At 42.0% G+C, this 144179-nt stretch overlaps 6 protein-coding genes across 12 annotated transcripts in view; 4 read left to right on the forward strand and 2 right to left on the reverse strand.

Annotated features, from left to right (window-relative positions):
• Window positions 1–6872: 6872 nt before the first annotated feature.
• On the reverse strand, window positions 6873–61040 carry LOC106742563 (repressed by EFG1 protein 1-like). 6 transcript variants are annotated; one of them, XM_014615652.1, is made up of 11 exons: window positions 60970–61040; window positions 58217–58321; window positions 38194–38513; window positions 19963–20223; window positions 17935–18006; window positions 12789–12969; window positions 9469–9603; window positions 9131–9282; window positions 8110–8482; window positions 7286–7475; window positions 6873–7163 (listed from the first exon to the last, which is right to left on the reverse strand). In XM_014615652.1, exons 3-11 carry the CDS (start codon window positions 38292–38294, stop codon window positions 7003–7005), a joined length of 1626 nt encoding a protein of 541 aa, XP_014471138.1. In that variant the 5' UTR covers window positions 38295–38513; window positions 58217–58321; window positions 60970–61040; the 3' UTR covers window positions 6873–7002. The 6 variants fall into 6 exon arrangements, with proteins under 6 accessions (XP_014471138.1, XP_014471139.1, XP_014471136.1 ...); XM_014615653.1 differs by lacking the exon at window positions 60970–61040 and adding an exon at window positions 58394–58501; XM_014615650.1 differs by lacking the exons at window positions 38194–38513; window positions 60970–61040 and adding an exon at window positions 59932–60760.
• A 102-nt stretch (window positions 61041–61142) lies between these two features.
• LOC106742565 (protein LLP homolog) lies at window positions 61143–62595 on the forward strand. The gene is made up of 2 exons (XM_014615657.1): window positions 61143–61346; window positions 61474–62595. The coding sequence occupies exons 1-2, from the start codon at window positions 61187–61189 to the stop codon at window positions 61746–61748; spliced, it is 435 nt and encodes a 144-aa protein (XP_014471143.1). The 5' UTR covers window positions 61143–61186; the 3' UTR covers window positions 61749–62595.
• A 4-nt stretch (window positions 62596–62599) lies between these two features.
• On the reverse strand, window positions 62600–87579 carry LOC106742564 (protocadherin Fat 4). The gene is made up of 9 exons (XM_014615656.1): window positions 87173–87579; window positions 67316–67375; window positions 65840–65931; window positions 65642–65731; window positions 64145–64270; window positions 63986–64075; window positions 63824–63897; window positions 62868–62975; window positions 62600–62789 (listed from the first exon to the last, which is right to left on the reverse strand). Exons 1-9 carry the CDS (start codon window positions 87577–87579, stop codon window positions 62625–62627), a joined length of 1212 nt encoding a protein of 403 aa, XP_014471142.1. The 3' UTR covers window positions 62600–62624.
• Window positions 87580–99942: 12363 nt separating this feature from the next.
• On the forward strand, window positions 99943–101810 carry LOC106742454. Its single transcript, XM_014615386.1, has 2 exons — window positions 99943–100005; window positions 101382–101810. Exons 1-2 carry the CDS (start codon window positions 99943–99945, stop codon window positions 101808–101810), a joined length of 492 nt encoding a protein of 163 aa, XP_014470872.1.
• A 3715-nt stretch (window positions 101811–105525) lies between these two features.
• LOC106742599 (beta-2 adrenergic receptor) lies at window positions 105526–124311 on the forward strand. Of its 2 annotated transcripts, none has more exons than XM_014615723.1 (5): window positions 105526–105862; window positions 111009–111406; window positions 111690–111909; window positions 112033–112462; window positions 114682–124311. In XM_014615723.1, exons 2-5 carry the CDS (start codon window positions 111295–111297, stop codon window positions 114859–114861), a joined length of 942 nt encoding a protein of 313 aa, XP_014471209.1. In that variant the 5' UTR covers window positions 105526–105862; window positions 111009–111294; the 3' UTR covers window positions 114862–124311. The 2 variants fall into 2 exon arrangements, with proteins under 2 accessions (XP_014471209.1, XP_014471211.1); XM_014615725.1 differs by lacking the exon at window positions 105526–105862 and adding an exon at window positions 109448–109534.
• A 3534-nt stretch (window positions 124312–127845) lies between these two features.
• The window catches only part of LOC106742603 (dynein heavy chain 5, axonemal), a 22771-nt gene continuing 6437 nt past the window's right edge, over window positions 127846–144179 (forward strand). Inside the window, exons 1-29 of the mRNA XM_014615730.1 lie at window positions 127846–127938; window positions 128142–128375; window positions 128441–128595; window positions 128873–129096; window positions 129181–129362; window positions 129533–129705; window positions 130489–130683; window positions 130831–131030; window positions 131117–131340; window positions 132040–132215; window positions 132291–132473; window positions 132628–133026; window positions 133177–133427; window positions 133537–133788; window positions 134373–134536; window positions 134607–134867; window positions 135712–135940; window positions 136002–136675; window positions 136796–137601; window positions 138056–138263; window positions 138458–138844; window positions 138948–139120; window positions 139559–139925; window positions 139992–140186; window positions 140316–140454; window positions 140803–141046; window positions 141159–141600; window positions 142253–143610; window positions 143666–144179. The exon at window positions 143666–144179 is cut by the window's right edge and continues 3064 nt beyond it. Coding sequence (XP_014471216.1) covers window positions 127846–127938; window positions 128142–128375; window positions 128441–128595; window positions 128873–129096; window positions 129181–129362; window positions 129533–129705; window positions 130489–130683; window positions 130831–131030; window positions 131117–131340; window positions 132040–132215; window positions 132291–132473; window positions 132628–133026; window positions 133177–133427; window positions 133537–133788; window positions 134373–134536; window positions 134607–134867; window positions 135712–135940; window positions 136002–136675; window positions 136796–137601; window positions 138056–138263; window positions 138458–138844; window positions 138948–139120; window positions 139559–139925; window positions 139992–140186; window positions 140316–140454; window positions 140803–141046; window positions 141159–141600; window positions 142253–143610; window positions 143666–144179 — 9102 coding nt within the window. The remainder of the gene's footprint in view (window positions 127939–128141; window positions 128376–128440; window positions 128596–128872; window positions 129097–129180; window positions 129363–129532; window positions 129706–130488; window positions 130684–130830; window positions 131031–131116; window positions 131341–132039; window positions 132216–132290; window positions 132474–132627; window positions 133027–133176; window positions 133428–133536; window positions 133789–134372; window positions 134537–134606; window positions 134868–135711; window positions 135941–136001; window positions 136676–136795; window positions 137602–138055; window positions 138264–138457; window positions 138845–138947; window positions 139121–139558; window positions 139926–139991; window positions 140187–140315; window positions 140455–140802; window positions 141047–141158; window positions 141601–142252; window positions 143611–143665) is intronic.

The following is a 144179-nucleotide window of genomic DNA, read 5'->3' on the forward strand; positions in this document are numbered from 1 at the left end:
CATTAGTCGGAAGGACGCACAGGAAAAAGGAAGATTAGCTTGCACACGGAGAAAAAGATTTTGCTGGCACAGCAAATTGTTGGTTGTTATAGGGACAAGTAAAGAAATCCGGTCGGATAGCGAAAAAGATTTGTTAAGACTTATTAATTACTATTCGCTGGATATGTAGGCGGAAAAGAAGAAAATAATTCGGTTACGTCAACTAAATTTTATCGCTGTCACAATGACGCCGGTTTTGCCACAACAGCAAAATTATTTTTCTCCATGCACAGTTAAAAACCAGCTCCCATAGGTAGAAATTAGCTCCATGTAATACGACTGAAATTTAGTTAATTTTAAACCAGATTTAGCTCATTTTCTGTCCCTGAATTTGTATACGGAGAAAAATATTTTGCTGGCACAGCAAATTTCTCAGTTACTATACGGATGGCGAAAAGATTTGTTTGCAACAGCGAACAAATTTATTGGGACAGACTTGTCGAGAGTATTAATTGCTATTTGCTGGATGTATAGATAGAGCAGCATAATTTGGTTGTGCCAACTAAACATTTTACTACAGTAAAGTAAGAGTAAAATTATTTTGTCCGTGTAACAAATATTTTTGCTGTCCGCATAATAAAAATGAGAAATTTTCTGTGCCAGGGAAATATATTTTTCTGCATATTTTTAGCTGCCACAGCTAAGAACCCGGTTTGGTGACTAAATTTCAGTTGTATCGTACAGACAGCTAACTCCCTTTTGCCGTATGCGAGAGTCGTTCGCAACGAAATGTATCGGCCGAGCCAACGATTAACACACAGCCGGCGCGACCGGCTACGATAGGATATCTAATTTTTCCATGCGATGCCGCGCGATCACGGCGCTCGCGGCCAAATGCAATCGTTCGTTGACCAATTTACACGTTTCTTCGACCAAGCGAGTCTTATTATCCAGTACCTGCTTCGATATTGCTTTCACTTTAAGCCTGGCGCGCCCAGCTCGCGGCCTCCGTTGGACGCGCGCATTAATCTGTCGCGAAGCAGCTTTGCCGCTTTTTAAGTAGCTTTAACCGTGTTCGTGATAATTAGGGATTAAAACAGAAAGCCGGACATTCACGAGAGCTCGTACATTAGCTCGTGCACGAACGAACGTGAGGCGCGAAAAGCTGGAAAGTTGCTTCGCGGACTGCGAGATCAGCCGAATGACACCGACGACAGATTAAGTGAATACGATAATTCGTTAGGCGAGAGAGATGAAAGGCGCGAGAGGGAGGGCGGGGGGAGGAGCAGGTCTTGAATTCGCTGGTGTCAAATCAAAATGTAAGATAAACAACACTACGCGTAGTTTCCCTCGCGAAGACACGCTTGCGCAGTTTTCGCGCTCCTCTCGCGACTGAGAAATCCGGATAACGATCGTGTAACTTTTCCCTGCACGGAAGAAATAAGTCCGTCGGTGTAACTAAATTTTCCGTTGACTGGGACCAGAAACGAAAAGTCGGTTGTAAGAACAGAAAACTTCCTGTAGGAGGTTTCTGCTCGATTAATTGCTCTCGATTTGCCAATCAAATGTTAACACTATGCTGCTCGATTTGCCAATCAAATGTTAACACTATGCCGTCCGCACGTCTAATCGGGATTCTTTTGTTTGGCACCGGTAGGACTGACTCAGATCATTTCGCTTGTCGCCGGCGGTTTTTCGAGGTCCTCGGAAGATCATAAATCGCATGACACCAACGTGGTGCCACCGAACAGCATAGTGTTTAATACAATTGCAATGAAAGAAATTATAGTTACTTTCGGTTTCGACTGTTTTCTTTGGTTCTAATCGCAAAAATTGTAGTAACAATATGTACGTAAGATTATTACCACTGACACTATAGTAACATTTACTATAAAAATGTTTCTCCTGTATATACGAGAAAAATAATTCCGCTAGTGTAAATGAATTTTCCGCTGCCTGGAGATCAGACGAAAATTCCATTGTAAGAACAGAAATATTTCTGCAGGAGGTTTCTACTCAGTCAGTTGTCTTAATACAGCTGTACTGAGAGAAATTACAGTTATTTTCCGGCTCAACGCTACATCCTTTTTATGATTTTAAACACAAAAATAGAATCAAACGAAAATGGTTATGTAAGAAAAGAAAGATTCCCGTAGGAGAATCTTTTCCACTTAATTGCTCTCAGTTGTCTCAATCGAATTTTAATGTAGCTGAATGTTCACACGAATGTTCTTAGTCACGTTAACAGAAATATCATTTCTCGCCGCCGACTTTTCATATTTCATCACCGACTTTCATTTACTCTCCATTCGGTTGTAGGAATTTCCGAATTTCTTTCCTATGCACTTATATAATTTTTTCACTATATGATGATTATAATTACAAACGCCAAATTTTTTTCTCTCAATGCGAACATACACAGAAGCGTTTTCAATTGCGTTAATCGAGATATATCACTTCTCGTTATCGAGCTTTCGTGTGATCCCTCTCTAATTGCAGAAACTGGTTGTTTTCCGTGTGCAAATGAAGAAACGTGAAAAGTGTCATTACCCAAATTGTTGAGTTTACGTAAAACACGTTTTAAAACATATTTCCACTCTTAGGGGACGATTACACGATCATTACTCTGCACACGTCGGTGTCCTTGTGTCCCGTGCATCGAGTTATCGCATTCTCGTTACTCGACAGGTCCGACCAAGGCAGGACCTGTCGTTTCGCGACACCTGGCACAGCCACGCGCGGCTTTCGATCCTCCCCCAATCGAACTGCTCTCCCTCACACACTGTGCCGCTCTTTACTCTCCGTTAGCCTTCGTCTTTTTCTTCTCTCTTTGATTAGCAGCTGACCGACTGTGTCATCCTCGCCGGCGACGACGACCTGTAGACTTTTATACGTAGATCAGCGCGCGAGCGAGCGAGCGAGCGAGTCAGCTTATGGAGGAGGACGAAGGATTTTCTATGTCGTAAATTAGAACGACAAGTAGATCCCCGAGAGTCGATTCGGCGAGCTCGATGTAATCTCCGCGAGCTCGTCCCAAATTAGTAACCGCCTTAGAGAGAAGCTCGGCAGTTTTATATAATTTTACCCGAGATTGGGACATGTCCGACGTATTGTTATCATTATGCGATAATCCCAGCGTCGCCTCCACTCCCGGCGAGAGCGGAGAAGGTTGCATGAGGAGAACAACGTGTCTCCATTCCCTTCGAGTGGCTTTTTGCGCGAAATCTGGAGTTCCATCGCGCGTATAATAAGGTGGTCCAGGTTATCTTGTGAGTCCCGGTCTACAATTGGTGTTTTAAGCCTTAAGCCTTAGAAAAAGATTCGACTAATCACAGTCGAATGTGAAGAGAATAATCGATTGTGATTGATTAATTTCTTAAGGTTTAAAGTTTAACACACTAATTTTATTTATTTTTTTTATCGTAGATCGGGACTGATCCTCTCGCCTCCCGACAACGGACTATATTTTCTTTTCCTTTTTTTTTTTCTATTTCCCCTTGAGACGAGAATCCCCGTCAAATCCGGAGACGCTTCTCACTGCTCGTCGGGCAACGTGTCGTAGAATCGAGATTTCGCCCCGGTATCGAAGAAAGGTCCTAGGTGAGCCGCGAGATTGCAGGTGTGAATTTGGCGCTGAGGACCGAGCATCGAGAGCGAGCGGAAGCGGTCCATTCCGGGGCGTGTATATAACTTACGATTAATTCTAGGATCAGCCCAAAATATGATGTGACCTGACTCTTCATAGCTGAATTCAAATTAATAATCTTATAGAATATACCACGTAAAAGAATTTAAATGCGGCGAAGTCACGACGATCTCTCGCGAGGCGCTCTTCGCTGCTCTCGGGAGGAAGATCGCACGAATTATTACGTCTCGAATGAGGGCGCGGTCGATTTTGCGACCCCCTTGCGCGGAAGTCCTGTGTAACATGCGCGAATCGCGATTCCCACGCGATGCGAAGAGAAGCGCAATGAGTCACATCGTGTGTGCGACGTGTGTTCAACTCTTCGAAAGGCAGAAAATCGAGTTTCGTTGGAACAAGAGAGATTATATTTAACGAGACATAAGAATTTAATTTGATTCCTTGAAAGAAATATATGTATATAATCGTCACATTCACACTCTCTCATACCTCGACTTGTGTTAAACTCGTAACGCGAAATTCAAGAGCGAAAATCAACGACTGAAGCGGTGAGGTCGACGCCTTACTTCCCATACAGATACGATAAAATTAGCATTAATTCAAGATTCATATTCTCTCACATTAAGCAAAAATATATATAATTTTGTATGAAAATAATACTTGCTCTCTCTCTCTCTCTCTCTCTTTCTCTCTTGTACATCAAGAAATTCAATATAGTTCTACTAAAAATATATTCATTGATGAGTCATTTTTAAAAATTGAGAGAAAACATAGTGAATAGAAAGATATCTTCAAACTACACAGTAAAAAATTTTATGTTAAATTTAAACACATTTTCCAAACACATATGTCCCAAACACTCTACTCAAATTTTGTGTTAATTTAACACGGGATGAATATGAAAATATCACAAATATTATATGAAAAATTAACACTTATGCGTGTTGAATATCGACACAACACAAAATGTTGAGATAACATAAATACAATATGTTAAATTAACATAAACACAATATATTAAATTAACACATGGGTATGTTAAAAAATTTAACACAAAACTTTTAACAAGGACCGATCTTAACACAAGTACAAAATGTTTTTTATTATGTAAGAATTGTATCAACTTAAAGATACCGTTCTTTCTATCCAATATTTTTCTTCTTAATTCATAAAATAATTCTTGAATAACAAAAATATGATATTTTTAGTGAAACTATGTACGATTTCTTTATTTAAGAGCAAGTTTTATTTTCATACAGGATTATGTATTCTTACTTATATATGAGAATACTTGAATCGATACTAATTTTTTCCGTACAGACAGTACAAATTTCTAAAAGACGTCTAGAAAAAAATAGGACGTTTTTAGGTCTTTAGGTTTAAATTAATATAATTGTCACTTGATATATCAAGTGACAATTGTCAGTTTCAAATGAAAACTATTAACACGTACCTTAGATATCTCTAAGACGTCTTTCAGAAATCTATGCTGTCCGGCTTGATATTCAACGTTTTGCGACGTCGATTTAACTCGCACTGCGGAATTCAATGTCGTTTCAACGGTGTGTCATTTCCTCCATTCGTGATGCAAGGCTTGGGGAGCGCAACGTTCTACCGTCAACGTTCACAAGATCGCTCTTCCAAGTTCTCGTGCCTTTCTCACGCGAAAATATACCGCCATCTGAGCATCTGCGAATTTTTCGAAGATCGTGTAAAACCGATGATTTCTCCCTATGCATCTTTGTCTTCAAAGCCGATTTTCCTTTTGACGATTCGTGTGTAATATATTCTTCGCGACTATGCGCTCATTCTTTCCCTCATGTTTGCACTGAGAAAAATGTCCGATCATATCTGATCGGATAATCTAATTAAAAAATAATAAACGGATATATATCCGATCAAGTGCGATGTCCGGTCGAGTCGTGTCTTTATGCGATGAAAATTACAACGGATATACGGAAAGCGACTAATTTTTCGATTAGGTTTCATCGGTAACTTCATCAGTAACTTCATCGGATATTTCATCGGATAAAGGTGTCCATTATTTGGTCGGATAATAAAAATAATAATCGTATACATCATTTTATCCGATGAAAATTTTTCTCAGTGTGGTGTCTCGCGTTTGCCTGATTTTGAGAGAGAGAAAGAGAGAGAGAGAGAGAGAGAGAGAGAAAGAGAGGTTCCACGCTCGTTTAATATATTATGATTATCTTCAACATAAATGTAAAACAAGAACCACAGAGGCATACCTACACATTCTCACAGATAGTTGCGTTTAGCACTAGATATATATGATAAAATTATTATTCTTTTCTCACGCAATACTCGCAGGATCATGACGTGCATTTAATTTCGATAGGCATTTCCCTATCAATATCTCCGTCAGGTATTTTAAGCGGAATCTACAATGAGAATTTAAGCTCTAAGCTTTAAGAAATTGACCAATCATAATTGATTATTCTTCTATAATTCGATTGTGATTGGTCAATTTCTTAAGGCTTAAAGCATCTATTGTAGACTAGGACTTACACGGCTCTCTTTCCCCAGAGATACGTATCGTCCGCGGAATCGAAGGAAAATGAATATTATTACGTATTTCATTCCGCCGGAACGACCAAATCGCATGGCAATTTTTTAATAACGTTCACACATACACATACGTACACATTCTCCTCCTTTAATTGCAACGATTTCGTCGATAATTACACCGACTTGCCAATTAGAAGTGATCGTACTTATGGGAGGGCGAATTTGTTTTCCACTTCGAAGAGAGGCGCACGTGTTTTTCCTCGCAGACGCACCGAACATCACGCACAAGTTCCTTCGAAAGTTTAAGCAAGAGCTTGGCGCACCTCGAGCGAGCTCTCTTCGAATGGTGCGAGTCTTATTAAGGCGTCCAGCAGGTTCTTACGATAGGATCTAAGTAATTAAGCATTCCTCGACCACAAATACAACTGTAAACGGCTGTACGTAATGTAAAATAATAAAAGCAGAAAAATAGAGAGAGAGAGAGAATGTATCTATAAAAAAAAAAAATATATATATGTATGTATACACATATATATGCGACGTTGTAACGCGATGCGTGCGATGTGCATGTAAATTTATTATAAATAAATTATTATAAAGCAATGAAGAGAAAAAGAAAAAGACCGAGTGAGAGAATGCTTAATATTTCAATGTAAAGTCATGACGAGACTATCCCCTTGAAAGGTACGAAGGTAAGAACCAGGAGCGGAAAATTAATAAATACGTGTACGTGGAATGTTTATTCTACGTGTATGCACAAGTGTCATATATACATATATTACGCGTGTGACATCGTCTATATCTGCCCGATATAGAAGTACAGAGTTCAGATACATTATCGACAGCGCGGGCTAACAGACGCTCTTCACGGGCTTCAATACATTCTCGGTGAACTGTCCGACTATGTTACCCCTCGGATGGTAACACGCTACTATGACGCAGGTACCGTCCCGTTTGGCCATCGCAATGCCCATCTCCGTCGTTTTCTTCCAGACGATTTGTGTAAAGTGACCTGCAAATGGCAAAAAAGAGGGAAATGCTTTTTTATTGAAATTACTTTGTTCGATTAAAAGAATGAAATGTTACGTTTAGTTGATTCGAGCAGTGTGCGAAAATAACGCTTTGTGCACTTACATGTGTTGAGAACTTTCGGCTCAACGCCGAATTTGTGCTCCTTCTTCTCGGAATACCACTTGGAGATGACCTCGCGTGCGGAAACGATCAGCTTGGGATCGGAGCATTGCATCGAATAAATATTTTCGCCGTACGGGGATGACGACTGAGGTATCAGTTTATTTGTATTCAGCAGCGTGTTCGCCCAGGCCTGCGGACAACGAAATCACATATCGTGACGAATGTATACGATTCGATACGGGCGTGTGATTTTTATGTTGCTTTTTACGACCCGCAGCCGATCGTATATTTACTTTGAAATTGTCCGTGACCGCGGGGAAGGACACCGAAGTCACGTGTGCATTAGAAGAAAGATTCGGTAACAAATATCAAAATTTTATTGACTTATATCGATCAATTGTGTTCGATTACTTCAACTACAGATAATTTAATCCTGTATACTATATACACGGTGTCTCAAACTAATCTCGGTTCCCGTGCGCAAGTAGAACTGGTGAAACGGAGCAGAAAAGTCCTATATCATTTTGCAAATAACACGCAAAATCTCGAGTTATTACTGATTTGAAAGTGATCATTTATAGAAGCTTCTTTAATTAATAACTCAAAAATCTGCGTGTTAACAGTGTTTTGCGTTGCGATAACAGAGATATTACTTCTTGTCGCCGAATTTTCATCTGATCCCTATTCTGTTGCAGAAACGCAGTTATTCTTTTCGTGCGGTATACAGAATTAAATTATTTGGTTGCAATAATCAAACAATTGGTCGACTTGTATCAACGAAATTTCGGCACATGTTACCAATCTCACGTATTCTCGTAAATCACCTTGGCGGCGGCCGTTAATTCCGGACTCAGCCTCAAGTCCGGCACGCGGTGCTTTCTCCGGTACTCGTTGTGAACTAGCAATGCCTCTTGCTGCCACGCTTGCTCGTCCATCGTGGACTGTGTTTGCTTCAGGTCGCTGAAGTTAATCCGTTTCGTGGGACTGGCGTCCACGGGCGGCAGGACGTTCTCCATGAAGCTGCCTAAGAAGTTCCCGGCCGGGTTGTAATTGCATACCACGTACACCTCCCCGTTCCGATTCCTGGCCATGCCTACCCCCAATTCAGTGCTGTCCCTCCAGATCACCTGCGTGAAGTGACCAGTCTTCAGCGTAGTGGGCTCTTTTCCGTACTGGTGCTGAGTCTCTTCGGCGTACCTACAAGGAAAAAGACATTCCGTTGGTGTAACTGAATTTTCTGAGTTTCTTTTCTGTATACAAAGAGAGGAAATTTTTAGATAATTTATGTTTAATACTTCGAATGCCATGGAGGTGAAACCAATGACCGGTATTGACATTACTGCGTCTTGTATGTTAAATTGCATATAAAATATATATAATTAATTAATTATTAATATTAATTAATTTATAATAATGATAATTAAAATTGATATAATTATAATTAAAATATAAAATTATAAAAATAATTATATATATATATAATAAAACGCATAATTACATTTATAATAAAATATAACTAAAATTCTATAATATAATTAAAAGATTACATCTACAAAATAGTTAATAAAGAACCAATGAAACGAGATAAGAGATATACGAGTACATACTCTGAATTATTATATATTTATTGTACTTTTTAAAATGATTTTATCATCAATTAGATGTCTGTACGATCAATAGAGATCAGCGCAGCACTCAACTTATTAATAGACAGATTCGCGCGAGTTTTCGGTCGATCAAAACAGACCAATTTGTCCGGACACTAATAATGGCTGCGCCATTAATGTGGATAACGCGATAATTCGATTGTGATATCGATGTGTATATATACGTGGACAATCTTACCATTCGTTCACTGGTTCCTCGCCACCGACGACAGTCTTCGGATTGGAGCTCCACATGCAATAGAGATTCTCTCCATAGTCAATGTTCGCCCTGTGTTCTAGCCTACCCCTAGCCGCCAGTATGTTGGCCCAGTCTTGACTCGTCTTGCACAGCTGAAGGTGAAACGAAAACAAACGCTGTTATTTATCGTCTCCAATAAAAAAAAGCAGCAGACATGCCCCCATGTTTCCGAGAACGAGGGAGAGATGGGCGAGCTTAAAAAACCAAAGCTTCCTCGCTTCCTGGAAGCTACGGTGGCAGGCGATGGTTTTATAGTCGCGAGAAAGATCGAAAGTCACCTGTTTGCTGAGTCGCAACGGCGGTGCTCCATGTCGCGATCGGTAGAAATTGTGCGTGTCGAGGCAGACGTTGATGAATTCCTTCGGGGGCCCCGATCTGCGCACAGACGGTTTACGAGTGTCAGTCTTTGTTATCTACAACACATAAAGAGAAAACGCCGTATGGCGGATCAAGATTGCACACGGTAAATCCCGCGGATTCTCATTTAGAGATGTGCCACATCTCGTCGGCCGTATTTCATCATACTGGAAAACTCGTTCCGCGTTCGCTCGCGATGTATTCGCCTGTATCGAGAGCACTGGACAGTTTCGGGCACTGTGTTGCATACGGAAAAAAACTCAGTTTCTGCAACTGAACAGGAACCAGATGAAAACTCGGTGACGAGAAATGATATCTTCGCTACTGCGACTTAGAACATTCGTGCGCTGAGAAGAAAGTACTTAAACATTTACTTGCCAGATGTAACGCTTATTCTATAAAAATAAACCTTGTATCTATGAAATAAACTTTATATCTTTCACAAATCAAGTTCTAAATACTTTTATCTCAGTGTATGAACATTCAGCTGTATTAAAACTTAATTGAAACGACTGGGAATAATTGACTGAGCAGAAACTTTCCACAGGAATTTTTCCGCTCCTGTAATTGAATTTTCGTCTGGTTATCAGGCAACGGAAAATCCAGTCACCCTAATGAAATTGTTTTATCCGTGTAGAACATTAAGTGTGTCTTTCCGATTTTCCAACTGAAACAACATTATACACTGAGGGAATATTTGGCATTTGTAACTGTAATCATCGTAGTAAAAAATTTATAGTCAGGACATGCATTTTTCTAGTAAGCGTTACTATAGTGTCAGTGATTACTTTATATACACGAAAAAAATCTCACTTTCTGTAACTAAATAAGAACCAGATGAAAACAGTGAAAACAAGAAATGAAAACTCAGTGACGAAAAATGATATTTCTGTTAATATGACTGAGAATATTTGTGTGAACATTCAGAGTTGCATTAATACTCTCCATATAGCAAAAATGATTAAAAGACATCCTAGAGATGTCTCAGATATTCGAACATTTTGGGACGTCTCTAGGATGTCTTCGGAACAATTGTGCTATATGAGCCGATTGAGACAATTGAGAGAAATTGATTGAATAGAACCTTTTATGGAAATCTTTCTGTTCCTATAAGTGAGTTTTCATCCGATCCTCAAGCGACAGAAAATTCAATTACACTAACAGAGTTTTTTCCATATTGTTACCATTATTTTCATGATTAAAACCATAAAAAAGGGAATATAGTTGAGGCCGAAAATAACTATAATTTCTCTCAGTGTACGTAACGTTCATATAGAAAGAGAAAAGAAGAAGGAAATGGAACAGAGTACCAGAAAGCTACGTTTAACGCCAAACGCGCGTCGAGAATGAGGCCCGAGAGCGAAGAAACGAGCGCAGGTGACGAAGCGACATGACGATACAGATAGTAAAGACGGACGATGGCACCTAATAACTCGAGCCATCTAACAGAGAAGATATTGTGAAACTATATCAGCAGATTTACTGACCGACAATAACTATTTCCCATTGTCCTATCCGAACACGATCACCCGTCGCAACGACGATCCGCAGGCCGGTCCGCCAACTTTTGCTCGGCGCTTCCGTTTGCGTGACCGCTCGTTAAATTTCTCTCATTCGCCGGCGAAAATTTACCGAGCGTGATGGCGAATCACCGAGGTATGAATGACGATCACGACGAGGAACCGGGCGCGCTTCTGCGGAAGGGCCAATAATTAAATCAGAGAACCGCACGAACCGGGACGACGGCAGCCGATGATTCTTGCGGAATTCAAAGCGGCGGTGGCTTCAGGGCTCTGACGACGATCGTCGATTGATCGCGCGTTCGCGCGTCGTAGGCGGCGACTCGGTGAAAACGGCGCGAATATCGAGAGACGTCGGTCTCGCTGATTGATAAACATACTCCTCGTCCTCGCTTCAAATCGGCCGTTTTGCGCACAAGGCCGATAACCGGCGCGCAAAAAAACGCTCGCGTGCACACAAAGAGCAGGTTGAGCGAATGAGAACGAGACGGGACACGCGCGCGCGCGGAAAATGGAGCGGAAAAATCGATTCCGCGAGCACGCGAGAACACACAGCTCGGGGCTTCTTCGAACAGATTAATCATAACGCCAGCTGGCGCAATGATCCACCATTGATCGATCGGCCGACTGACTCGTGCGACTCCCGCGCAGAGAAAAGAAGCGATGATCCTGAGTCATCGGGCGGTCAACGTGACGCACCAGGGAGAGTCTCGCGGCGTTCCTCCGCAAGAAGGATCTCTCGCACTGCGAGCACGATGTCGCATACACGAGGTAATTGTGTGTGTGTGTGTGTGTTTCGATTATCAATTTTAAGCGATCGACAATGTCAACGTTATTTTGTCGACAAGAAAGTAACCTCATGATGCTTCTGCCTTTGTCTGCAGTACGAGAAAAATCTAAAAAATGTTTATTTGGCGTGAGTAATAACACATTTGCATAGATTTAAGTCAGTTCATAACTTATAGTAAAAAAATACTCGAAATATATATGCATACATTTAATCACTTCTTTCTATTATCAATGCATCTCTATTAAATCAAGTAATGCATAAATATAGTATTAATAAGAAAAATAAAAATAATATTTTCGTATTTGTAATATTATGTATATATTTACCTGAACTTTGTTTTAAATTAACATTTATTATTCAGGCAATGAAGAATAAAAGTATAGAAAACGTAATTTTTCTTGATAAATACTAAATTTATAAGTGGCTCCCTTGACGTATTACTGAAAATACAACATTGAACCTCACAACCTCCTTAGATAGAATAAACAATTGCTTTCATAAAAAGCTACAAATTTAAGAAAATATATATTTTTTCACTTGAAAAGTATTTTTTCTTAGTGTAAAAACATGTACAATAGTACAAATAAATATGTTATTAATGTACCCACCGAATAAATATCTTTTATTCCTCAAATAATTTTTCTCTCAGTATATAATACTAAAATGATGCATAATGTTATATGTATAGCTCAATCTTATAATTGGTAATTTTAATTATTTTTTATCTTCCTTTTCTGAGCGGATTTCTCTTAATTAAATAAATAAATAAACTGACGCGGAGGCGTGACGAAACCGTCAAAGCCATGCTTTCCCACCGAGATCGGCTAATTTGCCAAGTAGGTTAAAACCGGAAGGTTCGAGGAGATCGCGATGAACGGACGGACGGACGGTAGGAGAACCGACTGGCGAATAGGTTTGCGAGTATCCTTACCTGCGACGATGAGTACCTCGCGGAGTCGGGAGACGCTGAGGAGGACCTGGCGCTGCTGCAGGACATGCCATCGCTTCCTAAGCTACCGTGGAAACTGCCGTGCAGAGAATTCGACAGCGGGCCCGGTGAAGCTGGCGACGCCGTCAACGGGGACTTCGACCTTACCGAGTCTGTCCTCGACCTGAAAGTAGATCAATTATCACGGTATACGGAGAAACACAGCGCTCCTTTCAGCCGCGGGCAGCATAGCGACGCGCAGTGAACGAACACAAGCGGATCGAATTTGCTGAAACTTTTATGCACTAAAAGCGATCACGTGGGACGTAATTGACCGTGAATTGTACTGTTCTCGTCTTGACGAGAATTCCGCGCGATTAGCTCACACGCTACGGAAGCCGTAAGAAGCAATTGCGAAATTATTGTCGCGATAATCCGCGAAAAATTAAACAAAAACGGCTAGACTGTTAGTTGGATGGGAATTCTCATTAAAACGATATCGTACAGATGGTGGGAATTTTACATTTATATAACAATATATTATAAAAATGACCAATCGACGCAATTCAAATCAAGTTAAACAATTTCAGAGTCGTACGTGCCGAAGTAACTGTTCCAATTATGTCAGCGAAAGTTTGGTGTTCTTTTAATTTCTTGTTTATGCAAGACGAGCTCAACATTTAGTTCAATTAAGCAATCAAACAGCTGACTCAACATATTACTGGCCGTGTACTTATCGTTTAATTAATTAGCCTTCCAAAACAGAGGTAGAATTATTCATATTGTGCAGTTGAATCAACATTTTAATAGATAGATGAAAGAATATCTCTATCATACGTGCAACCGCACTGCAAACCCAAGTGTGTTATTTTCACACGTATAAATGTCTAAAAATGACACGTTTGATAGAAGCTTTTCTTACACTTTTCTTCCCTTTTTAAATTACGTAATTTAAAACGTTTAATCGTGTTAAATTATAAGTTAACACATCCGATCGTGTTAAATGATGTAATTTACAATGGTAAGAAATATGTAAGAAAAGTCTCAGCGAAAATAACACACTTGGATTTGCACTATATGGTTTCGTTAAATATTTAATACCGTTTAAATTTACTAATAATATATTTATTTAAATCTATATTCTTTTATTTTAATAGAATAAACAGCTGCTTTCGTGAAAATATATATATTTAAGAAAATATATTTTCTTATTTGAGAAAAATTATGTTTGTTTTTCAAAAACATGTATATTAATACAAATAAATATATTTTATTGCTAACCGAATAAATATTTTTATATATTTTATATTTTTTAGATATTTTTTCTCTCAATTCTCTGAGGGAAATATTTTGCTGAAATACTGTCTCAATTGAATTTCATTGCCATACGCATTTCACTAATATACACAGTTTTCCGTTTAATTCAGTAAATATCATGATATATAATATTTTATCAATTTTTTAATTACTTTTCAGAATTATATTTTAATTTTTATTATATTTCACAAATATATATTAAATTTCACGATGAATATTATGATTTATTTTGAAATATTTATTATTATATATTTAAATAACTTTTCAGAGTAACTTTCGTCTCATTGTTCATCAAGTTCATAGTATATCAGTACTCGGATACAAGGAAAGTTAAAATCACTATTAAAACTTACTGAATTTAACTGAAAACTACTTATATTGGCAGAGTGATAATGGAACGGAGTCAATTGAGAGAGAAAAATTTCAGTGAAATTTTCAGCATAATACTTCCATCAAGGTGTATATGAAATTGACATTGATCTGACTCTGCTTTGTTCAATTTGACCCGATTGCAGTTTGTGCGGCAAAATTCGCACGACTCTGAGACTTAGTTCCTTTTAACTTAACTGATGTGTACACGATATTCTCTAAATGGTGCCCTAATATTCCGTGCATCCCGATGAGACGTGAGTAAGCTGGAAAGCCAACACGAAATTACAACGTGCGATGATCCTGATCATGTCGAGGACTGTCCGGACGATCATTATGGCATGCGCAATGAATCGAAGCGATCGAACGTGAGAGAGCGTCTAAGACAGCGCTGTGTAATTACAACAGTGTCCTTAAGCTATTCCTAGAGTGTGTTTTATGATGGGCTGAATACTCGTTCATATAAACAAATCATGCCGCAGATATCCGATTATTATACGCTCATAATGCAAATCCGCGCTCGTTCCGCGCAAGATTGCACGTTGACTAATGAATAGCAATTTCGTCGGGCCGCGCGGTTAACTCCGCATCTCGATGCGGAGACGGCGATACGCCGGGACGACTCGTTGCGAATTGCGCGCCGCAATCGTTCCTTCACGCGAATATGGATGTTGACTCAAAGACGGATACGTTTTCAGAAGCTCGTGTTCCGTCGGATCGCTCGCGGACACGTTTATTTATTACCACGCGTTTGTGAAATAGATACGCTCTCGGCAGCTTCCGAGAATATTCTGATGTCGGTTCAACGAGTCGCGAGTAATTCACGAGCCGATATCTGCTCGTTGAAGTAGCTGTAGTATAAAAAAGTTTTTTAAGGATTCATTGAAACTTGCACTAGATGGACCATTTAACAATTACGTCATGCTAAACTCCCCTCCCGCCAATACATAGAATAAAAAAAAACTTATAACCATATCGTGGGTAATAATTATTAGACTGCACGTTACTATCTTTTCCTAAAATACAAATAATTTTTAGGCATATAATATCAAATTAATTACTTTATTTTATAACTTTGATTAGTAAAAGTTGTGTTTCTAAAAGAATAAATATTACAAAATTTAACATTTCGATTATTGACACAAAACCATGTCAAAACTTAAATTTTCGACAAAAGTAATCAAATATGTATTTTTAAATCTATATACGGGGCTGTTCAACAATTACGTCACATCACGAGGGGGAAGGGAAGTTCTTATTAGTTTGCATGACGATCTGTGATAACAAGGAGGAGCAGTGAAGACCGTAAAACGTCACATTAGATGACATAACTTGTAAATATGCCCGTGGTTATCATCCACTTTATTTGCATTCATGACATATTGGGCTAAATTAGATGAAAATTTTTAAGTTTTGACATGGTTTTGTGTATTGACACAAAATTGTTAATTAACATATTGTTTTAAAAACGTAACTTTTACTAATCAAAATTAAAAAATAAAGTAATTGATTTGATATTATGTCTAAAAATGAGTTGTATTTTTGCAAAAGATAATGGCGTGCAGTATAATAATGATTACCTACAATATGGTTGTAAATTATTATTATATTGCTACTGCTATTTTTATGGTTAAAATAAAAAGGATATTGTTATCCTCGAAAACGATTATATTTTTCTCTCAGTGTACGATACAACTACCTTTAAGGAACAAATGGCGCACGAGTGTGCCACGACGGAAACGTCTTTCGAGCGAAGGCTACACGGAGCTTAAAAACCGTCGAGAACCGTCGGAAATGTTGCATCTCTACGTTTATATGAATCGGAATATATCTGCGTGCTTGAAAAAAGCTGTTTCAATCGAGTCGTGGAGGTGAAACAACGAAATTTTAATATTCAGCCCAAAGACGTGGTGACATCAGAGAGCCGAGGGACGGCTGAACATTTTCAGGGATCTCTCACCAGGCCCCGTTAAAGGTCACGGCAACTTCGCCGTGCGCGCTCGTCCACGTACGCGCGCGTCGTTGCATCTACCTTCACGACAGAGGTACTTCCTCCTTCCTACGAGCCTCCGTGACGCGTCCACGGCCACGGTCGTGTAGTGTCGTGGAAGAAAAGCTGTCGTTTTCTTTGTTATGTCGCGCCCAAGCCGAGTCTCCGACATGTCTGCCATAAGAGTCCGACGATAACGATACAAGGCGTCTCAAATCTCGACGAAACAAAACCTCAATGAAGTGAGTTTCCTCGCCGAGTTCCTAGTCGAATTTCGATCTTTGCCCAGTTTACTAGTTCTTGTAATTTTTCGCGATCAAACTTCCTCGCAAAATATAAGCAAAACGAAAGAAATGTATAAAATTAAGTAAATAATATATTGTTTACTTGTGATGTTAATTTAAACAGATCTCAATGTTTAAAATTATTCATGAATGAAGAAACTGTTGAAGGGACATGGAAGACAAAAGTTTAATTTGACTAGCTCCTCGAAAAGCAGCGAGAGAAAACGAGAAGCGTGTCTTGGGTCACGCTGTACCTTATTCCATATTGCTCTTCCATCTCGTTCTTTTTTTTTTTTATTTTGCCCAGGCCCTTACGCGCATTCAGACGAGTCGCAACCGGGAAAATTTTTCTCGACCGCGACACCCGCGTAGGCGGAATCGCATATATCGTCGACGCCGAGCAGACAACGTGTTCGCCGCCGATGGGGATTTAATCCCGACAAAACGGACCTCGCGGCGATTAATCTCTCGGTTAAACGATCCTGTCGGGGATTCCTTTTTTCTTCTCGCGATCTCGCTGGCGCGTAAAAGCGGCGTTACATAAGATCGAGTGCGATTAAGCGGAGCTGTCAGGCGCAATGTACACGTCGAACGTGACGATAAAATCAGTGACGGATAAATTCATTCGGGAAATCGCGAGTCGAGACGCGACGGCGTGACGAGCACGCGCGGATGAGAGTGGAGCGCACTGATGACGATAATCTGAGGAAACGCGCGCGCGTATCTTCGCAGCCTCACGCGGGATCCCGGTACTTTCAATTTATCCCGGCGATGGCTCGAGCCTTGTTTCCGGCGAACGGGCATTATCGCCCTGTTACGTGAAAGCCAGCAATTTACCGGCGTGTTCTTATGGAATCGCCGTCCCCTCGCCGTTTCGACGTAAGCACGCGAACTTTCAGCTGTCACCCGGCTTTCTATATGCCACATACGTCGTTATGCCGTACATACGCTAAGTGAACTAGGATCCTTTTACCGATCCTAGTGAAGTTTCGGAAAGTATCATGAACGACAACACCGGTAAAAGTACTGTACCGTGCCGTCTGCGGCACCCATTCTGCTGTCTGTCTATGTGTCTTTTCCTCTTTCTCTCTTTTTTTCTCATTCTTTCGTATGCTTAACTTCCCTTCACTGGAATCGGAATTCGGACCGCACTGTGAGACTAGTCTGCGTCACATAGGCGATTATATACCTGTCCGGCGACACCTGATCGACAAAACCGACCACCTTCTTTTTCGTTCCGTGCACGCTGAGCGACGGCATGCTACAAGAGCAATGATTCACACAAAAGAACATTTTTAATTGCGTTCTCTTCTCACTATACAGGGTCAACTACGTGTCGTGGAAGCGAGATAAGGTTCGAGATTCACGCGGCGGATAAAATCTGAAGACGGGGATTTCAACGCCCATAATAGCGATAAGACGTGACGCGACGAAATGATCTGCCGGAAAGATGCAATAACGTAAAACCGAAAAAGAGGAAAAAGAAAGAACACATCTTACGTTCTATTGAAAGAAGCGGGTACCGTGTGTGTGCCTTCGTGTACCGGCCGAGAGAAAGGGACTGAAACACGAGACAGCTGACTCTACGACGGATAAAGTTTTGTCTACTTCGAACTGTATGTAACAAGTTTCCGGTACACGATCGTGCAAGAAGGAAACGCACCTCCGACCACGTGCACCGAAGGAACACCTCGTTATAAGGTAAGGGCGTATAACAATATATATACTATAGCTGTAATATCAATTTGTTCTAAATACCGCAACGTACATTTATCGTCTACTTCAATGGTTTTCCAAGACCTCCTCTGTGCCGAGGCGGAACTATACTTTTGATGGAATTCGCACGCGGAATTCCGACGTGAGAAACCAACTGCTAGTTGTATACGCGCGCAGCCACCGCAAAATATAATAAGTAAGATGCAATTTACGATACTATTTATGTGCTATTTATCTTTTAAGAACTACTGGTTTCATCTGCAATTTTCGCACGGAAAACAAACGCTGTTGTATAAAAGACCCCATTAATGTTGTCCTATTTTCATTATAAGTTATCCATTATAAGCATAGTAATTTTAAAATTTCTAATCAGGTGCGTTATTTTTGAATATTTGTATATTATGATTGCTCTTTTGGAACTTCGTTGCTGATTCATCAAATTATATTACAGCCATAATGCATGAATATTCACACATAATATCCTTGATTGGAAATTTTCGATGTCATTAAGGAATAGGGCAACATTAGTGGAAAATTTTCTATACCAATACATAGAAAAAAGGTTCAAGTAAATAATTATTCCAATATTCCTTAGCAAAGATTTACTTGGATAAATTTTACTTGGATCAAGTAAATATTTTATTTTATTTTTAAATAATATTTTTAAAATTTATTAAGAAGTATTAGAATAATTATTTTTTACTTTAATCTTAATAGCATTTTTTTTGTAGAATTGATCAGCAGCACCTTAATCAGAATGAATCTGTTTGATTCAACGGCATATTGAGAAAAATACTTAAACATTTATATCCCACAAATAAACATTTAAGTATTTTTTTTCAGTGCAATATCATCGAAATTAATACTTGAGTTATTGGAATAATATATGAAGTATTAGTTTCAATAATATTACTGTTAAGTTAAGAAGATTAACCCCGATTACGGTTTTGTTGGCCAATTCTGTTGTAACGTTTTGTTACAGGTTTTGTTACAACAGCATTTGTTTGCGTGTGCACTTTGTTTCTCTGCGTGAATGGTACATTAGGCGTCGCACACGCCCCAATACCGCACCCATACGTGCGTAAAATTGAGAAAATCTTTCTCTCTATTGACTAAATATGCAGGTTTGTACGAAGCCTTGTGTACACTCTCGCTCCGATACGCTGCGTGACAGCGATCGCATTAATTCATTCCGCCGCTCGAATATACATTTTATCAGAGAGGCGCACAGGTATAATAACGTTCGGGATAATTACGGTCGAGAAGCGGCTATTCATTACCATCCAAATCATTACTTGCCGATACCGACTTGTATAACTTCATATTCTGCTCGCTACAAAACATCTCAATTTTATCGCTTACGCATTTGTCTTGAACTTTGTTACATCATTAAATCACACTAATGACAGCGCGGAAAGGGAAATACGTTTGAAATACGGGGAATCGTACACGGCATCTAATATCTGATCGAATAAAAATGAAATCGTCAAGTTTGTCGTACCTGTTAGATTTGGGTGTAACGATGTCCCTCGTTTCGGAAGTATACTTCCTCTCGGCCCGACCGCCGTTGAAGAGCTCGACGGTTTCCCTGGTGACGGTCTCCAAGAGAGGCTCGCCGCCTCGTCTTCCTTTACTGAAAGTCCTTTGGTCCGTTTTACGGACCATGACCACCCTCGACAAGGGCTGATTGAACTCGTGTCCGTGCATGGTCGGCGGGATCATAGCTAACGACTGCGAAAGAGGACCTCCGACTCGCGGAGACCTGCAACACAAATTGACACGGATGATTAACGGACGTGTCTACGTGGACGAGTTCGGAAAATAAGATCCCGCAGATCGCGTTAATCGTGCGTTGGCGCGATCGATCGTAACTTATAATTGATTCAACTTACATTTTTTGAATAAAGATATTATAAATGTACTTCGATGGTAAACAACCAGCAAAAATGAGAAAGTTGTAAGAGTTGGATGTTAAACACGATAATTTAAATCTAACGAGAGGATAAAGATGAAAAATTAAACTTCTATATTTACTATTTATACTGTTTTATGTCGTTCCTTTTTTAATAGTTTTAATATTCCATGCACCGTCACGGTTCACACACAAATCAGGGTTGTGCCCTAGATTTTATGTCCACATGGATAATTTATGTATTGTCTGCATGATATTTATACTGATTGTTTTACGTAGAGACAATGTAAATTATGTAAAATATAAGTTATTATTATTTATTTTACGGGATAACTCTGTTTTAAGAGAGAAAAGGAAAATACAAAAGTAAAGATTAAACCAAGTTACGAATTTACAGAACAAATAAAACATAAAGTTCATAATTGTAAATTATTATATGTATTATATTAAATTGCTAAATTATTATGAATTTAAGACCTGTTGTTCGCTATCTAGTCAGCGTGGCAACGCTGAAATAACAGACTGTTTAAAACTGTGAATTATGGGTGTAGGGAAATCGCATGTCCACAATCGCATAACACGCAAAATTACTAATCATTGTGACGAGGTCAATATGAGACAGACGTGAGCGATATACGGATGGAAGTAGCGGAACCTTTCGAAATGATCTAAGTTACTTAGTATAGTGTAAAAAAGGTCAATTATTAGTCTATATTAGTTTAAACTCTATAAAATAGTTAACTCTATAAAATAATTAGTATCCGATTTTGCTAATTATAAAGATACTTAATATTAAAAATTAAAAAGTTACAATTCAGGTTTACCTGGTGGGCTTTTAACAAAAACAAGATATAAAATTAAGACTTACAAAATGTAAGAAGAACACGAGCTATTCCATATAACGATTCACAGATTACTTATTGTCTACACAGATGACATATTATACACAGTTTACATTGCCTACACGTAAGCTATTGTATTTTATGGATAAACGGCCAACCCTGGTTCATTAACTGTCGCTTGGCGCACGATCGCGCATCGTCCGACGATTTTCGGAGCACACGTGCATCATCATCAACCGGAAAACTGAGCGCATGAAGCAGCTCGCTAAACAGAAAGACCGATAAATCGTCACTATCCTGTTTCCTCTCTTCGCGATCAGTCGTCACGACGCGCGCTCGCACCTCTGGCGCTAACCGGTTCCCGATGATAGGTGCAATTAACGCCGGTAGGCCCGGTGTTGCTTTAATTATTAATCGTCTGCGCTCGCTTCTGGGCTTTCTTACGCGTGTAAATCGTGCGCGTCTCATTTTCTACTCGACTTTGACTGACGCCCTGTCGACTGACACTTTGTGTCGCAAAGAACACCTTCGGGTTCTCCCGAGTCGTCGGAAGCGAAATTAGCCGTCCAGTATCAGTTGGCGGTGACAGTTTGCGAAGATGCCCCGACGATGGATTTCGGAGCGTGCATGACGACACGCGCTCGCCAGCGGCCGTAACTGGAACGGCAGATAACTAGATCGTAATTCCCTTTCGGCGTAAATCGTCGCTCGCGTGCGAAACTCAGAATTAGCCGGACGATTAAGCCGCGCGCGCTAAGACCAGACACGCCGGCAGATCTCCCTCATTTACGTTCAAAGCGTCCCCTCGTTAACCCACTCTTAACCTTGTGCAACATCGCGAGTGAGTTTTCCTCGCGGAGAGGGGAGAGATAATTGAACCGTTATGTTAATAACAAAGCAGCGCACCTCGGACTCCTTCCGTTCCGGAATACGCGAACAGCGTCTGAGCTCCCTGCGTAACACAATGCACGATCTTCTGCCGGAATAAGGGGGAACGTGCGTGCTCGCGACGCGTTCGTTCAGCAGATACACCTGCTTGTTTTATCTTTAAAATTCTCACCTGCTCCTTCAATTCTGAAAACGAGTATGCGAACGTATGTATTTACGTATAGGTTACACATAAAAGTTACACTCGAAGCTCTTTGAAGCGTTGAATTTCTGAACGTTACTACACGTTATATTCGAATAATGAAATTTTGAAGTATAAAAATTTGAACATTCGATATTCGAAACTTTCAGAACCAGGAAGTATGTGTGTATCTTTCATCTTGCAGGCACAGTAAATAATATTTGTCGGCCTAAAGAATATAATTTTTTCTCGCGGTTATGTCGTTGAATATCATGGCAAAATTTGTATTTATTTTAAAATAAAGATAATGAAATTTATTGTTTATTATTTGTACTTTCCTCATTCATTTTGTTTTAAACTAGATGAATACAAATTTCAGAACTGAACTAAAGATATCCGAACAATACATACGTCTAGAAGACGCCTTATTGTCTAAAAAAGTCTTTATGACGTCTTAGGATATTTTAATGTTATTTAGGTTCAATACTACGGATACTCTTTAATTGCATAGCATTTTGTTGTACTCTCCAAAATTAGTTCTATCAACAGTTTCGACATTTCGGATCTTCGAATAAAGCTCGAAACTTCCAATAATTCGATTTCGAATCTTTGAACTTCGTCGAATCAAATGTCGAATTACATCGAAGTTTCGAAACTTCGAGTACTACACGGTGAAGATTTTGTAGTAGAAATTACCACAAAATTTTGTAATCCTAGGCCATACCGAAATTATGACTGAAATTATGTGTGTCGTAATCTTTAGTAATGTATTTCATGTGTACATTAAAGATCATAATACGGATAATAATTTCAGTCATAATTCCGGTATGATCCAGCATTATGAAATTTCGTGGAAATTTCTACTACAATACTTTCTCCGTGTACCCTCCGGTATTTATGTGAATTTCGGGAAGAATCGAAGTGCACACCGCTCAGTCAGAATGACATTTTCAATTAGATCCGGCCGCGTCCGCAGGTATTACCTCGGAGCAATTCGCTCCGAGACGGCGTTGCTCGTAAAATCGACGAACATCGCCAGTTCGAGCGAGGAAAAATCGACGGGGGAAGGGAGCACTTCTGTAAAGGGAGTTATTCGCAGGTTTTAACGAGAATTCGCGGAACATGATGGAGAAACTGGAAAATATCGCGCGGGAGGCGAAAGCGCACGGGAGTCGCCGCGAGATCCGTGCCGCTGAGCCAGCAGGCTGAGGCACGCGCACGTTTTGCGTTATTATGTGACGTCACTCGCTGGAACTTGAGAGTATCTAGAAGGAGCGTAAGTTTACGATCTTTATTGCCGCATGTTTGATATGTCGGCGACAGTTAGTTCGCTATTAATACCCACGCTGCGTGCTCTCTGAAAGTACGTTCCGCCGATGAAACTTCGTCCCGATTGCGGCAAGTGAGAAGCGGCCAAGCGGAGAAAGAAACTCGTTCTTTCGGAAAACGAAGAGAGATCCCGTCCAGGCGAATTCTCACTGTCGCCACCGGCAACGCGAAAAACGGCGACGACGGCGAAATAACGTATTGCCCGGACGCGTCATTCCGTGCCTGCAGATCGCGATCGAACTTTTTCCCGCGAAGAAAGTCGATGACTTCCGACGAATAACGGGCCGACGCATTACGTTAATAAAAGCCCGGCGCGCACAATTAGGCTTCTTGTTCGATACACTTTCACGGCGATCACTCGCGCGGTCAATTCGGAGCGAGGCACTCTTCGTGGCCGCGAGACTTCGTAACCGAGAGAACTTCATTCCTCAAAATCCCCGCAGACTACATCGAGGATCACCCGTCTCACTCCGTGAGGATCGAATTTTTATTACATCTATCTCAGCCGCGAAGAAATGCTCGCGCATCGACGAAAAAAATATTACCGTACTCTCGTTCCACAGCAAGAAACGAGTTTGGTTGAATCTGGGCTTGATAATGGACAGCCGAAACACGCTTTGATTGAAGAAAATAAAATTTTTCTAGCTCCCGTGAGCCAAATTTGGTTCTTACAGGCAGAAGTTCTGTTCCCCTCGATCAAAACGCGTTTGGTTGCACGTTCGGCCAGGTAGATCCAACTAAACTCATTTTTCAATGCACGCCTTGAAAAGATGAAAAATGACGAAAAATGATGACCGCGACCGAGTTACTACGACTTACAGCGTAAATAGTTCGGCAACACCGGCGTCTTCAAGAAAATCCCCGGCACCAAGACACCATAATTCTCCCGTAGAGTCGGAGGCTCCAGCCGCGCTCGGTATAAACCGCACGACAGAACGAACAAAACTGGCACGAGTCAGGCCTCAACAGCGAGAACGAGTGAGAGAGAGAGAGAGAGAGACGGCTCCTCTCCCGGAGAGGAAAGGTGGCCAATTAGCCGTTACTCGGCGCACATGCCTCGACCAACTATCCGACGCAGCTGCAGCTGCACCGCGTGCTGCACCGCGTCGCTGCACCGCGCTGCACTGGCCGCTCACTCCGGCGGAGCCGCGTTCATAAGCGCGCACGGGACTCTCTCGCGAGTCTCCCTCGGCCGCAAACCGTTCGGCTACACTCCGTGACGAAAATCCTCCGAGACAGCGGCCGAGTCGAGGCGCTCTGCGTTAAAAATATATGCCCGTAACTCGAAGTAGTGGAAAAATTATGGAAAAATTACAAATTGACCTACATCGCATTTAAAAGTGACACTAAAAGTTTGACGGTAATTCAGAGCCCGAATCAAAAGTTATTCCACTTTCAACTTTATTCAATTTTAAAGGAGGTTGTAAAGCGAGATGAGTTTGATGAGAATTCGATGATTGTACTTCGTGTACATTGAAATATTATCTAATTCCATTGTTCGTGCAATTAGAAAAAGATTGACTATTTTCGAAAGCTGAGATATTTGTAATGAAAATTAGCACTTTTCATATGTGTTTCTTAAGAGATTAACGTACTATTTTTCATCTCTATTTCAACATCTTCTAAACTAAAAATAAGATTTTAATGAAAACTATTATGATATTAAAAACCATTATATACAAATTTCAGAATTATTGATTATTTTATTTAAATAAAATAAAGCGATATAAGGTACATAACTTATATTAATACTTAAAATACATATATATTAAAAAAAAGAAATTGAAATTTTGTGAAATAAATATTTCTTGTGATATTTTCTTCAATATTTATCTATTAGAAAAAAATTTGATTCTGACAACGGAATATGTATTTTTTTGAAATATATCTAAATTTTCATATTAATTGGTTTATTTGCTAGAGATAACATTTTATTTCGCTATATTTAAATAAATTTATTTTTGAAATAAACCTTATATTTCACAAATATATTTTTAAGTCTTTTTCTCAATGTACATATATATATATATATTTAAATAATTATATACCTCTTTTTATTATCTGTACACTTATATTAAATCAACTAATACATAAAAATAGGATTAATAAGAACAATAAAAAATAATATTTTCGTATTTATAATATTATGTATATATGTCTAATTCAACTTCGTTTAAAATTAATATTATTAAAACTAACGTTAAAAGTGCATTAAAAGTCAAGCACAGATTATCTAGCGCTATTAAGACGGAAAGAAATACGTGTATTCCCAAAAGATCAGACTATATCTAAATCTTTTAGGAATACGATATTTCTTCGCGTTTTAATAACGTTAGATAATCCGTACTTGGTTCTTAATGGCCTTCTAATTTTAGTTTTCGTAATTTTCTTGAGTCTGATTTAATTTTAACATTTATTATTTAAGTAATGAAGTAAGTGCATGAGAACGCAATTTTGCTTGATAAATTAATATTATGACCGGCCCCCTTGGTGCGCCACTGAAAATACGGCACTAATGGCCGATACATCCTTAACATCGCGATTACGTTCATGCCGCTCTCGTCAAGCGCTCCGAAATTGACGAAAGATACCGTTCTCGAGATACCAGGTTCTCAGTTACAGACAGGCGCTGATCTTTCATTTCGCGATGATATCACACAATGATATCGCACGATAAGTGTAACACGCGAGGAATAAAATAAAGGTTGCGGGGAATAAAGAAGAAAAAAGGCGACTCGGTCGCGGTGCACGCGAAAAAGTTTCTTCCGCTTTCGCGACAAAGCGTGCTACTATGCACCTCGCGGAAAGTAGCAACATAATAATTCGAGAACGAAGACGCACGGCCGTGCGTGTACCGCTATTCCGGCTGACCGGAATCACTGCTCTGGAACAGCACGGTATCGTCTCTCGGCTCGGCTCGAGAGTGGAAGCGCATTGATCTCGGTGGAGTGTGTTAACGCGCGCCGGCGCAATGAACGGCCCAGTGAAATTCCCGATTTCAGATTCATTGCTCGAAATCGTAATTACATATTCACATGCGGACGAAGCACGCGAAGCATTCCTTTGTCCAATTTCAAATTCATCCAGCTCGATCGGGATTTTCCCGTTTTACGCTCGCTTTCGATTAACTCCGCAAAACTTATGTCCCAACAAGCGTACACACACGAAGCGGACTCGGATAATTTTGTAATTAAGGCTAAATACTGTACGATGAAAATTATTAGATATAAAAAGTGTTACACGTGTTTAAGCGACGCGCCGTGTGTGCTTCTCTCCGCCGATGCGATCTTGCGCCAACCCGCGATACTTCTTTCTCTTCTTTTCTTTTCGAGTCCGCGCGACTTTCACGTACGAAAATTATAACACCGGCGAAATCAGGCGCAGTCGCATTCTTCTCTGCGACTGTTGTTATCGGAACGATTTATCGGCAAAGTTAATTTACAGCAACGGCACGTGCTAGTGCGCAGCCGCATAACAGGCGGAATGCTCGAACGTGCGTGATTATCGGAGCGACCAATTAGCGAGAGGACAACAGGAAGCCTTACGAAACGCGCAGAGAGGACGAAGCGCGTTTCCGGTCGAGGAGAGAGAGAGAAGAGAAGGGGGGAGGGGGACTCTCTCAGTTCGCACGCTACTTTCGTTCGTGCTCGAAGGAACAGCTACTTCTTTTTCCTCTTTTTCTTCTTTTTCTCAGTTGTTTTCGACAGGCGCTTCGCCGACGAAGACGAAAAAACCGTGGGTCTCGACGCAACGCGATGATGCGATCGTCGTCCGGACTTATCTCGATTACATCATCGTGACCTTCGATGGAACCGCCTGTTATGCTTCCACGAACGTGATATGAGCTAGATAGATGTACCACCCATAACTCAAAATAATAGAAAAATTATGGAAAATTAAAAATTGATCTATATTGCCTTTGCAAAATGTGATGCCAAAAGTTTGAGTGTTTTTTTTTTTAATTGCACTGTTGAACTGATGCAAAAAGTTGAAGTGAGACGAGTATATGTTTTCTCACTTCAATTTATTGCAGTTCAGCGTGCAGCTAAAAAGAACAGATCAAGTAATTCGGAAGTTATAGATCAAAAGTTATTCCACTTTAAAAGAAGTTGTAAAGTGAAATGTGTTTGATAAGAATTTGATGAAACTTGCGTATGACATTAATGTATACAGTGACCAATATCTTCCGAGTTTTTTCTATGCAGAAAATGCGCAGCATTTATTTACTATTTTTCTTGCCTAGTTTCTGATCAGGAACTGACCAAGAAACACTGACCAGTATTTCCCGGGTTTTTGCTGGACAGAAACTGCCCAGTATTTACTTATTATTTTTCTTGCATAATTTATAGTCAGTAACTGGCTATGAAATAGTAGTCAGTATTTTCCGAACAGTTACTGTCTAATTAATTCAAGCCAATAAAAACTGTTCAGTTTCTGGCTAGTGACCAGTTTTTCCCTGAAATTTTTCTACACGGGTTGCGATATCATCCAACTCATTACTCGTGCTATCAGAAAAATACTGACCATTCGAGAATTGAGATATTTGTAGCTAAAATTAACACTTTTTACGCGTGTTTTTTTTATGATTAACGTGCTATTTTTAATTTCCATTTTTAATATATACTAAATTAAAAATAAGATTTTCGTAGAAAACTATTATAGTATTAAAAACTAATATGCGGTCATCATATACAAATTTCAGAATTATCGACCATTTTGTTTTGAAAATAGAGCGGTATAAAATGCATAACTTATAGTAATACTCGGGGTAAAATGTTTACATAACATATACACATATTTAAACATTTATATATCTTTTGCTATTATCTATGTATATCTATTAGATTAATGCATAATTTGATGTATAAATATAGCGTTAATAAGAAAAGTAGAAAAAAATAAAAATATTTTCGTATTTGTAATATTGTGTTTATCTCAACTTCGTTTCGAATTAACATTTATTATTTAGGTAGTAAAATAAATATAGGAATGTAATTTTGCCTGATAATAAATACTAAATTTATGAGTGGCCCCCCTTGACGCGCTACTGAAAGTACCGCACTAATGGGCAATGGATCCTTAATTTTCCGGCAACCTTCACGGATACTTTACTTTTTACTTCGAGCACTTCGTCGCGCGAAGACGGGCGGTCCGGAATTCCGTTCGGCGTTCCGTCTGCGGTTCCCGTTAGAAAGCCAGATGCGCTGCAGCAACCGCTTCATTTTTATGTGGGTTAATGTCAATCCTCCAATTAGCGCGAGAGCGGTAACGAAATGCTTTTCCGATTTCACGCAAACAAATCGCGGTACATCGCGTGCATTCGTAAACCTTTTTCAGAATGGGATGCATCTAGGCCAGCGAAGAGAGTTGGGTCGCGGGGAATCAGAGTGATACGAGCTGTCAGTACAGGGAACTACCTGAGAGAGGTGTTTCTTCGGCCCCTTCGTTAGCGCGATCTCTGCCTCACACATTCGTTGCGATGAAATTTCGCGCACGAGCGTCGTGGCGCGTATACGCGAACTGCGGAGTCTTCTCGCTTATTCGCGACGGGCCGTTTTTCATCGAATTGCAAATTCGCGGCGAATGTGCGAGCGAACGTGACGTAAGCCCCGATCGCGGGAGTCGCGTTCTAGGGTTGATAAAGCGAGTGTGGCGTAATCGATCTACGACGTTTTGCACGAAACGAGGTATCGGCTCTCTCGACCGTTCAAGGCCGATGGATCAGGCTGGTCGTAAGCCGTACACGGTTTACTGCGGTTATCTGCATCACAATGTCGTCGCCGTCATCGTCGATTGTCACTCGAAACGCGGAACACGAACGAAATTGTATAATAACTGCCTCATTCGTGCCCGCGGCGGATAATCAAGCACGATTACGTAAAATCACACGCGGCGAAACACACCTCGCAAAAGGAAAAACCAGTCTGCGGGCAGTGTTATCGGCGTAACGAAATCCGCGCGCGAGCAAAAGCAGCGGAACGAGAGTGCCACGACTCGGTATCGCGAATCGCTTCGGGAATCTCTCCCCTAATTGCAGCGCAAAACAAGATCGTTGTGTCGATTCGAGAAAAGTTTTTAATGGTGCCACGTAATTTCTACCATCGTCGGCTCGTTGTACTGGAAGCTCGCGTGAACGAAGGCTTCACGCGCGCACGCACATAGGTAGCGCCGAAATTTCTCAAGTTCAAGCGAAGTTCGCGTAATAAAACCGAGCAGCGAATACAATCGATTCAACGAGACGTAAACGCGCGAACACTGGGAGAAAAATATTTGGTAACTATTTCTAACTATAATCATCGTAATGAAACAATTATAGCTGGGAGAACCATTTTCTAGTCAAAGTGTCATTATAGTAATGGTAATAATCATAACTTTATTGCACATTCAAAGCTAGATTAATATAATTTTAGTAACAATTAGGTATAATTAAATCACATATGCAAGAGACCAAGCGAAAGCACGTGTTTCTCTAAAACCTAAATAAAAAAATTTTTTTAATAAAAAAAATAGAAAGGAAAATAAATGAAGAAAAGAAACAAAAAAATAAGATATGAGTATATACAAGGCTTTTCCAAAACCTAAGTAGAAAAAAAATTTTTAATAAAAATAGAAAGAAAGAAAAACAAATGAATAAAAAAAAGGCACGAGATACAAATATATATAGGGTGTCCCAGACTAATAAGGACAAACTTCGTGAAGACGTAGAACGGATTGAAGCGAACAAAAAAGTCCTATATCATTTTACAAATAACACGCAAAATTTCGAGTTATTAATTATTCAAAATGACCATGAAGAGATATTAATATATTGAACCTCTAAACTTGAATCTATCGTTAAATACAACAGCTGTCACATACTTGTAGATCATAGAGGCTACTTTCTGAACAAAAGTGTCCTTTACTATTTTGCAAATAACATGCAAATCTTTAAGTTATTAATTAAAGAAGCTTCTATACATAGCCATTTTCAATAATTAATAACTCGAAATTTTGCGTACTTGCTTGCAAAATGCTAAAGGACGTTTTTGTTCATCTCGACCCGTTCTACGCTCTAGCGAAGCTTATCCCTGTTGGTCCTGGACACCCTGTATATATCACTAAAAACCATACATTAGCAAAGATATTCATCACGTATTGCGAAACAACTAATAAAATTGAGATTAATAGGTCGCCTTGCAGCAACCAAGTGGAAAAATCTTACAATTATATTGCTACTATTATTTCGCGGTTAAAATCATAAATAGAGTATAGAATTGAGGTCGAATATAATTTCTCTCAGTGAATCGTTGAAATGACAATTGAGATTACGCGGATTACTCGGGGACAAATATATCCAGTGCATGAAAAAACGCGCACGCGAAACACGCTCGTTACATATGCTCGTTTTACATGTCGCTTTTTGCAGGCATCGCACGCACGAGGATGACACGATCAAGATCATCGCGGCTGGCTTCCGGTGCGGCGATCATTACGAGTGCGCGGTAATTCGATCCGCGAGGTCGCCAGCGACACGGAAGGTGCGACCGTCGCGAAAAATCCGCGCGATACACACCGAAGGTATCGTCACATAACGAAAACACCGGGGCTTTGTCGGCCGAGGAGAGACGCAGGTTGCGCAATCCTCAACGGGAGCTGCTGTCTTCTTTTTTCACGACAGTGTTTCGCGAGGCCGCCTCCTTCGTGTAACATTAGCGAGACACTTAACGCGAACCTGCGAACGCAAGCGTTTTATCGGCGACGACGACGACGGCGACGACAACGGGCATTTCCTGCGCGACCTCGAACCACGACCCGGTGTGCTCGCGACGATGAAATTTCTCTTTGATCCGACTCGACGAGCGAACGTGCAAATAGGCTACTGACGCAACCAGAAACGCGCACCATCAGCTCGACTGTAATGGCCGATAATTAGTCGACAGTTTGCACAACGGCCATTGTCGGCTAATATATTCTGGTGAATGCTCAAAGATTTGTTCCGCGAACTCTTCTGATGCACCAAAATCGTACTTACTCGCTCTTACCTGCTCATCAGACGCGTTCACGATTTCACCGTTGAAGTATGTTTGCAATTCCGAGGCGTCGGGAGAATATCGGGGAGTGACGTTCGCTTTCTTAGCGCGAGAATTAAAAATGCCGAAAGTGTAATTTATCGCGAGCGACCTCGTCGCGGATGGACGTGTAATTTACGCGCGTCCGTAACGCCGACGTCGCCTGTCGTAATTGCGACAGAAAGACTTCGCGACAATTAAAACCTTTTGTCACCTTGACACGTCGCGCGCGCCCGCGCACACCTGATCAACGTTTGGATAAGATAAGAGACCTGTAAATCTCTCTCTCGCGCAAACCGCGTAATTCACGAAATCATGCGTTTCGTTCGCCATTTGTTGCGCCGGTGGAAAGGGTTCGTCAAGGTTTTTCCATTTCAATCTCGTGAGAAGTCACGAAGAAAAATAATTTCGTTGTTGCACAGCGGAACCACACATCGTCACTGCTGCACATTCGTGCAGCCACGATAAAATTTAATTGTCATAACCAAATTGACGAATTGCTCCCAATTAGAGCAGAAATAGTTTTGTTGCCAGGATAAAAACTTCTGAGCTGAGTGAATTTGTCCTTAGGACACGTTAATTTTCTATTGGAACAAGACAGTGTTTTCCTTTACATTTGCTAGTTTGTTTTAACAACAAAATAATTTGTCGATTCGGCAAAATATACCGAAAAAATGAGTTCGGTTGAATCTTCTTGATAATGGATAACGCGTTTTTGTTGAAAAAAAAACAAAATTTCAAATTTTCATGAACCAAATTTGATTTTTATAACCAGGAATTTTGTTTCCTCTCAACCAAAATACATCTGGTTATTCATTGTCAGGTAGATCCTATCAAAATCGCACGGAGAACAATTTTTTGCTGGCACAGCAAATTGTTTGTTACTCTAATGAGAGCAAAAGGATTTGTTGCACGGACGAAATAATTTTGCTGTCGTAGCAAAACATCATTGCGACAGCAATAAAATATAGTTGACATAATTCGAAACATTTTTTCGGAACATTTTTCAATGTAATCCAGGCAACGAACGGTAATTGGTTCTCCTTCCTTAACAAGGACAGTTTTGCTGTTCACATAGTAAATGACAAATTTTGTGACAACGTAAAATTTACCGTGTTGGCAAATTAATTTTCTTCATAATTTAAAGAGAAAAATAAGAATTCCCATTTCACTCTCTCTCGTTAGATGTCTAAAATAATACCGAACCGATGTTGTTCAATTTATTCGTGAAAATCAGTAAAATCACAAATCCTCCTAATTATTTCGTTTCACATCGATCTAATGCATTCGAGTTATATCTCTCCCTCGTAACCGAGCACTGCTTCGTAAGCGGTGAGTGTTCGCCCGGAGCACCAGCGAAAGTTAGCGTTCAATTTTTCCCGACAACTCGCTTTTAATGTCTCGACTGTGAATTTTCATTTAATTATTATTATTCGCTTATTTTCTTCCCTTCTTCTCGAATGAAGTGACCTTTGTACAAATTGCTTTCCGCGCTATCCTATTTCTGCGAATTACACCAGGCGCTTCGTAATCCAAATACGATTAACACTTTCCCATAATTTCATCGCGATAATGTCACGACGAAATGTCAAGAAGAATGAATAATTTCCAAATTGTCGGAACTCCGGAATATATTTCTTTCGAGATGCCTTTTACATCACCGCACATACCATCGACGTCTCGCGACCCTCCTTACAGTGGCAGATGGGTTTTATCGGCAAGTTTACTTTGGCAATTGCTTCTTCGCCATCCTATGACTCAGACTTACTACGATAACGGGGAGAAGGCGTGGTACCTTTTATTATATTGATAATACATTTCGAGCGGGCACGCCATATGGGGATTATAACGTTTCCCTCTACATCTATGATCACCTTACTTCTAAGAATAACGCAATAAAAGGCAAAATTCGTGTGGAAAAATCCAATTTAATGTCCATTCCCTCTCACGAGACCTTTTTGAGAATTAAATTTCAAGCCTGTTAGAGAGGTCCGTCAGCTTACATTTAATACACTGAGAGGAAGAATGAGCCTTAGGAGCTAAAATGTAGCTGTGGCAACTAAAATAGGAACAGCTTTATGCACTGAGAAACCCATTTAATTGATTGAAACAAAATTCTCGTTTGGATATGGGCAAACAAATGTTTTGATTGTGAAAACCAAAATTTGTTTCTCTGAATCGAAGGTTCAATTCTTTGAATCAAACCTTTTTCATTTTTTCTTCAGAGAACCACTTTAGCTTTGACAATTAAAATATACATTTACCCATATTTAAATAAGAATTTTGCTTGAGTCAACTAAATAGGTTTCTCAGTGTGTCGTTGCTGATTACTGCAGCTAAATTTTTAGCAATTAGAGGTAAAATGCATTTGCTTCAAATTTGCACAATTGTATCGTGATATTATTCGCTACGCGGGAAGAAATCATTTTACAATGGTAACAAAACTAACTTATTGCTGCATATTCGTTGCGACAATAATAAGATTTAGTTAGCATAACCAAATTAGCGAATTATTCGCAATTAGAACAGAAACAGTTTTGTTGCCAAGATAGAAAAGTTTTGCTAAATAAATTTATCCTTGTGTATAGGACATATTAATTTGCTGTTAGAACAAAATAGTGTTTTCCTACATTTGCTCATTTATTCTTACAGCAAAATAATCCAGCAAGTGGCAATTAGTAACCAATCGTTTTGCTGTCCACATAGTAACTAGACATTTTGCTGTAACAGCATGAAATTTGCTGTGCCAACAAATTATTTTTCTCCGTATAACAGCAAGATCCCGAATAAACGGTCGGATCGTTTTTCCGGAGCGCATTCTCTCATCGTAAGCTGCGTCACGCGTATCCATTAACTTGACTGTGCCTATCAGGAAATCTCTAATCAAAAGATCAATTCTCGATTACACGGACAGCAAGCGGAGCAGCGTGCCGGCGATGAACCGCGAACGATGAGAAGCACAGGACGTAATAGCAGCGAGTAAAAGAGACACGAGAAGAAGAATATACGAGACGTTTGAGCGTTATACGAGCTTCCCACGCTACGCCTTTCTCCGCAGCCAATTGAATCGTAACGCGCGGTAATGCGCAATAATAATGAAAATAATCCGCGACGTGTTCTCGATAAAGGCGCATCGTCCGCCGTCGATCGATCTCACCGTACTGCTCTCGATGAGATTCGCACGACGCACTTTTTTCCCCCCCACAAACGAAAATACACGGAAAAATTTACATGAAAATTTGCCCAAATGCAATGGTAAGATATCATTAGTAAATTAATTCATTGAGAAGCCGACCTGTGATCTAGTTTTCACAAAGTTCGTATCATAATTAATTCGTTTTTTTATTTGCTTTGCTACATCAAAACGTAAACGGTGACCTGATAAATTCAACAAATGACGGATGGTAATAATGTAGTACATTTTTCTGTCCACATTTATACGCGAAAAGATATAATGATCACGACTCTAAATGATTTTTACAATCATCGTTCACATAGTAGTGGGAATATAAGAGTCTAACAGGCTTTTTAGATTCTTACTTGCTCTTATATGAATGTTGATTGTAAATCATTTAGAGCCGTGATCGCCATATTTTTCAAAAATATACCGGATGCCAACGTTTCCAAATCGCGATTTTGCTTCGCGCGGTCCTGTCGTTCGCGACGTCCCCGGAGCACCAAATACGCGCGACACGCCTCGATATTCCGCGGATTGTCAAATCCGACTCTTCGCTTTCGCGCTCACTTCTGCACGCATCGCGTCTTCGGGCTCGATTCGCGTTACGTAAGGCTGGCCTCGTTGAAAGGAAAAAATCACATCGTCGTACCAACATACGCGTCGAACAAACGACGGAAACCCGCCGTTACCATTACCATTACGATGTTACAGTGAAATCCGCTCGGATCGCCGCGAAGGTCTCGAAAGTAAGCAATTTAGCGTTCCGATCCGCGGCGGCAGGCACGGTCGCGCAGGTAAACCGAGAGTAAATCAAGACGTTGGTCGTGGTATAAAGTCGTGGTATATCAGTCGACGCTGAAAATCGCACTCGATGCTCCGTTAATGAGAGGAACGTTCTTTCTTACGGCTTCCACCCCAGCTGTCTTCGGCTCGTGCGCGAGCAATCACGACCAGTGGGCGGCGTGGTGGACTATCAATCGTTACTTTCCGGTTTGCTTTTGCGCAACGTCGTTCCGACACGGTGATACTCGCAATATTCTCTCGATCTCAAGTTGAGGTCAAGTAAGAACGCAAGTGAAAGACTACCAAGTCACATCGCAGTCAGGAGAGAAAAATTAATCAATCATCGGTCAGGTAGAATCGACGGTCCGCAGTTCCACGTTAACCTTCTCGACTGTGCAATCGCGTTTTCCTCTTCTTCCCTTCTTGTTTTTTGAGTCAAAATTGCGCAATCAGATGTATTAATCATATTATCTGATTATAATTAATTTCCCGCAGGCCACAATGTGTGTTTCTTCATTTGCTCTTTCTCCCTCTCTCTCTCTCTCTTTCTTTATCTCAGGTTGCCAACGTCGAACGCTGTATAATTATTTAATCCGTGAGTGAAGGGCGAATGTTTTACCTTTCTCACGCGATCACAGGCCATCTTAATACAACGTTTCATATTCGCATTGCATACAATTCACCGATGCATGAGGCATCCTTTTTTACGCACGTCCAAGTGAAAAAGATAGAGAGAAAGAGAGAGAGAGAGAGATCTTCGGCGAAGGACCACGATCTCAATTCCCAAGAGAATTCAAAGGCTGACGCACGCGCTCTTACACAAAGGAGTTTCTGAGTTCGAAATAATAACTATGCCCGTCTCACAACTCGTCCGCCGGCGAACTTTTCTGGAACGATGCAAGATCAGAAAACGCACTTCGCCTCTCTGCAAGCATGTACATCTTGATTCGCACACAGCGTTTAGTAATCGTCCGTTTCGCGTGTCACGTTGATGCGATCGTCATACGATACCCGAAAGCGATCTCAATATCGGAGTAGAATGCAAAAATCGAACAGCAAATTCGATCATCTGCATAGAAAAAATATTGCAGTAAAAATTGTCACCAAATTTTGTAACGTTGGACCATATCGGAATTATGACTGAAATTATTGTGTTGTAATCTTTAGCGAGTGTGTACAATAAAATATATATCACTAAAAATGACAACACATATTATAATTTCAGTCATAATTCTTGTATAGTTCAACATTACAAAAATTTGTAGCAATTTTTATTACAATATAGTTTCTCTACACCAGATTAATGAATGCTAAAGGCTGTTACACATAAAGTATCCAAATACAATGACATAACAAGTACTTTTTAACGTAGAAATTATTAATATATGTTCTGCTAAATAATATAATAAAAAAAAATTCTGTGATATCACTTTTAAATGTTTAATCGTTTAAAAGCGCTGATACGCTTTTTTATTTAAATAATTGTTGCATGTATAGCATTCAACACGCACCGACCCGATATATAAATTCGCTGTAAGACGCGCGACGAAAGCACGAGCTGTGAGACTCGCATCTTCGCATTTAACGCATTTAATTGAACGCGATCGCGCAATTTCGGATTAAATCCGATAGCGGCGGCGGACAGTGTCGGGCTTTCGGGGTGTACACAAAGTCGCGGAATCAAACAGCTGCATTTAGCGGCGAGTGCGCGATGAGAATACGGTCCCCTTTATTCTCGCTCTAAATGCGGAATCAACGATGGCAGGCGGTAATGTCTTCGCGACGGTCGTGTTTACGCGCGTACGGATTATAGATATCGCGCGCTCCCGGCACGGGATTTGCATTTTTACGGGATCATGTAGCGTCGCAGTGTCGGAGATGACCTCGCTTTTAGCTTGGGAACGTTCGGCTGGAAAACCGACCTTGGAGACGCGCGACACGAAGTAAGCGTCACAAGAGTCCTTTCATCTTCAATTATTTCCCCCGCGGTGAAGCATTGAGACGCACGTACGCACGCGAGCGTAATTTCTCCGAATCGGCTTCGCAAGGAAAAAAAGGGAGCAAAAATCGAAGAGGGAAAACGCGTCAAAAGCGTCTTCCACGAAAGTCCCTTAAGAAATGTGACAGAATGAGGCAGCGGCGATAAAGCGGAGAGAGCGTATTCGCTATAAATACGCGGCGACGCGCGCATTCTCACTGCGATCCTGAAATACTGCGATATAACGAAATGTCCATACGACAAATTGCGCTTGTCCTAACGAGACCTCGTGCCATGGGCGAGACGCGGGCGCATTTCGTCGCGGGAACCTCCCTCGGCGAAGGGAAAGAAAGAGCGAGAGATAGAGCGCGGATAGCTTGAAAAGCGCTGCCTCGGGAAGCCACGGCCGGAAGTGAAATAGAGAAAAACATCGTGGAAGTCGTAGACGTCGGGACACCCCGTAAAGCCGCGGCTATTTTCTTCGAAGGGGACCAGCCTCTTTCTTCACGCCTTCTTACCCTCCTGCTCCCCTCATCCTCCTCCTCCCTCGCTTCTTCCACCCTCTCTGCGATCCCTACCGCGAAGCCGCTTACCTCACGCTGTAGGATCTTCCCGGTTTGGAGGTCATTGCACTGCGGCGGGTGGTCGTCGTGGTGGGGTGGTGGTGGTCGCTGGTGGCGAATCGATTTTCCATGACAACGTGCGACGTCGTCACTGGAGGTCGCCCCTCCCCGCGTTCCTCGTGACCGCGACGTGAACTTTGCTCTTACGAGGCCGAAGAGAAGAGCATCCTCTTCAAGATACAGGTCGATCAATAGTTGTTCGCGGCGGCGTCCTTCCGTCCGCGTTGACCCTCCGCCCACCTCCTCACGCGTGTTCCTTCTCCCCACGTCGACTCGGGGCTCTCCGACACCTGACGAAACACGAGTCCGGGAACCTTAGGCTAACCGGCGTTACCCCAGAACGCGAACGTGCGTCTCGGATATACGACAGGCGGGTTCGAGGGTGGGTGAAAAGGAAGGACAGCCTTGAAGGCCGATTCTCGCGACGCGAATTCGCTAAATCCGCTATCTCGGCCCGCGATGTCGGCGACTCGGCGCGTAAACAGTTCGCATGACGGGATCCAATGTCACGGCGATGGTGACGTGATCGTAGCTGTTTGCACGGGAATTTACGGCCGGGCGACGTTCATTGGAGCGTGTTTGTTTGTACACCTTCTTCCTCGCGCTTTTTCCAGCCGACTCTCTCTCTCTCTCTCTCACCTTCTTCTCGCCCTGGGCTCTCGGTGGTCTTGCGTCTACACGTCGGGAAATCCCGGGGTGATCGATGCGAGAGACCCCGCGGGGCTCTCTGCCAGCTCGCGGGCGTAAAAAAGCTCACGTGACCGTCGCGAATCGCCCCGTTTCCGATTTCTCCGACGATCTCTCGGCGGATTCGTCAGAGACTCTTTGCGCACCGCGACAGCCTTTGTTCTCCGGGTTCACGGGTAATCAGTCTTAGAAATTCGCGACTATTGTGCCAGCGGGACCGACGACAAACAAGGTCCATTGAAAAGAAATAGTCGAGACTTTTGCGGAAACAGAACGGAACTTCCGCGCGAGGACCGACAGCTGTTTATGAAAGTCCTCGTCGTCGCACGTTACGAAAGGCGAACATCATCTCCATGTGAAAACGATCCCAACGCACCAGCACACGGTTCAACTCTGCCTGTCGGTGGTTTTAAGCTTCTAACCCCGACGAGGGAACACTCCGGGGATACTGCCGAGTTTACGACTGCCTCTCGTTCACGTGGTCGCGATCTCGTCGGCGTCCACGAACGGAATGAACCAGACGAGGTCGAGCGGAGTGAAACGCGTAAAGTGGCTGGTGGCGCCGGGGGTGATTCTCGCGTGCCGACGCGACGGCGTCGTCGCAGCCTCGTTCCTGCAATTCGCTGCAACCACCCGTGGTTGTACTGCGTTTTTACTCCTATCGACCGTATCGCACTGCGACGAGGAATCGGACTGGCTGCTGAGCCGCGTGCCGCGCAGGTTTCATAAGTGCTCGAGAGCGCGCGCAGAACGGCACTACCGTGAAGCGCAGGTGGCGCCGAATTAGACGATCGTGAATGTCACTTCTTGTCTAAGCGTTCGCCGTTAGATCGATGATCAGCAGATAATATTTTCTCACGCGAGCGAAATTATTTAGAACGCTCGGGGGAATGTGATAGAATATTCTCTCTCTCCTCTATAGGTCTCTCTAGAATAAGTCGAATAGTAGAGAGATGCATACTGATAAAAAAATCATAGAAACTAGCAGCTCTACAATGTCCAAATAAACGTTCCACGAATAAGGACAAATTTTACGTCGTTTGACGAAAACTCTTTCTTCTTCGTTTATTGCGAATAATCCCTTTACCTTGGTCAGGTACGCGGTTTTAAGGGACGAAGAACCATGGAACGAAGTTACAGGAAATCAAAATAGTTGTAACTTTACAAGGACGGCAGCGCATAGTTTTTAAACAGAGATATCTATTGAGAGATATACTTGTCGAATAGTGGAAAAACACAAAAGAGTCATATGAACTAGTCAGGTCTACGAATAAATGACCCACAAACAAGGACGAATTTCGTCATCTGACGAAAAGTTTTTCTCCACTTTTTACTGCAGTTTAAGAAAGTGATTGCCCGAGTCAAGTATGCGGTTTTGAGGGGACAGGCGCGCGAGGTTGCAGAAAATCCAAACAATTATAACTTCGCGGCGGATGGTAACGCATGATCTTAACGAGAAACAACTCATTGAGGTGACTCGGAAATTACCACGATTATCCGCGCATTATCTCATACAATTTGCACGTTCATCCTTCACACAGTGCATTCCACGAGCGCCGTTATCGTCGGATCCGCAGTATCAAGCTCGTTGAGGGCCAGCCAATTAAGAGCCGCACGCAACGGACCATTGGCCGCATTAAGACCCGGACGATCGCCAGATATCCCGCTATCTCCATCGTTCCGAGATCTTCCACCCCCGCGAGGCCGTCACGTGGTCGCCTATATAGCGACGTTCTAAAGTCCGCTAATTACGAGCGACAGTGTCTGAGTCACCTCTGATGAGGGACAATTAACGCGCTCGCGCGCAAATAACAATCACGCCGCACTCGTGCACCATTAAGACGCGGCGCGGGGCATTAGCGAAACGGCGCGTACGATATTTAACGGCACGACGGTGACAACGCGAGGGCCGCTTATTGCTATTAGGTGACGAGAGAGACCACGCTAAACGAATACCGCGTTTATAACCGCTCCCTGTGACCACCAGAAGTCTGGAATCTGGCTGTCAGCCACATAACTCGCAGCGAGGCGACGACGATCGATCGCGGTCGGGGTCGCCGCGATCCCGCTTTTCGTCCGAGGATTCCGATTTCCTCCGATTTTTCGAGAGAATAGAATCCCCGAATGGAATTTTCCGTCCATCTCTCTCTCTCTCTCGATCGATCGACGACTCGCTCCGCGACCAAAAGCGAGACCAGGCGAGACGCATAAGGATCGAGCGACGAGTGTTTTTATACACTTCCCTCGTGTCTTTTTTATCATCCGCGCATTGTCGGATCCTTAAATTTCACCGGTGATACCACGAATGAGGACGAACGGAGTCCGCGGACGAGGTCCGCAGACGCAGTCGGACGTGCGTGAATTATAACCCGCATAAATTTACACGTCGAGCGGCTCCGCTGTGACATTGCGCGCGGCCGAAATCCACGGAAGAGCGTGTTTCCGCTCGCGATAGGAGACCGCTCTCGCGCGGCGAGGAGGTAATCCTGACAATATCCCGGCGAGCGAAGCGGCGATTTCACGCGCGCGGAGTATTCTAAATCGCGCGCGCACGGAACCGTGCCGTACGTACGTGCATGCGTGTTGCCGAAAACAAACGCGGCCGACGCGAGATTACGCGGAATGTCGCGATGAATTTCTGACCCGAGGGGGTCCCTCCCCCTCTTCTAACTAGCGCACCGTAGCGCGTCGAGCTATTCCAGCCGGAGGGGCAAGGCGCGCCGCGCCGGGAATTCGCGCCCGGGAAGGTTGGCCGATGGCACTTACAAATTGCACCGAAAGATAACACTCGCATAGCGCGCCCGTCATTTCCCCTCGACTCGCCGAAACGTTACAAACGTCACGTTGATTTTAAAAGGGAAAAAGATAGAGGGAGAATCACGTTTATCAGCCCTGAGATTATCTTCTAAAGGCGCAGTAAAGAATACGATAAGTAAATATATCAGCTTAAAGGGGTCAAAGTGTACAGAGTCGAATAAAAATTAAAAATATCAACAAAAAATAAAAGAAACGATTGCAGAAATATGAGATATAGCAAATATCATGTGAAGAACGAATACGATAGATGAGAAAGCATGTGCGCGAGTCAACGCGAGAACCAGGAGAAACAGGATCGGGTAGCAAAAGAGAGAGAGAGAGAGAGGAAGGGAGAGAACAGCGTTTACTTCATCCTAGGGCAAGCCCTCTAAGGACAAGTAAGCTACATGATAAAGTCAAAGGAAAGAAATTATATTACTTCAATTAAATTAAAATTATATTAGAGAGAGACAAAAATGATAATTTAAAAGCAAGAAAAAACAAAGAAAAAAGATAAAGTTATAAATAAAAATAAATTTAAGTTAGCGAACAAAATAGATAAATATTTAGTTGTGATAATTATTGACGAGAGAAAGAGAGAGAGAGAGAGAGAGAGAAATCACAAAGGCGAATTGGTCTGTAGTTCGCAACGGAGTTCCAAATTCGCTTCGAATTCTACCCGCTTCGCGTTATATCGTTGAGGAAATGTCATATTCGCACCCGGTATTATTACGACGTTGGTTATCGCCGTACTGACGGGATCGAGCGAAGCTGTAAACTTGTGGGAAAACCGAGCACGATAGACTCGAGGAAGGTCGGAGCTATCGCGACGAGCAATACCGAGGGTACGCGGTGTCTCAAGACTATGTTGAGAGTCGGAACATTTGGACGTCAGGTCCGTTGAAATGCGGCGGCGATAAGTCCCCTCGATTGGCCGCGAAGCGAGCCGGGCGCCCGTTGTGTGGTCATTATAAATTACGTGTAATAGTGCTAGGCTGAAAACGGCACAGACGAGCTGAAAACTATGCGGAATGTTGCCACAGATCGCCAAGGCGGATGCTTCCTTGAATTATGGCCAGGGGCTTCCTCCTCCGCCGGCCATACGTTTCTCTTGCGTACGCTTGCAAGACCAAATGAATTTGAACACGTGTTCACTCAAGTTAGAACCGTCTCTCTTTCTCTCTCTCTCTCTCTATTTCGTGTTTTTCTTTCGGATACGAAGTCGAACACGCGGCTTCCGATAGGGTCCCGCGTTCTGCTGAACCGTGCTCTTCACGAGGAAATCGTCGCCGAATCATTCCGTGGTCACCGGTGTGAATCTCACTCGACGGTCGCTCTTTGTTCCACGTCTATCGATCGGTCCAATGCGACCGATACATATGAGCGAAGTATGCTTTTATTGACTTCACCCGCGGACTTTCCGCGCGCGCGTTTCACTTTCCGCGAGATGCTATGCACAGAGAATAATGGGCTCACTTTAACGCGCTTCTGATGCTGATAAAAACGAAACCCCCACAAACGTTTTCGGCCACTATTTGAGCTATTTGAGGTATTGTCGCACGTTATCGTTTCGCGACTTAAAGATAGAACATATATATATATATATATATATATGACCATGAAGAACCGAATACGGATCGTTCTAGTGCCATTTGAATATTAATAATGTCATTATTAATATTATGTTGTGGCAGGGTGAAATTGTCTCTCGTGTTCATTGCGAACGTATCGAATTTTTTTCGGACGAACAAACGTGCACACTGAGAAAACAAATTGGCTAGAACAGTAAATTATTTGTTAATATATTGACAGTAGAGGAAATTTGTTTGAACAGCAGAAAGATTTGTTCAGAGTATTAACTGCTACTTGCTGGATATATGGATAGCAAAATAATTTGGCTCTAGCCAAATTTGTTTTCTCCGTGGAAGAAAAAGTTTGGTTGAATTTATTAGACAGAGTGAACAAATTAAACGCGTTTCAGTCGAAGGAAACAGAATTTCTGGTTATGAAAATCAAACTTTGGTCATAAGAACCAGGAATTCTGTTCTCTTCAATCAAAACACCTTTGATTTACTCACTGTCTGGCAAATTCAACCAAATTATTTTTTCAGTGCGGCTTCCGCGTATGATCAATTATAAAAAGAGGGTGTAACATTTTTCTTTTTTATACATTTTCGAACGCATTCCATATCACGAATAAAATTTGTTTCTTAGTAATTCTTAGGAGATGCATTTTCTTACTGGATACAAAATACATTGCGCGAAACTCATTGAAAAAAAGGTTTTGCGACCTTTTCATGACCATGACTGACCATGTGAGAACCGACCTTTAAGTCCTAAATATTCGCTACTAATTTCAATCTCCTGCAGAATCCTTACCCAACTAACTAAATTAGTACGCAGTTTAATGGCTCTACTTAACACTCACTACTGTTCACGATAATATTAATAATGACATTATTAATATTCAAATGGCGCAGGAACATCCGTGCTAGCTTGGCTTTATATTTTATCTTTACCTTTCATCGGCGTTTAATACTTTGTAATTTCGACGACTTAATTTCGGCGACTGACACGCTTCTGGAATAATGTCGCGACCAACAGCGCCGGTAATTCATGCCGAAGGACAGCGGTGTAATTTAGGCGCCACATAAATCCGCGAACGCTGTCGGTCGGTCGGTGGTCAAAGATGAAGTCGCGCGCGCGAGCGCGACGAAGTTTCCGCGCATACCGTAAGCGGGATTCCAGAGCGGCGCGTACACGGAGCCTCTCGCGCGCTCCCCGGGGACCCACAAAGAAAGTCGCCTGGAATGCCGGGAGAGTCGCAGACCCGTAAATCGCTCGGCGCTCTCTCGTGCGCATAGGTGCGCACACTCCCGTGTAAATATAGAACGCGTCCCGAAATATGTCTTTCAGTCCGCACTTAAAATCGTCGCTTCCGCCGGCGATCCGTCGGGGTTTCCACCACCTAAAGGGCCGCACTCGAGATCGCCTTCGTCGTCGTGTTTCTTCGACGCGACGCAACGAGGTGGTATAACGTTCGCCTCGCCGATCGATCGCTCGACGATGCTCTCAAAAATATCCCCTCGGGGAACGCAACACTTCGTCGTTCCTCAGTTACTATGAGTTCGACTACACTATTACTACGCTTTCTGAAAACGTTTCAGACGAAAATAATGTCGCGTTATTCGAAGCTGAACTTCTCGTGGTTTGCTGGACGACGAGAGATTCGGGCGCTCCTCAACGTGAAATCGTCAAAGACGAAAGGAGGATTTCTCAAGAGGAAGCGACAGGCGAAAAAGAAGAAGTCTATCTATCGATCCACACGGTCGTTCAGGCATGAAGCGAGTGTCTTAGGATGATAGGTAGATCAGGTCCTCGATCGAGTGGAGCAGCGCGAAGAGGCCGCAGGGTTAACGGTGCATGAGCCATTGATCTCGGATTTATTCAGTCCGTGTCGTGGGAGATCCGTTTATTTCGGTGTACAAATCGTGCACCGTCACTGAAGAAAGCACATAATAATAATAATAGTTGCGACACATCTTCGTAACGCTCGCCCTTTGCGTCCCCGGATCGTATAGAGAGAGAAAGAGAGAGAGAGAGAGAGAGACAATTCGATCATCGAAAAAAAAAAATTGAAATAAAATAAAAGCTGATTTACTTCTTAATTTCAGCGGGCTGTTTGTCTCTTGGTGACTTTGGATTCATGCTTGGCGATGATTTTGTATTCATATTCCGTGGGCACTTACACCGCACTCACTCGAAATGATGGGTACGTAGACACGTAAGAAACTACGCGAAGCTACGAAGCGTTTCTCGTATGTGAATAAAATTTTGTGGGTACATTTGCACTGCATTCACTCGGAATAAGGAAACATACGCAAGAAACTATATGTAAAGACTATGAGACGCGAGATGTGTTTCTTGTATGTGAAAACTGTGAGTATTTATAATGGAGAGGTTGAATGAGATACCGACCGACTGACTGACTGAAAGTGTTCTGAGAACTCTTCGGACGCGTAAAGAACCGTTTTGGCCATTGAGGAGCGTCCTTTTATACCGAATTTTGGAGGATGGTGACGTGCAGGCTCTTCGGAGAAGAGCTGCTCTGTTTCGAAATTCGTGCATTTCATTCGTCGAGAAGAAAAAAGTAGGGAGAATCCTTTGAAATTTCTAGCTTTACCTGATTTGTCAAGAGAAGGGACGATAGGAATATTCTCTTCCGTGTAGTTGTTGGGGTTTCGTTTGGTCTGATTTATCGACATTCGTGAATGGACGGAGGTTTTAGGTCTGTTGGTTAGCTCTGATTGAATCCCCTTTGAGCAGCGAGGATATCCCGAAGGAGTTTAGGTCAACTGATTTAGGCGATTTCCTGCGAATTTTAGGGTCCCACGTTTTCCCGATACTTCAGTGATAACGTGTTACGTTATTACAAGGAGAAAGGCTTTCGTTTTCTATAGAGATTCTTTCCAGGTAATATGTGTACCATACATATGTCATGTATACACGTCAAAGTTCCCAGCTACTTTTACTGCTTCGTTATTTTTCAGCGTGACAAATTTCCACGGGCACTTGCACTTTTACTGTAAAGCTGCAAGAAAAAATTTTGCAAAAATTTTGAAAGGGAATGAAGTAATTCCCAAGAACGCAAAATATAGAATACAAAAAAATACGATATCTTCTTTGTAACATTTGAGTCACGTTCCAACAAAAGGCTTTATAACAATGCAGTGCGTCTAGTAAAAGAAAAAAAAATATATATATATATTTTCCAAGAATTTTTTTGAAGTGCACCGTTTTTTACAAGGTTTTTTTCCTTGACATTGTAAATGTCTTCAAATTTTTTTCTCACTTTCCCTGAAATGAATTCGCGACTTTTGAAATAAATATATCTTTGTAAATTGCGAATTTGCAACGTGAATTTCACGTGAATGGAGATACCTTCAAGACCGTGCAAATGTGACCTATCGGGGTTTGTTTAGCTGGCGGCTCTCAATTATTTATGATCATTTGTACGACGGGATACACGACGAAGACAACGAAAGGTTTCTATCGCGGATACTGAAAAGGTGAGCGGGCTTTCGCGTTCGCATTGTTCCACGAAAGGACGATCGGCTGAACATATCGCGGGAGCCTCTCATCTCTTCATCAATTCGCTGCAACGTTGGAAGGTGTGGTCAGTCAAATAGCTCGGCTTTTCCGCTTGCAATAAGGTTAACAGGGCAAGAGCCGCCTTTCGCCTTTTATCGCGGCACGGCACATCTGTGCACAAAAGAGTATTCTTTCCGACGAGACGCGCGAAATGCCAGCAATAAGCGAAACTCACCAAAGAAAGGGAGTGAGCTATCACTGTAAGATATCGCAGGAGAAAAAAAAACGAAAACCAACATGCTTATATAATCGGACAGTTGAATAATCAATAGAACGAACATCGAATCTCGGGGTTGATTGCAAAATCTGCGAGCCGGGATCGACCGGAATCGATTATTCAATTACGAACGTGAGACCTCGACGAGCATTCCACTGTCAGCTGCAACGATGCAAGCCCCGTCGATTGTTAATTACATAAATTTGGCGTGCGGCGAGACGAAGATTGATCACCGGTTACGGCGATCACCAATAACCAATCTTCCCCCGCGTATGTACGTACACATACCATCTCTCTATATCGTATCACCGCGTCGCTGACGAAAGCGAGTTCAGTCTCCGCGGCCGTTACGCATGGTAAACCAAATAATAATCGGAAGAGCGTGCATCGCTCGCGCGCATCGAAGGTTAATTGAACGCGACCCGACGCGTTCGACAACACGTGGCGGCCGGTAATTGTAATCCATGGGATCAGCCACAGCTGCCGCGTCCGACGGCTCCCCCGTATTCTTTGGGCACGCGTGTCACCGAATAATACGGGGAGAAGAATAGGCAATATGCTACTCGTTTAACGAGGGTTCTCTTCATTATCGATTTCCCGGATTTCCCCCGGCTATCTGCTACGTAGCGGGATTCGGTACGTCCTCGGTATTGACCGTCGCGTAAATTGGTGAGGAAAACGTGAACCGGTCGAACCGAAAGTGCTCAAAAGTACCTGGGTAACGGTCGTAAATTTTCCTTAGAATAAAATAGAATATAAATTATGACTGAAGAAGAATCCGGATAAGGGTAAAAGGTTTGGTATTCAATTTAATAAAGGTTCGACTAGACCTTAATCTTAATCTTTCATAACACGAGCTTGTTAGTCTTAGTTTCGTGGCACTATAACCCATGCACGGTTCTCTTCATGGCCTCAACGTATGTTTAAGAATAGAATCTCCTTTATTTATGCTCTAAGTAAGAGCAAAAAATGATACGATACAACCATATAAGACACAGACGATCACCACAAGTAAAAGAAAAGCAGGAAAAAAGGCTAACTTTAGAAACGAAAATATAACAAGTTAACATATTGAGAAACTCATTTGGTTAGCCCGAAGAAAATTCTTGTTTGGATATGAGCAAACAAATGTTTTGGTTACGAGAACCAAAATTTGGTTCTCTGGACCAAAGGTTTGGTTCTCACAATCAAAACATTTATTTGCCCATATCCAAACGAGAATTTTGTTTCAATCAATTAAATGGGTTTTCTCAATACACCGAGAAAAAAAAATTGAAATTTTCCGAGTAAATCTTTTTTGTGACATTTTCTTCGATATTTATTGGTTAGAAAAAATTTGATTGTGATGACAGAATATATATTTTTGTTAAATATATCTAACTTTTCTTATTAATTGATTTATTTGCTAGGAATAAAATTTTATTTCGCCGTATTTAAATAAACGTTTATTTCTTTGATTTCATAAGTAAATCTTTAAGTCTTTCTTCTCAGTATACAATTTCACGTGCTAAAGTTCCATGATTACTAAAATCATCGAATTCACGTGAAACTTTTCACCTTCCACGTTTCCGCTTCTAAAAAGAAAAATTACTCGATCGCCACCCCCGGAGCGAATATAACAGCACGACACAACCCGCCGGTCGTTTTTCCCGATCAGCTGTCACGCTGTATCGTTACAATCGGGTTTCGTTGTTTTTTATTCTTCCATCGGCTCATTGCGACATGTCGCGACAGTGGACTGGAATACAGAATGATTATCCTGCGACGTTGCGAACACCGCCGGTAACAATCGGTCATCGAGATAAAGTGGCTCGTGTTACCGCGCAACGGATTCTAATCCCGTCTGTAAGATCCATTACGACATCGAGGAGGTCTGCGATGCCGATGATGTAACTTTCCAGCCCAGAAAACGGGAATGAACGCGGACGAAGGTCTCGCCGGTTCCTCACTCGAAAGGATTCTATCCATCTACCCACATCCTTAGACGCTGGTACTTATGATTTTTCAGCAGTGTTTTTTAAAAGATGCTACATGGGACATACTTAAAATATAAAAATTTCTCTTGCATTCCATAGACTGTAGTGGCGAGTTCGACGTACGTTAATGAGAGAAGACATTAAGAGAATTTTACAGACGTGAATGGGTCAAACGAATTAAAAGCAAATTAAACGGATAAATTAAAGGTGAGACCTTTCGAAAGATCGACATTAGCGTCGCTTTGTTGTACGCTAAATTGAACCCGACACACACGGAAAAGAGAGAGAGAGAGACATGGCAAGTATATGGAGAAAAATAATTTTGCTGTTATAGCAAAACCATTGTTACTATTGCATATTTGTTATAACAGTGATAAAATTTAATTGGTATAACTACATTAGCGAAATATTCATAATTAACGCAAAAACAGTTTTGTTGCCAGGATAGAAAATATTCTGCTGAATGCATAGAAAAAATTGATCTAAAATCAAGAATAGATATTCTCATGTATAAGCAAGAATATTATAATCTTCTTAGAAGATTTTTAATCTTGATTTGATTGAATATGTATTGATACAAGTGTTACTCGTACTCAATTCAAAATTAAAAATCTTCTAAAAATATTATAATATTCTTACTTATATATGAGAATATCTTTGATTTAAGACTATTTTTTCTGTGTGAATTTGTCCTTAGGACATGTTAATTTGCCGTTAGAACAAAGTAGTGTTTTCCTATATTTATTAATTCGTTCTTACAACAAAGTAATGTATAAATTCAGCAGAATAATGCGGCAAATGACAATTAGTATTCTTTAAAAAATCATTTTGCTTTCCAGATGGTAACTGGCAGATTTTATTGCGACAGTATAAAATTCGTTGTGCCAGCAAATGATTTTTCTTCTTCGTGTACGATACGTAGTTGACGATACTTTTGAAAATTATCGCGACGATAGCACAAGAAAATATCTCAGTTACGCGTGAACGGCGTTCTCCCGACGTTTATGAGATTACATGGGATTCACCTTAACGACCGTCGATGCTCCTTGCTCGAGGCCGGCGCATACTTGGCTGAATATCCAGCGCATACGGCGAGGAAGATTTACGTCGGCATATTAATTAAAACACCCGGGGATTTCGTTCTCACGGAGGGAGAGGCAGGCACTCTAAGACGGACTCTCGTTTCCGACCAAGTCTCGCGAACTTAATAAGCAGACAAGCGGAAAGGAGCGCGCCGACGGCGCCGGTTAAGTCAGCGCGTAGCGCGTGGTAACTTTTATATCATCTCACTCGGTTGCTTCATAAATCCGCCGGTGTCGATATTCGATCGGCGAGAGGAGAGATCCGGGCCTCTATTCTACACACGTCCCCAGCGCGATGAAGAAAAGGCCAAACGAGAGAATAGCCATTTTTCTTCGCCTCTCTTTCATCTCGCTTGGCGAGAAATCCTTGACAGTGAGCCCGCGCGAGAGAAAGTCCCGGCAGCTGGCCGAAGAGATTAACAGCGCATAGAGGAGGACATCTCGCGCGAACGATTAACGGGGATTTCTTCGAATGCCGCGCGGATTTCCCGTGAGAATTATGAGCTGTAATCCAGACGGGATTCGACGACGAGCGTCTCTCTCGGAGGAAAACACGCGCTTCGACACACACACACATACCGCCCAGACACACCGTCGTGTGAATTATCCGACTCACGTTCGCGTTTTCGTACCTCGCGATTCTTCATCCGTCGAAAGAGCCCAACAGCGCGAGATATATCGCGTCCCTCTCGATGCCGTCATGCAGGATTTATCACGGCGAGGCGATCATCGCGATCCGATGATGCGTTGCCGCGCCGCCAAAGATCCGTCTTCTAATTACGCGCGATCGAGGCGGCCGCGACGGAAGATATTGATCGAGATACGCGGATCGGTTTTGCGTTTTACCGTGCACACTTGATTTCGATCGTGGCTGGGTGGGAGCGATCGGAAGCCACTACCTGAATCTCGGTCTCGCGGTGATTTACCGGTTGGCGATTTTTCACCTCACGGCCTGAAATTTCATGTCGGATTTTCTGCACCTTTTCTCGCTGATGTTCCCGTCATCTTTTTCCGCACAAGAAGAGAAACGATGTTGTTGTTTTAGCGAAACCATATCATTACTACTGCATATTCATTACGACAGCGATGAAACTCAGTTGGCACTAACAAATTAGCGAATTATTCGCAGTTAGAGCAAGAACAGTTTTGTTGTCAGTTTTGTTGTCAGAATAGAAAATATTCTGCTGAGTGAATTTGTTTTTACACAGAAAGAAAAGTCTTAAATTAATGATAGACATTTTTATATACAGAGTTTTCCATTGAGAGGTTTCATTTTAAGTTTCGCGCCATTTTTAACCTACTGAAGATAGAAATGTCATTCCTTAACAGCTGGCAAGTAAAAAAATATACGGTTAATGAAAATGGAACGACATACTTTTCAGCAACGTATAGAAATTATGAAAATTCACTACAAAAATGGTGAAAATTTCGCGGAGACAGTTCGTAATGTTTGTACTGCCTTCGATCGTAATAAAGTATATTCTCGTTCAACAATTGTTAACCTAATCAAGAAATTTCAGCGTTTGGGTCAAGTTAGTGATGTAAAAATTTCAACCCGTGCTCGTCCAGCCAGATCAATCGAAAACAGTGCTATTGTGGCTGAAAGCGTCGCAGAAAACCCAGGTTGATCCATTTCAAGACGTTCGCAGCAATTGGGTATATCGCAAACTAGCCTGCACCGTATTTTGCATAAAGGTCTTGGCCTGCATGCTTACAAAGCCTAACTGACACAAGAATTGAAGCCAACACACTATGCACAACGCCGTACATCCGTTGGGCGTTGGAAATGCAGGCAAGCAACCCTAATTTTTTCAAGAAAATAATTTTTAGTGACGAGGCCCATTTTCATTTTGAAGGCTACATCAACAAACAAAACTATCGCATCTGGGGCTTCGAAAACCTAAAAAGATCGTCGAGAAACCTCTCCATCCACAATGAGTAACAGTTTGATACGGTTTTTGGGTTGGCGGCATCATTGAGCCGTATTTTTTCGAAAACGAAGCCGGTGTCATCGTTTCAGTGAATGGGCTGCGTTACCGTACGATGCTGACCGACTTTTTTGGCTTGAAGTGGATGATTTGAATCTGGGCGATGTTTATTTTCAGCAGGGCGGCGCAATGTGCTACTCAAACAGCGAAACAATCGTATTTTTGCGTGAAAAGTTTCCTGGACGCTTAATTTCTCGACGCGGAGACTTTAATTGGCAATAATCCGCCGATACCGATACTTGATTACTCGATTGGCAAGAATAGAGATTCGAGCCTTTGTTCTACTCATCCCCAGCGAGACGAAGGAAAGACTAAACGAGAGAATAGCTATTTTTTCGACAGATTTTGTTGCGACAGAATGATTTGCCATGCTAGTAAATTACTTTTCTTTGCGTATATTTTTGACCTTGACCCTTTTAAGAATTCTTTTGTTCCCTTCCAACCCGAAAATTTGTTGTCTTGGGTCCGCGATAAAAGTGCAGCGGTCCGTGGAAATTTGTCACTCTGGAAAATAGTCTTATTTTGCGGCACACGGTGGAGATGCAGTTTAACGGGATTTTTGCAGCTGTTAGAGAACCGACCGCGCAAGAACTTCCGCTTTCCACATCGGATCCCTTCGCCGGCTAGGTAAGGTTACGGATGTTCGCTACGTTAAGTAGCAATCTCCGGGCGATTCCATGCCTGGGTGAAATGTAATTAGCAACTTCGCGGCACGATGTCGTTAAATATGTCGACTACTTTGTGGTTTTCCCCGGCGCGTGTACTTAATTTCACGGTCACCTCACGTCCTGCTGCCCGGCGCAGGAAGAGAGTGAGATCACTGAAGATTACGCCAGCCGAACCGGGCAGCGTAATTTGCGCCGACACCGCGCGATCAAATGCAGAAAATAGCGAGGGAGACATACCCGTGCGCGAAGTGTGTCACGCGCCGAACTATAGGGTGTGGCGATGATCACTTCGAGCACCCTTCGAAGAATTAAAATCTTTTAACGACTTATTAACGACTGGATGAAAAATGAACAAAGTCCACATATGCCGAAGATGTTTGAAGCGAAGGTCACTGGTGTTAATATTATTTTGTGAAGAAAGTTGAGTCCACACGGAAAAATAATAATTTTGTTGTTATATAGCGATACTATCGTTGTTACTGCATATTCGTTGCGACAGCAATAAAATTTAGTTGGCATAACCAAATCAACGAATTATTCGTAATTACAGCAGAAACAATTTTGTCGTCATGATGAAAAATATTCTGCCGAGTAAATTTGTCTTTAAAAGGACACGTTAATTTGCTGTTAGAATAAGATAATGTTTTCCTTTATTAATTTCTTACAGGAAAATCATTTATAAATTCAGTAAAATAGTTCAGCGAATTAGTATTCTTAACAGTTTTGCTGTTCATATAGTAACTGAAAGATTTTGTTGACAGCAAAAAATTTGCTGTGCAAGCAAATTACTTTTCTCCGCACAATAACAGCGATTACCTGTCACCTCGCCGATTGAATATATCTTCTTACTGTTCACTTAATGTATATAAACGACACTGTATCATATTTAAAGATATTAATAATAATATTATTATTATTTTTGCTACACATATATTTTACCCACGAAGAAAAAATAATCTTAAATCAATGACAAGTATTCTCATATGTAAGTAAGAATATTATAATATTAGATTTTTAATCTTGAATTGAGTTTTGAATTTAATCTTAAATCGAGTCTTAAATTAAATGCAAGTAATATTTGCATCAATATAAATTCAATCAAGTCGAAACTAAACTAATAATCTAAGGAGATTATAATATTCTTGCTTATATATGAGAATATTTTTTCTTGACTTAAGACTCATTTTTTCTGTGTACTACTCAAAAACGTTCAAGGTGGTAATAGTTATCGCTTCACACTATATATAAAACCTCGCAGTTTCACCGGCTTTCGAAATGATAATTGTAATGAGATACGATTTTCCCGCGTATCGCTCCATATCGCTCCGATCGCGATCGACTCGCGATCGCGAGAACGTCCGCGAGACCGAGTCCGCTTTCACGTGACCTTGGAAACCTGACCCTAAAAAGAGAAAACCTTCCATAGGTACCCGCGGAAATCGATTCGTCGTCGAACCTCCCCATGCGCCGCACAAGTGAGAAGAAGACTTAATTTCGTTTCTCCGGCTCGCGCCGTTTCGCTCCGCCGCGATTTATAGGCCGGCATTGTTGCACGACCGACAAGCAAGTTTCACGTAGGCGGATAAACCGCGGCTGCGAGCGCACGGCCATTGATATTCCACGGTGGTAAAGACAATGACCTGGTTAACCCGCGATAGAGGAATCGGTGTCAATACCGTGATGACGGCAACCGGAAGACGCTCGATAGATATAAATGTCGATGCGACGATATGGCTCGCGTTATTCGCGCTGCCGTTTGAATTATTCACCGCCCCGATTATTCGATTGAAAAGTGTTTACCGGAAATAGATCAGCGATAGCAACATAAATTCTGGATTAACTTCAGCCACCGTTGCATCTCTCTTCATAAAGAAATGTACCGTATTGTACATACAAAGCTTTGTGAATTAAACAACGGGAAATAAAGCAAGTAAGAGCCAATGCAGATCTAGTCGCGAATAATACAATGTCATTATTTCACGTATGATACTCAAGATTACATTAATTACTTACAAACAGGTCGAGTACATGAGCGTTTTGGTCCTGATTGTTTGGACCCTCCTCGGCATTAAAAATAATAATACTTACTTTATTAGATATATATGAGGCCGACAATTTGCGATTGAACTTCAAATATATGCCAGTTGTATCGCCAAAAAATGCAGCAAAAATAATACACGAGACGCAACAGCCGATCTTCAAATCTATTAATAGTCCGTATGCCAAATAAAATAACCGTGTCTATCCACAGTCGGTCATAAACGTTTGTATTTTCTGTTTAAAGGCAAGTTCTCGCGAGGGTGAAATCGATGAGACGGGCGAGTCCGTGTCTCCGGCCGGGGCGGTTTCACTTTCCGTAAAAACGCAGCCGGTTTCGGGAAAGGAGTTACGGGAAAATCTTTCGGCGCTCTTGCTTTCCTCCGGAATCTAACGAGTCAGGAACCGGTTTTCTGTCGCGAGCTGTTTACATGCACGGCCAGTTGGGAAAAAAGATCCGAGGATATCGGAAGGCGTAGTGTTTGTGCAACAGACAATGTTTAGTCTGCAAATTGCCCCGCGTATGCACATACATAAGAGCGATTTCCTCAAGATAAAATCTCAGATGAAATCGGAAAAATTCGCGTGCTCTTCCACTGAACTCTTCTCGTATTATTATTAACTTAACGAGATCCCGCGTTTTTTTACTTAGTGCTGAAACATACAAGCGAAACATGAGCGATTTTATTACTAACGTATCCGCCGCGAGCTGTAATCGTTCCACGAGCTGTGGAAATCGCGCAGACGATAAGTCGTCGATCCCCTTCCGATTCGCTTAGCCGTGCGTTCCCACGCCAGGGCGAATCCGCGACGATATTTCGCAATGCGCGCGCGTAGCTTCTGCGCGCGATTTCCCGACGCTCAGCCCGTTTCTTGCGTTATCGGTGAATATTTTGCACGGTCTTTTTATCGGCACATATACGGCGCGCGGCGGTTTTTTACAATGATTTCTCATCGCACGCGTGACGTTGCGCTCAGGCGATATTACGAAACAGGAAAATTGCATTATAAATACACGGCAAGGTAAGCATCTAACGTAAGCGCCCAGGATATCGCCGGTCATTGGAGAGTCTCCGAAGAGAAATATTCGCACGGGAATTCGCCGGGATTTCAAATCTAACGAAACAACTCGTTACGTTGCACGCGAGTCTCGCGATTGAAAGTTCCCCGGCCGGAGAATTCGTGTGTCTTTCGCGCATTATGCGCCGTAGAGTCGCAGCAGCTCGAGGCCCGTTTCCTCGTTTCAGGATTAAGGACGAGAGGTCCCATTCCGAATAATTACCCGGACCTCGACGCCGCTCGACGTGGGAAACAAAACAATCGCGGAACGGAGAGAATGTGTCCCGTGACGGCGCGACTATTCCGGAACGAGAGTGAGTTCAAGTAACGGAGCCGCGCGGAGAGCCAACCGGGAGGGAATTTTAGGGAGAGGACGATAATGAACCAGCGGAACTCTCGAGAGTACCACGCGTACGTAGGTCACCGCGTGACCTAGTTGTTACCACCGATGACACCGATGACACTCCGACCGGGTCAGAGCCGGCGCATAATAGAACGTTGCATTATTTCCCGCCGCGAATATATAGAGCGTTCGTCGCTGTTAATCGATAAGCACGATAACGGGGAGATCGAGGGAAATAGTACGATTAAATCTGCGATTTAATCTCGGACATTGTACACCTATGGACGATGATTCGTCTTTCCCTGGGTCTAGTGAAATAAGTCCGAAAGATACTTATCCTGTTTTATCTAAAGAAATCATTACACAAAGCTCTTATCAGACTGATACTGGGTATTAGGATTGCGAATTAGAAATCGAAACTGGATGAAACATGTGGTTTCGATCTTGGCTCGTGTCATCCCGGTTGGCCAAGTGTTAATTTTCGATAATCTAATTTAATTTTTATATTCTTCTCAGGTTTACAGGAACATTCTTCTTAGGTTTATTTTAGGTCAGATTAAATCTGGATTGGGTAAATTAGTTTTTACCTTTATTTTTAACTTTTATTTTTAACTAAATTATGTAGGAAAAAAGTTAAAAGTTTGTGCCTTATAAAATTAACTTAGTCAAATTAAAAATTACCTAGACCAAAACTGGTTTAATTAAAAATTAAATTAATATTAAATTAATTTATTAAGGTTAACAGTTAATTATGCAAGACCATGTATATACATATATGTATGTGCAAATTTTTGCTAAATAAAAAAAGTAGTTTATTATGAAAAAATACTGACTGTTTTGTGTTCAGGACTCCAAAAAAATTATGTTGGCATTATTTTCTATTTTTTTTATTTTATATTGTAAATAACTCGCACTATTGAAGGAGAGAGAGAGAGAGAGAGAGAGAGAGAGAGAATTATTTTAACTTATATAAAAATGTTAACAAGTTAAAGTTAATGGATTTTCAACTAGTTTAAGTTGAAAGTTGGTTCATTTAAAATAAAGTTAAAAATTAACTTTTTACTTCTCTTTTTAATTTAACTTTTAATTGAATAACTAATTATTAAGTTAAAACAAGATAAGCATCTTCTAAACTTGCTTCACTAGATCTAGAGAAGGACACGATTTTCGAGCTTGTCGCTCGATATTCCAAATATAAATTTCAAATGATTCCTGTAACGGGCAATAAATTACAATAGATACTAGTCACTTGCTCGCGCGTTATCTCGTAGTCGTTAAAATGACTAATATCTCGCTAAAAATAGCGCGAAAAGCGATGGCCGACCGCGCAACGTCTGTTAGACGATACCGATGGAAAGAAACTGACGACGCAACGCGGACCTGTTCCCGCGTTCCTCGCCTAAAAGTTCGGAAGCGCGAGCACTTTCGGAAGCGCGTTCTCGTTATCAGTGAAAGTCGTCCGTTGCAAACGCGCATGTAAATGGCACGAATCCTTTCGATGTTGGAGAAGCGACCCGACAGCTTTCCATTTCTGCCGCTCGTAATTTTGCTTTCAGAGATACAACGATGCAACAACGATCAAGTTGAATTAAGTTAAATTCGCTCGTCGACATTTGATGTATGTTTAACAAAATCTTCGATCCTTCGAGACGCGTATTGAAATCGTCCAAGTTCGAGTATGACTCAGGGATGGCAACAGAAGTGGCGAAATCGTCGATAATGACGTTTGTTTACGAGCAATTCCAAACGAATTTCGCTTATCGCGAAATATGTATTACCGGAGATACTCGTGATCTTCGTCTTGATATTTCCGAGATAAATTTCTTTTACAGGCCGACAAAGGAGGGGCAATATCTTATCGCAATTATCGCACATATTCTCTCAATTTATGAGAATGAATGTTAGACCGATGACGATTCACGCGAATCACGTGTGCGGTGAAATAAAATTATTGTCCCTCGGACAATAAATTAGTCATCAAGTACTCACTCGATTGTTAGGTCGTTGAATTCCTCGGAAATGCTGGACAAGTTGTCGCATGACCGGCTGATTAAAGAGACTAGCGAGTGCAATATCCCCGCATCATTTCTGAAACTAGAAAGATTAGGTGTCATCAACGACAACACGTTCAGGAAATTGCCATTTAGCCGGTGACAATAAAATTACCTGATGAATGTTAAAATTCAACGAATGAATAATTACGAGATGCCGCGAGTGAGCCAACGGGACTTAATCGCTGATGAGATTCGGGAACACGTAGAAATTATCACGACAGTCGGGACGACCATCCGTTTCTAAGGATTTTCTCGATCTACTCGTACATTCATTTCAGCTTTTACGGCGCCGCTTATGTTCATTTAATGAAATACGCCCTCGTCACTCCGTGGAACAATTCACGAAATGCCGTAAGCGCGTCCACCCTTCGCTAATTTTAGCTCTTACATAACACGCGTCCAGTGCTCGAGTGAGTTTAATTGGTGCTCACATGGCTCCTCGGATAGAATGAACTCGTGAGCGGTCTATCTAATGGGCGTCTTCCATTCGTGACAATTAATCGTGGAAAGTATCCAATCACGTTTCTCGGCGCTCGCGCAAAACGCCATATTACGCGGCGTAAAATGAATGTGATATCGAACGGTAAATTGAATTATGGAAGACGCTAAGTCACGGCGTGCCTTTTGAACGTTAAAAACATAGAACTGCGCGAGTAGCTTATAGACAAGGTCGCGATAACACCGACGACCTACTTCCAGAAGCGCAGTAGTTTAGAATAAATCTAAAACGTAAATAAAGTTAACGGGAAGACAAGTGGGTTCACCGTCGACTTTTTCTTTACGGGAGACCGCGAGTATTTTTATATAAATATATAAGGAAGGACAAAGCCTCTCCTACGTACAACGTCGATTAAGGGCAATGATAACTGCAATATGGTGCAACGCCACTAATCAGCGATGGTCAGGCCTCCCGATAAAACGCAACCCCGAGGTTTCTGGCACAGACACTGAACTGTCTTGTGCAATTAACTGAAGTGCCCTGTAGAGTTCGTCTCGACGGTGCACTATAAGCGACCGCGTTGGTCTAACAGCGATAATCACCGTGACGTATCGATGTTCTCCTTTGACCGGCTATTTCAAGGCAATCGCGGCGCACAACCCGAACACAACGCCACAAATTTATAAACAATGAGATTTACTCTCGCGATCGACTTAAAAATTCTGCTCACATTAAAAATCGAACAGAACGGTCAGAATGTCTGCGTTTTTACGGCATCATTCCGGATTTCGACAAACGAAAATATATGTATGGCACAAAAGAAGGGAATTCATTATTTCTTTTCCTTTTTTTATAAAATACAAACATATGTTTCAAAAATATGTTTTCATAAGAAAGAAAGAAATTAATTATTTCCTTTCTTTTTAATATAAACATCTCAAAATTAGAATATATTTCGATAAGAAAGAAGGAAACAAATTACGTCCTTTCTTTTTTGCATCACACGCTATCTAAGCGAACCGCGAAACCGACAAGTCAACGTGAACTTGCCGAGCAAATCGTATCGTAATCACACCAAGGTCGTCGCTTCGATTTGCAAAAAATGCGAGTCGTGAATCTATCTACTTAGTCGGCATCGTAGTTTTTTCACAAGATACTCACGACCGATCGGACATTTCCCGCGAGTTATGGCGAATGACAATCCTACTTACACCTCATTATCTTCGGGAGACGACATCGCCAACAGCATTCGTCAACGCAAACGGCTCCACTGACAATGAGTAAGTAAGTTGACCCTGCCCACGTATTAAGAGCACCGCACTGTCACTGCCGACCATTACTACTCCAATAGAGCGCTCTTCGTGCGTTTATGCAGCACTTACACAAACCGATAAGACGTTTCGGTCTGATAGCAGGCTTTGTATAATTTCTCGTTCAAGTGAGAGGTATATCAGACGTACATACGTTTCTATCACATATACGCGCGCGCGCGCACACACACAAAAAAGCATGCACTTGCTCATCGATATCGAGCGGTCGGAACGAGTGAATTAAGGGTAAGGATGCGGAATTATGCATGCGTGGCAAACTAGGTACACTTTAAATATGTTACGAAGGAAGTGAAATGTAGAGCGCGCCGTAACTACCTTCGCGACGGCGACGACTTGGAAAGCGTTGATCGAGAAATAGATGGCCGCTTCCTTTTACGATCCTCCGAGCGCGAATTTATCAATCCCATTCGGAATATTCGCGTAGTTTTTCCACACTGGCCGCAAATATGTACTCTTATCTACGAGGCCAGTATCGTCGATCTGTCGATTTCTAACGTAGCGTGATAACGATAACGGAACGCCGCCGAACTTTTCACACCACATTGAACTTTGAATCGCACGCAGATACACGTAATATTCACATTGTGTTCGCTCACTCGGCCAGCCAAATTAAACGAACGGAAACGTGAAAGTCTCTTTTTTTTGTGCTGAGCCTTGGTCAATTAATCTCCGTATTGAAAGAGGTGATTTTCATTTCAGCTGTACTGTACTGTTAAACGATTTCGCAAAATGTTTCACGAAGTATGCCAAAATGGAGGTTGTACTGGGGAACATCTCTCTTTCGCGTTTGTGTGATATAAAATTTACAAGACGTGTACAGACGAAATCTAAGGGGGAGATTATTCGTAAAATCACGTAAAGAGAGATTAAAACTATCTTCTTCGATTGGTAGTTAGATGAAATTTGAAAACCTCTCACCTCGTTCCTGTTTTATTACTGCGAGTTTCTTTTTACGTGGCTTTCGGAAACGCTGAGGCGGAGCGACTAATTCAAACGGGGTTGAAATTCTGGTACTTCACGGAGAGATGGAGCCAGCAGTCGGAGTAACCGACTGACCGGCTGATTGTATAGGTTAAATGCCAGTTCTAACCTAACAGTCTTAAACGGTGGCACGTGTGAGACGCACGTGTGAAAAATGGCCAAGTCGTTGCGAAGTAAGTGGAAAAGGAAATGCCGAGCGATTAAGAGGGAACGTTACGCGGCAAAGGAGCTGGACAGGTTGAAAAAGACCCTCGGCACCAACGAAAAAGCACCCAACGACGTGGAAATGACTAACCTCGAGGAGATCGCCACAGGTAAAGCGTTGCGTTGTCGCATTGCGGAAATATTACTGTTACAAGTACTACACATCATATGTGTATACCGTAATGTAACAAAATAACATGGACTAATTGCTTTGTTTTCGTTTTCGGAAACCAATAGTTGTAGATGCAAAGAAGATAAGAAAAGATGTCAGGACTAAGCGGAATGCCGTGACCACTGATGAAGATCAAATGGAAGTGGAAGAAGCTAGAGTGTATGATAAGAAAACATTGCGCGATCAGTACGGCAATTATCCTGTATGGATGAGCTATAGGAAGATACTTAAGCATAAAAAAGGCAGGGCTAAAACACAGAAAGCTGATGCAAAGACCAGCAAAAGGCTCACCAGACGACAGAAAAAAGCATTAAAGGGGAAGAAAGCGACAAAAGATTAGGTAAATTAAGGTAGATTACAGACTTTAAAGTGAAACAAGTATACCATCTAACATTGGAAGAAAAAAGGGAACCAAGTTCCACAACAACTCTAAATCAGTTAAACACAACAAAGACATAATATCAAAATCTTCTCCATAAATTGTCAAATTAGCTTACATATTATTTGTTAACGGTTAATGTTAATGTTGTATCACACATTATTTCCTTTGAAACCTGAACGAGTCTAAGAGGATATGATTGAAAACATGGAATCCGTGTCATTTTATTACGAAGCTGAGAGTAGAAATAATAATCACATACAATATTTAACCGTTCGAGTGCCAAGAAGCGTGATCGCATTTTTCTTATATCAGACAATCCGCAACGAGCATTATCGCACTTTTTTCTCTTAATTCGTATTCTCGTGATGATTGCACCTAACATTCGACAATTAAAATACCGCTACATTACGAGCCTGAAATATAACAAACGCTAAGTGATGGCAGTGATGTTATCTCACGTTGGGAATACTTGCTCGTGTATCTTATGGCTAGAATTACGCCAGCATCTTGAGACTAAGACGACTTGTAACTCGAAAGTATCCGGACGGACGTTCCGTGTACGAATGCACATGATATCTTTTTATATGCACATCTCTAAGAGCGACGTTAATTATTAACGGACTTAAGACTCGGATTCGAAGGCGTCGTTATTCATTCGCAACACTCCGACAGTACGAAAAAATTCATGGTAAAAATAATACTATTATTGTCTACTATTAATACTTGGAAGAATAGTGACACACCGACGATCTACTACCACAGTACAGAGTAGCAAATAATATTTGCTACTACTTGCCGTCACTGTCGAAGATCGAACGTAGTTACCGCGTGGCCCTAAAAATTCAATGACCCGCTAATTGGCACTGGCGATCTGCAGCGTAATCTCAGACGACTCTCGAGGTCCGCTACGCGGTTCATCAGATGCTGCATCTTTCTCATTTCCACCTCGTACTGCTTCATCTTGCTTCTCATGTCGTATACTTCCTGTTGCATCAGTTGCTGAAACAAATAAAGTCATTGTAATCCGCGCACGATGTGTATGTGCAAATAGATATTTATTTAATGCTTTCCAAATACCACGTTCTCGACGGTTCTCCTCATCTCGTTGACACTCTCGACGGCTAGTGTGACTTTGGTATTCATTTCCGCGGTCTCCGTATCTCTCTTCCTGTTTCTGGCCACTTGCTGCGGAAATGAAACGTTTTCTCACCGACCACACAGAAGAAAATAGTCTCAAATCAGTGATAGATATTCTCATATACAGGGTGTTCCTTAAGTCACTCAGCCATACTCAAGAAGGTGATTCTTTGATTTATTTCAAATAAAAAAGTTCATATAAACGTGTATCCTGAACGGCTCAATTTCCGAAATACAGAGTGTTTAAGTTTTTCGGAAAATGTAAATGTCACACAGACTTAAGATATTTTATTGAAACATAATCTAAGCATATAATACATCAGAGTTGATATTTCAAAAATATGATAAGCAAAAAACCAAAAATTAGAAACAAAACAATCAAATAAATTGTTACAAATTACTACCTTTCGCTATGAAACACCCTTCGATCCTTCTTCTCAAAGATTGACATACGCTCAAAGATACCAGATGTATCGAAGAACTGAAGCCTGCTTTTGTATTTTTCTTTGCTGCTGTTTTTGTTTTTACGACTGGCACTTCAGATAGATTATTACCACATGTTTACATTTTTTTGAAAACACCTTGTATTGTGGAAATTAAATCGTTTAGAACATATGTTTATATAAACTTTTTGTTTGAAATAAACTGAAAAACCACTTATTCGAGTATGGCTTGGTACTCAAGGAATACTCTGTATAAACAAGAATGTTATTCTTAGAAGATTTTTAGTTTTGAATTGTGTGCAAATAATACTCGCATCAATACAAATTCAATAAAATCAAGATTAAAAATGTTCTAAGGAGGCTGTAATATTCCTGCTTATGTATGAGAATATTTATCATTAATTTCAGACTAATTTTTTCCCTGCAAACACCAAATTGGCATGATTGATCTACCTTTTCCAGTTTGGTCAGTCTCTTCAAGATTATCTCGTAATCTTGTGCATCGTCACCCACCTCGTTTTCGGTATCTGCGATTTAATAATAGCGCTCCGTTATTCCATGATAAATTTAATTTTCGAATAAATATCGTTGTAGAATATGTTTCTTTATACATACCGTGAGAAGAAGTCGTCGGTCTCGTTGCTGACACACCGTCGTGGAAATCACTCTCCAAGTCGCGCGCCTCAAACGCGTTCTCGTCGGTGCCTGTAAAATAAAAGAACAAAAACAAAAAGAAATCAACTGTCCTGTGAGTTGCGAATTTTGCGAACTCACCGTTCCTCCGACACGACTGGCCGTCCTCCTGAAGCTGAAAACCAACTCTGCAGTGGCATCGATAGCTGCCAGGTAGATTCGTGCAAAGCTGGCCGCACGGTTTTTCCGTCGTGCACTCGTCTACATCTGCAGGACGAAGAAACGAGTAATTAATTTAATCCACTGACAACATATAAGAACGTTACGTTGTCATTTAATTCCAAATCCCGAGATTGGAAACCGATTTTCTTGCCGATCAAAGAAAACAAGAGACATCGTGTTACAGAAGTGTTCCTTAGAAATGAGGCTTCTTGAAGGAATCGGCTCTGAAAGGATGCGCGATCGTTGCGTGTTAAAGCGCGAAGAAGAACATCCGATTGATTCATCGGCCAGAGTGCCTTTTCGTGCCTGGTATCGTCAAACGTAATTAAATCGGCGCGATACGCTTCTCGATAGCATTACGCGAACGTCGGACTAACTGCAACGCAATCCATATTGCGGTATCCTGCATGTCCTGCATCAGCGGACTGCAATCAGACCACACGGTCTTGCGATAAGATTTATGAGCAATTCCGTCGCGAATATTAAAATCACTGTTCTTCGTGTACTCATACGCGATCTCGCGATCGCGGCTTTAAAGTAGTTGGTCCGTCAAACCGTTTTCTTACGAACTCTTTTACATTTTGGCTACATATTGATGGAAAAATTATCAATATATTTATAAAGTTAGAAAACGATGGATCATCCCAAGCTGAAATATTTGCAACTGAAAATGACACTTTTTATACGTGTTCCTTAAGGTTAACGTCCTATTTTTAACTTCTATTTTTAATTTCATCTAAATTACATTTAGCATTTTTATAAAAAAACTACTTTAATCTAACTACTTTAATAAAATATCAAGGACTAATAAAAAGATATTATATAAAAATTTTAGAATTTTTGATCATTTTATTTTAAAGATATAGCCATAGGAAATTTACTATTTATAGGAATACCGGCGATTTATATATAATTAATATAAATAAAGCATTAATAAGAAATATAAAAAATAGATAATATTTCCATGTTTGTAATATTATGTATATAAATTTGTTTTAGTTTCGCGCTCAAGATTGACATTTATTACTCAGATAATTAAATAAAGTTACAGGAGTGTCTTTCTTCAGTAAATAACAAACTTATGAAGGGGCTCTTTCATATTACCACACAAAATCCGATGCTCTATGGTCCATAGAGCACTTTAATGAAAAAATTCCACGCTCGTTCGAAATGCAGACGTGGTACTACCGATCTTTCCTCGATTGTTCTTGATTAGCGTATCTCGTGTCATGGTATTAATTAAAAATTCAATCTTGCTATTGAACTAACTAATCTCGTAATTATGCCGCGAAATAAAGCATAATTTAATAAAGCGTAATCCCGTAATTTTCTCTCGACAGTAACGATGCCAATGTCCTGAATGCTACGTACAACTTGGCCATTCAAATCTCACTTTGTAATTGAAATGAAAATTACCTGTTTGACACTGATTACCGACATATCCCTTGGGACACGTGCATTTGCCGGGCGATGTGCAAATTCCACCGTTCAGACAGGGACACGTAGCTAAAAACCAATTGCAGGTGCGAATCAATCGATTCGCGCACGTGTTACAATTACGAATGACGCCGGAATAATGTTTTGACAATTTGAGAAATTATTGATTAAACTCACGTTTGTTGCAACCGAAACTCAAATGGGAGATTTGCGACCATCCCGGGCAGCAAAAGAAACCGGAGGTCAGCTCGGTGTAACCGAGGATTAACCTAGGGAGACATATACCTTTTATAAAATTTATGAAGTATAAGCTCAACACATCAACATGCGTATATGTGTGTGTGTGACACGAAAAGACTCTTCTTGAGTATTCATAAATCTACACAAAATAAAAAGTGCCAGATTCAAGTAAATAATTACTTCAATACTTCTTAACAAATTTTTACTTGGATTAACCCATTCGAGACGGCGAATTTTTTCGAACACGGTCCCCAGGAGCGAAATTTTTTTTTTCTTTATATTGTTTATTTTTAATAAAAAAAACTTGTTTGCTATAGAAATCACCCAATTCGTAAGTCAATTCGCACAAATAAGATGATTGCACACCGTGTGTGCAGCTCGCTCCTCAGAAAATTTTTATTGCGGGGAGCAGATTGAACACGATGTGTGCAATGTAAAGTAAAATAAAAATACATCATTAAGATTGATAAACATTTATGTCAAAAATAGTTAGATAACATAAAATCGTTATTTTGCTTTCAATAATGAAGAACAGAATATAATGCAAAGAAAATTTTTAAGAAATAGTAAAAAGCCAAAAAAATAAAATTGAGTAATGAAGAAAATAATATAAACGAGGAATAAATTTTTAGAAAAATGTCTAAAGGTAATAAAGTAATGTAACTCAGTAATGAAAAAGAAAATATAATTTGTAAATACATTTTTAGAAAATAGTACACTGATCATAAAGTAATTATACATTGGTTGGTTTATGATAGCGCTTGAAACAGTCTCCCAAACATAATCCAGGACTACCGACACAAGCTGGACAAGAGTAATTACTACGCCTATATTTACCTTTTTTGTAGCATTGTCGGCAAATCTTTCTTTGTACTTTCCTATTTTTATTTCTTGGTAAAATTTCGGGTAAGTGATCATTTGTTTCTGGTGTTGTCGACCTTCTGTCTCGGAGTTAGTTCCAATTACGTTTTTTAAAACCAATGCCAAATTTTGTTTTTCTATACTTCACAGATATTTTTAATTCAAAACAAATCTTATCTCGACGACCACTTCACTCAGAATGAGTGATAATTGCTCTTCATTATCATTGCACACACGGTGTGCAATCGGTCTCGAATGGGTTAAGTAAATTTTACCTGAATTAAATAAATATTTTACTTGAATAATTTACTTGGAAAATATTTTACTTGAACAATTTGAAAATATTTTACTTGGTTCGAGTAAATATTTTACTTCAAGTAATATTTACTCGACCAAGTAAAAATTCGCTACAACGTTTGGGCGTGATTATATTTTACTTGAATTTTTCCGTGTACACAGATGGATGTATAGTGATCCTCAGATGATTTATTCCAAAATAGAACAAATTCGACTATCTATTAATCACGACGAATGTTGTCGATACAGATGTACCTGATTTGTTTTTCTCGGTGATGATGAGAAGTCGCCTGTTGCCTGGTGCACACTCGCCTCCTGGAAAGCAAACGTTAACTTTCAATTCAGGCGGGAAGACAGCTCGCTCCTCGTGAATCAATTATTCGACACACTTTGGGATACAAAACGACTCTACGTAGAGAAATCCGCTCGTGCTATGTAGCTATTCTCAAAGAAGATTAGGATCAAACGGCATATAGTATCGCATTATACGTAGCATCACTCTAATCAACCGCGCCGTGTCCGAATGCAAATGCAAAAAAGGCATCATTCCGGTGGCATTATCGCGGCAGGAAACCCTCCGCGAAAGCCCCGGACCAATCCTGTCTTCGGAGCCCGTCGCTCACTCGCTCGATTTCAGCTTTGCATTTCGTTATCGCCCAGCTTACGCGGGGAAATTAAATCGGCGAGTCGGTTATTCCGATAGTCATCGTCGACGATGCGCGCTTGTGTGTCCCATCGTACCGGCCGAACAGATCGGCGTAGTCATTTGAATCGTAAAGTCGCAGAAGGTCGGTTAAACCGCGAAACACGAAGGTCGGTCGCGAATAGTGCCGGTCGAAATAAGTATTTGCGTTGGCGACGATATTACGGCTTACCGTCGCGGCGGCCGAGCCGGCTTCGGAATTAAGCTTACACGCCGGCAGTCAGTATGAAACTTTGCATTTCTGATTAAGACCGATACCCGGAGAATGAAACAAACAACGCGCGGAGGGCTCTCGGGGGGATTCTGAGGTCGATTCCGCAATCACGTCTGAGAATGTTTTCGAGTCGACGATATACGCGCGCGCGCGCGCGCCTCTCTCGCGGAATACATTCCCATGTTATATACTCGTTCTGCTCGCCGATATGACCGCGACTCAATGCGCATGTGGATAAGACGTTCGGCCCATTGAAATTCCGCGTGCGGCAAAATCCCGCCCGATCGCGAGCGCCGATTGCGCGAAATCGCGCGGCGCGCCTCGTGGAAGCCGAGATGGAAGGCATCTCCCATCATTTATCGTTAGTACCATACGATCCGCCACGTCCACGCCTATGATAACTATGGTACTCCAGACTGATTCACAGTGATTTCCTCGAGCTTTCTCCCGGGACAGGCGCGTAAATCGCCCGCATGCCGTGTTCTTGACTGGCGAAAAATCTCGTGAAACGCGTCGCGCGCGACGGGGGCTCAGATACGGTTCGGAAGACATTCCGCGTGGGAATACTGGTTCGGCTCTGTCGCTCCAGCTTCGCTCCACCCGTCGTCGATACGATTCTTTCTCTCGCTTCCTCTCCTTCTCTCCCTCTCTCTCTCTCTTATTATTTTCCTCAGTTGTAAATGATTCTACAGTTGCAAATGTAACTTTCCGAGTCGAAATTTCACCTCTACATTAAGTCTATTTAGTTCTATATTATCAAGTCTTCAAAGGTCTTTTATATTGTGCTTCCTTTGGTACAACAAATGGAAAGATTTTTCCCGTTTTCTCCACTTGAAGAGTTAATGTGGAACTAAGTAGACTTAATATAGGAATAAAATTTCGGTGCAGGTTAACTTTAAATATTCTTTATATATCTTTAGCTACTTGCAAATGTTACATAAATTACTAAAAAAACATAAGGGGTAATTCATACCTCAAGATTAAAATAAACTATATCCTCCCTTCCTCTCTCTCTCTTTTTCTCCCCCCTCCCCCCTCTTTCTCACTCTCTTTCTCTCTCTCTCTCTCTATCTATCTATCTATCTATCTATCTATATCCACCTATTTATCTCTCTTTTAGATAAGGAAACGCGGTTATTAATTATTAATTAATTAATTTGGTAACAATTAATTTGATTTTCTCATGTTGCTTTTAGTTAAGATGCGACTAATTGTACTTTATAGTTATAATTGAAATTCTATCGTAGGGTTTGTCTGTTTTTTCTTTTCGCACTTACTTTTCTTTTTCAGCGCCAGTCTCAATAACATTCTATTTGATCACTCTTATAATTTGCTTGTTAATATTATATTTATATACTTTGCATATTTTTCAAAATTACATACTGAATCTTTACGTAATTAATGTGCTAAAGGAAATTTTCTCGTAAATAAATGTATAATAATAATAATAATAACAATAATAATAATAATACTATTACATAATATCATACAATTTATACGGTTCGACTCTAGCCCAAACTATGTAATTGTATATTGAAAACTCAAGAAGCTCATCCCAAGATTTAATATACTCTACACCCTTTCTCTTTCTCTCTCTATCTATCTATCTCTATCTTACTCTCACCTTTTGACAAACATAGAAACGAAATCGTCGCGAAAGGTGAGGAACGTGTCCGCGAGCGGCAAGCAACGACGGAGATTTACGACGCGCCGATGATTTATGTCGGCCTCGGGAAATCGTGACTTTCCACGTGAAACTCCTCATCTCGGGCCGCGGCATTTATTCACCAAGTAGTTACCGGACTAGTTTTATGCAGCGTGAGTTAAAGGGTCGTACGTACGCGAGTACTTGGCGAGTGATTGCATCGAAACGCGGAGCGATTGCAATGTCTCTAACGATTTAGAAAATGTTATCCTGACAAGCGAGGAATTAGCATTGCCGCGGAGAGCTGAGCGCTCGTTACGTTAGCGGAGTAATTTAAGACTTTGTAGGTCGAAAGTGATTGCTAATGGCGGACACGTATCTTTCTGTGCTAATAACGGAAATGCAAATGAGAACAACACCGACGACATCGGCGGCCGGTATGGTGGCGTAGGTATTTCTCTGCGTGGAAGAAAATTATCTTGTTTCCGTTGAGATCTCTCAATTACATCAGAGATGTACAGCGAATTATATATCCGCGACATACGTATAAAATTATAGACGCGCATATAATATAAAATCTCGTCGTCGCTTTCGAGAATCGCCGAAGTCGGAGTCGCGTCGAATGCTTCGGACGCGCGGCACGCTGTGAGTAGCCGAGGATGACAGGCGGAAAAAAAGTGGAATGCATAAGGAGACGTAATAAAATCAGGGTCCGCCGGATGCACGAGAGCCTAACTGAGAAGGCGCCGTCGCGTGACGTGGCTTGCAGGGTTCTGGTCCGATAAATCCCGGATGAATTACGTATCGAACGCTCGCATGTCCGCGGTTCTCTCTCAGGCGCTTCCGAAATCTCAGCGGCGATCTCAGGATGATTTCCATTCTTAGTCGCGCCGCACGGAGCGCCCCGAACGCGACGTCGTATTATCGCGGTCGTTTGTTACATTCTTGCGTCCATCTGTTGCTCGTGTAGATTTTCACCGACGACGACGACGGTTTCCTTTACCGCGGCCGTGCCTGCATGCTTAACAAGCCGCATGCCTTCCTCGCGACATTGTTGCGCTTGCATTTTGTGTCTATGCGTCATGCGAGAGAGCAACTTGCAGAAACACTTCCCCATCGAGCCCCGACAAGCAGTGCCCTATTTCGCGCACGCGAAACGACACGTGAAACTTGTCAATTTTCTATCGCCCGTCGCCTGTCATTTTTCCAGTCGCGTTCGTTAACCACGTAGGTCGAAATTGCACCAGGCGCTTTTCCATCATTTAACGGATGGCAACAGTCGGTTTCTCTGAACGAGAGAGAACACGACGATATGATTTCTCGCCGGAAGCTATCCATTAAATTAATAATAAATCCGAGAAGCTCCGGAAAGCAAACAATAAATAGAATGAGATAGAGGGAAAGAGAAAGAGAAAAGCGTTTATTTTTTCCTAGGGTTCTAAAGACTTTATAGTTTTAACTAATATTTAGCAGAGTAAACAAAAAAAAGTGTACGAAATTTAAGAAAATAAAGAAGCCTCTAAAGGTAGATATATATACGCGTTTACATTCATATGTATATCGCGAAGTACAATTAGTAACATGCACATAGTGACAAAGTTAATAAAATTATAGATATAGCGAAGAAAAGAAAAATGATTTTTCAATTTGTAAATTTCGGCAAAACCGGACAAAACCGGACCGACCGTTCGAAAAACCGGACTGTCTGGTTGAAAACCGGACAGGTGGCAACATTGAGTATACAAGTACTGTGCAGAAATTTTAGCTAAACCAAACCAAAAATGTCGTAAAACATGTATTACGCAAAATTTGAATGCAGAAATGTGACAGTTAAGGGATTTACAATAAAAGTCCTATATCATAATTATAATTGTGTACGCTCGGTCATCGTCCGATCATTATATCAGGAGAGAGTTTGCTATAAGATAAGATAAGGAGAGAGAGAGAGAGAGAGAGAGCATAGATTTCCGCAGAAATACATGATACGTCCTGCGGGTCTGGTATGACGGTGAGCGGCAATAAACATCGGCGTTTTATTGCCCGATCTCGTAAACGTTAGCACACCGTTCTTTCTCCCGTCTACAGCGGGCGGAAAACATGGTGCTGTCTAGAAACGCGTTTCTCACAAAGTTTCCAGCTTTGCGCGCGAGTCGAGCGTTTAACGAGATCAAAGTGCGACGATTCCGTTCCTGAATTAGCCGGGTTTCGCGAAAATCGAGTCCGCGAGATCGCGGACCTCGGATTCTTTCGTGCGTCGTATCATCGGCGTCGTTTCATCGTCGAGTCACGTGAGCGTGACAAGAAGGCGATAAATCGGTGATTACGAGGCGACAGGAGACGATTCATGGCACACGATCGTGAGACCGATTCGATCGGAGGAATGAAAAAGCGGACAAGGCTGTCGATTGTAATCGCCCTGGCGGTATAACGATCGTTTGTTTTACAAGCGGTCGCATGTAAAACACGTGGAATCTCGACGGGCGACGGAACAAAGAGAGCGGAGAGCTGAAGTACCACTCATGCTCGGCCGGCAATTTGTTTTTAAGGTTTTCCGACGATCACGGCCATCGGCAGTCGTGCACCACAAGTGGAACTGGATTGATCAAGCGCAGTCCTGGGCACCCTGCTTTTTTCTCTCTCTCTCTTCTCTCTCTTCGTTCCATAGCGTATTAGCCGTTCGGCAAGAAATTGTGTCGCGATAGTTGTGCGTTTTGAAGCAAAGTTATGGAAATCAGGAATGAGAGGGGAGAAATAGTTGCCGTACTAAGTTTGATCTTTCGTGTGTACTTTTTTACGTATCGATGTCTTTCCACGCTCTCTCCATGATAGCGGTGACTTACGATAATACGATTCCGAGGGAGTTTCACGAGCGCGCGTAACGCGTACAACTACGCGGCTCTCCGGCACACCGGCGAGAGAGCTACTCGAAAATTACGATGTATCTTGTTTCAAGATTCGAGGCCTGAACGCCATAACGCACCTACATATTGCGCGTTTCAATTACGAGTCGCGATAACGCCTCTCGGCGGCAACTTCGCGCTCGTGCAGTTGCTCATGCATCCGCGTGGCTTATCGCAAAAAGTAACGGAGTTATTTTGAAACGGCCGGATTGGAGGCCCGTGTACCGCGGAGCGGAGATATTTTTCTCTCTAAACAGCGTGATCTGCATCTCTTCGTAAGATTCGTTTAATCCTCCGCCAGCAACGTGGGGAAGGATTTAAAGGCACGGCCGATTCTTTGATTGAGAATTTCAGGATAACTGGTAGATAGCGGGGTATCCCTTCTTAGAAAATTTAAAGATAGTTAAATTGTGTGTGTGTATGTGTGTGTGAAGATATCAGTCATCTAATTGTTTGTTTTCTAATAAAGACAGAGTATACGTTTGTGCCCTCTGCGACTCAGATTGCAAACTACATAAGTATTTTGTAAATCAATAATTCTGGATTTTTCGTGTTTTACATGCTTTTGCGACGTTAATTTTCATAAACATATAAATGTTTTGTTCTTAGAATGCTTTTAAAATAAATTCTTCGGTGGTTAACATCATTTATTTACTGATTTCAATAAATATATAACGATTTTTCTTTGGTATTTTACATATTTTTTTATGAAAATATATATATATTGCTGTATTTTAACTATATATTGTGTGCCAGTGCGAGATGCATTACTCGTATTGTTGTAAAAATTATGTCATATAAATATTTTGGTTTGTTATATTTTTGCAAGCCCCAATTTTTATAAAAATAAACTGAATGTAATAATTAAGCTCCTATAAAAATGATTTTATTGTTTTTTTCTCGAATGAAACTTAATTTTTCCTAACAAAAATCTTCAGATATTCAAATAATTCAACTTTTTGAGGCCAACATCATTACACTATATTTTTTTGAAATATATACCCTCAAGTATCGTAGTTTGTAAGGATTTTTCTTATTTATTCATATAAAAGTTATGAATTTTTAATCGAAGTTACATTTCTCCCTTCAATGTTTCTGCTCCGATTTTAATCTGTAAAAAATAAATAAAGTACAGTAAAATATATAATATGTAGTATAAATATAATATAAACCTATATGATGTACAGTATAAATACAGGAAAATATGTAGAATTCGACTTCTACAATGGTAAAAATTCTTTATTAAAGATTTCATGAGTATTCAAAAAATTTTTTAAATTTTTATGCACAGTCCGGAACAGCGTAAAAATTTGCGTTGGCCCACAAAGCTTCAAGATGCTGATGAAATGTTCTGATTTGCACGTTGCTGGCGGAGGATTAAAAATGTGAAGAGAAAAAGAAACGATTTACATTGTACAAAAAAAATTCTTTGTGAATATTTTCCGGATTATCGTCCTCCACGGAATTATTGTCCCGCAGGCAAGAATTCTTCCGCGAGTGAGGGGGAACGCGCACATCTTGGAATATTTCTCGGGTCATCCTGTCTCCTCGATTCTCTCGCCGTCTCGGAGCGTCGACACTTTCGTATCGTTAACGACCGCATGTGGCCATACTCCGGGTATATTCACGAAGTGCGGACGGACGACGTTTAAACAATCCGGCACCGCAAATTGCGCGATGTGTGTATACGTTAACGAGAGTCCGTCGGTCGTCGATCCTCGGACCTCACCGTGGAGCGGACTCGTGCAGTGATTCATGCCCGCTAATTTCAGACCTTCTCTTTGAAGAATTGCTTACACGAGTCTCTTTTTAGGATCACCTATCGCTGCTTTCTTCGTCGCTCGTTGCATATTACGATCGGCTCGCCGACGAGACACGGCAAGGTTTATGCAACTGGCTCGCTTCGTGCAGATATGTGTGTGCTTGCACCGTGTATTATTACTATTATATTAATCCTGTAACTTATGAAAATTTACACGGTCGTGTTACGTAGAATAAATATTGAAAAATATATATGTATAAAAAAATAAGAGATGAGACCAACTCTGTAAATTTCATTAAGTATGATCTCACTCAAAATAAGTAACAAGTATCTATATATTTACTTAAAGTGAAAGTGAAAATATTACTATTCTGAATAGCAAGAACGAATGTTTCATTCCAGCTTAGGATAAATCCTAACTCCATGAGCGAATGTTTTAATCGATTGGAGTGAATATGTTCTGTGACGGCGGAGTATAGTCAGTTGCAAAACAGTTGCAACACATTTTGTTCGATAAGTTTCGGAACGCATCTTGTGTCCAATAAGAGAATTTGTTTTTTAATAATTTTCAGGATATACATTTTCCTATTATGTACGAGATATATTGCAAAATTTATCGAAAAAAAATGTATTTGCAACTTTTTGTGACTGATAGTCGAAGTTATGTATATATAATACCATCCCCAAGATTGAAACTTTTTAATATCACACCATTTCTAGCTTTTTATATACATAAGATAGAAACTATGGTAATTAGAGTCGTTATAACCTTACATTGTAACTAGAGTTACTTCTGTGATTTTCAATTTTATGCGTTAAGACTTTCCGTCTAGAGAATCTCGAGTCGAAATTTTAGTGCTACATTTAATCTTCAAGTGGAAAAAATGAAAATTACTCCCCAGCATCAAAGGATCACAATAGCAGGTTTTTGAAGATGTAATATAGAACTAACTAAACTTAATGTAGAATTAAAATTTTGACTTGGGATGATATAGCATACATGACGTCGACTATCAGCATATAAGATTCAATTTCGAATGAGAATATTTACTTGACAATTCAGAATGGAGAATTCGCTCTGTATGAGTGAAAAGTCATATGAATTCGAATGATTCGGTGGCCTTTACTTTACTTTTCTAGCGAGACTTCCCGCGTCGAAATTTTGATCCTACATTAAATCTACTTGGTTCTAGTTAAGTTTTCAAGTGGAGAAAACGGGGATAACTCCCCATTTGTAGCATCAGAAGAACACAATAGAAGACCTTTGAATATTTAAAGCGGGGTCTACGATGAGAATTTAAGTTCCAAGCTTTAAGAAATTAACCAATTATTATCGAATATGAGGAGAATAATCGACTGTGATTGGTCAATTTCTTAGGCTTACAGCTTAAATTCTCATTGTAGACCTCGCTTAATGTAAAACTAAATAGACTTAATGTAGAACTAAAGTTTCGATTCGGGTTCGCTCCATGAAGTTTAGAAAGAAGGAAAAATATTCGTCGTCGGCCGGATTCGGCTCCCCGGAGAAATTCTGATGGCACTTGACGATCCTCATGCGATCTCCTAGCCCACGGTGTTTCCATAAACAAAGAAATTGCCGGTCTCGTGCGCTGTCCAAAAAGTACGCGGTCCGTATTTGCGAAAGCGACGGGATCGAGCCGGCGCTCGTTCATTAGAGATTGCATCTTGCGCGTCGAAAGCCGTGCCCTCGGCGGAATGCGCGACGATGCAACCGGGAGCCGCGGGCAGGCAGCGCAAAACTTCCAAATTACAAAATTGTTTGATGACGGGTTACCCGGGTTACCGCTCAGGTGAAGTAATTACGCGCCTACACGGTGCCAATAAGACGCGCGGCATCTTTCATTACTACCTCTTGCGCTTCGTTTTCTAACGCGTTCCTCTCGCCGATGCGCTCGCATGTCCTCTCGCACGAAGCGTCTCGTTCGCCGTCTCGTCGTTTGATACTTGTTCGAAAAATTAACATGGGATAGAGAATACCACACACACGGCGATGTTATTTGTTGACTTTCTCACAAACTAATCCGAGTCATATTAGCCTAAGTCTCCCTTTAAAGCCAGTCTTTCTGTCAAACTCGTATAACAGACTCCATCAATGTTGTCCCATTTCCTAGGCATATTGACATCAAAAATATCCAATCTCACAGTAAAAAACATCTTATACTTGTGTTAAAATCGGTCTTTATTGAAATGTTTGTGTTAATTTTTTAACATATCTGTAGATTAATTTAATATGTTGTGTTTATGTTATCCCAATATTTTATGTTGAGTCGATATTTGACATGGGTAAGTGCTAAAATAACATTTGTAAGTTAAAATAACATTTTATACTTCAGTGTCGATTAACATATTGTGGATATTAATTTTATGTTAATTTTTGACATAACATTTGTGTTACTTTTCAACATATTCATATTATATTAAATTAACACAAAAAGTTGTGTCTACTGTTTGGGACATATGGAATGTATTAGCACAAAATTCTTTCCTGTGCAGGACCTCTTGTACGTTATAACTATCGACAATTTGACGAATCAACATTCTCCAAAGAACAACGTTCTCCAAAACAGCAGTAAATATGATGTACAAACATTCAAAAATACCGCGTTCGATTGAAAATTTTCAATGTTATTATGCCTAAAGAATGGGACAGCATCAGTGAAGTCTGCTGTACACGACTCTCACGTATCTACTCGATTTCTCAAATTACTTCGAGCTCTCCTGATATTACGAAAAGAAAAAAAATATCCAAATCGGTGTTGGGAATATGTGCCATCGACATGACCGATCCTGCATCTCAAAAGAAAGGCACGTAAACTCATCGCTACCTCTCTTGCTGATCGCCGATGTGAGCAGTTGCTTACTCCTCGCACGCTACGGCCTGGTAGGAAAAAAAGCAACCCCGACTTTCTTGCATGTCCATATGTGGAATCGGCCGGCTGGCTCGTTTTCTTTAGTGCATGTAGTTTACGTTCCCGGACGCTGGTCGCCTTCCGTCCTGCGCGCGTTCATAAACCCGTAAACCATAATTCATTAATTGTAGCACGCGTCTCTCTCTCTCTCTCTCCCTCCCTCCCTTTCTCTTTCTCTGAGTACGCGCGCTAGAGTACTCTCCTATAAGAAGCGAATCCAAGGTACGAATCGAAAGACACGATCTCATCGCGAACGCGAGTCCTATTCGCTCTCTTCTCATTTCCCCTTTCGCTCCTCCCGCTACTTTCGACCCCGCCATACATATGTATATCGAATATTCGAAGAAAAGCAAAAAAAGAAAAGATCAAGACCACGCTAACCGCAAGATACTCCGACACCGGTCCGTGCGGCGAGAGCGCACGTGTACCTGCGTCCCGCTTGCCTTATCCGCCCACTTTCCTCTCTCGCTTTTGACCTCTTCACCCCTCGCGTCCGCGCGGCTTGCGGGTAAAAGTCCGCGCTAATGGATTTACATGAGGCCGCTATCATCGAACGTGGCAAGATCGAGCAGCGAGCATCCACTTCGAACGTTCATCCCTCGGTATCTCCCAGCCGCGATCTCCAGGCGCTGCGTAGCTATTCGCTACGTCGTACTTCACGCTTCGTCCGGACGATGCGAATGAGAATTGCGTAAAATGCCCAACTAAATCCGAATAACTCTCTAAAGAGGCAGTGATGCCAGTTTCGGGACGCTGCTCCGTCCTAAGACAGGTGGAAGAAATACACACGTAAAAGAAGAACCATGTACGTGTACACTCAAATAGCTGTCGGCTACCTTCGAATAGTAAAAGAGGACAGATATATGATCTCCTATCCTTCTTTCTCCCGCTGTAGAATCGTTTGAAGTTCCGTCAAACTAAAGTGTAACGTAGATTTACATAATGAACGCGAGCGGTAATCATTGACGATCATACAAAGGAAGAGAGAAGGACAGAAAATATAAGAGGGACATTTGACCTTTTGATAAATTTGCCCCAATTATTTCGACAATGGGAAGATTTAATTTTTTTTCACGTTACCAGCAGTGTTCATTCTTCACTATAGGAAACGTTAAATGACATTTTGACAGCCGATAACAAGTGTGAGTGAAGATGCAATTTATTTTGTAGAGTTCTCGATTCTTTTTTCGTAAATATTCAATTGTTTTTTTTTTAATTGTTAAATTTCGTAACTAAATTGAAACTCTATAGTGGAATGAAAAGTTGGTTACTTTAAGAAGATTAGTTAATAAAAATCCATTTGTTTACAAAAAGTGAAATGAAAATTACCTGAGAGGTTGGAAAAAGTAGTAGCCAGCGATGGACAATACTTTGATTAATCTGTTCATTCATTTTGTTCTGCAATAAATGCATTTTTGACCACAAAAAACGGATCGAACTAATTTGTACTCCCAATACATTGCTAAAATATCTATGATATTTGCATAGGAACCTTTTAATCTTCCTTTCGTTTTCTTTTGAGATATTCAACAATGTCAAAAAGGAAGATCAGATGTCCCCAGTCTCTCCTGTCTTCTTTTACTATCCGAAGATAGCCGACAAGTTGAGCGCACATATAGGTGGCCTCTCTTTTGGATGCGTATACCCTCCACCTGTTTTAGAGTGGAGTCGCGTCCGGAAACTCCATCACCGCAAGTTGCAAAAGAATAATCCTCTTTTTCATAATCACGTCGCTCTTCACAACCCATGTTGTCCTTCAGGCGCCCCGACGTCGTCTCTTCTGCTTCATTACCTCGTGCGATCTGCATCGGTGCTCCCCGCTCGCGATTGTCAGCCGGGCGAACGATGTAGTGTTCCGATGGGGCGATACGATTCAGCGTCGAGTGCCTGCACGTCCACCGAAATTGTACGTCTTCCCTCGATCCGGTAGACGATCGATTCTCGCGGCCTTCGCGCGGCTCAGCGCTAAGAGTAGGGAATTATAAGGTCATGGGTCGAAGCGCACGCATACACGCGCGCGCTCGCTCGTTCGCGCGACGATATCGCACACGGAGCAGCTCTCCGTCGCCCTCTCTCTCTCTCCCGAGAGTTCCGAAACTTTCGGAAACAAGCTCCCGCCGCGACTATCGATTCTCCCACGAAATTTCGCTGTAATTAATGAGAGTTCGCGCTACTCGACGCCTCGCTGTCGCGGTGTAACGAATCTAATCTTAGCGCACCGATAGTTCGGGGAACCCAGGGCGGAATATCACGGGCTACACGAACCATCTGATATCCCCGTCGAAAATTGCCGGGTGGGTTCCCACGGGAATCTATAGGAACTCATGTGAATCCATATAGGAAATGAAATTCTAAACTTTCGCGGTGTGGGTCAACATTTGACATTGGCTTCCGAATTGCTGCCGTGTCTTTCGAAGATTTGAACCTGACGTTTCGTAAACGTTTCGGTTCACTTCTTCACCTGAAACTGTTTCAGGTCGATTCTTCCTTTGAAGAAGTGAGCTGAAATGTTTACAAAACATTGAATCCGTATGGAATATCGATTCTCGAAATAGAAATCTTCTCTAATAAAAATCCATATAGAACTTCACATAGTGTGTGTGGATATTTATATAAGAATCCACATAGACTTAGAACCTGGGCCTTTGCCACGAATCTCCAAGATCAACCATGGGATTTCATATGGATTTCCTAAATCGATCCCTACCTGTTTTCCTCAACAAGGTTTCCTCCACCATTCTGCTCTCCCCGGCGAGATTATCGCTTCGGAAATCGGCTCGAAATTCGACACATGGCGGATTCATGCGATACGCATCGCGCGAATGGTCTTCGGAGTTGAACGGCCGATGCCGATGTATTTACCCTACGGGGTTACCGCTCGACGAGGCGAGGCGGGAAGGGAGAATAAGACGCGAACGTGCGAAAGAAGTGCTCTATTTGCGGCCGTGGAGTTTCGATGCATCTCCTTTCTTTTCTCTCTGTCCATCCGCGACTCCGATCCGCGAACAGAGAGGAACTCTGCCGTGAATGCACGGAGAGGACCGCCCGCGCCTTCCTTCGCTTCTCCGCGTACGAGCGAAATAATAGGCGCGATCGGGTTTCAAAGAGAGCGAGCAACCGACTGCCGCGCCTAACTGGTCGCCCTGTTTAAATGTGTTTTGGATATTTGCTAATTAATCGCTACTATTTCCGTCCGCTCCCGGCGGAAGGGGTGGTGGGCGCGAGACGAAAATTCAAGAGTCTGAGCCGCGTGGCCATCTAACGAGCTCTTTAAAGTCGTTGTGTCGCTGAGTGCCGGATCTCCAGTGGCGAAAGCGTCTTAAGGGGCTTTTATATAAGTTTATTATAGTTTATTGAATAAAATTCTTTCCTGTAACTTTACTTAACTATCTAAGTAATAATGCTGATTTTGAGCGAAATTAAGAGAAATATACAATATTACAAACACGGAGATATTATTTATTTTTCATTTTTCCTATTAATGCTTTATTTAAACGTTAGTTGAGTTATAATAGAGATGCACACATAATAGAAAGTGATATATAAATATTTAAATATGTGTATACATGTGTACATATATTGCAGATGTTACTACAAATTGCAAATTTCTTACGACTACATTTTCAAAACCGAAATTTTCGTATAATGTCTATATATTAGTCCTTAATATCACAATTTTTCCATTAAAATCCTAAATATGATTTAGAAGAAATTGACAATAGAAGTTAAAAATAGGACATTAAGCTCAAGTAGCACGTATAAAAATTATCATCTGTAGTTGCGAATATCTCAACTTCCGAATAGTTAATCGTTTTCTAATTTTGTCAATAGTTAGGTTATATTTAAATCTATATATAGTACAAGTTTCAACAAATCCTTAAGAAACTCATTTTATGCTATAACTAGTTTAACTTGGGAACTAGTGCACGGCTCGTACACAAGTTGCTCTCGGGAATGTAATATTTTTTTTTCCGCAGGAAGCAACGAAGTGAGAAGAATATTTAAATATTGATAATACACGGTAGATTCGCGCTTTTAAATAACCAAATAAATAAGCGGAACGCGATGCAGAATGTTGAAAGAGCAAGCGCGAAGAAATTTTGTGAGTTTACGAGTTTGATAGTGAGTATCGGACTCGCCATATTTATTTATTTAGCTTAGTTGAGCGCGTCGACAAGATGGCTCTCGACGCCAGAGAATTATTTTTATATTTATAATTATATTACACCATAACTATACACATAGAGAAAGAAGATTGATTGAATTAACGCGACGATGAACAAATTAAACGTATTTTCGTCGAAAGAAATGGAATTTCTAGTTCTCATGGAATTCGATTCTTAAGATCAGAAATTTAACCAAAACGCATTCGGTTTGTTCATCACCACGTTAATTCGACCAATTTGTTAAATCTCCGTACACTATATTAGTAAAAGAATTATGGATAAAAAGAGAGTTATAGTTGTTATAATATCAATAATAATTACTTTATATGTTATTATCATTTTTGTCGTTAAAACGGAATGAAAGGATATAGTTGAGGCCGAAAATAAGTACAATTTTTCTCAGCGTGTCGCGAAATGACTAATGTTTCCGATCGGCGGGACGGCGAAACGCGCGTTTACAGTTCCCGAGAACGCATTATATCGACGAATGACACCTGTCTCTTTATGACCTCGTCGTTCATCGATCAGGCATCGATGTTGAGCTTCGCTCCGGCAATAAGCGATACAACGTTCAGCCGCGAAACGTGCCCAAGAGTGACATTGCAGGATGGTTATCTGGGGTACTCGGAATGGCTTCAATATTCATTATTCGCATTTCTTTGAGCCGGCTGCTCATCGATCACTCGAATGGTGTCGTAAACGAACTAACATAAATAATCAAGACAAAACGTATAGCCGGCGGTGAGGAACGCGGCCCGTATTCCTCCGCTGCTGGCGCTCAGACAATACGCGGAACAATGACGGTTAATTAAGAGGGGAAACGCGGTGATGTGTGTATATAAATTAATGCTCGGCCCTCTCGTGCTTTCGTGAGCGCGTCGAATGATTTTAAATTGTAAGTTATCGGCGTCGCGCACGGCTCGAAGATACTAATCGATATAATGGCGTCTCTCTGAGATGACGCACTTTGAATCGCCAATTTTCTCGTCGATTTAAGAATACGAATACTCGGGCGGCGCTACGCAACGGCTCATTTTTCCACGCTCTTCCTTTTCTCGTCGTTAACGCGAAGAGAGGACGAAGAGGAGAACCCCGAATATATATCGGCGCGTTGAACACCAATCCCGAGCCGTCACTCTTCGAATCCTCCCGGCGACTTTAAGTCGACAAATCGTGTTTTAAGTGTTATGGTCGTCGCGTCAATAGGTTTAAATCGATGATACGATCCGGCGCATCACTTCGCCGCATCGTTCGAGAAATTCTCGACGCGCGAGGTGCACGCGAGTTCGGCCGCGTGTGCGTGATACGGAGAGAAAGAGAGAGAGAGAGAGAGACGAAGGGAGAAAGAAAGGTGCGCACGCACACCGCTATATCGTCTCGGACAGGTTTACAAGATTTTTTAGCCCGAGGCACGCATCTGGGTAACCCGATCGTGCGACTGGTAAGGTAGACGAGCACCGAATTATTGCGCTCAGACCAAATAGTAAGTAATAAGTAACGAGAGATCTCGCGGATCCGATATTCACTCACTCCGATAAGGACGCGTGTCGGCGTTCATCGTGGAAATATCATCTATTGGAAGAGATATTGATTATAATTAGATACTGATCGGGAGAATACACGGAAAAAAGCAATCTTCTTGGCTGTATTTATAAAATAATTGTATTTTTCGTTGTCAGGAAAGAATGAGAACCAGACGGAAAACTCAGTTATAGAGACAGAAGATTCCTAGAAAATGCTTCTCTTACTTTGATTGTTTTCAATTATCTCAACCGAGTTTTAACACAGCTGAACGTCCAGACAAATGCTTTCGATTAAGGGAATGCTATATTTGAACTTGACTAAATACTGATTTCTATCTGCAAAATTTACGTCTTATTCGTTGCATAGAATTATAAATGCTTTTACACTAAGAAAATATTATAGTACAAATTATCAAAAAATTTTGTAATGTTAGACGATATCGGAATTATGACTGAAATTATTACATGTGTTGCCATCTTTAGTGATGCGTACACATGAATCACTAAAGATTACAACACAATTTCGGTCATAATTCCAGTATGGTACAACATTAAAAAATTTGGCGATAATTTTATTACTATATTTTCTCCGTGTACGCGTGAAAATAAGTCGGAGCGTTGCTCAGATATATGGCCATGTAGTGAAAATAAACATTTCAAAGTGACATCTCTAGCCGTGTCAATTAACATAAATATTTACTTGATATACAGAAATCCTGCAGTTGGTATACAGAGAAAAATAATTGGCTGGCATAGCCAATTTAATGCTGTCGCAGCAAAATCTGTCAATTACTATGTGGGCAGCAAAACGATTAGTTAAGAGTATTAATTGTTATTCTCTGGATTATTGTGCTGAATCTAATAAATTATTTTGCTGTAAGAACAAATTAGTAAATGTAAGAAAACACAATTTAATTGTTTAACAACAAATTAACGTGCTAAAGACAAATTCACTCAGCAGAATTTTTCTATCCTAGTAACAAAACTGTTTCTGCTAATTATGAATAATTCGTTAATTTGGTTATGCTAACTGAATTCGCAATGAATATGTAGTAGATTGCTTCGTTATAATAGCCAAATTTTTCTTCTCCGTGAATACACATTGAGAAAAAAGCATTTGAGACAACACAATCAGCGGTTATCTTAATTCAAAAAGATATGTCCACAAAAAAATTATGCATGAACACAATACGTTGCGTTGATGTACACGGAGAAAAATTTTTTGTTGACACAACAAATTTTTTGTTACTATAGTAACAGCAAAAAAGTTTGTTACACGAAAAAAATAATTTTGTTGTTGCAGCAAAACATTGTTGCGATAACAATAAAATTTAGTTCGCATAATTAGCGATTAATATTCTTAACAGATCTTTTCGCTGTCCAAAATAGTAACAATTTCTTGTGTCAGTAACAAATTTTCCTTCTTGTAGTTGCTAACTAAATAATAATCGTGGAATCAATTGGTAACTCATTATAGCAATTGTATAATTTGTTCAGTGAACTAAACGTGGTGCTTGAAAAAATGTTGTTCCTTTAAGCAAAATTTCATTGATTCGACCACTTTTTTCCTTAGCGTACCGATATTCCTTATTCGGTTGCATGAAATGAGACTTTTTTCCCGTGTAGTCGGAAAAGTGACATAAATATTGAAATGACAGCGAGACGAAGTCACGGTGCAAGTGATATTACATTGAGTCGCGTATTCGGCCAGTGTTTACATCGCTGTGGGCGCCCTTCGTCGTGCTCGGCGTGAACGGCCGCGAGGCTTTCTGACGGGCAATCATCGAATCACGCTGGGCAGCGGAATGATCTTGCGGCTGTCAGGAGGTGATAAAAGTCGCGCGGCGGTATGCTGATTTCCTCTTAATGGCCGCTTCGGGAGGCCGAGTGCGAGGCGAAAGTGTGAAGTGAGAATGGGAGAATGTCCGATGCTGCTCGCACCGAGAAAACGCAGCATCCATTTTTCACTCTGCGACTCCTCGTTCGATAGCCACACGATTGTTTGCGAGGTGTAATTCGCGCGCCGCAACCCGTTATTGTTCTTACCGACGGAATTATCCGCAAGTTATCGCAATTGCAATGAAATATATTTTTCGTCTATAACGTCTAACTCGTCGGTGATTTTTCTTTTTACTTTCTGTTTCTTCCTTTTCGCACGAGACAAGTTTAAATATTTTCTCCTTGACGAGAAGAGAGACTATGGTATTCATGCACAAAGATAAATATATATTATACTTAATAAATATTACTTTTATTATAAGAATTATATAGAAGTTTATGTCCGTAAATATATCTTAAGTTTATCATAAGTATTAAGTTTATAAAAAATATATTCTGAATCTTAATAAGTCTTACAATAGTATTTCAACCAAGAATATTAAATTAAAACAAACTTCGGTTTGTGTGCTTATTTGAATTAATCGAATTTAACTTTTCTTCGATAAAATTTATAATATTCTTGAAAAAATATAAAATTTTCTTTTTAGTACGTAATAGTGAGCTTCTCTAAAATTTGTGATAAGTATGTATATTTTGAGATTATTATCAAAAAAATATTCCTTGTTGAAGATAATTATTTCTTAAAAGAAAGAAAGTAAACTGAGTAATCGTTTTTCTTAGCGGTAGAATGATATTTTTCTCCATATAAACCAGTATATATATCTTATATTTAAGATTGTCTTACGTTCTAAAGTATCTTCAGATACTTTATTACCAATGATCTGTACAATGTACGAAGATAAACTTTGGACGATCTTAAATATAAGACTGACTATGAATACCGCCCATATAGTCAGAATTTATATTGAAGACCGTTTTAACCGTTAAGTTCATCTTCAGATGCATTGTAGCTAATAAAACGAGCCGTACAGCACCTGGAGATGAATTTAAGACAATCAAACAAAATAAGAGAATAAGAAATTTAAGACAATCAGACAAAATAAAATGTGAATACTATCCATATAGTCAGAATTTATATTGAAGACCGTCTCAAGTTCATTTTCAGATGCATTGTAGTCAAACGATCCATATAGCACTTGAAGGTGAACTTAAGACGAACTTAAATATAAGATCCGACTAAACTGATAAATCCATTTAGTTGACTCAAATAAAATATTCGTTTATATATAGGTAAACAAATGTTTTAGTTATAAGAACCAAAGAATTTGGTTTTTTGAATCAAAGTTTTGATTCTCTGAATCAAACCTATTTAATTTTCGTTTCTCAGTGTATGAATATCACCTATATAATCAGAATCTATATTGAAAGTAGTTTTAAGTTCATTGTAGTCAGACTGAAAAACCCATTTAGTTGACTGAAGCAAAATTTTATTGGAATATGTTTAAACAATGGTTGTTAGAGCCAAAATTTGACTTTCTGAGCCGAAGATTTAGACCTTTGAAGCGAAAATGAAAAAAGATTTTTCAAAGGACCAAATTTTGGTTTTCACAACCAGAAGATTTGTTTGAGCATATCTTAACTAAATTCGAGTCAACCAAATGGATTTTTCCATGTAAAACAATCCGTACAGGATCTGAAGATGAACTTGGGATGACCTTCAATATAAAATCCGAACTGCAAACGCTAAAATTTCCGTACGTGCAAATTCGCGCGCGGAATTTCGCCAAGTCGCGAGTTTCACGTTCAGCTCACGACCAATCGAGTTAATTGGTACCTTGGGGTAACAGAAAGCGCCATTATCCGTACCACTTTTAATCAGCGTGTGTGCGCGAGATGACCTGCGTCACACACACGCAGAAACGCACTCACGCACGCACGCGGCCGAAGGTGTTGTCCGCCGTCGCGCACGGACAATTCCAATAATTGTACGCGACAGAGAGAAACGTGCGGCTACGCGCAAGATAATTAATCGGTCGATTAATTAAAATGGCTCGCCTTTGAATGGCGCTCGCGCTCTTATTCGCGCTACTATCGCGCTCGGATCGTACATCATCGCGCGGACGCGCCGTGTCGTTCATTGTTCGTAAATATAGTAATTCAGCGACACGCGTTAGCGGGCCCCCTTATATTTACGCGTCGGTTCATTCACTTCCATTTACATGCCTGGCGCAAACGCGAGCGATCCGTCCGCTCCGCGCGCTCGGAATTATCCTCTGCCTCCTTCGCTAGACGCGGAGAGAAGCTCCTCGCCACCGTGGTGCCTCTTTATTATCGCCACCTCAGCGGTTCGCGATCGATCGCCTCGATCATCCGTGCTTCCCCTTCGACCAAACGCAATCTCGAGATCGCGCCGGCTCGTCCGCTACTCACCCCGAATGATGCCTCGTATACGTGGGGGCCGTAGTCGGGATCAGCTGATAGCTCTGCGTGACGTCCTCCCTCGGCTGATGCCGGTGATTACCGTGATAGCTCGCGTACGCTATCGCCTTAGTGCCACCGTGCTCCGTCATCGCGACGGCGCCGCTGAAATTGTGCTCCAATGTCCGTTGCTCCACGTGATGCCGTGAATTCGTCCGCTGCGCCAACCTGGTCGCCTGCGGCCTCCACGGGTTCCTCGCGGTGCTCGTCTCCGGGACGACGTCGTGTCTGGCATGTTGCAGCCTGTCGCGGTACCAGGCCGGCCATACGACCCCGCTGTGCCCGGGTATTCGATCCTCCGGCGACGATAGAGCCGGACTCGCGACGATCCAGCACGCCAGCAATACCTTTAGGGCCATCGTTCCGCTCTCTCAGTCTCTCGTTCTCTTTTTCTCCCTGGCGGAGAGAGCTCTCTCGAACGCGGTGTCCTAGTGACACGACAACGACGACAGCGTAGCCGGTCACATTCTCGAGCGCCACCACGAACGCGCTGAGTCGACGTGGGACATCCGAGATCCTCCACAGGCAGCTGAGAGCACTACTGAGAGAGCACTACCGAACGAGACACACCGAGCTGGTCCCACGTGCTTCAGCTGCTGGTACCAACAACCCCACCATGAGTCACTCTCTCTCTTTCCCTCTTCTCTCTTCCTCCCTTTCTGCGTCTCGTTCGTTCTCTCTGTTCCTTGCCGCCGCACCTCCCTCGTCTCCCTCGCGCACGCTGCAGCGGCATTTATTCTCGCGCATTCGCCTGTGCGATCCGACTGCACTCTCTTTCTCCCTTTCTCCTCTCCATTCCCGGCCGCCGCCTGGTCTCCTGATACCCCACTAGGTCCTCCGGTAACCACCTACGTATCCTTCCGCAGCGGTCTCGCCGCCGGGGCGGAGGAGGAATTCCTCTCTAGCGCGCTTTGCTATCTTTACGAGCGATAACGCTGTTCCGGACTCTCCTCGCGCCGGCTGCGCAAAGGTGTAACGGCGCGAAAAACGGATGTGGGTCGTGTGTGAGTCACATTCGCGCTCGCGAATTCCACCGTCGTCGGAACAAAGTTCCAGGTGATTAACGGCGCGGGGGAGGGAGAGATGAGAGGAGCCAGTTGAATGCGGGTCTTTTAATAGTAGTATGCATCCCTTGAGAACGAGAGGAGATTGAAATCGGTGGTGTTCCGCGATATTTAAGGAGGCTATAAGGTGAAATGAGTTTGATAAGAATTTGATGAAACTTTCATAAAGACTTACGCAAAGCAAAAGTACCTGGACACGTATCTAATTCTGGTAATTCTTATTGTTTTCGTCTTTAAGTGTGAATATTTAAACTCTCAACATGGAATAATATATATTTTATTAAACATATATGTTATGGCGTACAAAAGTTTTGAGCCAAATAGTTTTTATTACATATTTATCATACGATAATCGCTAAAAAGAATACACATATATAAGTGAAATGTATTTATTTTTATGCTTTAATTACATAAACTTGACAAACTTTCAATAATTAAATATTTTTATAATATTTTAAAATATATTAATTTTTTTATAATTTATTATATTAGATGAGCAAAAAAGTTCTAAGCTCTTTTTTGCAAAATTCAATCTTTATTTAAAAACAAACCAAAAAATATTAATCAGCGAAATATTCCCCGTTTGCATCAATGACCTTTTGCCATCTTTCGGGTAGCTTGCGAATTCCTTGACGATAGAAACTCACCGGCTTCGAAGCGATAAAGTCATCAATGCATTTTCGTATTTCTTCAAATCTCATAAAATGTGTATCAGCCAAGCGATGCTACAGCGACCGGAATAGATAGCAATCGGAAGGCGCCATGTCTGGGCTATACGCTGCGTGCAGGAGAAGTTCCCAGTCTAACGCAATGATATTGTCCTGAGTCACTTTTACAACATGTGGTTGGACATTGTCATGAAGCAGGATCACTTTACGACTTCTTTGGCCAGTAAATGGCCTTTTTTCTTTTAATGTATTGCTCAAATTGGCCAATTGTTGTTGGTAGCGGTCTGCCGTGATTGTTTCACCCGGTTATAACAACTTCCGAATAAACTGAAACCTTAATTCGTCAGAGGAAAGTATTGGCTTTTCGCCAATCAGCTTTAGTCCAATGTTCGTGTTTTCTTGCAAAATTTAATTGAATCTTTTTATTTTTTGCATTAATTAATAGTTTTTTAACATCAATACGCCCTGTAAGTCCCTCAACCTTTAGACGTCGAGATACTGTACTCCGACTAACATCAGCAAGATTTTCTTCTCGTAATTCTCAAGAAATGCTACAGCAGTTTTTTTAACATCTGCTATCAATTTTCTTTTAATCATTTTATCGACGTGCTTTGTAGTTTTACGAGGTCTACCGCTTTTTACCGGTTTTTACTAGAGAGTTTGTAGATTTATCTCTTCAGGGTGATGTAAGACCCGAGTCTAAAGGATCAAACTACTATAATATTTTTTTATTTATTTATTCACGGGATAACATCCTCTTTTTATACAACAAGAAAGCAATTTGCAGTAGGTTGGGTATTAAATATAATGTTAAAGACTGATATATAGACATTGCATATAAATTTCAGAATTATTGATCATTTTATTTTGAAGATACAGCAGTGTAGATTTCTTCATTTATAATAATATTTAAGACACACACACGCACGCATACACACACACACACACACACACACACACATATATATACATATTTAAACACTTACATATTTTTTTCTATTATCTATACATTTCTATTAAATCAAATGATGTATAAATATACATCATTAATAAAAACAAATAAGAAATGAAATTTCCGTATTTGTAATATTGTGTATATATGTTTAATTTCGTTTCAAATTAACATTTATTATTCATCTAATGAAATTAATGCATAAGAACGTTATTTTGTTTGACAAATATTTAATATATTTAATGTGGCTCTCTTGATGAGCTACTGAAAATGAGACGCTGATCGTTAGAACGTCCTTAAGAGTCTCGTTTTTAGAAGAAAATCGACAGTTCTGCAGTAGATGCAATAGATAAACACCGCACGTGGACGGGCCAGTAGGCGAGTAGGCGACATCGATACCGTGAGTTTAAGATTAATGAACCGTATAGGAGCATTTCCCGTCGTAAAATGAACATGCACAGGCGCGAAAACACTTTGGTACCATTGTTAAAAATCCCTAATAATATAGCTACCCCACAGCAACCCAGTGGTTTACTGGTAATTAAACGCAGCGCTGCGATAATCGCTGTCATAAGCAGAAACCGCAACCACCGCGCTGACATAACGATCGGCTCTACGCACAATCCGTTGCTGGTCGCATTAAAGCTTCGTTCATTATTCTGCAAACGAAAAATAAGCGAATAAGCGGCGAGCGTCGTAAAACGACGCGAAAACAAAATACAGATGCAAGCCAAGGGAGCGGCGCGAGCAGCGTCGCGACGGCGACAACAACGCTTTCTATCCGCATTATCGTCTCGGCGGAACACGGACTTTTATACGAGGTTACGCTGAAACATTCAGCCCTGCTGAATCGAGCCGGGCGGAGAGTGCCGAGGGAATTGCGCGCGCGACGTCGGTCGATTTCGCAATGCCGCTGCCATCGGGAGTTACGTGCGTTGGAAGTCTCAGCGCAATTCCTGAATCACTTCGGCCACCCGACGTTACTCGAAACCAAGGTCAGTGGTGCAGTGGCTGCGGCCGCCGCGAGGTCTCCGTTACCTTTTTGCTCCTTCCACCGTCGTGGACGTCGAGGGCGCGCGAGAGGAGCGGAATAATTGCGCAGATCATCGTCGTCGTTATTGCCCATTAAGAGGCGCAGGGCGCTAAACACAGAAACGACCCCGCCGAGATAGATAAATCAATGTACGCGTGAGATGACGACGTTCATTCTCACGAAGGCGATCTCTATCCTTCGTTTTTACTCCATCTTCCCGATGATAATCACACTCACGGAACGTGACGAGACCAGAAATCCAAGAGGTCTCTCTCTCTCTCTCTTGTATCAATTGAAATTATGCAATCAACTGTTGTTACGTCCTTCGGGCCCTTCGATGGGATTAGGATCTTAGGATCATTTATGACATCCTGATAATGTTAGGAATTTTCTAGGCTCTCCGTTTCCCAACCTTCCACATCCGTTTTCCACAAAAACTGCTCTCATTGGCGATCGTCATCTGCCACTCCCCAAAATCTTCCCTATAAAAATCTTACTTTCTGGTCACTCCACAGTCAGTCAGTGTCAGTCAGTCAGTCAGTCAATTTTCTTCTTCTTCTTCTGCTGCTGAACAACTCGCTGTGCAAGTCGGGATCTCTTAAGTGAACTATTTCTCTCGGTATTCCGGGATTCTAGAAATCTGGTACACCACGATCAACGAACCCATTTTCTATTCACTACAGTTTATTCACCTAAATCGTAAGTCTTTATTTCATATTTAAATATGACTTTTAATCGTTTCAATCAAATCTCCAATCCCACTTTACTCCTTAAAACACACACATACACTGCGTAATTATTATCTTCCTTGTATTATATAATGATGTTTTTCTTGCCATACCGATACGTTAAACATTCTTGTCACGATAAATTCGATTGTATTATATTAAGTTACACGGATTACTTTTTTACACAATCTTACTTTAATCTTCATATTTTACGAGGGTGAATCAAATATAAACCGGAATTATTTTTTTTTGTTTAATTGAAGCATCATAAAAAAACTAACATACATAACTATTTTTCTACATAATCCCCGGACTCCGAAACACATTTTTCCCAACGGTAACCAGTTTTTAAATTCCGCTATCATAAAATGAAGGCGGCTGTGACAGCAGCCAATCGCTCACGAAGGATTCGATAGAAGCATCGTTGTCAAATCTTTGTCCTCCAAGTGCTTCTTTCAGTGGTCCAAACAAATGATAATCGCAGGGCGATAAGTCCGGACTATAAGGATGGTATTCCAGTGTAGTCCAGACTAGTTCTTCAATTTTTTGACGAGTTAAGGCAGCTGTATGGGGCCAGGCATTGTCGTGAAGCAGGATAACGTCTAGGATTGGAAATCCGCGTCTTGTCCGACGATATTCGCGTTATGCTTCTTCCAAAAGTTGGCAATAGTATGCGAACAGTAGTATAGTTCACAGTATGACGTTCGTGAAAAAAATCGACATGCGAAATACCTTTAAAGTAAAAAAATACAGCTGCAAGAACTTTTCCAGCTGTGAGCCGAGTTTTGGCTTTGACGGGTGCAGATTCACTTTTCTTTCGCCATTCCATACTGGCTTCTTTGGATTCCGGGGTGTAGTGGTGCATCCAAGTTTCGTCGCAAGTCAGTGCAAAAAAGCTTCCCCTTCAGCCTGATAGCGTGTCAATAGCCGTTCGCACAAACGGCGCCGTTTCTGATTTTCGGTGAGAAGACGAGGGACACATCTGGCGGACACTTTTCGAAACCCAAGGTCGTCAGTAATAATTGCCTGAGCACTGCCGAAGCTTATTCCGACCTCAGAAGCAATTTCAGCGACCGTTAATCGACGATCACCCTCGATAAGGCTGCCAACCAGGCGAATATTCTCCTCTGTCACGCTGGTCCTCGGGTCGACGTCGGTGCCCCTCATTTTCAACAGTTTCTCGTCCTTCTAAAAATTGTTTATGCCACTCGCACACTTGAGTCTTCTTAAGCGTATTGTCCCCGAACTGTGCTTTAAGCCTTCTCAATATGTCCGACGGTTTTACGCCTTCTGCAGTGAGAAATTTAATAATAATTCGTTGTGCAACGGACGAGGGCACTTCCTGCTCTGACATTGTGATACTGATTAACGGAGCGCTAATGAGAGGTCGCGTAGGGGGGAATCTCCTTCAGGCATCCCCACCTATAACGCTCAGAAGCCTGGCCTCTCTCCGTTCGCCTTATTGCAGATACAAAAATAATTCCGGTTTATATTTGATTCACCTTCGTATTTGCATTATTCTAATAATGCTGATTTATAAAAGTTCATTTAACGTTAACCCATATATCTCATTGTTTAACTTTAGCTAACTGTTTCATCTTTTAAATATTGTATCTTTTATAATGACTTTTCTCATCAATTTATCACTATTATTAATCCATGTGAGAACCAAATTATGTTATTAGTATAATTAATGAACTGTTTTATTCAAAATGCCCTAAATTTAACCAAATTGTTAAAATTATTCATTCATTTCCTTTCAATTACTTAAATCTGAATTCCCCTTTCAACACTCTCATATGGTCCTATCCCAGATAAAGAGATTAAGTTCTTTGACCTAAGTAAAGAACCACCTAACATACGTTCTGCGATCAGAGTAAATGGACCTCTCCGGACCTTGACCTGATCCGCAGACCTGCCAGTATGTTTAGGCCTCGCGAGTGCGCAAGTATGCGATGTTTGTTGCGTACATCCTCTTCCAGGCCATAACACTGTTGCCAGTAAGAAAAGTTTGTCAATGACTTATTGCGAAGCTTATCTTTCCGGTTTTCAACGATTGTTGCGTTAACCATCCTTAGTGATGTCACTGTAGTCTTAAATCCGCGATTACAGCATGCAATGAATGCTCGTGTAAGATTTATTGCTCGTGTTAAGCAATGTGTTAATATACATGTGGCGGTCGAAACAACCGGCGGTAAAAACAACGGCTGTTCGCACACGTAAATTCGTGTTTGTTTTGTGAGTAATTTGTTTCGTGAGTAAGTTGTTCTTCAGCGTCCCTGAGGTCACGCAAGGACTCCGGAACGTTCACTCTTGTTTAAAACCTCAAACGTCGCGGACGCGCTCGCGAGTGTTCCTCGCCACCGATTCTCTTCGTGATTTGTACTCGACGCTCCGGACTTGACTGCGCGGCCGTTCTCTCGCAAAAGCGCGTTAGTGCATCGCGCTCGGGAGTGCGAGCGTCTCTCGTCCGTCGTGCAAGAGCCTTCCGACGGCCTTCGTCGTGCCCCTTGTACGCGATTTCCGATCCGTGCCTATCCCCGCGAGGGAGAGAGAGCCGCCGCGGCGACCTAGCGAGCCGAACTCTTAGCGTTCCGATCTCTTTGTTCAGCGTTGCCCCATTTTGTTTAACGTTGCGTTTTTAGTTTATAAAATCCCGTTCTTTATTGTGTCGCGTTGCGAGCTTGAAAATTCTTGTAAATACAGTGTTTCGTGTGAGCAGTTATTAAAGACTCCGCATTTATTTGCGCACACCCCAGCACTGCTTCCGCTCACTAACTTTCTTTCAATAGCGGCATTCGCTAAATATATATATATATATATACATTATTATATTGTATTCTGATATTATTATATCGTATTTTGATCATTATTCATATATTGTATTTTTCGGCGCTTAAGTAGACTATCTTGGAGTTCTCTCTCTCTCTTTCATGACTTTGTTATTACGCGAGGCGTAAAGGTGCACGACGCGTACGTCCGAAGGGTACAAAATTTCTCCGCTTTTATCTAACCCTTTGCACTCGAGAGCTCCGGAGCGGAGCCATTTAAAATTTGTCTTCAAATTCGAGGGCTCCGCTATGGAGACAATGCAAATAACTATCACTTCATAGCACAAAGACAAAGACAAATCGTAAAAACTATTGTGTATAGGATATTCCGCTCTTGCTATTTGCATTGTCTCCATAGCGGAACCCTCGAGTTTGAAGACAAATTTTAAATGGCTCCGCTCCGGAGCCCTCGAGTGCAAAGGGTTAAAAAACGGAAAAATATGCTCGAGATTTAAATGCGAAGGACACGACGAAGACGAGAGTAACGTTTCATTCGGACGGTGTTGGTGCACGCTTGAACGAAATGCTTATGATTAATGCTGTCGACACCGCGTAGGAATGTTAATCGACGCGAGAAACTCTCTCTCTCTCTCTTTTTCTCACCTCTCTCTTTCTTTATCTTTTTTCCCCCCTCCTTCTTCGGACCTTTCGCGCATCGTTCTTTATCCGGTGCGTGCGATAAGCCTCGTTATCGAGACGATCGCGAAGAGATGACGTCTCATTAATTACCGCTCTGGCCGCACGTTATTCTGTCGATAATTCGTCGCTGGTCCGACCGGTTCGTCCTCACAATCAATTGCAGGCTCATCGGAGGCCGCGTAAGCAATCACGACGTCGGTTAACGATTAGTTATTCCCATAGTTAGCTTTAGGCTGCGCCCCGAGTTACGGGCGCATCGTCTGCGCGCAACCTACGTGTGTATTCGCCAAGAAGCTGCTTCGCGAAGCGTTCGTGCGATTTCGGGGTGAATTGTGAAAGCCGGCTGCGTAGTTCGCAAAATTTCCAGCCGCGAAAACTCGGTAGAAATTCTCAGACAAGCACTCTCACGGTCGGTCGAGGAGAATGCTCGGTGAAAAGAAACGTAAGCACGCGCCGTCTCAACGGTATCTCTTACAAAGTGCGGAGAATTTCACTCTATAGAGGGAGAAGTAATGTTGCGGAAGAAATTAATGACCGCGTTAAGTCCGCTCAGGTCGTAACGACTCCATAAACTTTGACCTTTCTCCGCGAAAGAGAAAACATATAAAAACTCGCATAATCGAGAATTAATCGAACGAAAATAATGCGCGTCTCGCGATAATCGCGGCGGATAATTCAAATTCAGCAGAAATTGTATAAGCCCGGGCATATGCTCGATTTGGGAATATAAGTGATTGAATCGCGCGGATCCGCGCGCGCAGCTGTTATTCCAATCAGTCCGCGGAATTAATTGTCCTCCCCTTCCCGTCCTCTCGCCAGCGCGTGGAGCTGCCTTGTAATTAATTTGCATTAATTGCGCACCGGCCGCATCGTACGATCTGCGAATGTAAATTTCATAAGGAACAATCTCGCGAATCGTAATCCCTGTGTCTCGCGGCACGAATATCAATGACAGATGGCGTCGTAAATAACGAGACACGTTTTCCGTCATGAGAGCAAACCTCGGAAGAAGTTAATCGAAGATTGCTCCATGTTGAGTCCCTTCGGGGGAACGACGAAAGCATCCCCGCTCTTTCGCATGCAAACGAAGCGACTGGTTCTCGATGTGTCGCTGACTCGTCGTTCATTTGATCGCCTCGAATCCGTGATACAATGTGCGCTTTATGTGTCAGGTATTTCGTAGGCGGAAAAGCGAGAAACGCATTCACGATAATTCACGTAATTTCGCGTTTTATGTTCTCACACGGTAACAATTTGGCGTTGAATTCAACACATTTCGCATATCCTTAACAGTCCGCTCAAATTTTTTGTATTAGTTTAACATTAAGGTGAATATGTTGAAAAGTAATATAAATATTATGCCAGAAATTAATACAAAATTAATAATCGATACTGAAGCATCAAATGTGTTATTTTAACACTTATACATGTTGAATATTGATACAACGCAAAATGTTGAGACAGCATAAACACAATACGTCAAAATAACACACAGGTATGTTAAAAATTTAACACACAAATTTTAACAAGGACTGACTTTAACGCAAGTATAAAAATGTTTTTCGCACACAATAAAAAAATGTGTGTTAATTTTAACACGTTTCACACGATCCGAGATGTTTACTGAAATTTTTGTATTAATTTAACACAAGGTGACTAAGAAGTAACACAAATATTATGTCAAAAATTAAGACGTTAATCATACTGAAGTATAACATGTGCGATTTAATATTTATATATGTCAAATATTGACTCAACATAAAATGTTAAGATAATATAATGTTAAATTATATTATTAACATATGTTAAATTAATACGTATGGGTTAAAGATTAATACAAAAATTTTAACAAGGACCGATTTTTCAGCACATATACAAAATGTTTTCTATTGTGCACACGTTACGCCTTACGCGAATGCGCGAATACGTCGACTCGTTCCGCCATTGTCCACTTTTCAAAGCGACATCGATCACTTCCTCGATACGCGATATTGCGGTGCTACGTGTTTGCATTGCCGCGTAACCCCTAATGCTCTCTAATTCTCATACACCCGATGTATGACGCAGGCACATGCACCGCACTCAGGTCACGTATCCAGGCTCTGACCTACTGACACTATCCCGTGACGTCACGGGAGAACAGTAGAGACCGCGAAAGGGTGGCAAGGCTGAAATGGGTGGGAGGCACTTTCCTATCCTGACGAAGATGTTTTCTCCGGCACGTAGCAGCGACGGGGTATGATTCAGAAAGTAAAAATACGAGAGGGCGCGTTTAAGCGATAGGGCCGAATAAATGTTGAAACGACAAAAAAATACACGTATATTCCTCGCTACTCGTCTCGTCGGCGTGAAATTGTTAACACCCGTTCCAACGAAATTCCTCTATATTCGCGTGTCACGGTCGACTAATCGCCGTGCTTGCCGACGGCCAACGTCAGACGATCATCCTGGGGGCGACGTCATCCTTTGTCTAAATTCTCGCGCTCTCCCGCACCGCTTCATATGTTATTTTACATTTTTGTACGCCTCTTTACACGTATTTTCGATCGAATTTTTTACCCACGCGAGCAGGAGAACTTAATCCGGTCGCGAGCACACGGACGACCCGGCGGCCCGAAACCGAGGGATATGAGAAAAATCATCGCGCGGTCGGCAGAGGAGTCCCTATCGCCAAGAGCCGTCAACGTCAACGACGTCAGTGGCAGGTTCTTCGGCTGGTTAGCACTGCTCGAGCACCCTCGTCCGACCTGAGAGAACCGACGTTCGGATTCCTGACTTTTTCAACAGAGATCGAGACCTTAAATTCGACTTACCAAAGTACGCAAGCAAAATTCGCTAAATTCGTCTCGCGCGGTTTTCAACGAAATCGCACTGCTCGTCAGGTCGACCTTATCGAGCAGCGGACAACCACACAGTCGACCGCCACATGTGCGATGCAAACGCGGTGTCCTTCCGGTTTGCTAAACATTTCCCCGAAAAATGTCCTCGCCCCCACATTCAAACCACCTCCGCATATTTTAGCAACGGGCGACGTCATTGCTTATTTGCACCCGGAATACGGTATTTTCCGGCTGACTTGCGGAAACGCGTTCTCGTATCCCGTTCGCCTTGACATCGTAACGGGATATCTGGTATATATATATATATCTCCAGCATCACGCGCGTTTGACCTCCCTCGCACTTTTCCGTCGTCCATCACGTCTTGTCGATGTGCTGAATGATGGCCCGCTCAACATCGTGAATTTTCGCGTTGTCCTCGCAGCTTTAAACGTCAACCAACGTGGAAGACTATCCGCCTTCCAATGGTACTCTCGAAAGTGCAGTCAGTATATTATCACTGAGAGGCAGTCAATAATGATCATAGTTACGAATATAACATTGTAAGTCAGTAAAATTTTATTGCAAAAATCTGTTAATAGCAGCAATCGTTTCAACCGGAGAAATTTAGAACTGTAGAAATAGTGAGAAAAGATATTATTTATTACTTTTTTCTATTATCTTAATCCTCACTCTCAAAATATTGTCAACGATTTTACCTGAAATATTCTTAATTATTTTTAATTGATTTAATTTATATTGTATTTGAAAATGCTTATCTTGATGGGGCTTGAACTCAAAAACTTGAGCTCTTAAGTCTGTTATCATATGAACTATGCAAATATAACATATGATTGAATGTATAATAAAAAAGCATTTTGTACTTGTGTTAAAATCGATTTTTGTTAACATTTTTGTGTTAAATTCTTAGTAAAATTTTTAACATACTTGTGTGTTAATTGAATATATTATGTTTATGTCATCTCAACATTTTGTGTTGTGTTAATATCGAACATGTATAAACATTAAATAACACATTTTACACTTTAATGTCTATTAACGTATTAATTTTGTATCAATTTTGGATATAATATTTGTTTTACTTTTCAACATATTCACCTTGTGTTAAATTAACACGAAAATTTGAATGGATCGTTTGGAACGTATGAAAATGTGTTAAATTTAATGCAAATTTTCTTACTGTATACGATATGTATATATTTTTTGCTACGGAACGCGTAACAACGATTTGTAGTGACTCTTTCACTGGCCAAAATCAGTGAAGTATTAGATAAAAGAACTAAATAGAAAAGCTTTCACTAAAATTAGTGAATATTCATTGATTATCAGTAGAATACTGTTTTACCGATTTAATTAGTAACATTTTCAATGATTCAACCTAATAAAGCACTATATCCGTCTCTATCTCTCTCTCTCTCTCTCCCCCTCCCCCTTGCCCTCTTCATATGTACATGAAATGAAATATGAAGCGTTTCAGAATGCCATTAATTCTGTCGTCAAGTGACTCTATGCACTCATCCTGCCTGCAACTCACGTGTATCATATCTTTATCCACAAGAGCTGAATCCTTAGTCTTGCATCTATTATACTTAAGTCGCTACTGTCGGCGACGTGGTTCTATGTTGAATTATTGATTCATATTGATTCACGTATTATCAGCTTAATGTCTCCTTTCTCTTGCTCTCTTTCTCTCTCTGTGAAATAAACCTACGCCTGCCTCATGCACAATTACCGATATCACGATTCCACCGAATTCTACGGAATTATGTCCGCTGTGATATCTGCGATATCGGTAGAAAAATACTCGACGTTATTTGAACGACGTTATAATTCGTAGAGCCTTACGGACGGTCGTTTCTCTTGCAAATGGAGAAATTTCACAGGAGTACTATCCTATCGCTAATCGAATCGTTGCCCTTGCTATCCTAAATCCTACCACCATCTTTCTACCAGCGTTCACGGCCGTTCTATGTTTCGGATAGTCGACCGATATTCCAGTTTCAGGCAAAACGCCAGCGAGCAGATCTATAAGGTCAGTCCTGACACGTAAAAACGTGCGGCCAATGCGAAATTTACCCCGGAGTTCCCTGCCAAATGGGTCACTCCGCTGGGAAGAAGAGAGGGTGAGAAGGTTACGACGACGAAGACGTCGCGCGGCCATAAAAGTCGAAACGCTCACCGGCCGACACGCGCGAACGTGTTCGAGACGAGTACGGGCTCTAAGCGAATTACCTGGGATCCACACGTGGGATCTCGAGGAGCCTTGAAATGCTACGACGGCCATGAAATCGATCGTCCGGCTGCGCGATGGTTTCTCGCGCGATCTTGAAACCAGCGGAGCTAGCGAGGGGCCGAACGTATCACCTGTCGACTTGGAGCGCCGCGGCGTTATATTATCAAAGATTTATTCTCGCATGAACGAGCCCCGACAACTTCTCCTCCCTCGCCGCTTCCTGCCAAGTATCCCTGCGATGACAGATCTCTTTACCGCGCCGTCGCTTCGTTATCATTTCAAGTAACGAAGTCTGACTTCGATTTAAGACGATACGGGCGATCGCCGGTTACCGTCGGTTACGGTCAGCATAACTTACGCGCGCCGGACTCTCATTCTTATCGCGCAACGAAAAATAAGAAATCGCGGTTCGTGCCGTCTGGTTGTCCCTGGAGTACTTATAATAAAAATGTAGACACCGCGTCGCTGTGGTTGCCATGTTTGGGTTTTAAAACTGGAAATTCACAACCACAATTTCCAGATATACTGTTAAAATAAGTGCAAACCAATAAATTCATCACAATATGGAACACACAAACTCACTTTTTTTATCGCACCTTGTAAACTTCGTACATTTCGCGAATCTTTGTTCGCGTTGTTCGCAATTCAGCTGATAACTTGGTTGCTTTCCAGCAAGAGACACAAGTCGACATAACCCGAGTAAAAAAATTTTACTTCTACGTTAAGTCTTCAAGTGGAGAAAACGGGCAATAACTTCCCCATTTGTAGCACCGAAGGAACATAATAGAAGGCTTATAAACATTTAATATAGAACTATATTAAATTTAAAATAGGACTAAAATTTCGACTTGGGAAGCCTAGTTATATCATTATTCGTTGTCATCATACGCTTACTTCGCACCTGGTGAAGAAAAAGATAATAGATGACATGACTACATTTGCGTCGACTTTTGTTTCTAGCTGGAAAGCAACCTTCGACACATCCCAACTGGAAGCTGACCCGAACACGACGGAGCCAATCAGACACATATGGTGTTTATATTCTTACTGTGGATACTCTAATTGTTTCACTTCCGCGCGAGGCCAATTTCACACGAGCCGATCTTTCAGAGGAAAATCCGCCGTAACTGCTCTCACGAGGCTCTTCAACTAAATTTCCAATTGTTCACCCGCAGATGCTGTTTGTCTGGGAGCGGACGCCAAATCTCAAAGCTAGTCCGTGGTTAGCCTGGATTACGACGGCCGTTGTGCTGTGGGGCTACCGAGGTCGTATCGCCCGGGCAGTCCTCGCGGTTTCCCCGCTGAGGTTGCTGAAGAGGCGAGCCGCCAACCCGACGGCCAGTCAGAAGATACCATCCACGATTATTTTGAAGCAGCGCAAGCGGCACAGCCTCGCGCACTTGCACAAGCACAAGACCGCCAGTCTACGACGCGTCAAGCGACTGTACACCGGCGACGGTCCGCACGTGCCCAGCGCCGTGTCCGTGATCCAAGCAGGACCTCCCCAGATCCACTACAGGGTCACCAGGAGCGGCAGGGTCTACGGGAAGTACGCGAACAAGGTCGCCATCCGGAATGGAAGCGGCATACAAGAAAGCCATTGACGCCGCATTAGGGATTATCGAGCTTCCAACCGCCCTCCCTCGTCTCTGCGTGTGTGTGTATGCGCGCATGTCGTCACATGATCGTCGTGATCGTCAACGTAATTCCGTGTCCTCCGAAACAATGTAAATACATATACGATGTACTCCCCTCCCTTCCTCTCACGTAGCGCTTCTTTCTTTCTTACGCAGAAAAAGTGTTGGATTCGAGTAAATGATTACTCTAATGCTCCTTAACAAATTTTTACTTGGATTAATGTAAGTTTCACGTGGATCAAGTAAATGTTTAACTTGGATAATTTACTTGGAAAATATTTTACTTGGATCCAAGAGAAAATTTGCTAAGGAATATTGAAGTAATTACATGGTACGCAATTTTGCGTAAGTAGCGCTCTACTGAAATTTTCATGTTACTTTAACGTGAGAATATGTTAAACAGTATACAAATATATGTTAAATTAACATATTCACCTTATTAATATATTACTTCTTAACATATTCAGCTTGATAAAGTAACATAAAAATTCCAGCGGACCGTTATTCACTGCAAATTTTTTCTGTGTATTTATTTAAATCTTGCACCTCTTTCTGTATTTCGTTTTTGTTTTTCCATAAAAGTATCGCGCTCGCTGTCCCTTAAGTTCCAGTTCCTTGAAATCCTACCCTTTCCAAGCCCGAGGGAAGTAGTCGTGACAGTTTCCCTGCGTTTTCCTCAGACGGTTTTGTGTGTGGACAGTCTACCGGACAGTTTAACTCGGCAGTACTCGGAAAAGGTGTTTTTGTTTCGACCACTCGCCGCTCCATAATCATCGCGGAATATGAAACACAAACACTACGTACAACGTGCGGATTACATGTTTCGTGGAATCGAATAATATATCTTAATTTGACAAATTGTCGGGTTGAGGAATTCAATGAAAATTCGTTATCTCCCCGCCCGCGCGGGTCGTAGAATATTTTTGCGCGTAAACAAGTTCCACGGAGAAACGACGGTGGTGCAACAACGGTGCCTTTAATCGGTGAGTCAATTAGCGCGCGGCGTAACGAGAAAAGTTTAAAAAAATCGGCAGCGAACGCGGTACGATTGATAACGACCTTTCGCTTCCCTAGAGCCATTTTTACTGCCAATTATACTACAATCTCTGCTCGCTCGAGCGTACTCGAAATGCGTTTTTCCCGAGAAAGGTTCTACGCGAATATCCCCATAAGAAGGAACGTGAGTCCGCTCATTTTCAACGTCCTCGGCATACTTTCGAGTGCAGGATCGCTTGGTAAAGACCTTCCCAAAGAGGTCATCATGGCATTCAGTGTTTCGGACTTTTCTTGTTGCATTCATCTCCCTCGGCCAACTGCTAATCAATAAGAGGTAGCTGCGTTTAGGAGGTCTCGTGCATTTATACAGGGTGTTCCCAGAGCGTGTCTCACAAGCGCCGCCTTCCGCGGATGTTTTAACCAAAACTGATTTTTCTCCAACAGAAGCCCCGGCAGGAATACAATTGGAAAATACGAGTAAACGACAATTTGAAGATCCTTGAATCGAAATTTTAGTCCTGCTTTCAGTCTAATTTAGTTCTACGTTAAATGTTCAGAAGTCTTCTATTGCTCCTTTGGTGCTATAAATGGGGAAGTTGTTGCCGTTTTATCCACTTGAAGGCTTAATGTAGAAATAAAATTTAGACTCTGGAAGACTAAATTGCTTTTGTAGCATTAAAGGAATACTTACTGTGTTCTTTTGATGCTACAGGTGGAAACTTATTTCCGTTTTGCACTTGAAGACTCTATATAGAATTTAAAATTTCGATTTGGATATTCTCTCCTTCTCTCTCTCTCTCTCTCTTTCCGAAACTCCTCGCGCGTAACGTGATTCTTGTATATTGATACGAGAATGAAAAAGAGGAGGGGAGGAACAATCTCCAGCTTGGTATGCGTCCTCGAATCTGGATTTTTCAACGAAAGGGAGACTTTCGCCGCAATTGGAATGACGGAACGTCTAAAAATGTCTTTCCCTAAGCTGTCGCGCGAACGGTATATCGCGGAAAAGCGCTCGTTGGCACAGCCCAAGTAACAATGAAATGCTGCAGAACTTTCGTATCAGAGATGTGCCAATTTGACGGCACAATGCCCGCGGTTTCAGAATGAGCGAGCGTATGGAACATGTGCGTCGTCGAGAGCAGAATAGTGGGTAACTGTGCTAAATTTAATCATTCAGTACCCCCGGCCACGTCACTGACATCAGGATTGCGCTCGTTGCGTTATCCTGAGGATTGCGCAGGACGCACTGCGTTCCCCGTATCGTCCGCTTCAAAATTATATAAAGTAAAAGTATCTTATATAATGCCTGGACACGTATTTACTTCTAAACACATATACATTACTATTGTTTTGGCCTTTAGGTGCGAATACTTTCAACATAGGATATTCGTACATATATTGAATATATACAAATATTTTGTATTTAAAGTCTCAATATTTGTATTTGAAAACCGAAACAACAAGAATGTTCACAGTTATACTAAAAAACTCCATTTATTTGAATTCACGCAAAATTTGATTCTCACAATCAAAACATCCGTTTGCTCGTATCTAAATCAAATTTTGCTTGGGTCAATTAAATAGGGTTTTCAGTGTAAGTACATACGTGTCCAGGAATCGGTACTTTTACTTTAGGATACGACCGATCTCTCGAACTTCAAAATTCGGATAAAGAGAGAGAGAGAGAGAGAGAGAGAAGGTGGAAGAGAAAGGAAGATGAGATGCGAGAATCGTGATTGTATCGCAGGAGGAAAATTCTCATCACACATTCGGGATTGAATCGAGAATTCGAGAACCCGTATACGAATAGCCGAGTGCGCGGCAAAAAATAGTTTACGGCCGAGGGAATTAACAATTCAAATTGAAGCTCGGCGAGCGAGCGAATGATTAAGCTAAAATTATCGCGAAGAAGGCCGCATTAATATGCGGGTTTCGCAGTTTCCTTGTCTCAAACGCTTTAAATTACCGCCGCGTGACATCGAGCAAAATCCTAATGAAGTGTCTAAAGACCCAATTTAAATTTCCGTCCGGTGTAATTAACGCACAACGTATGCAGCCTGGAAACTAATAAGGATGACGTTCTCGTCGATCCGGCCGCTTTAATCAAAAGGGCTGCGAATAAATTACGGAGATGACTTCATCGACGCATTTACGGCCAGTCAATGAAGGCATCGCCGAAGAAGCGACTAACGCGAAGATTAACGACGTCCCGTCCGACGTAGAGCAGAGACATGACTTTCAAATTGTACGTGGAACGATCCCGGCTGGTGGTCGAGGGAAACCGAGGTAAAACAAAAACGACAGAGCAGGAGATCCGCTTGGCGGAAACGCCGAAGGGCTGGAGTAACCGAGCGTGCGACGATCGATAACAAAACATCTCGGTCTCGAGGTCGGGAACACCGCTCGGACGATCATTCCCGTTATCAACAGGCTGCCCGCGTTATTTCTCAGGTTAAGTCCGACGGTCGGACACCCTCGGAACGAGCCGTCGTTGGTCTCGCGCTCGGCAGTCGTTCGCGACGGCAGGGTCGCAGCCTCGAATGCGCCGCGAAAATGCCCGGATGGGAAAGGGTGGATCGGGGGCGGCGCGCAAGCGTCGTTGCCGTCGTATCGACGCCTCGATGCCCGGGCCAAGGGAGAAAAGCGGACTTCTCGCCGCCAGTAGTGGTAGAAGTCCCGGTCGGGGTCGAGCGAGAGTGCAAGTATGCGCGTGTGTGCCTAGCGGTGTGTGCTTCTACGAGTGCATCTCGAGTGCGTCTCTCTCGCGGCGACGACGACGTCGCCATACGGTACAGCTACGACGTCGACGAGGAGGAGAACGAGAGGCGAACGAAGAACGACGTGGTGACGTAGAGGACGACGCGTTATCAGCGTCTCTCGGTCATCGCTGCTGACTCAGCCGGATCTCGCGCGGAGAAAAAAGTGGCGCGGAGGGTGCACGACAGAGAAAAAGAGAGGGAGGGAGCTGTGAGAAGCACCGGCTAAGCTGCTGGTGTACACGCGATCAGGATGCGACCGAGGAGGTACGTGTTGGTGTCGGTTGAACGTGGCCAAAGATGGCAGTGAGTAGCGCACGCGACGTTACGGGATATTTGGAGGCCCACGGATGCTGCGTGACCGTGACGCGACGTCGTTGCTTCCTTACGCGAGGTATTCCGTGTGCGAACACTGTGCGTCGGCATCTTTGTGCCGCTTCATTCCTCTGATCGCGACGCGCTGGTCCCCGAGTGACCGTTCGAAGGACCACGGGAGATGAGAGAGAGAGAAAGAGCGAAGAGACGGGGAGAAGCGGGCGCCCGGTGTGCGCGTCCTCGCGGCAAGTCGAGTCCTTTGAATGCCACAACCGCGGAGTCTTGCGCAATTCTGTATACGCGGCTGATCGCGATCCACGGGATTGTCTCGTAAAAACACCCGCCCTGTGCCCCGAAGCGCGTATACCCAGCGCTCTCGTTTGTTGACATTCCTCGCTTGTACCTTCCTCCGTGTCACCTTCGTTGAATCTCGCGCGTTCCACCTCCCCCTTCCGCCGCTCTCTATAACTTTGTAATTCTCTTCCGTTCTCCTTCCTCAACTGCGTTTCGCGATAGAAGCATTTCAATCCTTTCTTCCCAGCAAACAGTAGCGCACCAATGTTACAAGTGGCTTTTTAACAAGAGAAACACAAGTCGATATCCTTTTCCTCGCCAAATGAAATAAGGGCAAATGATTGAGGTAACTAAATTTGTGTCGATTCGTGTCTCTTGCTAAAAAGCAAAGTAATTTCCCATTCAACGATATAAATGCAATATAATGCGCGTATTATATAACAGTTACAGTTATTGTTGAATGGAAAATTTATATTACATTGATGTTACGTTACTGTTAGTCGGTGTTTGCTGCGCGTACCTGGCGATTCGGATTAACCGATGACGAAGTAAAATAAAATTGCGTGTTGTGTGCAATGTGTCACGTTATCGTGTCTTTACAGCTTACCTAATTCGCCAGGCCGAATTGGCTCCTGTGTACCTGTGCGATTATCTTTCTTATCGGTAGCACCGTTTGAGGCCCGTTCGATTGGGCGTATCTGTAAATTGCGTATCCGCGTGACGTGATAACGTGTCGATTAATCAACATTGCCTAACGTGAAATCCGCGATGATAATTTTTCCCGGCCATTTATCGAGTCCCCGTTGTACGGGGGGAGGGGGGGGGGATATATTCTTTTAGCGACATCGATCGAAAACCATTTATTCGCGGATGAATTCGCTTTTTCGTACTTTTTATTCTTTTTGACTCGGCGCAAAATTGCCACAAAGAGCCGCTAATGAGTGCACACACGGGGGACTGCGCTAAAATTTCACGTCGCGAGCCGAGCCACGCGGACGTATCGGCTTGGGAAATTTGCGATGTGCATTGACTCGCGCGCGCGTCTCTCTCTCTCTCTCTCTCTCTCTCTTGTGGTTTCATCCCTTATCGCGACACATGCGCATGACTGGGCAAATATTCGGTTAACTAAACAAAAGAGAGAAAGCGGCCGCCCGTCGCTGTGTCTGGCACGGCTTCGGTTGTCGGTTCGCCATCGTCATCCTCGTCCTCGTCGTCGCATATCCCGATAGGAGAGAGAGAGCGCTCTCGCTCTGGCGGTAATTGAAGAGCCCCGCCGGGAAAAGCGTCGCTCCGTGCTTTCTTTTTTGTCGGCCGCAATGAGACCGCGCTGTTGATTGCCATCGGATATGAGAATGGATAAAAATAGCGGCGGTTCGAACCCGCAGGAGGCCGCGTCGTCGGATCAACCCTCTCATTCCTCGGTGTAGTCGCACACGCGCGGCTAACACATCGGGGAACCCGAATTAGATTAAAGAATTAAACCGAAGATTAAGTTAGATATATTTAATTGAGTTAAACCAACATGCCGTCCCGAAGCCCGATGCCTCGGTCTGTCGATGGGAAGGTCGAAAAAGCAACCGTCTGTCCGACGACGTTACGGATCAATGTTTACGACTGGAAGTCAAATTGACAGAGCGAAATATCATCGTACGAATTAGTCGATAGACGAGAGAGAGAGAGAGAAAGAATTCGTGTTCCGCACGCGCCACTATCTCGCTCTCTATTTACATGACGAAATTACTCGCGAAATCGTGTTTCCACGCCGTTACGACAGCTGGCCGCGCTTGTACCCGAGATATTATCCTGCGAAATAATGCCCGCGATACGCCGGGACAGCCCGAAACGTCGTTTGACATTTCTCTCGTAATTTCCTACTTTAAATGGGCGAATCTTTACGTAAATTTGTCAAATACATGCAACAGCTTTCCTTTTGCACTCGGATATCCTAGTTCCACCGAATATCTCTTCGGCTATATATTCTCCGATCGAGCCGCAGGTGATATTTCCTCAGCGAGGAGAAAAATGGAAAAACGCGCCGTTATTCGTAACACGACTATACCCGTTTTCAAGATTATCTATCTTTGCGACTGAACTTGAAATCGAAGCTTTACGTCGATGTAAAGTCCGTGTGAAATCAACTGATAAAAAACACTTCGTTGCTCGCTCGTTTCTATCAGGCTTATTTCGCGAGAAAATCCAACATTCGTCCGACGACAAATTTTTTAACGCGCTAACGTATTCCTCGATAACCGAGAACTGTTTAGTACCTCGACATTTTTATCAGGGGAACATCGATTCCAAAGAGTTAATCAAGAAATAGCGGAAGGGATATCGGGGCGATTTCGGAGCACTTTCTGTGTATTATCACTCAGGTGGCGAGTCATTAGCGACTCTATAAGGTGAGGCACGAGGCATTAATAAAGTCAGCGACGTAGAGTGACGTGTTTTCGGCCAACTGAGGCTTTCTTCATTCTGCGCCAATAAGCGGCTAATATTGTAATCAACGTAACCGCCCGGAAGTAAAAACAATTATCTCGCACGACGATATATCCACGTCATCAAAGGAGAAAATCGTTCTAGCGATTTTTGCTTTTACTCCTACGTTTCGAAATCGGAATACAACGAAAGCTCAGCGCATACAATGCGAGAAGGAAATATTTAAGTCGCTTTCTCTCCACGTTGAAACGAAGTGTTTCCCTCATAAAGCCCGACACATTTTCTTCGATCAATGTTACTACGCCGCGGTAGAAAAAAAAAAGCTACTAGCTATTATTTCGTGTTCCGGTAATCTCGTCGATCGACATCTGTGTATTGTACGTTTTCCTTTTTCTCTCTCCCGCCCCCCCCCTCCCTTTTTCCTCTTTTTACGTCCGCTAAAATAAGAAAAATCGGTAGCGAAGTCACGCGTCGTCGAAGACCGACCGGTGGCGGCGACGCGAGAGACCAGCGAGCATAGCAGCTTAATTGCTTGAACCGTATAATACACACGGGGATTCATTAAGCTGCTTTTCATGTAACAAAGTCTCGAGTGTCGCATGTCGACGCTTAGAACGCTTTGCTTATAATTAAGCAGACATTATGGTCGATAATTACGACATGTATCGATTTTCGAGTCGATTATGCCGCTTTCATGCGGGCGCAACGCCCACGCATCGGTCAGAGCCACAGCTGCTTTTGAATTGTTGTTCGCTGCAGGCTCGCTGAAAGACCAAGTCCGATGGAAAACGTGATCTGATGCCCGGGGAAACGTCCGGCCGAAGATTCCGACTGCTGTCGCAAACGGGTTTATCTGCGAATTCAACGGATCGCATCTCCGATGCCGTTCTCTTTGTTAGAGGGAATTGAATCTCCCCTTTCTCTCTCTCTCTCTCTCTCTTGTTCACTCTTTTTAACATTTTTGCTATCAAATTATAATATTTTTAGAGCAATTGTCCTAGGTCGATAATAAAAGCATCTATTTATCAATCTATCTATCTCTCTTCTGAAAAAAACTTATAATTTCAAAGCTCGGAAAAACTGGTTTTCTCCCACTTTTCTGCGGATTTCTTCGGTTTCTGTCCCAGAAAGGTAGAAAAATTCACGTGTGTTCGGTTAAAACCTGCTCCGTTTACTTTTTTCCGTAAAAAAGATAAGAAATCTAGGAAATAAATACGGAAGAAAATCAGTTTTGCCTGATCTCTTAAAACTGTATAATTGAAGCTTTCTTTGGACTTCGTTCCGTCGATTGTGCGCGCGAGACGATTATATATAAATTTATCAATTTCCATAACTGCTGACGGGCCGGCTGTTTTGCCGCTTCGCCGAGCTCGTCGAGACTTCTTATCGTCCGAGCGCGCGAACTGTACATACATAGCGAGCGCTCGAATGTCGTGTGCACTCCAAGTGATTAATTATCGCACGCGCAATCGGCGCGCATTGAGAGAGAAAGAAAGAGAGAGAGAGAGAGAGAAGCGCCCGGTCGCGGATAATCGCGTGCAAAAAGTGCGATGCACTCGGTTGGCCGTGTGTGCAATGTCAAGGATCCCGAGACTGTCCTCTTTCTCTCTCTCCCTCTTTCTCATGCACACCCACCGCTTTACATGTTTCGTGTTGTCGAATAGTGTCACGTGTCACGGCGTGATATCCGGCCCGCGCATAAAATGCGGGCGCTCCGCTTTAATTCGGGAAATGCGATGGACGGTACGCGGTGTTACACGATACGCCCCTCCATTCAGGATCGACCTCGGCTAAATTATGAATGGCGGTCGATACTTAGGGAGGGAAAGCGTCGCGCGGGCTGTTCACGAGTGCGCTCCCACAAGAGAAGAGAGCTACGTGGCTTTCACGGTAAAATAAAAAAAAGAAGGAAAAGTACGTGGCGACGACAACTGCGGCGGGATATTATCGACACGAACGATCCAGCAGAAACTTGTCCAATATCCTCGCTACACCTCGCTGTGTTATCCGACCGATCTACCCCTCGGGATTCAATTTCCCCGCGTCATCCCCCACCTATGGCCGAGCTACGCTGACACACTGACCCCAAACTTTAGTATGACCCGCGGCGGTCGTTGTTCCGTGAAATTTTCATTACTGCCGATAAGCAGCCGTCTTCGTTTTATTTCGCCTATTATTAGATTTAAATGCCGTCGATTTTCGCTGACGCGCTTTCCTTGTTATGATTCACAAATGTTCTCGTATATTAAGAAAGAGAGGAAAGAAATAGAAGAAAGAGAGAAAGAGAGAGAGAAGGGGAGAGAGAGAGAGAGAGAGAGCACTGAATCGACGAGATCCCGACGAGCGTTGATTCTCTTTGTATTTGCAGTGACACCGTTACATCGATCGTATACCGAGATCCCCGAAGACACGACCTCGATATCGAGAGCTCATTAGCCTAAGGAGCCGAAAGAATTCCTCTCCCGGGGGTACGGAGTAACCTCAGGAAGGAGACAGCTAACGGCAGACGCGCGCGCGGAAACGCCACCGAAGGTGGGCCAGTGCAGAGCTTCGCGGAGGGTGCCTGATACTTGGCAGCGAGAAGATCGCGAAGAAGGTGAAGGGTAAAAGCATCTAAGGGCGGGTGAGGGGATGCAGCTCGAAAGGGTGGCGGCATGGAGGAGCCCTCGTTGGAGGCTCTCATGCAGGCGAGCCTTATCTTCGTGGTTGGCGTCGCCATCATCCTCTCGAATTTATTCATCATTGTCACTTACCTCAACTTCCGCGGTAAGTCCCTCAGTCTTCGCTCGGTATTGGCATGCTTTAAACGGCTCGTAATGTTGACTTTAACCGTGGCGCAACCGAGCGAGCGTGCTCTCGCCGCATCCGTCCCCCTTAGCGCGCACACCGGTGCGTGCACACTCCTCCTCCTCGATAGCGAAAACCCCGTGTAACTTCGTCAAGGGTGGAACAAGCCGCGACCTTTAGTCGATTAATTAGAACGTCATATCCTGTCGACCGGGTCGGTAACGAATAAGTTCTCATTCTAAGGAAGTTCCGTTTCCTGCAGGTCCCTCCGAGGTGATAAACTACTACTTGCTATCGCTCGCCTCTGCAGATCTTCTTTTTGGTCTGTTGGTGGTTCCTTTCTCGGTGTACCCGGCGCTGGTGGGAAGATGGGTCTACGGAGACATTGTGTGCCGACTGGTCGGTTATCTGGAGGTCACCCTCTGGGCTATATCGGTGTACACTTTTATGTGGATCTCCGTGGATCGTTATCTGGCTATCAGGTGAGCGGTCGAGGAAGAGGAAAAAAAGAGAAACGCTCAGTCGCGCACGTCGATCGATCACAGCGTAAGCCGCCAGACCAGAGCAGCGTGTTCGTGACGAGTTGCCTCGATTCTCTCTTGCAGGAAACCGCTGAGGTACGAGACCGTACAGACGAAGACTCGATGCCAATGCTGGATGGTTTTCACGTGGATCAGCGTGGCGATGATGTGTTGCCCGCCCTTGCTCGGCTTCAACAAGCCGATCTTCGACCGCGAGGCCTTCATCTGTATGCTCGACTGGGGCAACATGGCCGCGTACACCGTCACGCTGTCCATCCTCGTGCTGGGGCCGTCGGTAATCACAATCGTCTACACGTACTTCTACGTCTTCTCCGTGAAAATGCGGATGAAGTCCGGCGTGCTAATCCACGACAAGGAGTACGCCACCGCGCTATCGGAAAACCTGAGCAATCCAAGCCACAACATGTCCTTCGTCCTGGTGTTGATTTTCTGGCTGTCATGGGCGCCGTGCGCCGGGTTAAGGATATACACGCTCCTTTACGGCCCTCCTCAGGTGAACTCTCTGCCCCTCATCCTTTTTGCTCGTATTGTGTGTAGCTCTCAGCGATAGAAAATTATAGTTACCTTCGGTGCCAACCATACTTTATAGTAGTAGCATGTATATAAAGTTATTCATATACATATATATATATATATATATCACTGACATTATGATAACATTTACTAGAAAAATGTTTCTCCTAACTATTTTTATGGTTTAAATTAAAAAGTAAGTATGGTTGGCACTGAAAGTAACAATAACTTTATATTAGTGCGAAGGTTGATTGTTTATCTTCGTCGACATTTCTCACCTTTTGTACTTTCGTCTCATGTGATTAGAAACGCTGATGATTGGCTGTATTGGCAAAATGAAAATGCGATATCCTTACGATTCTATTTGATGCTATTCGACACGAAATTTCTTATCGAACAACCTCATGTGAGATATTTCGCATTTTCATCATGATGAAAATTACTTAATCAAACGGAGATTCGCTTTCATAATTTTATATTAAGGGGACCGGAAAGTAATGTCGCTTTCTTAAGTTAAATTCACACGACTACATTTTTAACAAGTTTTTATTTCTAATCAACAATATATTCACCTTCGTTATCAACAACCTTTTGCCATCTAGTATACAAATTTTCAATGCCGGAGCGGTAAAAATCAATCAAATCAAATATCGACATGCGCAGAAACGACATTACTTTCCGGTCTCCCTAATATTTTGAGATACACAATCGACCCCCTGAAACGCTTCGTTCGATCGTTCAGACACGAATAACGCCGACTTACTTGTCGTATGGCGTCGCACAAAAATGACTATTCCTGAGAACCGCGCCGGTGCCGACTGTAATGACAGTGACTCGGCACGGTTCAAAAATAACTTCTAACTTAGCTAAAGAAAGCATTGAAAATGACGCAATTAAAAATGCAGGTCGGCAAAGTTCGCAAAGCGGAGCAGGTTAATCAAGAGAATGCTCGATATACGATACATAAGTACAAGAAGTTTGCGAGAACATACAGCCTGGCGAACTGCCGTCTAGCCGGAATTCTTTTTTCCATCCCCTTGTCTCCGTAGATACCCACGCGTGCGCGAGAACGCACGATCTCTGATTTATTCAAGGCGAACTTTATTCCCCTTTATTCCAGCGTCGCTGGAAATTGAATTCTCGCGTCGTCTTCGCCGCCGTGGCTTTAACTTTTTCACGTCTAGTTTGTACGTCCTCCAACATGATTAAAAAGTCATATCTGTAGTAAATATCGAGCTATTAATGTCAACTAGAGCTCATGTTCAAGAAAATTGTTTAAACTTTAACGAAAAATATCGTGATAAATGCGATCAAGATAGAAAAAATTATTTATGTAATAATATCGGAAAGTTCTCGAACTAATCATGAACGGTTCGACATAATGCGTAGCATTATTTTCACGTTACGATAACTCTAATATAACTAATGGCATAAATCTCTATAAATATTTATACTATACATAATGCATGACCGCGCGTAATTTATTAGCTTTTCGTATTTCAATGATAGAAGAAACAACCATTGATAGAGAAATGCTAGTTAATTGATACTTACAGAGAATTTTTGAGAATCTTTCTACATAATTTCTCCCGGTATATTTCTTCCACTATGTGGTATCACAATTGTCACAATTGTGCGTTGATTTTTATATAGCATTTCACACCTGATCGTATTTGTCTTTCAAATAGTTTTTCTTTTAAGTTTTTATAATATTTTACTTTTTGCATCCGTCACATATTGGACCAGCATTTTGAATTTTTACGTTTCGATATTATTTCCGCGTTTAGCAACCCAAAAAATTTTTAAAAATAACTAGATAAGGTAAATTTATTAATGCCTAGAAACATACCTAACTGGATTTTCTGTGGTTCCTTATTGTTTTAGCCTTTAAATACGAATATTTAATCTTTAAACGTAAACTATTTGTATATTATATATTATATATATATATTCTATAAATGTTGAAAGTTTGAATATTGGTATTTAAAGACTAAAGCAACAAGAATGTCCAGACTTAGTCACGTGTCCAAGAATCCGTACTTTTATCTTATGTCCTATTTTCAAAACAAGTCGGACGTGAAAGGGTTAAATGTTGGACAACAACGGAAACTTGCGGTCAGACTTGTCCGGCTTACGCGGGGGATCAATTCTTTAGCAGCCGATCTTACAGCCAACACCTGGCTTTGTGTGGCATTTCAGGTGCCGTTTCTGCACTTTGCCGTGGTGTGGCTGGGAATTGCAAACAGCTTCTGGAAGGTGATCGTTCTCTGCACCCTGAGTCCCCAGTTTCGGCTGGCTGCGCGAGTGCTCTGTCTCACCGTGTTCTGCCGGCACAGGCGGCTTCCGCCGGAGCTCCTCGGCCTCGACGACGACGACTAACGCAACATCGACTACGTCTACGAACAGCAGCGCTTCTACGTTACGTTCTACTACTTTAACCGCGGCGCCTACCTTAGAGCGTCGTTTTTGTCTCTTCTATTTAAGGGTCGTCTTCGCGTCTCGGCACCGTTCGCAACGCTACTCTCTCCGTAACTTCGCGCTCGTGGTTCGCACAAACGAACGAGGATCGCGGTTCCGCGGGTGTCCGCTTTCGGTTCTGGTAGTCGGAAAGTGAAGAGACCACTCGAGCGGAAATACGAGATGATACGACACCGAACGATGAGCAACCAGATCCCATCGTGAGGGTACCGTTTTGTATACACAAAAGAAAATATTCGATTTCCATTAGATTAATAGAAAGTGCTGGATTTTCAAGTAGATAATTACTACAATACTCCTTGGCAAATTTTTACTTGGATTAATCTTTCGTTAGTCGCAGTGTCCAATAGATACAGGCTACAATATATCACCGTTGCTGTACGACTTCAAGATCAAATTTGTCCTTGTCAATGTTTTTCCCTCTTCTCTTTGTTCTCCATTGTTTTTTGTGTTCTTTAGCGCGTGCTAAAGAACATAAAATTTTTCCTTCATTAGCACCCGGCCGGGTGCTAATGAAGGAAAAATTCTTTCAAGAAGCAGAGGGAAGTAATGGGTAAATTAGTGTATCTGTGAGATACATTGCAACTATTCATGAAAAATCTTGCAATTAACGGAAGATTAAGCAAATCTTATTTGGATCAAGTAAACATATGTTACTCGATCCGCGTAAAAATTCGCTGAGAAATATTGGAGTAATTATTCACTCGAATCTAGCACTTTTTTCTCTGCGTTTCTTTGCGCGTTCTTCTCCCGGGGGGAAGAATATATCAATATATTGTCCGCTTGTTCCGACTATGAAAACGAGAGAAATTGCTATCCAAGCTACCGAATACTCAGTCACCCGGCTAATTTTCGCGACGGAAACATATCAGCGCATCGCCGCGCCGCGGCGCGAAGCGGAAACGAGCGGCGAGCGGTGCCTCGAGAGTCTTGCGAGACACATTGCTGGCGGAATTAGGCGACTCCGCTGACGCGCGCGTCCATTTCTCTAAAAATTAAAAAAACAGAATAATCTCGCTTCGCTCAAACACGCTAGAGTCCGTTAATTAGAGTCCCGTCTTGACCGGGATGACTTTCTGCGTCGTCGCACGTGAGAAATAAAACGAAGAAACGCAATGCGCGTCGCTCCGCGGTATTTGACTACTAATCGTCGCCTAGTCTACGTCGTAAGACCACGCTCAATAAGTGTCGTAGAATATTATGCGAAAAAAAGAAACAAAAAAATATAGAAGAGAACAAACGAGAGTTACCGATGATTGTCGCGCGAGCGGGCCGCAGATCTTCAAATCGTCAAACTGATCCCATTAAACGACACATTACGCCGGAATTGATGCAGGGAGAGAAATCTAGTCAATTAATGGAGATGCCTCTACGAATGTGACGCGTCGTCGGCGACGAGGTCTGCGTCGTTGAAGTGTCGTGCCCGTAGAACGTCCTCGACGGATATAAGAATCGAGTGCCGAGCGTGCGGACGTTTGCGCCTTTTTTTTAACGTTCTTCTTCTCTCACATCCGTGACGCGGCCGGCTCTCCCTTTCTCGCGCCTTCTTTTTCTCATCAAGGACGGATCCTCCATCCAGCTTGACCGGAAAGAGAAGGTGTGCGTGCGCGTGCACGTGTGTGTATGCGTGCGTGTGTACATGTATGCATGTGCCCTTTTCGGAGTCTAGTTGGGCTCTCGTTAGCTTTCTCGACGTGCTGGGTCAACAGGAGTACCTTCGTCCCTCTCCCCCCACCGATCAAATCAAAATGTCGTCGTTTAATCTAATTCTTAATCCAGATCATGCGAGTTTTACGGGCATCCTGACTCGACGCCCGCTGTAAGCTTTATTACTAATCTTGTACAAAGCGCTATATACAAAAATCGGCTAGTTGCGACTTTTTTGCATGAAAGCGTAAACTATTGCGTCCAATTTTCGCAGGTCTATGTGAACTATGACGACTCGAGGCGCAATTTCGAATGAAAACTACGAGCAAAGATAATATTCGAGAGAGAGAGAGAGAGAGAGAGAGAGAGAGAGAGAGAGAGAGAGAGAGAGAAAGAAAGAAACAGGAAATTTTTACTGGAGCTAGAACTGGAATCGAAATATCTGAGGGAAATGCAGATGAGTCGAGAGAGAGAGAGAGAGAGAGAGAGAATATTGGTCAATGTTGAGTCAAAATAACGCCAATGAAGTGTGCTAAGGAGAACATGTATGTGTCGGAGGTGTGGGGAATGCGCGATAGAAAGACAGACCTTTTGAATGTTTCTCATGACTTATGGCGCAATCAGCAAATGCGACCGCAAGACTCGACGAACTCGCCAATTCGCTTCTTTTGACGTTAACGATTCTGACTTTCTTATAATTTGTAAAATTGAAACTTATTGTTTGAAAATCACGAAGATCGCGGCGATCTCGACGTGCGAGTTCATTTAATACTGAACCGCGGGGTCACTTTTGACCCCACTCGTACTCTCTTAAGTTGAATCAGTGAAAATGTCACTAATTGAATCAATGAAACAGAATTCTACTGATAATCAGTGAGTATTCACTAATTTTTAGTAGAAGCTTTTCCACTCTTTCATCTAATACTTTGGCTAGTAAAAGATTCACTGTAAATCGTTATTACGTTTTGCATAGGGGAAATATATGTACATATCGTATATGCATTCAACTATATATCGTATTTGACGTAGTTAGTATAATAGCAGGCGCTCAAGAGCTAAAGGTTTTCGAGTTTGAGTCCCATCAGGAAAAACGCGTTTTAAATGCGATATAAATTAAATCAATTAAACATAATTAAGAATATTTCAAACAAAATCATTGACAATACCTTAAGAGTGGGATTAATATAATAAAAATGAAGTAATAAATAATATCTATTTTGACTGTTTCCGCAATTAAATATCTCCGATGGAAACGGTTGCTGCTATTAACAAACTTTTGCAGGGAAATTTTATTAATTTTCAATGCTATACTTATGAGTATTGCTCTGAAAATGAGGAAAATTTCATTGTTGTAACTACAAGGCGTTTGAGAAGTTTTGCACAACGACTCTAAATTGTAGATCATAAATAAATAAAATTAACTTTTCATTTACACTAATAAATAGGATCATGCATAATCGAGCCTGATGGCGTTTCATATTTTTTATTTATTTTAGAAAATGAGCGATCGAGAAAAATTTCATATTGTAATTGATTTTTGCGTAAGACTTGGCGATGATCTGCCTGAAATCATTTCCAAACTTCAAAAGGTTTATAGATCCAAATATCCACATTGTTCTACGATATCCAGATGGTTTCACTACTTACTTCAAGCAAGCTGAAAGACTATAAAAGACTCAACCAGAAGTAGACAATCTCTTAATTCGTTTAATTCAAGGCTATTCGATCATCTCGTATGAGTTAAACAAGACTCTAAAATTTCTCACTATTAGTATTAGCTGGTATTCTTTAAGGAAACAAAAGGATATGTTTCAAATTTGATTTAAATGCCTTTTAAACATGAAAGAGTCAATGCAAAGTAGGTACCTAAGATTTTGACCGAAGTTCAAAAAAAAGCTCGCGTTTAAAATGCAACAATTATTTTCAATGAATTCAAAAACAATTAGAGCTCTTTGGTTGACAATCTAATAACTGTGGATGAGACTTGGGTGTATAATGAATCGAATTTGACTGATCGAAACTGAGAACAGCTGGTGAATGGTAATTGCTGGGAAAAGCACCTCCTCAGATTAGTTATATCAAAAACAATCCCAAAAAATTGTGACTATTGTATTATGGAATTCGAAAGGGATGTTGCTTATCAATCTGAAAACGAGTCGTTCCATCAATGCTGAATATTACTGCCAATTATTAGAGATAGTCCGACCAAAAATTTCAAAAGGCAGAAGAAACAAGATGATTTTTTTTAATCAAAATCAATGACAAAATCAAAATCAATGACAATTGTCATGCTGCAAAGATGGTACACTCGGTCACAGAACGGTTGCAACAGTTTTTATTTCTCATATTTCCGAACACACAAAAATTATGACGAAGCGAACCTATGAATTGACGATCATGCGCAATAGATGATCTGACAGCTGTCAAATTACATATACAAGGTGTAAACATAAAGATAAGTAATAGAGCGATATATTAGTTACACATGCTTTAATACAGGAAAATTAAGATTGAAAAATTGGAATTATATTTATAAATTATATCGCATTTTCGGATGTTAAATACACGTAAACTTAACGAATTCCAAAAACAATCCCAAGAAAAGTTTTCTTTGTTAGTGTGATTGTTCCTGCTTTAAGCAACATTGGATTGATGCAATATTTTATTATTATTACGCTTTCCCTTCCTCTTGAGTTTCTTTGATAATAATTTTGCAGCAAGCCTTTCATATGCAGCAAACTGACTGTTTTCGGATTGTTTTTGGAATTCATTGAGTTTACGCGTATTTAACATGCGAAAATGCGATATAATTAATAAATATAATTCTAATTTTTTAGATATTAATTTTCTCATATTGAAGCGTATGTAATTAATATATTGCTCTATTACTTATCTATATGCCTACACCTTATATGTAATTTGACAGTTGTCGGATTATCTACTGCGCATGATCGTCAATTCATAGGTTCGCTTCGTCATAATTTTTGTGTATTTCGAAATATTAGAAACAAAAACTGTTGTAACCGTTCTGTGACCGAGTGTACAGAAGAAAACCGAACAACTTCAATGAAACATCTTGAAGCCTCCGCCTTATTCGCCAGATAGATATCTTCAGACTATAATCTGTTCAGGAATATGAAGAATGAACTTTTAATGACTTTTAAGAACGATGAAAATATCGACTGCAAACTAAATGCCTATTTTGAATAAAAATCGGAAGATTGCCGTATGTGGTTTTAGAAATGGAGCAGTGTCGGCTTAGTGTTGGCAACCGGCTTCCGTATTTCGGACCAATATTGGCATAATATCCAAATGATAAGAATGGCCCAACATTACGTGCCAGTATTGATGTAACACCGACATTAGTCCAACATTGCGTTGCGGCCAAAAGTTGGCTAATCGTGTTTGAGCTGATATCGCATCGCGATCGGATAGTTGCTTTTCGCGGATGGTAATTTCAGTGTCTAAGCAATGATTGACTAATTTGATAGCTGATATCAAACCGTGATATCGCCAACGACAGCCCGAGAGTCGATTATCGAGTAAGAGTCGACAAATTGTATCTGAGTTGGTTTTTTCGCGGTTTTGAGATGTTCAAGGATCAACTTGAAAATGTAATTAAAAATAAGGGAGATTATATTTCGTAGAAATATAATAAAAGGAAAATTAAAACTTGGTTCATTTATTCTCTGTGCAAAACTTCTCAAACGCATTAAAGGATCACTAGTGACTATTGACTGCTCCTCAGTGATAATGCACTGATTGCGCTTTAGAGAGTAGATTCCTTTTCCCTTTCTTTGGATTTTCATCATTAGCTGAGATAGGTCTTTATCATAAAACAATTAAATAATACACCATAAAGTTCATAAAAGTCCACGGGTAATTATGGAAAAAGAGGTAGATCGAAAGTGATCCATTCGCGGTTCTAGGAGGAATCCAAATTGCCGCGACTTTAACATTAATGTTAATTAAATCGATATTATTTGTTTTGGCTTCCGAGTTGTCGCTATGTCCTTCATGGATTTGTTCCCAACATTTCGTGAAGATTTCAATTCACTTCTTTAGGGTTAGATACGACCTGAAGAAGTGAACTGAAATGTGAAGTGAAATGTTCACGAAATGTCGGAAACAAATTCATGAAGAACGCGACGGCGAAAGTCAAAACAAGTATGTATCCACACCACGGAAGCCTCAGGAAGGATCAGATTAAATCGATATTAATTAGGTAAATTTGTTGAACAATGAACTTTTAGGGCGCGGTAAAACACTATAAAAGCTTTCTCGGCGAAAGATTCGTCCGTGCCTTGCGGTAGGTCGAAAGCAGCTAGCGAACGTGATCAGGATTCGCGGCGCCTATCACGAGCACGTATAGAATGCTGGAGTCGGGCGTAGCCGGTTGGACCGCCGCGTAACGTGGTCGAGATGAAAATGGAAGAATGCAATTTGCCAATGTTTCCTCGTTATTATGCTCCTGAATAGTGCTCGCGTGAATGTGTGGGCGCGTCCCGCTGTTTTTCAACGACGGGCAATTAACTCCGCAGAAAATTAAGAATCAGCATGCGAAGGAAATCGATGTCTAGAAGAAAAATCTCTCAGCTTCTATTTTTTACTCTAGACGCTCTCTGACACGTTTCACTCGAGAGTATAAAACTTTTCAACTTTAAGGAAAACTGATCTTACGGGAGCGCTTAACGCTGTTCAATTCGTAACATTTTTAAAGCGCAAGAGCGCGCAGGTGTGCGTTCCCCCTTCTGTGAATGAAGCTCCATCATAACGCTATATTACGATATCTTGTCTATTACAACGGAATCAAACGAAACACAAATAAAAAGAGAATTTATCGACTATCTCCTAGTTCGAGCGTTAGCTGTGTAAATCGCAAACCCGGCTAAAAAAACCAAGTAACGCAGATTCGTTCGCAATTTGAGTGAAACTTTCCGGGGAATGTTTGCGAGAAACTCGCGAATCCGACACGAGGTGTTACGTATGTTCTTTTTTCTTTTTTCGTATATCATCGGAAATTGTTACACGTGTTATTATTGTCAGTACAATGAGTAAAGGCGATGTAATGCGCTTGTTGGCGCAGAGACGGGATTGCTTCTCGTGTCAACTCGACGACGAAGGCACGTGGCTTCGCGGCATTACTTATTGCGCTGGGGATAATACAAATAAAAACAAATCAAAGCAAGCATAATTTGTGTTATTGACACACGTATCCGGTCATCCCTGATAAGAAGGACGTTTTCCCCAGAATCTCTCGCGTGTTTTCGAACTGCGACGAACTTTTTTGGCCGGGCTCGGCTACGACGCATTGAAACACAGATTTTATTGCGATTATCTCTTCGTACGTATAGATTCGTTGATCGTGATCCGGTTCTCTCGCCCAGATCCGAGTATCGTAAGCTTTATCCCGGTAATTTAACCGTCGTCGGTGCGCAGTGGTTCGAGATCTAGTTGCGCGACACCGAGGAGTTTCCTTTCTTTCTCCCTTGCTCTCTCTCTCTTTATCCCCTTCTCTTTCTCAGTAGATGAGATGTTATTAAACCAAACATATATATTCGGCTTTTCTCTTATATCACTCGTAATTAACCCCTAAGGTCACAACGATGGATTTTCACGGATTTTTCGCCGTTAGATTCACGAGATCCTCCTTCTTTGACATAAATGGCAGCGACGTCGGAGCTTCTGTACCGACAAATCCCGATCGTGAGGCTTTTGTGGGAGGTATTCGTTGAGCGAATTACTTGAAAAGAGGATAATTTGCAAGCGCTAGACAAAAGATTTATTTCACACGTAAGAGGCCGTGCTTCGGTGGAGATTCTTCAAACAACGATTCTTCCGTTCGGAGTGGCAGCTCACGATGATTCCTCGTTACGACTTTAGGGTAGAGTATCTGCAATTGAAATTGATAATTAAACCTTGTACTCGTCACAGCTCGTATTCTTCTTCGGGCTTAGCTGTTTCTCGTCTATTGTCTAACGATGAAGAGACGAATCTCGCGCCACTCCGCACTCGCGAACTCGAGCCATAATCGAGCAGTATTAAATTCCTCAAAAATTACGACATTCTAAACACGTGAAAGTCGCTTAAGAGGGATAAATGAGGAATGATCGTGCGCGAGGGAGCAAGATCGTAGGGCCAAAATGAGCGAGGCATCGCTCGTCCGCAGGGACGACGCAGGGAAATACTAATTTGTCGTCGAGATGAAAAGAACGCTGAGAGAGAGAGAGAGAGACGATGACGACGACAACGAGGAAATCAGAGACGCAAAATGAAATGCGAAAGGAGATAAATTGCGCGAACGGAGTTGGTCCCTGGCAGTTTCCCGGGCGGCCTCCATTATTAACGATTAATTACATTTTTGTACCTAGCTGCTAGTTTTGTACTAGTTTTGTAACGTACCTCATCACGGGCGTGCTGTTATTACATGTTTTAACAGATTGTTCGCAAAATGGATTGCTTCGATCGATCGCGGGACGTACTACTACATGTGACGTACCACTCGCGATCGTCCTTGCATCGCGATCGACGGTCGTTTCGCGCGGTATCGTACTTGTATACTTGGTGTGGTAACTATACAAGTGTCGCATCACAGAGGCTAATTTAAACATCATTGATTTTAAACGCGTAGTCGCGCGGTCAGCCAAGTGGATCTATTCGAGGTAGACGGGGACGAGGCGTGTTTTTTGCTCCCGGCGGCAGGAACTGATCCGCCAGGACCCTAATCGTGATTTGGATGTGGATCGCGTACGCGCGCAATCTCGACGATTGGGTTTACCACATTTAGTATACGGGACGGGAAGTGGCGTTTACGAGGAATTACATACAGGTCAGGAATGCTTCGCGGTTTTGACCAGCGTAAAATCAACACGGAAACACATTGACGCAAGTTGCAGTTTTGCCAACCGTATAGGACGATTTACAGACAACGTCTTTTTTTATCGATCCGTTAATTGCGAAGAGAGATTGGCTTAGTTGTGTATGATTATATACATGGTGGAAGGGGGACAAATTTCGTAAGTTTTAGAGGTGTAATCGTATTCCATGTGACATTTGTTCCGCGTGTTCTCATCAATTTCTTGTGTTTCTGAAAACGTAAAAGTGAGTTCCGAGCGTAGCGAAAGTTACGTTGTCACGTGCATCGTTGTTATCACGCGACCTTATAGTACACACGATGTAGTTTGTGAACCGTTTTATTTGGCCGCTGAAATGTTAACTTGCGTGTAGGCAATCAAAATAGATTTAATTAGTAAGCGACACTTTTTAGGGCGGGCGCATTGTTAATGAAACACAGAATCGGCGTTGAGTCGTTGACCGACTCCGAGGTAAAGCCACAAAATAGAACAAAAAATTAAAAAGAGGAAATAAAAAAAAACGCTGAATGTGTTATCTCGATGTGTATTAAAAAAAAAATTTTTTTGAAATCTCGCGAGCAGCGGTGTGTAAAACATTAGTGTAACACATGCATCCGTCTTAAAAATACTAGTTTGTAATAGAGGTAAAAGCGGAGGAAACGAGAGAGTCGCCGTAGAAGCAATCCCGATCGGAACGTAACGATGAATGTACTAGATACGTCGCGACGTGATATGACTTCGATGATAATGGTACAATATTAACGATTATTGTCCTAGAGATTATAGTCTAGCGAGAAGATATTCCAATAATAAACCGAGAGGACGTAGACGCCGCATATTTCACTCGATATATGAGGCTGGTCTGTCTTGTTTCTTTTATTTACAACATCATCCCCCCCAAAATTGCATTTTTTGCCTCGACGCTTCCCGATCCCGATCCATGTCGGTTGTGTCATAAGGAGAAAACGAACAGTTCGCTTGCGAAATAACTCGTGTTATTCGCCGTGTAGACCGTTACCATGTAAAACCGGCCTGATCTTACCGTGTCACGCACGTGGAACATAACTTACGCTTTACACGAGTGTGTCTGGCCTGACACAGACTGGTACTACTTGCTGGAGTCGTGGAGGGGTCGTCAGTCGATGCTAAGCGTTAGTCGATACTAACAAGTCCGTGACAATATTGCAAGTCGATTTATTGGAATAATGTTTCTCGGAGAATCCGCGTACGAAACGGCAGAATTTGTATACTCGTATATATGAAACCGCGATCTTACTTATAATTGCTTTTATTGGAAACAGTATAAGGTTATTAAACCTTTAAGGCCCACGCATCAATCCCATTGGAGTGAAATGTTGTAATTTATAAAGATTGTCTTGGAGAACGTCTCTGATGAAAATTTTTTTGTATAAATAATAAAATCGGCCAGCGAGAAGTACGATTTTTCGAATGCATATAATTGTGTACACATTGAGCGTGTAAGGTATAAAAATGAGAAACTATTGAAATTATTTTATTTAAAAAAACATTTATTTTCCGCTCGTTTGTAACATAATCGTTGAAGAACATCGGACAAAATTTTTATAAATAAAATATACTCACTTACGTTTTTCACAAGCAACTTTATATAAATCTGAGCGTCGACGACTCTGCTCCACATATCATTGCATATAGCGTTCTTCGGCTGGAAAGGCACTATTTCACGAATTAGGACGGAGAATATAGCTTCATTTAGGATGGATTGGTATTATATCGACGGGACCATTATTGTATCAATAGACGAGATTTGGCAAAGATCAAAAGTTAATGTACATTATTATGTACACTGGATATCTTAAAAGGTTAATAATCTATCTATCTGTAGAAGAAACGACGTTCTCCCGGGAAATCTCCTCTTAAAATACCTACTAGATATTTGAAGGTATTTGCTCGCGTGCAGTGAAAGACTCGTATTAATTGATCAATTAGCGGTCACGATTCGTTGCGTGGACACCGATCGATCGCGTGATAATCGCCGACAGTATTCCAGAGATAAATGCTTACGTTTACGACAGTTTAATCAATAATCGTCTGTATTATCTCGCGTCAGTTGTTCCTTAAAAGCGAGTAACGCCAGATCACTCGACAGCCAAGTGGCCGTTACATTCGGTACGCCAGCCACATAATACATGACCCGCAGCGCCACGTGATTATTTAATATTAAGTAAGTACAAATTCGCCCGTTTTTCTACGGACATCTTGTTTCACTTGACGGTGCTTTCAGCGGGCGAGTGATAACAAAAAGAGGGAGAGATAGAGAAAGACGGAAGAAAAGTAGCAGACAGTGCGAGGAGTATAAGAGCCGGCTAAAAGACGGGCAAACGCAGTTAATGTCGCATTACGGCGCGGGCTGCATAAGGACGTGCATCGTTTCGCGTGTCCTGTTGTGAAAGAGAGCCGTCCGACACGAGAGATATGACGGAGACCAGCGACGAAGCCAAAGTGAGCAAAATCGTGGCCAGGCCACGAGAAGCATTAATAATAGCACAGAGACTTCTATTTATAAAAATGCTTTCGACAAGTGTGATCGATTTGTTCGGGCGATACGGTCCCAGCCGGTGCCAGGATCAACGTAACGACACGATGCGCTTTTTCAATTTTAATGCCTTTTGTGTATATAAATAACGTGAAAGGCCATGCGCACGGAAATGCGACTCGCCGAGAAATCTCGCGATTCCTCGCACTCTACGTGTGTGTGTGTATTTTGCCCTTTCGCTAATTCACGAGGATACCTGTCAGGGAAGATTTATCCGCGAACTTCAGGAGCGAAAGTTTGCAATTTGCAACTTCATCGCCGGCGGATCGCATCGCACGTGTCGAAATAGATTGATAAAGGGTGCAACGTGAGTTCGTGAGCGTGCGAAGCTTTCTTCTCTCTTGCGCCCCGCGCGGGTGTACGGAAAGAAATTGCGTGCTCTCAAATCGCTCGCTCGCTTGCTCGGAGCTTGGGGCAACAGTCCGGCCCGTGTGACGTGCCATTTTCGTGCGAAATACAACACGTACATCGTTCGCTACTTTCTCGGCATCACGTGTGTATAATGTTGCATTTTGCTAGACACATCGGTATACGGCGCGCGCGATTCGATCATCGTGACTTGATAAGCATCTAATTCCGCGTCGCGTTCATTATTATCCGCTTGTGAAACATTGCCACGATAGATTCGCGAAATTTCAGCATGCACACGAGCAATCTCGCAAACAACATCTGCGTATCGACCCCTCTCCGCGAGCGAGCTTCTTCTCTTTGGACGACGTTGGGTCGGTTGGAAAAGAAGGCCACGATGTTTGATAGCGTACACGATTATCCTGATTGCGTAATTACGAACTTGATACATTATTTAGAGTGCTAGCAATTTTTAATTCATTGACGAATATCTCGGTGTCATCCAGAATATATCGTGAGTCATTGGTTGCCTGTTACCCTACACCGAAAGCAAAAGTGCTAAATTTTTAAATAAATAGAGTAAATTTAAATAATATTAAAAAATAACATTTAAATAATCGGAGTAATTATTTTACTTTGAATAAGTAAATATTATTTGAATATAGCATTAAAGGTAGAAAATACTACATAGTACTGGATTCAAATAAATATTTGTTAAATATAAAAATAATATGTGAATATATAGCACTTTTTTCTCGCACACTATGCTATATCCAAGTAATATTTACTTGATCCAGGCAAAATAATTACTCCAATATTCGTTAGCAAATATTTACTTGAATGTAACACATTGAAAGAAGAAAGTAAATACATTCAATTAAATATGTACTAAGTGTATTTTATTCTTAACCAAGTAAATATTACTTAAATGTAGCATACTAAAAGGAAATAAAGCTACATTTAAGCGATATTTACTTGATCCAAACAAAAGAATTATTTCAATACTCGTTAGCAAATATTTACCTGGATGTAGAACCTTTTTCTTTTAGTGTCCGGACATCGCTTAATTCTCAATTCTTATGATGCACCGTTACATTTTATAACGAGTAACAAGTGGCTCATTACGGAAGATTCGATAGACAATTTGTAGTGCCATTATTGGCGCGCGCGAACGCGCAACGATCTCGCGTTCGCAAGTTCCCGATTTCACGGGAGATATCCGTGATACAGCGATATCGACTACTTAGGGGTCGAATCGCGCGGAAATTCCCACACGACACGAACGATGCGTCGAAGGGCGGTGCCAGACACGAAACCGTGGCACCACGAGCCATCCCCTCGCACCACCTCGGCCGGTGTTCGCGAGAATTCGCCGAGCCTCGAGGGTGACTCTCGGTGCAGCCTGCACATCGTTGCTCAGTCAGCTTCCACCGTGGCCACGTGTCGCTCTCCGCCTGACTTATGTTCGTGCAAGCGCCGCAAGTCATTAAGCAGAGATCGGACGGGAATTCCGATGATGCTAGCGACGAGGAAGGTCCCGAGGATATTCTCCAGGTCGCGACAGAGCGCGGCTCGAAATTCCGACACGCTTCTCGCAAGGAAAAATTCGTGTAGATGCTTTTTAGTAGTCGCAAGAATGTCTAAGAAGACGCGATATATGTAAAATAAGCTTTCAAATTCGATGGATATGAGCGAGAGACTGAGATGCGGTTAACATTTTCTCGCGTCGATTAACGATCGTTGTCTTATGCTTGCAGAAACGGCGGGAGGAATGCGAGAGGAAGGCGAGGCGAGGGGAGATGGACCCTCGCTTGGAGTTCGCTTTCCAACTCTTGATGGATGCAACACAGTTGTCCCGGCACGAGGTGATGGACCATGTCTTTGAGGGCGACATGTTGGACGAAATTAACCTGCTGTTTGTCCCGCACATGAGATCCACCCTCGTCTGGTACTATCAGGAAGTGGAGGAGCCAGAGCCTCCGACCGACACGGTATGACATTGTTGATCGTTGGTTACCCGAGGACAGCGATAACAGCGAGAGTAATCTCGTTAAAGGTACAACCGAAAACTGTGACCTCCAGGTCAGCCCCGAATGCGACGGCAGCGAAAGTCAAGGAACAGAAGGAGCCGAAGGAACCGTCGAAGAAGAAGCTCTTCCTGACTGATGGCTGGCAAGTGCCTTGCACGGGCATCTGCATATATATGTTCAGGTAATCGACGTGATTTTAATCAATTCAATGCTCGCAGTGACCCTTCCTCTTTAAATGCGATCGTTTATTTTGACATCGCCAATACACATACACGGAAAAAAGGAATTAGCTGTCCACATGGTATAACTGAAACTTAGTTACAGATCTAGTTTTTAGCTGTGGCAGCTAAAAACTACGTACAAGAACAAAAAGAATGGGCTAAATTAACTAAATTTCATTTGTACCATATGAACGGTTAAATTTTACCTGTGGCAGCTATTTCTTTTCTTCCGCGTAGAATCAACGTGTCGAAGCCACTGCCCGAAGAAGGCTTCCAGAAGGACCTCTACACAGGTGTGATAGATACGATGAAAGTAGGCGTGATAACGTCCATCCAGCGAGTCGTGGAACAAGTGTTCATGGACGCGTTAGCGCACCCCGGCGCCGAAGGTGAGGACGATTGCACGATGATCAAGACTCTCTTGCTGCCAGGCTTGCGATCCTTTTGCAGCGCTCTCAAAGGTACCCTTGTGAACCTTAAATTCGCGCATTTTACACCCTTACACGATCTCGCGACCTTCTAAGTAACATTCGATGTGCGCAAAGTTTGCGAAAAGGTAGCGCTCGAGAGCAGCATATTCAGCGACGGCGAGCCAATGATGACGGAAGTGCACAACTTCGAGGAAGCGAAGATCTTCGTGGCGAAGGACAACGCCGTGGAGCAGATCGAGGAGAGGGTGAGGGTCTGGATAAAGAGACTCAAGGACTTCATGGCGGAGAGCAAGCAGGTGAAGAGGGAGAATGACAATTCCGGGCCGCAGCAAGAACTCGAATATTGGAAGCGACGGGGCGCGCAATTCAGTCAACTGGTCAACCGACTGCAGGTTCTTTTATGCCCTTTTAGCAAATTTAATTTATTCCATTGCGACTCGCGAGAAATTCACGAAGGGAGTTGCAGGATCATGAGGTCACGATGTCTCTCCTGTGCCTGCAAGTTGCACGCTCAAAGCTGATCAAAGACTGGGTCGACGCGGAGGACGAGGTAACCTATTGTTTCAACGAAGCAAAGGACAATGCCAAGTTCATTCAGGCGCTGGAGAAGTGCTGTCATTGCCTCTACCTCGACGATCCTGTGAGTTCAATCCTTCTTGATGAAACACTGTTCTCCTTATATTTTCTTTAGTTGTATACCCGATAATCTCTGAAATGTTTTTTAAAAGAAAGATTTACAATCCTTCGAGAATATTAAAGTTTTCATTTCTTAAAATACTACTAAACCGTTTTTTTCATACAATTCTATTATATTTGTGTTGTATAGAAAAAGTAGATTTTATTAAGTTTATGGTACTAGAAATTGGTTCGAAATATATGTAGCGATATTGCTAATCAATTTACCGCATTTCCATAAAAGCCACAAGTTGATTTACTATTATGTGCGCATTCTTATGTAAGGTTCTTTTCTTCTGATGAATTGACAAAATTGCATCTGAAAACAAACTTATTATCACCGAAACTTTGCCGGTTTGCTTTCTTCACAAAATCCGCACAAAAAAGAAATTTATTTAAGTTCCTTTAATTATAATTTATCTAGTTTCTTAATTATTATATGCTATGTTTAATATACCAATATACAGTATCAAAATATTTTGTGAAAAATATGAGTTAAACGGTATTTTACTCACCTTGAAAACTAAATGTTCCTTTTGAGCTTTATATTAAAACTTTTTTATTTTCGTAATTTTTCTCTAAATTACCATTTTACCAACTTTCTAAAATTACCAGGTAATTTGTCATCAGGTTTTGGTCATTTTCATCTCTAACAACAGCAAATAAAATAATTGTATTGTATGTACAATTAAACATTTCTTAAATTCCGTAGATAAAAATGCGAAATTCGCTGGTGTCATTGCTGCAAACTGTTCGGCTCATATACAGCGTCTCGAGATACTACAACACTTCGGAGAGGACTAGTTCCTTGATGATTAAGATCACGAATCAAATGATCGCTGCTTGTCGAGATTACGTCACAAAGAGAGGCCGTGAAACAGTTTGGGGCCAAGATCGAGTTGCCGCACGATCGCGATTGAAACATTGCCTACGTTTAAACAAGTACCGAAATTGAAATTCACATGACTATTAAATATATTATATGATTAATATATTATATAATTCGCTGGCACAGACGCATGCATGTGATATAATCGATCCATTTTCACATATGAAGATATTAATCACAAATTAATTCTTATTTCACAGAGCCTACAGGGAGACGTACAGGCTGGTTCGTTGCTCGCCGGCGGTGACGGAACAAGAATTCTCTTTCTCAGAGACGCACGTTTTCGGCCGATTTGACGCCTCCTGCGCTAGAATTCGCAAGATTCTCACTATGTTTGACCTCATACAGGACTACCAAACACTCTTCGAAAGACGAATGGAGGGACTGCTTCTCGGAGAAGGTACGCTTGACTTCGTCCTCATCTTGAACGTAACGTTACGTAACGTAACGTATGAGCGATGCGATACCGACTATCGAATTTTATAGCATTGGACGAGGCAATGAAAACCTTTGAAGAAGCTAAGAAGATTGCGACTAGCAAATCCTACGATTACCTGGACCCGAGAAACACCGACTTCGACACGGACTACGATGACTTCATGACGAAAACCGACACGTTGAAAGAGAGCATCGGCGAGATCATCGAGAAGAATTACGCCGATGTGTGGGAAACACCACAGGGAATACGGTTTTTGACGCGATTTGAAAAGGTAACGAACATACTTATTTCATTTATTCTTTTTTCTATTAATCCACGAAAGATATCTCGAAAATCCTATTCTTTCAACCCAACATTATTCAGGTAGGAAAGAGACGTCAAGAAGACAACATATTTTGATCATGAAATAAACCAAGTAGATATCACAAGTCGGGTCTTAGAAAATCAGACTATGTTGTCGATATGTCATCCACTAGACGTCATTATGTGACGTTTAACTGACGACGAAAAGTATAGGACCAATATAAAATAAAATAGCTGGTTATTTAATATCTATTTATTATGAAATATATTGATTGACATGATTTAAACAAAGTAATGTTTTATCATTTTATTTAAATAATTTTAACAAATCTGTCATTTTTATTTCTGTGTCATTACATCCTCATAGATATGTCCCTTTGTTTCGATCCCGTAGCGGTTCACCCATCCTTTCCTTAACCAAGGCAACCTTAACCACTCTGTTGCTTGACTTCTATAGTTGAATAGGAATTGGTGGTGTCATTGAGTTCCGATAATATCTTTATAGATTACGAGTTAATTATAATATAATTTTATATCATTTAAAATATTATTATAATAGTATACTTACTGGCAAATGTTGGAAACAATTTAACAATTAGGTATGAGATTATTGATATAATATGACCTTCTACTTGGATGTTTGTTAACGCTCTCAATTTTACAAAAGGTCAGTGAGAAAATACCGCTCGCGAAATTGGAGGAAAAGTACAACGTCGTCGTGAGGTATTGCGACAGAGAGATAGACCGGGTTTTGAAACTGTTCAGACGGCAGAGAGACGACCCACCGTTACCAAGACACATGCCGCCCATAGCAGGACGACTGACTTGGGCAAATTCCTTGAAGTAAGCGAAATAACAATCACTATTGTTTGTATGATTATTCACAACTACTGAGGAGTAACGTTGAAATTTTGTTAGAGTGCATCTGGACGAGTTGACGACGTCCGTGTCGAATCATCCTGTTTTGAAGACCTTACCACTGACCGGCGATTTAATCAAGAGATATAATCACGTCATCGGGATTCTTAAGCAATATCAGACCGACATTGCCGAGATCTGGACGCACCAGAATTCTTGGATCATCGAGGATTCTTTGAAACGGTCAGATCGTAAGATTAGCAACGAAATAATTTCGTTAAAACCATTTCATGGGAATGATTTCGTTAAAATAATTTCTTCGAAATAATTCCTCGTCTGGAATTAATTAGTCTGAAAATTCAGCGTTCCTTATCATACGTCATGAACTTTTTCTCAGACCGCTGCTGATAGTCGATGAGAAATCGGCGAAGGTGAAGGTGAATCTGGAAAGTCGAGTCGTTCTCTTGTTCCGCGAGGCCGATTGCCTGGCAAAGATCAACCTGGAAATCCCAATTGTCGCACTGACGATATTAGCGAAGAAAGATCACTTTACGCTGATTACGGACTCACTTCAGCTTATGATCGAGGAATTTATCTCTACCGCCAAGCGCGTGAAGTTGGAGGTTCGGCCTCTTTTATTACCGCATTTGGTTTGCGTTGCGTCTCTCTTGGAACCCGGCTTAACATTCTTAACGTGGACTAAGCCGGATTGGAAAGATTTTTGTCAAAACACAAAGGAGCAGATCAAGACCTTCGATATCCTCATTACAAGAGTGCACGATGTGTACGACAATAGGTGTGTGTGTCGAGGATAAAAGAAGCAACTCTGCTCTTCTAGCTTGGAAATTTTGCGAATTTGTAACGAAGCGTCCGGGTCACAAATTTTTTATCTATTTGAATTACGAATTCTCGACGAATCTACTGATGATGATTTCTATCCTGTCAGGATCCTGCAAGTGTTGGCGAGTATGCAGAAAGTGACCTTGCACACTTTGCCCGAATCCGAGCAGCCGTGGACGATCGAGGAGTTCGCGGAGAAGAACGAGGAGATATGTAGATCGGCTGCGGTGGATTTGCATCGCAAGAGCATGATGGTCGAGGAGGCGGTGGAGGAGGTGTTGCAACTTGTTAGAAAGGCCATAGACAGTTTCAAAAGCACTGCCAATTCTCAGCAATTTGACTTTCCCACCGGTGAAGGTAGCGCACTTAATGTCGATTATTAATGTTTGTTACGACGTGAACGCCATGCGATTTCGCCACCGGCGCGAAATCGATGCTGCAAACGTTACATTGCTCGGAAATGAAGGAGCGGAAGACGGAGAGGCGGCAGAACAAACCGTCCAGCAGGATTGGTCCGTGGTGTGGAACTGCTTCGATGACCCCCATCAATTACTAACTACACCGGGCGCTTTACCCAAAGGCATGCAGGAAATGGTTCGGAACGCGGTATCCGAGATGAGACGATATTATTCCAGGAAGGTTGTGGACGTATTAATAAAAGTCACCAGGGTATCTTTGGACGCAATCAGGAAACGGTTTATACGGGAACTCGATTCGGGTAACGCTCTCAACAAAACTTCTTTTATCTCCATGCTGAAAGAAAGAATTTGGCAACAATTACCAAGATTTGGTTGAATAATCTTAATTACAATTGTTTGATTATTGTAGTCAAATCATTTAGTACCATCCCAAATAGCAAAATAATGTCAAGTGACGTCTTAATAACGTCTTAATGGCGTTTCTAACGTTTCAATAAGACGCCATTGAAACGTCATTTGACGTCACCTTGCTATTTGGGATATATTGTATATACATTGAAAAAAAAAGGTATTTAAAAATTTATTTGTGGGATATAAAAATAAGCTTTGTTTCTGTAAAATAAACCTTATATCCCGCAAATGAATAGTTATATATATTTTTTCTAGTGTAATATTTGACTGTACTATAGTACAGTAGTATTAAATGATTTGGTTAGAGTAACCAAACAAGTTAAGACTATTTAAAATTACCAAATCTCGGTAATTGTTCATCAAATCCTCCTTTCAAATCAGCGTTTCGATGTTTGAATATTCACGACAAGTTGAATCGACAAATTGTTCTTTTTAATATAGTCTTCTTCTCTAAAAATCCTTACCCTTATAGAAGCGTCGCCAAACCCGATATTTCTATTACACGCGACGCTGATGATTCCGGCAGTGACGGTCAAGCCGAGCCTGGACGATGTTCAGGAAGCATTGACGACGGTCGGAAAGTTTATCACGGGCGTCGCGAAGGGAGTGTCACAATGGAGTGTCAAAGATAGCAAGGTAAGGGACTATGCTGAAATCATGAAATTATCGTAAACCCGATGCGTTCTGATGACGATCTCGTCGTTAGAACATGTGGAAGAATCTGCCATATGCGTCCAAAAGAAACCTGGCTGATGTCGTGCTGCGAGCGCAAAATAACTCCTCGAAACAGAAGCAGCAAGAACTGGAAGATTTGAAGACCAGAAGACGCAGGCTTTATAAGATTTTTTCCGAGGAGAGACCCGTGTTTCCAGTTCAAAGAACAAATTTCCACACGATGGTGATGGACAACAAGGAGATCATTAAATTGCTCGGCAATTTGAGCACTTGCACAATGGAATTACGACAGGTAGTCCATAATATACGATACTAACACACATGAGAGTAGCTAGGATTTCAATTAGGCGGGGAGAAGGGAGAAAGAGCAAAAATTTATCTTCACACAAATTTTATTATTATTTATTTATTAGAAAAGAATCTTCCTACGCAAATGAAATACACCAAAATTATTGCAGACAATGCAGGCACTGACATGTGATGGTAAAATTGTGAAATTTTCATTACATTAATTTTTTTATAAAGCATTACTACTACGTTCTACTTGCGCATCACGGGAATCAAGATTAGTTTGGGACCCCCCAATATATATAATTGTAGTTTTTTTATTTCAAATGTATTGAAATACCAATTATGTTATTATATAAATAAAGTCGAAATAATTTTGTATAAAAATACGTTTTATATAAAAAAAATTATATATATATGTGTGTGTGTGTGTATATTTTTTATTTATATACATTATTTTATATCATTATTATTTTTTTTTAACATTATAAGAAATTTGTTAAGAATAGAATTTTTATAATACGCCAAGAATATTGTGTCTAGCGGACATATAACATTAATAGAACAGTCCTATATTATTAAAAAATATCATAACATTTTTAGAATATTATAAGAATATTATTTTAATATTGAATAATATTCATACAATATTTTAGGAATATTACACATTCATAAGGTAGTTACATTTTTTTACTTCTATGATTATTATAATGTAATTGTTTCTCATTGTCAAAATTTAAGGAGAGAGGGCAAGCGCCCCCGTGACCCATCCTGACCTATATTAACATATATAAAGCGCAAGATCTCTAACATGTGCAGTCTATATTATAATCAACTTATTTTAACAGGATCTGACAGAATTTCTCGATCGCTGGAAGCCGTACAAGTTTCTTTGGAAGAATGAGCGCAGCATGCGAGAACTGTTGCAGATCTCCCTGTCGGAATTCGAAGCTACTCTTCGGAAGCACAGCGAGCTCGAAGATCGACTGGCCACCGAACCGGATATGATCATATTCGGCACATCGATCGCCGTGTCAACGGAGAAGCTGAAGTACGGTCTCTATACGGAGATCAAAGGTAAGTGTCGTTGTTACGACAAAGCAAGAGAAGATCGCTAGATCCGACGAACTCGGCGCAGGTTGCACGCACAAGATCGGACAGGCGATGAAGAAGAAGTATCGCCGCGAAATGGAATACGTTTACGCGCTGATGAGCGAGATGGACCGCAAACTGGACCACCAGATCCGCGACCTGGACGACGTGCGCCTCATCATGGATACTCTGAAGAAGATCCGCGAGCAGGAGGTCGACATGGAGCTGAAGATCGATCCTATAGAAGAGGCCTTCAACATAGTCACCAGGTACGAGGTGCCCGTGGATCAGGAATGTTTGGAACAAGTGGACAACCTGAGAGACACCTGGCAGAATTTGCTGACGCGGGCGCAAGAGAGCCACGTGCTGCTATTGACGCTGCAGCCGCAGTTCCAGGACGATCTGCGGAACAACCTCGAAAAGTTCCGCGCAGATAACGAGATGTACTGCGAGGAATACAGATCGTCCGGACCGATGCAGCCGGGCTTGAGTCCGCGAGATGCCTCCGACAGGCAGATACTCTTCCAAAACAGGTTTGACGGTATGTGGCGAAAGTTGCAGACGTACCAGAACGGCGAGGAACTCTTCGGCCTGCCCATCACGGACTATCCAGAACTCTCGCAGATCCGCAAGGAGTTGAATCTGCTACAGAAATTGTACAAACTGTACAACGATGTCATCGACAGAGTCAGCAGCTATTATGACATTCCATGGGGCGAGGTAGGGATGTCGAAGTAATTAAAGCCGTCCACGTTCCTCAGGAACGTTCTACGTTGTGTGCCACGCCATGACGTTGCGCAAACAAGACTACGTCATGACCATTTTCCGTAATTCCTTTAGGTCAATATCGAGGAGATCAACAACGAGCTGATGGAATTCCAAAACCGTTGTCGCAAGCTGCCGAAAGGGCTGAAGGAGTGGCCGGCGTTCTTCGCGCTCAAGAAGACGATCGACGACTTCAACGACATGTGCCCCCTCCTCGAGCTGATGGCGAACAAGGCCATGAAGCCACGCCATTGGCAGAGGATCGTGGAGGTGACAGGGTACACGTTCGATCTCGAGAGCGAAGGCTTCTGTCTGAAAAACATTCTCGAGGCGCCGTTACTGAAGAACAAGGAGGACATCGAGGACATCTGCATATCGGCGATGAAGGAGAAGGACATCGAGGCCAAACTCAGGACGGTCGTGAACGAATGGTCTTCTCACGAGCTGACGTTCATGACGTTCAACAACCGTGGGGAATTGTTGCTGAGAGGAGACACCACCGCGGAGACGATCGGTCAATTGGAGGACAGTCTGATGGTGCTCGGCTCGCTGATGTCGAATCGCTACAACGCGCCCTTCAGAAAGCAGATACAGCAATGGCTCTCGGACCTGTCGAATACGAACGAAATACTCGAGAGGTGGCTGCTCGTGCAGAACATGTGGGTCTACCTCGAGGCGGTATTCGTGGGCGGCGACATCGCGAAGCAATTGCCGAAGGAGGCCAAGAGGTTCAGCAAGATCGACAAAAGCTGGCAGAAGATTATGCAGCGTGCTCACGAGACGCCCGGCGTTGTACCTTGTTGTGTAGGTGATGACCTGCTGAAGCAACTCTTGCCGCACTTGCAAGAGCAACTGGAGTTGTGTCAGAAGTCCTTGAGTGGGTGCGTATATATGCGTGCATTGTATAATTAATAATACGCATTTTGCAGTGTTGGTCAAGTTAATTTTTATTTTTAACTAAGTTAATGACCTATAAAAAATTAACTTAGTTAAGTTAAAAGACTACTAGACCAAAACTAATTTAATTTAAAAAATCAACACATTGGCAACGAATGACGCATAAATGCGTCATTTAGAAATGTGATTTTAATGACAAATAATAAGTTTAATATCGATGAATTATCTTAATTTATATAAAAAAAGTTAATAAATTAAAGTTAATACATTTTAGATTAATTCTTTTAAGTTAAAACTTAATTAGCATTTCAAATTAATTCGTTAAAAGTCAACTCATTTAAAATTAACTAAGTTAATAATTTTTTTACTTAACTCTTAACCGAATTAATAATCAATCCTAGATCTTTGATAACACGCGTTTTTTCAATCGTGTTTTAGCTATTTAGAGAAAAAACGCATGATGTTTCCGAGGTTTTTCTTCGTCTCCGACCCTGCACTCTTGGAGATACTCGGCCAAGCGTCCGATTCTCATACCATACAAAATCATCTACTTTCTATCTTCGATAATACACGCTACGTCAAATTCCATGATATCGAGTATAATAAAATGACAGCCATTGTGTCATCGGAAGGCGAGACGATATTGGTACATATGCATGAGAATAATTTACAATGTACGTAGAGCACGTAGAAATTTATCTATATGGAAAATTTAGTGTTTCTGCACGACATTTTTAACAACTCGGATTTATATGCAATGAAAACGAAGCTGAAATTTTGAAATTTAAAATTCAATAATGACGAATATCTCCTACATTCTTTCATGATAATTATGCGCAGCTTGAGAGAGCAGTGAGGGCGGAAGGCTCCGTAGAGACATGGTTGATGCAGTTGCTGCAGACGTCGCAACTCTCCCTGCATTCTATCATCCGACAATGCTTCAGTATGATCAACGATGCGAATTTCAATTTTCTGGCGTTTCTCGACAAGATGCCCGCTCAAATAGGACTGCTGGGTATCCAGATGATTTGGACGCGCGACGGCGAACTGGCCTTGGCTCAAGCTCGCGCAGACAAGAAGATCATGATGGAAACGAACAACAAGTTCCTCGATCTTTTGAACACCTTGATCGATCAGACCACGAGAGATCTCACGAAGATGGAACGAACGAAGTTCGAGACCTTGATCACCATACATGTGCATCAACGTGACATCTTCGACATTTTGGTACGTCGTGAAAATGAAAGAAGGAACTTTTCTTCGCGCACACACATACAAACGCACACACACGTATCTTTTTATACAACAATTCATGTTTCATTCAATTCAGTGCCGCTTGAACGTGCGATCCGTGAACGACTTTGAGTGGCTGAAGCAATGCAGATTTTATTTCAAGGAGGACCTGGACAAGACCTCCATATGTATCACGGATGTTCAATTCACTTACCAGAATGAATACTTGGGATGTACCGATCGGCTGGTTATTACGCCATTAACAGACAGGTAAATGCAGTCGCAAATCGTACTTTACTCTGTATACGCCCAGTAAACATCAATCAACAGTAACATAGCAATAATGTTATAATTTCTCACTCAACAATGTAAATGCAATATAACGAGTGTGTCATGTTGAGTGAGGAATTATAACATTGATGTTACTGATAATTTGTCTTTACTGGGCATATATTGGATTAGTGCAAAGTTCGTCCCGTTTTTAATTGAAACGTACACATAACATTTATTCATTTATTTAAGAATACAATCAATCTCAATAAAGAATACCTCGGTTTGTTCGATGACCTGCCATCTTCCCGATAGCTGCATGATTTCACGATCATAGAAATTCTAGGATTTCATAGCGGAGAACTGATTGAAAAAATGGGAGAAAGTCTTGCATCAAACCAATATAAATTGTTACTTTACCCGTTTTTGTACTTTCAGGTGTTACATAACTCTGGCGCAGGCTCTATCGATGTCGATGGGAGGATCTCCTTGCGGTCCGGCAGGAACTGGGAAAACTGAGACCGTGAAGGATATGGGGAAGACCCTCGCAAAGTACGTGGTGGTCTTCAATTGCTCTGATCAGATGGATTATCGAGGATTGGGTCGTATCTACAAAGGGCTGGCGCAGAGTGGCTCATGGGGTTGTTTCGACGAATTCAACAGGATCGAATTGCCAGTTCTGTCGGTTGCCGCGCAACAGGTCGCCGTGGTGCTCGCCGCGAAGAAGGAGAAGAAGAAGCAGTTCGTCTTCACGGACGGTGATCAGATCGATATGTGCCCGGAGCTTGGAATATTCATCACTATGGTAGACACTAGCGCCGTAACATCAAATCGGAACAAGGAAGCCTGAATAATAAATTGTGAATTTCAGAATCCGGGATACGCCGGGCGAAAGGAACTGCCGGAAAACTTAAAGATACAGTTTCGCACGGTGGCCATGATGGTGCCTGACCGGCAGATTATCATTCGGGTGAAACTCGCCAGCTGCGGATTTCTGGAGAACATCACCCTCGCTCGGAAATTCTACACTCTCTACAAGTTGTGCGAAGAGCAATTGACCAAACAGGTAAAGTCGATGATTTGTCAAAACTAGTTTATGACTCAGTTGATAATTTTTCTTCAACATTAATGACATTGAAGAGAGAGGCAACAATGATTTTCATTAATACACTTTGCATTCACGTGTTCTTCGCAGGTTCACTACGATTTCGGTCTGCGAAACATATTGTCTGTATTACGGACATTAGGAGCGGCCAAAAGAATCAACTCCAAGGATTCGGAGAGCACGATCGTTATGCGCGTTCTACGGGACATGAATCTCTCGAAACTTATAGGTATAATTGTGTTAGTTCGAGGCTGAGCAAATCTTACGATGTTCTCTCTCTCTCTCTCTCTCTCTTACTTTTATCTATATCCTTTCATTTGCTGGATAGTTTTGCTTAGTTGCTTAATTTTGAAACGAACACATATTGTTTGCTGCAAACAGCATCTCTTCTGGTAATTGCATCTGTATTTCATCACTATATTTTGCTTAACTTGATTCAAGCAATCTGTTTCTAATGTCCTATTCTGTAAACTCAAGGAGCTTTACATCCCAGGTGTTTTAAACTCCAGTTAATAAACTATCTATTTATTTATTTCTTTTGCAGACGAGGATGAGCCGCTCTTCATATCTCTCGTAGCCGACCTCTTCCCTAATCAAGTCCTGGAGAAAACGTCCTACCCGGAATTAGAGGCAGCCATTGACGAACAAGTTCAGCAAGCTGGGCTGGTTTACCATGCGCCGTGGGTGTTGAAGTTAATACAGCTTTATGAGACGCAACGCGTGAGGCACGGCATTATGACATTAGGTCCGACAGGTGCAGGCAAGACGACCTGTATTCACACCTTGATGAAAGCATTAACGCAATGTAGCGAGTCGCATAAGTAAGTGAAATACGTAATAGCCTATGCAGCCTTTATAGAATACTTTGGAATTTAGATTATCGATTTTCGATGTAATCTGTTGAAGTTATGAATAGTTCGTTTAATTAAACAGGGAAATGAGAATGAATCCTAAGAGTATAACAGCAGCCCAAATGTTCGGCCGATTGGACGTAGCCACCAACGACTGGACGGATGGAATTTTTTCAGCTCTGTGGCGCAAAACGCTGAAATTAAAGAAAGGCGAGCACGTGTGGCTGGTGCTCGATGGTCCCGTCGACAGTATCTGGATAGAAAATTTAAATTCCGTATTGGACGACAACAAGACGTTGACTCTGGCCAACGGTGACAGATTGTCGATGGCGCCGACGTGCAAGATTATCTTCGAGCCGCACAATATCGATAATGCAAGTCCCGCGACTGTTTCGCGAAACGGCATGGTATATATGAGCTCTTCGGGATTGGACTGGGAGCCGGTTGTCACTGCATGGCTGAAGGCACGATCGACGCTGGAACAAGAAGTACTCGAACAGTTGTTCGCGGATTCTTTCGCCCAGGTAAATCTTGATTGACCCCGAATCGTTAATTCGACGCAAAAGATGTAAACCCAGAAAAAATATATAGCTATAGCAATCATAATGCTGATAATTATATGAGTTTTGCGTGTAGAATTAAAACTCCGCTCCCCTCGCTAGCTATATTGGTTTTGTAACGTCATAGGCGAGACCGCATTGATGGTCTCGTTCAGTTGAAGAAGCTCATAATATACCACGCCCTTAAAATCCCAACAAATCAAAAAAGCCCAAAAAAGCCCTCTTTGGGTGAGGCCCCGTCACACCATACACACAGGACATACATCTCAGGCAAGTATCTTCATACACAGAGGACATCTCATTCAGAATCTGTGACGGTGTGAAGCGCTGGAAGCAATATAACATCAATTGGAGAAAGTGGATCTTCTGCTTCTTCATCTTTCCACCTGATTTTTGCCGAAATGATTTTGCAGTTAGGAAGGCCTGCGAGGTTCCCTTAACGAGTTCATAAATCCGGGGAAGTTTGTTGACAAATCGTCTGGAGCGCCCTCGTTTTCACTGATTATCATAGCAATACGGAACGCGCGAAATTTAAAACGAACATTCCAAACAATCTATCTTTTCTGAATGCGTATTGTAATACACTTTATACATAGTATTACACTCTCGGTTTAAGGTTTATTTGTGGAGCACTCAGACGCTGATACTCGCCATCGACGTTTTACAATGTAACATAGTGAGGCAGATGCTTTGCCTGCTGGAAGGCCTGATACCAGTCGAGGCGACGTCAGAGGAGGCTGAGGACGAGAACACGGAAAAGGACAAGCCGCAACCGGTAACGGCGGAATACCTGAAGCACCTCTACGTGTTCGCGTTAGTGTGGAGCGTAGGAGCGTTGTTGGAAACCGCCGATAGGCTGAAGTACGACAGGTATCTCCGCGAGAACTTCGACACCTTGGATCTGCCAACTTCCGATAGATACTTGGACGCCACGGTGTTCGACTTCTTCGTCACGGACAAAGGCCTATGGGACACTTGGACGAGCATGGTGACCAATTACGTGTATCCCGAATATTCAACGCCCGACTACAGCAACGTTCTGGTTCCCATACCGGATAACGTGAGGATCCAATACCTGATAGACTTGATTGGCCGTCAAGACAAGGCTGTGCTGTTGATAGGGGAGCAGGGATCCGCCAAGACCGTCATGATGAAGTCATACATGAGGAAAGCGAATCCGGACACGACTCTGGGTCGTTCGTTCAATTTCAGTTCGGCCACTAGCCCGTACCAATTCCAAAAGACCATCGAGAGCTACGTGGAGAAGCGTATGGGGAATACGTTCGGGCCGCCGGGCGGCAAGAAGATGCTGGTCTTCATAGACGACGTGAATCTGCCGCAGATCAACGAATGGGGCGATCAGATTACCAACGAGATCGTCCGGCAAACGATGGACATGAAGGGGTTCTACTCGTTGGAGAAGCCTGGCGACTTCATCGTCATCGTCGACGTGACTTTCCTGGCGGCCATGTGTCAGCCCGGCGGCGGGAGGAACGACATCCCCTCGAGACTCAAGAGGCAATTTTGCATCTTCAATTGCACACTGCCCGACAATGCGTCGATCGACCGGATCTTCAGCGTCCTGGGAGAGGGGCATTATAACGTGAAGAGAGGATTCTCGCAAGAAGTGCGTCTGCTTGTGAAGAAGATGGTTCCTTTGACCCGGATGCTCTGGGACAAAACACGGTCAAAGCTACTGCCAACGCCTGCCAAGTTCCATTATGTCTTCAGTCTGCGAGATCTTTCGAGGATCTGGCAAGGTATGGTCGGCACGTTGTCAACGGTCATCGACAAGGAGAGCGTGCTGATGCTGCTCTGGAAGCACGAATGCACACGGGTGTTCAGCGACCGGTTCACCATACAAAGCGACAAGGACTGGTTCGGTAAAGAAGTAGTTCACGTCGTGGGCGATATTCTTGGGGAAAAATACGTGGGCATGCTGGATCAAGATCCCGCGTTCGTCGATTTCATGAGGTACGTTATGTTACGAAAATAGTAGATCATGAAACTAATGCATGTTTTGCCGCAGGGATGCCCCGGAACCGACCGGTGAAGAAGGTGAGGATGCGGACGTGGAGCTTCCCAAAGTGTACGAGCCGGTTTACGATGATCAGATATTGCGAGACCGACTGGACATGTTTCTCGCGCAGTTCAATGAGATGCAGAGGGGCGCCGGAATGGACCTAGTCTTCTTCCCGGACGCAATGCTACACTTGGTGAAGATATCCCGAGTCATTCGGCATCCGAAGGGCAACGTGATGCTGGTGGGCGTCGGCGGTTCCGGCAAGCAAAGCCTCACGAAGCTCTCCTCTTTTATCGCCGGATACAAGACATTTCAAATCACCCTGACTAGATCATACAACGTGGCTAATTTCTTGGAGGACCTTAGATTCCTTTATCGCACCTGCGGTGCACAGGGCAAAGGCACAACTTTCATCTTCACCGACCTTGACATCAAAGAGGAGGGCTTTCTCGAATACTTGAACAATATCCTGAGCTCGGGGGTGATCAGTAACTTATTCACGCGCGACGAGCAAGCGGAA

Source organism: Dinoponera quadriceps, unplaced genomic scaffold (genome assembly GCF_001313825.1).
Source record: "Dinoponera quadriceps isolate SergipeBrazil2010 unplaced genomic scaffold, ASM131382v1 scaffold113, whole genome shotgun sequence".
Lineage (NCBI taxonomy): Eukaryota > Metazoa > Arthropoda > Insecta > Hymenoptera > Formicidae > Dinoponera > Dinoponera quadriceps.

Coding starts and splice junctions, on each gene's coding strand:
- LOC106742563 (XM_014615650.1), bottom strand. CDS start 59,969: ATGCTGTTGGCGATGTCGTCTCCCGAAGATAATGAGGT. Junction 9,283..9,468: donor CGTTGCGACTCAGCAAACAG/GTGACTTTCGAT, acceptor TTTCACCTTCAG/CTGTGCAAGACGAGTCAAGA. Junction 8,483..9,130: donor GAGGAACCAGTGAACGAATG/GTAAGATTGTCC, acceptor TTTTCCTTGTAG/GTACGCCGAAGAGACTCAGC.
- LOC106742565 (XM_014615657.1), top strand. CDS start 61,187: ATGGCCAAGTCGTTGCGAAGTAAGTGGAAAAGGAAATGCCGAGCGATT. Junction 61,347..61,473: donor CCTCGAGGAGATCGCCACAG/GTAAAGCGTTGC, acceptor GGAAACCAATAG/TTGTAGATGCAAAGAAGATA.
- LOC106742564 (XM_014615656.1), bottom strand. CDS start 87,579: ATGGCCCTAAAGGTATTGCTGGCGTGCTGGATCGTCGCGAGTCCGGCT. Junction 67,376..87,172: donor TATACGAGGCATCATTCGGG/GTGAGTAGCGGA, acceptor TTTGCTTTCCAG/GAGGCGAGTGTGCACCAGGC. Junction 64,076..64,144: donor CCAGTCGTGTCGGAGGAACG/GTGAGTTCGCAA, acceptor TTTATTTTACAG/GCACCGACGAGAACGCGTTT.
- LOC106742454 (XM_014615386.1), top strand. CDS start 99,943: ATGTTTCGGATAGTCGACCGATATTCCAGTTTCAGGCAAAACGCCAGC. Junction 100,006..101,381: donor CCAGCGAGCAGATCTATAAG/GTCAGTCCTGAC, acceptor GTTCACCCGCAG/ATGCTGTTTGTCTGGGAGCG.
- LOC106742599 (XM_014615723.1), top strand. CDS start 111,295: ATGGAGGAGCCCTCGTTGGAGGCTCTCATGCAGGCGAGCCTTATCTTC. Junction 111,910..112,032: donor GATCGTTATCTGGCTATCAG/GTGAGCGGTCGA, acceptor TCTCTCTTGCAG/GAAACCGCTGAGGTACGAGA. Junction 112,463..114,681: donor TCCTTTACGGCCCTCCTCAG/GTGAACTCTCTG, acceptor GTGGCATTTCAG/GTGCCGTTTCTGCACTTTGC.